Here is a 144179-nt window from a genome sequence, read left to right as displayed (position 1 = left end):
CTTTGCAAATTAGTATATAAGAATTTATTTTGTACATAGTATCTACTGTTTGAAATTTGCTGAAGAAATAAGGCGCCGAACCGGAGTCAAATCATGAGTGGATGTCATGGATCGTGCAGCGAAATTGAAATGGCAGTGGACAGGACACATGGCGAAGAAAAATGATGGCAAGTGGACACCCAGAATAATAAAGCGGAGGCCATGGGCAAACGAAAGAAGTGTTGGAAGGCCATAGAAATGATGGGTCGATGACATCGCCTCTATTGCCGGTAAAACATGGATGATGAAAGCGGGTGATAGGAATGAATGGAGACGTTTAATAGAAGCCTTTATCCAGCAGTGAAGAGAATACGGCTGAAGAAGAAGTTTGAAATTTAAATAATTTAGATCAATTTCCTGTATTGCATTTTGAGGATTTCTTTAAAATTCCGTTGATAATAATTCTTTGTACTATTTTAAAAGGGTTTGCGCATGCACCACCCTACGCTATCCAACAATACCATATTTTATTATTTTTTTTAATTTTATTTAATTGTATAAAACGCCCAAGGGGCATTTACAAAAATTATACAGGTAAGTACAAACATAGTAAGTAATAATTTTTAAAAAAAACAACACTTTTTTTGTATACATGTAGAAACAAAAAAGCAGTAATAGGTGCGAAGGTTTTCACGGTCACTGTTATCAATATGTTTCTTTTTTTGGGTGATACCGTGTGTGTTGGATTTTTTTCCGACGTTTCGGCTACCATTGCAGGAGCCATCTTCAGGGTAAACTGAGTGTTTTTAAGAAATAAGTGTGTGTTTAAGTACTAGTAATTTGTATTGTGTCGCAGTCGGCAGTAGGCACATTTCTATTCATTTTTGTAGTATGTAGTGCTGGGAAGATATTACCAGAGGAACTGCATACCTACCATATGTACAGAACTAGTACTTAAACACACACTTTTTTTACAAAACACTCAGTTTACCCAATGCAATGGTAGCCGAAACGTCAGAACAAATCCAACACACACGGTATCACCCAAAAAAGAAACATATTGAAAAAAGCAGTAGGAAAGATTGCACAATCGGGTAATAATTTTGTGTTCGTTATTTAGTAATCATTTGGCATGAATTTAGAAGCTTGAAAAACAGTTTATCTAGAAAATAGTACGGATAACGTAATAAGTATATACTTTAAAATACGCGTTTATAGAAATGACTGTTAATTTTTAACACAAAATAAAACAGAGTTTAACCATTTTCCTGATTACAAATATGTCGAAAATCAATTGAAAACTAAGTAAGGTTTAATTACCACACATCCGTCAGCCAAAATTGATAAATTAAATAGACGATCTTCGTCCCTGTTAGCAGTTGGCAGTTAGCAGACATGTTAACCTAAATAACTTCGCGTCCTTTGTCAAACGTTCCATTAATTAAATTACAGTGAAAAAAGCTTGTCTTTTTCTTTCGATAATGTTTCTAGATACGGAGTTTAATGAACAAAAACTTATTTGTACTAAGAGGCTTGTTTCTTGTGCGTTTAAACAAACTACCTTTCGACCACGTTAAATATATTGCCAAACCTCAAATAAATTAACACAAATTAATAAAACGATGAAAATGCCGAAAAAAATGTTAATAAGGAACTTCAACCCTACGGGAAATTAGATACAAAAAATGTTTTCTTACGCGGCGTAAAAATTAGAGCATTAAATTATAAGGCAAAGCTTCTTGAAAACGTACGAAATTTAAAAAATAAATGAACTACTTCAAACGACGTCACTTGTTCATATGAATCAACCAATGATAAGAGAGCCGTAAAAGATATCCTGTTTACTTACCGTCAACGGACCGATCGGCGGAACTGACCGATAATGAGCGGAAGAGAACCTCTTACGTCACATGAGGAGTAATTTCAGAAATAATATGCTCAGAACTCAGAACTGGAGAATAATTCAGGTCCCGAAGTCTAAAGAAAGGCGGGCAACAGACATCAGGAATCAGGAACTTCAGCCCTACTGTAAAATTGACACAAAAAATGTTTCCTTTCGCGCGGTAAAAATTAGAGCATTAAATTATGCTGCAAAGTAAAAAGAAAATGTACGAAAAAGTCACTAGTTCGTATGAACCAACCAATGATAAAAGAGATTTGAAAGATATCCGGTTTACTTACCGTCAACGGATTAAGTGGCAGAACTGACCGATAATAAGCGGAAAAGAAACTCTGACGTCACATGCGAGGTGATTTCATAAATACAAAACTTTGAAAAATCACAGCGCTGATAATACGATATATAAAATATTAGTATATTAACAAATAAAAAATACACTGAACTTTCTCATTGTGCGTTTAATGTTCAAAAACAAAACAATATTTCATGTGACCTTTTGCATGATACGCAAACGTGCTGACAATTTCGTCGGGATCGTATAACAACGACGCGTGCGATTTTCTTCAACTTTACGTGAGAGCGGTTTAAATTATGTTTATACAACTTATGTCACAACTTGATAAGAACAAAATTATACCATTTAATACTTGGGTAATTTATAGACGTAAATATTTTTTTTAAACTGGAAAAAGGTCTTCGTACAACTTTTTCAATATCAAATATAAAAGAAAGTCAATGTCGCATTTTTCGCACATCCGTCGTTGTTCTACGATCCCGACGATTTGACTACGATGCTAGAGTTCAATTCTCATAATATGGTTAATATGAAATATTTATTTAAAAATGTGTTTTTGCGCTAAAATATTTCATAGTCCATGGACTGGAACCTGAAACGCAAGATTGATAAATACGCTGCGGTCAGTGTACCAAAGCAGTGCCCTATCCAACATTAGGTGGGTGAAAGGAATTATGAGATGAAACAATATGATAATAAAATAAATAAAACAACTCAACTTAAGGTTTTTAACCACAATTTTTTTTTTCACTGACAGGTTTCAAAGGAAACAAGCTTTTTCGTCAAGATTTACGTAACTAATTAATTCATTCCTGTTTTTTTTTTTCATGTTTACTAAATACTACACGTGGAGCCAATAACTTCTGACATTTCTTTATTTCCTAAATTCATTACGTAAAGAAATAAAATTGACTTTAGATATGGAAAATGATTAAAAATTTAACTTTCTTGACTTGTCTTAAACATTAAAAAATAATTATTTCGATATCTACCGTAAACCAACATATACAGACACAATTATTCATAGTTCTTAAAATCATCCAATTGCCCATAAACATTCCGCATTCCATTCAATGATACATACGTCAATTAACGTTCCACTAGATGATACTAATTAAAAAAATAACTTAATACAATTAAACAGATTGCCAATAATAATGAATATAATAAGAACTTAATTGATAAAATATTAAATCAAAAACAAATACGCAAACTTATAAATAAATATTTATATTCTACTACCACAGTAAATAAAGCAAACCCAGCTTAACATTGGAGGCGGATTCTTTTGATAAATGTCACTTTTTCCAAACAATTACCTAATTCTCTACCATCAAACATTAAACCTGCATTCTACACGACTAATAATATAGGAACATTGTTAAAAAATCACAAAGACAAAGTCCGTAAATATAATAAATCTGGCATATACCAATTAAATTGTAATGATTGTGATTAAACCTACATTGGAAAAACTAAAAGAAACTTTAATATTGGAGTAAAAGAACACTTAAGGTGCCTAAATAAAAATATTTTTTCTAAATTCGCAAACTATCTGATAGAAAATTATCACAACTTCAATGAATACACTGGATTAAAAGTGCTTCATGTTTATTTATATATACGCCCAACAGGCATTTTTAAGGACATGTTTATTCATAAAAAATATTATAAAGGAAATAAAATAAAATATTAAAATTAAACTACTTAGAAATCTTAGAAATTAAAAAAGCGATTCATAATAAGAAAAAAATCATTAATAACTAAATAAACAATATTTCGTTTAGTCCACTTCTGTCTAACTTCGAAAATATTCATCTCAAATTACTACCCTTTAAGGAAAAAAAATACTTGATTTATTGGCTCCACGTGAAGAATTTAGAAATTATGAAAAAAATAGGAAAGAATTCATTAGTTACGTAAACCTTGACGAATAAGCTTGTTTGCTTTGAAACCAGTCAGCAAAAAAATATAAAGAGGCTAAAAACAAAGTTTTTAAATTTATTTTTGTATAATGAATCATCACAGTGTTAGTGCTTCAAATATAAAATTTATAATATCATAATAAAACAAATAAAACAGAAGACGTTGGCAATATTTTTGTTGCATTTTAAATATAAATTAATTATTATTTACATTTTTTTTAGGTTTGACTTAAACAAGAAACGGCTCTCTTATTTTACGACATGTTTCTGATTTATGGTGAGATGAGTAATTAAGCATTAGTTGCTAAAATCTTATTGGACGCATACAGAATAAGACCGTACATTTTTATTATGCTCTAAAATACGCCTCATGTAAATTTATTGATCACCCTACATTTTATTAGTGTGTAGAAATGGACCATGAATCATTCTCTTTCGCTGGCAAAATAGCAATATTCATTCAACATAGACCTAGTTCAATATCCAATGACGTCACGTGAACTTTTAGCGAGCGATAAAAACGACGTTTGAATTATTTTATATTCTTGTTTAGAGGCTCAGAAAAGATATCGATCGAGTATGACTCTAGTTTTTTAGTGAGTAATAAGTACAAACAAAAAAACTTAAACTACCTTCGTTGCACGACCATACAGAAATGATTAGTTTTATGTAATTGTATAAAATGGTCAACTTTAACTTTATCTTGATTGCCCAGAATTTGTACAATCAATAAGATTCTTGCACCACAAAGACGTACAAGGCAACAAATTTTACATCTGGGCCGCAATAACAAACGCTATGTTCATCGTTACATATTTATTTATTTTTAAGAAACAAACAGTCGACAATGATATAGTAACATTAAAAAAAAATACAGTTTAAAGACAAACCAGCAAAGTTTCTAAATAAGAATCTTACATATTATTAAATTGTGTTACAACAAAAGGATGTGTTTATGTGTATTTGTATGAGAGTAAGTGTAGATGTGTGTTTATGTGGATTAGTGTAGGAGTAAGTGTTCAGGTGTGTGTAAGTGTGAGCATCATTAAATAGTAAGTGGGATCGTATCGAAGCCAGAAATAATGAGCCTTAATTTATTTTTAAATAAATTAAGGGGCATGTAAAATATATCAATAGATGAAAAAAAGCATTATAGTTAAAGCAAGAACGATAGAGGAAAGAGTGTTGTGCATAGTTAGTGCTACAGACTGGCAGATGGAACAAACACTTATTTCTTGTCAAGCGAAAGGGGACATTACGATTAATTTTGGAGAGTAGGTTAAAAGAGTCTACTTTATTATTTAATAATTTATGTAAATAGCATAATTCAGACACAGTGCGTCTATTTTCAAGGGTAAAACATCCATTTTGTTTGGCAGAGTGGCTGTACGTACAAAGCGTTTTATTGTTTTTATAATTTAGGTATTTTAAAAACATTCGTTGAACATTTTCAATATTTTCTATGTTTGTTATGTATTGTGGGGTCCACACAACGGATGCAAACTCCAAATTACTGCGTACAAAAATGTTGGATAAAGTTTTTAATGTATTTGGTTTTTTAAAAGGTTTTGAAATTCTTAAAACAAAGCCCAGCATTTAGTAAGCTTTTTCAACAATAGAATTAATGTGAGACCCAAACAGTAATCTATATCAAGACAGTACACAGTAAACTCGATATTTATGAACGAAAATGTGTAAATTTGCATGAAAATTTAAAATATCTTTATCGGTAACCCGAAATTAAACATGTTAAGAAAAAAAAATGTATGCATATTATATGTTCCGTACAGAAAACTTATTTTTACTTTGTAGATAATATTGAAGAGAAATGTTAACTTTGCATTGTGATACAGACCCTGGAAGAAACTGCAGAACCAAGTCAAATTGCAATAACGTCAAGAAAAGTTTGGCAATTACTAGTAATAAACTTTGGAATATTGTTGATATTTTTACCTACCAAAACATGAATGTATAACTGAATTATTTCTCCTCATATACCGATTATGGATTTCATTATAAATATATCTATTAACTATTACTTAGCACTGACTCAGGCGGTATTCATGTAATAATTGAAAATTGAAGTGGAAACACATTGTTTTTATTTTTCGGGCTCTAACTATTTGTTTTATTGATAAAATAAAGTGAGTGATTGGAGAAAGAGTGATTTTTTGTTTGTTTTTCATTGTAAATAAATGTTTGTCGCAAGAGGCAAAATTAGCAATTCACAACGGAGTCCCGGTCCCGACCCTGATGTATGGGAGCGAAGTATGGACTTGGAAAAGCAGGGATGAAAGAAGGCTGAATGCTGTCGAAATGCGATCTCTCAGGCGAGTGTGTGGTAAAACTATTTACGAAAGATGCACAAATGTTGAGATCCGTACATTATGTAAGGCTGAGACGAGCATTATCGACAACATCAAGAAAGGAGCTCTGCGATGGTTTGGACATGTAGAGCGAATGGACAGCGAAAGAACGGCTAAAATTATTTACAATGCGAATGTTAATGGATGCAGAAATAGAGGAAGACCGGAAAGACATGGCATGACCAAATCCAACAAATACTTAAAGATGGACATGTCAAAAGTCGAAATAATCGGCGCGCATGCATGAGAAGATGTATGAATTTAGAGGAAACGAGATCTGTATGCAAAGATAGAGTGATGTGGCGTTCTATCCTCTCTGCCAACCCTTATGGGGAAATGGCGTGATGGTTTGTTGTTTTTGTTGTTGTTTTCCATTAAATTCACCAATTGTATTTCATTGATATCTCAAAGTAATAATTCTCTAGAGAAGCCCTTAAGCTCTATTGCATAGAACAAAAGCGTTGCAATGTTTTTGATTTGTTTCGGTTTGGTATTAGTTTAACAACAAACGTGCAATGGGCGGTTTCGGTTAGCGCTCGCAGTTCTCAACCCAAGTACCTACGGCCCATTGTAATACTGTAATATGTAGCTAACTTCGTAGTCAATAATCATAGAATGTGTTTTTCCCTATGGGCGACTTTATTGGGTTACTTTAAGATTACTAAGATTATTTGGTGATTACTCTAAGATTAATATACTGTTTAATATTTAATGTAATTTGTTTATGTATATCTAAGTATTAACTTTATTTCATTTAGTTACTTTGAAAGCAGTAAGCCGTGCATAGTAAAAATAATCATTTAAAAAATCCTACATTACAATATAACTGCCAAGAATATTTTGCACAAAATTGTAAAATTAAAAATAAAGTTAAGGGTCAAATAATCATTAAGAAAAAAATCAATTAAGAAACAGCTCTTTGCACCATTACAATAGTTACTGATGTTTGAACTGCTAATTCAATGCGGATAGTTTGGTTCTGAAGCGATTAAAATCTCGAATCGAAATAGTTAAAATCCCATAAGAAATAAATGCAGTAATTACGTAAAAACTCGCGAAAATACCTTTTCTGTCATGCTCCGTGCGCCTGTTGCAGATATTTTATTAAAAAATCATTTCATAATAACAGATAAAATATGTTAAATAATACTTTTAATACATTAAAACCACTTCAAAGTACTTAAATTTTCACTGTAATTTGATCAAACTTTGGGAATATTACGAAACGCTAGAGTCACTTGTCTCCTAGTTTTCTCTAATATCGGAGTATTCCGAGTATAAATAAATAAAACCAATATTATCATTATGATTATGGCTTAGTGTAATTTTTTTTTTTTTTTAAAGAAATAACCCGCTAAGCCTCTATATTGAGGCTTGTCAGCAGGTGGGATATAGAGGGGGTATGGAAGGATGTAACGAAAAATACGCCACAACACTCAGACCAATTGAGGAAAAAATCTTTCTTGGATTTTTTCTTGCAACTGGCGGGAATTAAACCCGCGAAGCCCGTTTCACAGTTGGCCGTCTAACCAACTGCGCCACGGCGCCTGTCTAAATAGTTCTAAAAAAAAAACTTAAACAACTAGTTATAACTCGTATATAACTAGTTGTTTAAGTATACATACGCGTGCGTTGACGTATGCATGTATATATATATATATATACTTTAATTTATTGCACAAAAGGTTTTTTCCTTTTTTATGTGGTATTTGTTTCGTTTTCTTCATGTGTACTTTCGTCTTAGATATTTATTTGTAAAGAAAATATTATTTATTGAGCACGTTGACTAAATAAAAAAAATAGTTCGGAGAAATACTTTGAGCTGGACGCACGTCGGTTTGAATTGCATTGTTTAAAAATAATATTAGACGAGATGTAAGACGGCATTAGTAGATAGAATATCTAGCGACGGCGCGGCGGCCCGGTAGTTTAGTTTGTGCCTTGAGCCTTAACGGAAATCAATTGGTTTACGAATTAGTATTTTGTCAGAATAAAAATAAAATGCAACATGATTAACATAGTACGGATACGATTATTTTTTCAATGATCGTTTAGTTGAGTAAGTAAAAGAAAAACGTACAAAAGTAACGTTTTCTTTCTAAGCACAAAACTAGTTACACTTCGTTGGTGCTGAATTGGCAAACTGATTAAGAATAGTAGAATTATTTATTTACTCAATGCCTTACATCAGTTCTAATCCGTTAGTAATACCGACTAAATTTATTAAAATCGTTATTAAGTTGCTATAATTTCACTCGTCCAAGAAGGAATATGGAAGTCTAGGTATTTACAGGGCGTATGACCCGTCATTGACTGGTTTAAGTGACCAGATTCTAGACTTCCATATTCCTTTCTCAAAAATGTTTTCCATCCGTTGAAACAAATTGACATCTTAATAACTCCCTGGAGAGGAAATGCAGCTTGTCTTCAAATATTTGGACATACTCAAAGCATTGTTGATATATTTGTTAAACTATTAGAACAATGTTTGAGTATGTCCAAATGCTTGTAGACTGGCTGGATTTCCTCCCTAGAGAGTTATTCATATTTAAATTTATTTCAACAGAGAGAGAAAACATTTTCGAGAATGGAATATGGAAGTCTAGGCATTTACAGGACTTATGACCTGTCATTGGCTGGTTTAAGTGGCCACTTTACACACTGTGTAACATTCACCATTCTGCCCATGTTTGAACCTCCGCATTTCCTCAACTCTTCCATCTGTTGACTTTTGTAAAGTTAAAGAGCTGAAATCTTTGTCCTGTGGGTGTTGTACAATATAGCGGTAGGGGTAGGCAGAGGGGATAGAACGATATGGCGTTCTTTCCTCTCTGCCTACCCCTACGGGGAAACGGCGTGATGGTTTGTTTGTGTTTGTTAATAATATATCATTTACTTCCTTTAAAAATGAAATATCCAAAAAAAAAAAGTTATGATGTTGCGCCTTAAATCCGCATCCTATATTATGCAGTTTATGTGCAGTTCGGTCTGTAGGCACATAATAAATGTACACTGTATGGTCAACTATAGTTGTATTATAATGTATTATTGTGTGACCAATATTAAAAAATAAATATATTTTTAATAATATGTATTACATTTTTAGTAATATAATAAGTTTTGTATGATTAATTATTTTATGTTATGTATAACTTTTATGTGACAACATTTACTATAACAATATTACGTGGAAGCCTCAAATTGGACTTTATGATATATTTTTAAAATATAATTGTATCTCATAAATGTCTGTTGATTTTCCATTGAAATAAAATAAAAAAAATAAATATTAAAGTTCCGAGTTATGCCAGTTTTACATAGAGGCAGAGGGAGAGAAATATAGAGCACGTTATAGGTATGCGTGCAACATGTGGTAAAGCTGCGGTTGTTGGATGAAGAATAAAGAACATTACTGCGGTTTAGAGTAAGGAATAACTAAATAGTGGCTTCGTACACAAATATTACATCTAACTGATTTCTACGCCGGAAATTCATGGCTCAACTATGGCCATAAAACCGTTGTCAGGAAAAGAATCGTCAGATATTATGAAACGAAACAAAGTTTTAAAACCATTTTTTACATCTTCCTTTAGAGTTAAATTACACTATTATTATTTTTTATACATATATATCAGTGGAATCTATTTAAAGTAATATGGAGATCAAGGCATATTTTTGAGATAAAATTTCGATCTAGATCCCTTTAAGGCTAAATTCAGTACATGTAGCTAAGATTTGGACGTACTAAAAATATTTTGCTTTTTATTTTTGTGAGATCCGTACATTCTTTATTTATTTATGTATTGATACTTTTACATTGTTTGTATTATTTTCAATTACACAGAATAATGTTCTCTCACTGGGGTATCCCGTGCAAAGGAAAACATTTTACAAAATGTGAAAGATGCCTTAAATTAACTATTTAACAAAGTCAACATAATAATAACAATAAAAAAACGTAATTAATCCAATTAACCTAATTATCATTAACATAAAAACACAATAAAAAACTGAAATAATCATAAAAAAGATAACTAATAAATATAGACCAATATAACAAATTTCATAAACAGTACACACATTTGACCTATTTGGCTTGATCCACTCATCGATCCGTGTGCAACCCACCTCCACTATTCATTTTTAATAGCAATTTTATATTGTGAAAACTTACTAGTTAATTAGGACAATTGTCGTTATGGATAATGGAAGTAGATTGTACACTTTAACCGAGTAGTAGGCCAATCCTCTTATGTAAGGCTGAGACAAGCATTATCGAATAAATCAAGAAAGGCGCTCTGCGCTTGTTTGGACATGTAGACAGCGAAAGAACGGCTAAGAATATTTACAATGCGAATGTTGATGGATGCAAAAATAGAGGAAGACCGAGAAAAACATGGCATGACCAAATTCAACAAATACTTGAAGATGGACATGTCAAAAGTCGGAATAATCGGCGCGCGTGCATGAGAAGATGTATGAATGTAGAGGAAGCGAGATATGAATGCAAAGATAGAGTGATGTGGCGCTCTCTGCCTACCCTAACGGGGAAACGGCGTGATGGTTTGTTGTTGTTATTTTTTTATCAAATAATGGGCTGCATGCTTTATTAGCATGCGTGACATCCTAAGTTCTGTTCCCGACAAAGTATACTAAGGATTGCATCTGTCAATAAATTACTTAGAGTAAGTGCGTAAGGTGTATAATTACTTTTCTAATTCAAATTATAAAATATGATAGGTAAGATTGATGTCTATCTTTCTGTCGAAAAAGCTCAAAAAGTAAACTAGTTGAATTGTGAATTTGGTAGAAAACTCCGTAGAACTTTTGATACGTACTAATTTCTTCGATTGGAATTGCTGGAGCAACTTTTAACATGATGCGTGTTGTCTGGAACTCAAGTCTATACTTGGTCAAAAAGAAATGCCATTTATTCAACTCTTGTATAATGCCAGTACTCCTATATGGGTGCGAATCTTGGCACCTTACCAAAGCTCAAAACATCAAAATTATGAGTTTTGAGAGTAAGTGCTTGAGAAGAATATTAGGTATAAGGTGGTTCGATTTTATAACTAACATTGAAGTCCAAGAACGGACGCAGCAGCCTCCTATAACGAGCGTCTTGGGGATGCGGCGGCGGACCTGGCTTGGACTTGTGCTGCGCATGCCTCAGGAGAACCTTAACCCAAGTTGCATATTCTTTATACCTGCGGGCTCACGCGTCCTGGAAGGCCGTCAATGACGATCTTTAGACTTTATTCGGCGGAATTAAGGGGCGCTGGATTGACGAGGGAAGAGGTAAACATGCTGGCTGGCGATAGGGTCTTCTGGAGACAACTGGTGATGTCCACATGCTCCACTTAGGAGCGGACGTGGAAAAGAAGAAGGAAGAATTTCTCCGATTTCGGGGTAGTTTTGTGATTTGTAATTTCTACTTCCCAACCAGCAAACAAAGCAAGTTGATCAAAATATTATCCTCTAAATAGATGAGATTGTACAATATTATACGTGCTCTTTCGGCGTCTCACCGTTTATTTGCCCAATTTTTTTATTTTTGTTTATATGTTACCCCTAACACGCATGCGAGTGTAAAAACGATAGTTGTAAAGATGTTTTACTTATCGACACACATATTTCTCTCTTCCTAATGCAGGCGTTGGAATTGTGCAACAGCTGTACAAACTATAAAGCCGTCTTTATTTACAGAGCACGTCATTTTTTGCAATGTCGACTAGCTGAAATATACAGTTTATAACAGTTTTGGCTGAGAATCTAATATAATAAATTAAATCCGCAGTCCGTTATCATTACAAGTAGGTAATTTAAAGAAGAGTAATTTTCTACACACTTATCTGAATTTGATAAATTTTAATTCTCATCTTGACGGCTATCATATTATAATTTAATCAAATACCCACGTTTGATATTCTACAATTAAATTTTTATGTCTGGTTTAACTAAGTACCTGTGTATTCCTAATTTTTAACGCTTATAACGTGATAGAGTATTTTTAAAACTACACTTACGGAGAAATTGAGTCAAAGTTTAAAATCTCGAGTCTACAAAAACACAGAAATAACATTGACTTCATATTTATGTTTAATTTACTAAATGACTTTTTTTTATTTATTTTTTTATTAAAATAAACGGCACTTAGTGCCTTTTACATATTAGTTACAAGTACAATTAAATATACATACATGTAAGCATAAGTAATACAGAGCATTTAAAACAGTATTATTAATTAACAAATTAAGAAAGTCTAAAAAAGATAAACTATATAAAAGAATAAAATATTACCAGTTTTAGAATTATCGATAAAAAAAAGATAATTTGGTATTAGAAATACTTTGAACCAGTTAAAAAAAAGCTAAGAAAACAATTTTGAATAACATTTAATTTAAAAAATATATGTATTACTATTTAAAACTAATACTTAGGTAAATAGTATATATATATGTATAAAAATATAAATGATTGAAAAAAAATGATGAAGAGAAATATTTTGTACTTATAAATTAATTCAAGAAAAGAAACGAAAAAAGAAAAAAAAAACACTAATAAAGAAGTTTAAAACAATTCTTTACAATAGTAACAAATAGTTACCTAGAACTATTACCAATGAAAGAATAACTTAACTTAACTGATGTACGGTCGTTACTGGACCAAGTGGTATGCAATGTTTTGATCCGCCGGTTGTGAAATAATAATGTGCTGTTCCTTGATCAGCACAGCACAAACTATGGCTTGCATGCACCAATGTCCCGATTGAGTCGCATTGTAAACTTGAGACAAGATCTGGACTTTTTTTATGTTAGTCTTTCTAGATTTAAACAATCACTAATATAGACTAGATCTTGTCTTGAGGTAGTATTTTTTTTTGTCCTAGCTTTAATTTTCTTTATTTGTATTTTATTTCAATTGTACATGTATGTATTCTAAGGAAATGTGATTCCCATTGTTGAATGGACTGAAGAAGTCCGTTAGTAAAAAATAAATAACTCTCGTGACAGGGGCAAAGTAGTACAGAACATTTTATTCTGATTTGAATAATACTTTCTCATATTTTTATGTTTTTTTTATTTTATGCAATCTAGATGCTAAATAAAAAATTGAAACAGTGGGACTTTTTAAAATTTCGTTTCGAACAAAAACGCAATTTACGTGTTCTTTAAAAATATTTTCTTGCTTTAGTACAAATTATTTGATCGTATCGAAAACGGAAAAAGATAGACGAAAGTGGGCGGGAATAAAAGAAACACACTTGCATTATTTACTAACCACCAAATTTGTCGTTGACATCTGCAACGGAAAAATCATATTTATATTGCGACAACCGTACCGGAAATTGATTCCTTCCCACTCCAATGCACTAAGTACCAATAAAACCGAATTAAAATGATAAAACACGAAAAAGAAAAACACACTATGATTAAAGTACTACAATGTACAAGTAGCGCAATAATATAATAAAAGAGTCAATCGGAATTTAGTTTATTAAGCAAAATAAATTATCGAGACAAGTAGACAATGATCAATGGGAAAATGCCAATTAAAATGTATTTTTAATTTTATTTCTTAACGAGACTGTGTATACGTAATATTTGCACATTATATCCAAAGACAGGTTGGAAGTCCCACTTTTTTCATGAAATTAGTAAAAAAGCAGGTATTTTTTTCTTTATTGAGTATTTTTGTAATTCGTTTGTTGTACCGGGTCATGGCCGAGTTGATAGCTGACTATTGTGATGATAAAAAACCTATAGTCTACGTTGAAAAAATTACTTCAATATATATAAAAGTAGAATAGTCGGTGTAAACTTTTAAAGTACTAGTGCAAGAAACTTACAGTATACTTAGTAAACAGTGACTCCATAAAACATGTTAGGTAACGCAATGCGCTTACCATTACTCCAAGAGACGGAGTTATTAAAAATACGTTGGGCTTTATAACCAATGATCAAAATAGCATAAAATAATCGTTTAGTTGAAAATGTACCATCATCTCGAATCTCGTTAGTTAAAATTCTCCTTATGTTCCAATTAGTAATAATAAGAGCGTATAATAACAACAATAATAACAACGTTGAGAGTACTTGCAGGAATGTGCCCCATCTTGGGCATCGAGTAACTGTTTTGGCAGAACTATAAATTATCGTTAGATTGATACATTTATATCTCAATCAAAATAATTATAATCAACGTTCGCGAAGCCACAGCTAAATTGACGATAAAATAATACATTCGGCTATGTAATCTGTCCATTGTACGATGGATAGGCATGGAAGTAAATCTGTACAAAAGAAATACTGACAAGTCAAGAAACAAGAATCGAAAAAAGTTTATTTCATCCAAAAAAACTTTGTTTCGAATGGTTTTAAATTTTAAAAATATGGCATATTGAGGAAAAAACAAGAAAGTTCTCAAGTCTTCTTGATTTCAAAACAAAATCATTCGTTTAATCGCTGAATTTTAAGGTTCAACGGTGCATTTAAAAACATCCTAAAAATCTTTTTACGACAGGCGTCGTAGCTCGGTTGTTTTTTCGACCAACTGTGAAGCTGGCGTCGCGGGTTCGACTCCCGCCAGTTGCAAGAAAGGAATCCAAAGTAGGTTGTTTACTTAATTCGTCTGGGTGTTGAGGTGTATTTTTCATTACCTCCTTCCATATCCCTTCTTTCCCACCTGCTGACAAGCCTTAAATAGAGACTTAGCGGATTATTCCTTTAAAGAAAATTATACTAGATATTTTATTTGTCAAAAAAGGAACACGTATATTGACTAGCTGTTCGCATATTTTGGATTTATTTTTTGATTCGTGAAATTTAAGGGAAAAGCCCTACTTGTCACATTATTGATAAACCATGGAAATAAACATCAACATAATATAAACACTTGAAAAAAATAAATCAATGTAACTATTGCTAACTGCATTAGCCGCTGTGGATTTTTCTTGAGTGAAAAATAAAGAAGGTAAAGTAAAAATACTAACGAAACTGATGATTTGTTTGTTGATGTTAAGCCAGTTTAATTTGTGAACAAATATATACTTATAAAAAAGAGAATGCATAAATTATCATCCATAAAAAAGCACCATTTAACCTTTGTATGTATTTTATTTCATGAATAAAGAAGTGTACAAATTATTGTATAGATACTCAGAAATGATAAATATCTTAATTCAATATACGTTTATTAAGTATAACGTCTGTAGGTCTGTAGACAATAGGCGATAAAGTTTTTTGCCCATAGTCTTAAACCAGACTAGTTCATCTCAAAGAACAGGTGTTTTTTTCACTTGGTCATGAATCTAATTTCGATTTTTTTGTAAAAATATGTTAAAATATGTTATTTGTTTAGAAATAAAAATCCAATTCTACAAAAATTAAAACGTTTCATTGTTTACAAGGTCATTTATAATCTTTTAATGTGAATATCTATTAAAATTTATACAAATGTAAGCAATAAGGAAGGAAAGTTCAATGGGTTATCGTTATTCCATTTTCGCTTATTACAGAAGAAGCAATTAATTCAATTCAGAATTTTCGCACGTTAGACTAAAATATATCCAAGAAGCTTTATTTGGAAGCAAAACTTTTCCCGTTGCATCACTTCGTTCTTGAATCGTAATAATCTTTATTTCAAGTGGTTTTGGAAAAAACGCTAAAGGTTAGGCGCTAGGGCGCTGTTTTTAATTAACAATTTTGTAGTTGAAGCTGTCAATGTGGATGACGATTCTAAGCAAAGAGTTATTATTTTTACATATTTTTAATATGACATAATACTTTATCGATACACCTTTTAAAAAGATATTCTCTTCACAAAAATGTTTTCCTTATCTTTTCTAATAGATATGAAATATTTACATGAAGTAATTTTTTTTTTCCAATTTTATTAACCAATTAAAACGCTTACATTAATTTTGATTTAAAGAGGGTTATTTATTTTAGGGAAATAACAACAAATTTTACATAAAACGCATACAGAATATTAAAATAATAGAAACATAAATTGTAAAAAAGCTCTATATACATTTTCCAGAATAGTAACATAAATAGTAAAATTCAATGCGAAATTAATAAAATTCACATAATATAAATAAAGGGAGAAAAAAAAAATCAAGTATTAAAGAAAGAAGAACAATAAAAAATATCCTTAACTTGACGGACACTGATGTAAATGCCAATTTCATAATAATTTTTCTTTTTAAAAATACATCAAAGTAATTGACGAACATTGTTAAGTATTAAAATATATTCTGAGATAATATTATCGAAGCGGCTTTTTACATTTTTATAATCAATTCGTTCAAATAACAATTACTTTTTTTAAATTTAAAAATAAATATTATCATTCTTATAATTTACCCAAATATTTCAATTTTGGTGGCCATTTTCAACGAGTTGTAAATATCTCACTATTAGAACATGGAAATCAAATTGGGGTATAGTAGGGTTTGAGCCTCGGGCCTCTGGCCCGTGAGTCCGCAACACTAGCCACATACGCAACATAGTGTATAAAATAAAATTGATCATTTTTTAGAAAATTGTGTTATTTCTCTGTTTGCGCCGAGCAATGTCGCGTGTCGCCGTGAAAACACTCCTAAATTATAACTTAAATATATACAAACTTGCTTTGCCTCCGATTCGCACTATGTACGCGTAAATTATAAACAGAGAAATAATTTAAATCTTAGATATTTAATCAATTTTGTCTATTAAATATTCCATCAATAATAAATCACAAAACGTTATTTGTGATTTTGTTTTGTCTATCAATACCGCCCATAGTAGTAGCGGTATGGTGTTATATGGGTCAAGTTAATAAATTATGTAAATCTTACTTACTCACGTAAAAACAGAACGTGGTTAGTTTATTTCGATTCCAAATATAACGGCACGTTTCATAAACATTTAAAAAATACATGATTTGGTCGCCTATCGTAAGTAGCCTTTCATGTGAATGCGGTGAACAAGGCTATGGTACTCCGGAAGAATTGTAATTTATATTCTCAGAAATGAAAAAATCAAACATGAATTATAGGCACAGAGATTCTTACATAGGTCAAAACATGATATGAATTAAACTTTTAATAAACAAAACTTAACCAGTTAAAGGTATTTTATAAAGTAAAATTATTTTTCAGCACAGGTTCAATTCAATGTACAAAAGTAAATTAGAGCACAATTATTGAACAAGATTTTACATCTGATTTTACATGGTCTAGTTGTACCAAAATTTAAAAATAAATATGGACTACATTATGGATTACATTATTCCTAAAATATTTAATATGCTGCCAATGAAAAACAAATTCTAATAGAGACAAAATTATGTTTCTATTACGAAAGTGGTTAGAAGACAGACTGTTTCTGTACTGATCCACTATTTAAGTATAACTTTTATCTTAAAAATTCAAAAATTTTATCCTTCGTTTGTAAAATTTAATTCGTTTTATATTTTTTTACCAAAACTTTTTTCTACTATAAATTTTAATAGATATATATTTTTATTTTTTATTTCAATAATTTTTTTTTTTTTCTAATTTTAATCTTTAATCTTGTTTTAGTTGCATTTATCTACCTAACCTACCACTTTTCTTTGTAAAAACATTAAAACCATAATCAACAAATAAAAATACTACCATTATTCATTTCATTGTATTTTTTTGTCCACCCTTGTTTTTCATACTTTGCAACTATTTTATCTAGTATTTATTGAGGTTATATTTATGCCTGTACTCTTTTATTTGAATTGATATCACCATTAATGTTTGAGCATCTGATGACAAACTAGTTTATCAGGACAATTATTGTTAAATATTTTATACTTTATAATGGTAAATAACGTTGTAATACAGCATGCGAATTTTGAATTTGATGTCATGGGTTCGTTTCTCGGGATGGTTGACACAAATATTCATTTAAAAATTTACTTTTACACTGAAAGATTTCAAAGTTCATTAATTGGCACCTGCATGTAACAAAAACATTTATCAATATGAGATATACCGATATACTGATGATAATAGCAACATGTTCGTTGGATACATATGTAGCATTATTACCTAACTATCACCACCCAACCTTTATCCGCACAAAAGGTTGCACAGGGCACTGCATCGTTAAATAAAATGCTGCGTATCTTGATTAGATCATAAAAGAGTTGAGGTGATCAGTATTATGATTCTGGGGTCAGTCCAAGGATAATGAAACACCACTAAGTATTCCGTGCCGACCTTACCAGTAATCGAACCCGGGACTTCGAGCATGGTAAGCGAACGCGCCAATCACTACACTATGAGGCGGACTTTTCTCCTCTCGACTTCCTATTTCAGGGTTTTTCAGGAGACCAGCATTCGAGTCGAAAACACCTGGTTCTATTTCACACGCAGTTTATTCGCCCGAATACAGAATTATTATTAATGACCTCAACATAATTACATTAGGAGCAAAATAGTCTAACGTTTTACAAACACTCGATATTCTTTTAACATTTAAAGTGTCTAAATGTGTATTTTTTTAAATATACAGTGTATCGGTAAGTCCACAATAAATAAAAAATGAAATATAAATATAAATACCGTAGTGTTTATAACCGTCTTAACATTTTGTAAGACTTTGTATATTCTCACATGAAAAAAAATAAAAATAGTATATTGTTAAGTGTCCTCCCATTCCCAGCGAGGACACAATATTTTTACTGTTTATAATGTGAAGAAACATAATAAATAAAAATAAAATAAAAAATTAGACTAAAAGCGGTGATGGACAACCCATGACTTGCCAAAATAACAAAAAATTACATGGACTTTAAAATATTTTCTAGCTTAATACTGATAACAATAACACTTTATCTTTATCCGAGTTGTGTTTCCCTGTTTCTACTTTTTTATTCCATTTTATTACGATAAATATAAATAGGTAATTGCTTATTTTAAACCTGCAGCACAATCACAAATGACTATCGACGTGCTAATTAGCGGCGTGATAACAATTTTTCACCGTGGTTGTTTATCGTATGCGCAGTCACAATGAAACATCCGTGAAAGTTATCGATCGGGATTATTATATTTTTTCAATATTGTCACACTTCAACTTGATGCTAGGCAACACCTAATATTAAATGTCAAAATTCAAAATATTTACGTTTCGCAACGCATAATCAATCACATATTTGAATTTTACCGGTGTAAAAATGGAGAATATTCCTAAACTGTAAGTAGAATAATTTAGTTTAATTTTTTTGCTCACAATTTATCATGCTATTTATTTGTTTTGAATCAAATTGAGAAAGCTATTAAACTAAACATTTGTTGAAGGCGTTTGGCGTTTTGCAACGCGACCGCGATAACTTCAGCGTGTTCATAATTGTTCGTTGTGATCGCTCAAATACTTTTTTTAGCACGTCGATAGTCATTTGTGATTGAGCCCCTGGTTAATATTGAATTCGAAAATACAAAGAATCGCAATTAAACGAGGCTTTGAATATAAGAAACAGTAACAAATTTGTGGATTCAGTGAGTTAATTTTAATTTTGCGTGTATACTAAATTCAATCACTATGGAAACAGTTTACTGTTTATTCCAAATATGTGCATTTCACCACTCTTCTCTTATTTCGATAACGAATTCACGTTTTTCAAAATACATTATATTCGTATCATAAAAAAAAAGATTCCATAGCTAAATAAAATATACGAATACATATTGCAGGCATTATAAAATACACAACAAAAAAAAATATATATATTTTTTTTAAACATAGATAAAATATAAATAACAAGAAAATACAATTTTATCGATACCTAAACAAATAAATATGAAGAAAGCATGTCATGGAAAGTTAAGTACCTAAAAATATTTTTTTAAATCTCGTTTCCAAGATTTGTGGGTATGAAACCACCGTTAGTCTTAATATTTGCTTTTACAAAACAGGTCCACAAAGAAAATATGACTTTAATATATCTTCTGCACTTAAAATTTAAATAAATTCAACAGTGTGTGGATATTATTTATTTATTACTACGTAATATTATTTAATTTTACTTTAAGTTAAAAAATAAATGCACTTTGGCGAGCTCATTGCTTAAAGTGATATCTTCCAGTCGTCCAAAAAACAGACTAGTTGAAAAAATAACAATAATGTTATGTACTAAATAAAGTGAATTAAAAAAATATATACATATGTATATATACGAGTACATTCGAATTTCAACTGTTTTTGATAATATCAGTTTTGATAATATCAGTTGATAATATCATATATAAAAATTGAAGAAAAAAAATTGTCTTAGTTTAAAAGTCTATTAAAAAAATTTAAAAACCACTGAACTTCCTCATTGCAGTGCTTCAAATGCACAAATGTTATGAAATATCTCAACATCAAAGTAGGTACAATTATTTTAATTTGTCCAAATGTTTAGAGACAAAATACATAGAACATTTTAGAGAAGAGAATGCAGAATTTAGGGCATTCACAGGGCTTACGACCTGTCATTGGTTGGTTTAAATGGGCACTTTACACACTGTGTAACAATAACCAATTCGCCTGACTCGCACTAAGTATCATAAAACTATTTAAAACGCAGAGAAGAATAAAATAATGAGCAGCGAAAAAGCGAAAGCGTCAACCATTACACAAAATATTATGTAAAGTTAATAATTTTCGCAAATGGTGAATGTTACACATTGTGTAGAGGACACGTAAACCAGCCAAGGACAAGTCATAAACGCTATAAATTCCTAGGCTTCCATATTTCCTCTATCTCTGTTGTAATTTTTTCATTAAATTAGGGGATGGATAATGAAAACTTGATTGTGACAATACGGTGTACTTTAATTATTATTTCGAAGTTTATTTTCACATTTATTTGAACGCTTATCTGAATAGTATCATTTTAATGATTACAAATGTTAAGTTCTGTTCAATTTCGTATTTACATGATAATATTTTTTTTTAAAACCCATAATTTAACCTACTCAGCCCTAAATTACAACGGTCATTTTTTTCTTATATATTTTTACAACATTACTTTTTGTGTGTAGCGTATTGTGGCTGTTTGTTATACAATTACCGTAACGTTTTTCTTTCATTATTCCGTTCTTATTTACATTTATTTATATTTTAAAGGTCAGTTTCAACAAGTTTATTTATTTCACAGTTTTTGCAATATAAAGAGGTTCTTCGTTTCAGATGTCGACTATTTTTGTTACGTGTGTATTTTCGTTAGATAATTAATATAATCAAAATCAAAACCTATAAATAAAAATTAAAGAATCAATACTAATAATAATGCTGTCATGGGAAAGCCCCCTGGGCGTATATAATAAATAAATAAATGAAACGTATAACATGAACAACAAAAATATTATCTTTAACCTATATTTAATCAAAATAACGAGATATATTTAAAACAGATAAAGTATTATGTAAACAGTTCACAGGATATCAAAATATCTACATTTTATCCACCTACTCATAATCTTCTTATATACATTGTAACTGATAGATAGTTGTAAATAACTCACTATTAGAAAACGAAAATCAAATTGTGGTAGAGCGACTGATTCAACAGTACGTAGGTACGTATTATAGGGCCCCGTTTGCCATGGGAAATTGACAGTCTCATTTTAATTTGTGTATATAAAAAAAAAATAAGCTTTTTAAATATTCAATATTTTATAAAAATACGCAAATTTAGCAAAAAAACGCATTTTCGTTTTCACTCCGTTAATGTCCCATTCTAATCAGGGCCCTGATGTCCGACATCCACTTTCAAAGCATATTTATTTGTATTTATTTTGTTTGTTATAACATTAATTTATATTTACAAACTAGTATAACACTGTAATTGACACAAATATACCTAACCTAAATTTAAACTAAATAATTACAATAAATTATTACAAATTTTCGTTGACATTTTATTTTTTAGCGAGTGTTAATTTACATTAAGTAACCTATCCGCTAAAAATATTAGAACTGAGTATGATCATATGGAAAGCGAAGGTGTGTTTTTATAATGTGTCAAAAATAAAATGTCATGTAAATACCCGTGAGTTTCAACACGAAATGCAGGTGTTTTATAATAATCACAAAATAAAATTTTATTAAAATGAATTCGGTCAAAAAATTTTGCACAAAACATGTGAGTTGCAATGTAAACAAAATAACGTCAAAGTAACCGACCCCATAACGGACACGACAGGTTGTTTTCCACAAAAAGGGAACAAAAAACAGATAAAATGCGTCTTTAATTAATAGATAAAAGATATATAAACACAAGATCTTCGATATTTACTGTTATAAAATGTTACAAGCGTGTAACCTTCTAATTACGTACGAAAATGAATAACTTAGGAATCATGACTTACCACTTTAAAATTTAGGTGACAATCTTCGGCACAATAAACACTAGGTAATTGGGTGACACAATTTCGATTTGAATTATTCACATAACACAGATAAAGTTATATTTACTCGTAGAGGTTATGAATACGGGATATAGGACGGCAACTGTCAAACGCGGCCGACAAATGACTGAAGAGCGAGTGCGTACCTCTAGCGGCAAACGTTATAACTAAAATGCTGCGCGCGCAGATAATCTGAATTTAAAGTTTATTTTAAACGTCAACATTAAATATTTTATTGTGAGATTTATTTAAAAATGAACTACTGACCGAATAACATTAATAAATGTGGTAAAATATTATTTTTTGAATGTAATTATTTGCAAATTAATTCAAATAAATACACTTTTAAAGGCCAACTTAAACAATAAAAATACCGGAGAATAAATATTGGACCAGTTGGTTAAATAAAATTAATCAAGTATTGGAGATTCCATTTTGTAAATCGACACTATAGTCCTTAAAATATAGCTTGATTAAAATGACATTGACTGGGAAATTACTGATCACTGATCGTGTACCGATCAAATCGATTTTATTAGTTTTTTCATGCAAACATTAAACTCTGTTTCCGAAAATTGATATGAAAAAACGCAAAAACAAGCCTATTATAATGTGTTTATGAGAATTATTCACCAAAAATTAAGACATTAATAATTTTTTTCATGAACAACATTAAATGAATTATTTTTTTATTAGATCGATTTACATTGATCAATTTGTCCATCTCTAACATTTTTACAAAATGATGTAACCTTGTAAGAACGTCGTTAATAATTAGGTTTATTTTACTTATTTTTAGTTTTAAATCTGATTTTATATAATTATGTTGATTTATATGTCAAGCATTGTATTAAAAAAAAAATTAACATATCAGATACGAATGATTTCGTGTGTCAGTATTAATCACTCCTTAGACGTTATTACAAAGTTACGTCGTCACTTTTGTTGATAACTGTCTAATCAAGCTATATTTTAAGGACTATAGGACAGAGGCACGCCAATATGAAAATGATAATTGAAGCCTCTCTTCTTCTAATAATTTGTTTATAAACTGGGTCACAAATACAAATAATCTCAATGGTTTATTTTCTAGGGTTTTTTTTCTTTGCTTTCGTATTTTTATTAAATTTTATCATCTGCTTTAGTTTTATTATTTTTTATCTCTACGTCTATTTTTTTATTTTCTATATCTTATTAGCTTATTTTTAACTTACTCATACTTGCGCCTCATATATGGAGCTGAAGAGGGCTGCAGAGAATAAAGACCGGTGGAGGACGAGATGCAGGACTTTGCAAACCAATCCTCAGAATTAAGACGGAAGAAATCATTTAAAGAAAGAAAAAAAACAACTTTATGTAACATTCCATTTTTATTTTATATATAACTTTGTACGACTATATCGACACCATTGATTTCATAATGTATTCTTGAATTAATATAATCTTGATTTTTTGTTTCAATAAATATAGTATTTACTATGTATTTTTTATTGTTAATTATTATGGCTCAACTCGGGCACAGCCTAAAAATCCTTGATAAATTCACGAATATTTAAACGAGTGTAATTTTGGATGAATAAATAAATAGTGATATTGACAAGAAAATGTACTAAAATGTAAACAAAACCTTTTTTTTTTTAAGGAAAAACCCGCTAAGCCTATTTTTTAGAGGCTTGTCAACGGGTGATAAATATGATATGGAAGATAATTATGAAAAATATACCACAACACCCAGACCAATTGAGAAAAAATCTTTGCTGGATTTATTTCTTGCAACTGGCGTGAATCGAACCCGTGACGCTAGTTTCACAGTAAGCTGTCTTACCAATTGCGCCACGGCGCCTGCCGGCAAAAAAAAATCAACGAATTTCATTGCTTTAAGTTTGTCCAAATAATTGTAGACAAAAGGCTGGATTCCACGTGTCTGAGAAGCATAAAAATTGGGAAAAAATTCGGGCGTTACGCGTTGCCTAGTATGTAAAGTAATTAAATCAGACGAATCTCTCCGCAACAATGGAGGTTAACTTTAACTTTTTTTGAATCAACGGATCGAAGAATTAAAGAAATACGGATGTTCAAACGTAGGCAAAATAGTGAGTGTTACAAAGTGTGTAAATTGGTCACATAAACCACCCACCAAATCACTTATTGATTAAATAATATTTTAATTGAATAATATTGTCAAAGTCGATCGCAATTGCAAGCAAAGAGCTATTAACCGCTTTTGTAAATACTTATAATATATGACAATACTATATCGATACACCTATAAAAAAATATTTAAGGAGTTGTTTACGCGATCAAACATTTGCATTTTAAATGTGGCAGAATGACGAATATTACATAATTTTAAATCAACCAATGACAGGTCATAAGTATAAATGCCTAGACTTCCATGTTTCCTTCTTTAAAATGTTCTCCATCTCTGTTGTAGTTTTTTAATCTTAATAATTCCGCAGGGGAAAATCATGTCTTTTGCCTTCAAACATTTAGACAAACTCGAAATATTTTAAGTAATTAAAAGATAGGCACTGGAGTGATACTTTTTATACAAGTTTCGTAAATGCTTCAACTAAATCCTTATATTAATTAAGACAAAATTGCTTCGATGTTCAAATCCCGTGTGTTTTCTGGCGGACGAACAAGATGGTAAATATTTTCGGAGGAAGGTTTATTGGGAGAGGAGAGTGAGAGAAGGGATGAAGGCGCGACTAGGATAACCAACTTTTCATAAAATCGAAGACTTTTTTTTTTTTTTAATATTTTATCAACATAAACGGCAAATCCACCGTTTACAAAAAAAATATAAAACTAACATATTTGATTAAAACATGTTTTTCTTAAAAAAAACATGAATATACTTTAACCCAAGATTTATAAAAAAAATTATACCTAAAAATTATACAAGATTTATAAAAAAAAAATATACACCATATTTAGTAAGAGTTTAAACCATTCATTAAACTTTTTTAAAGTAATATAACAAAAAAATCATAAGTACTGTTTCATACAGCTGGGCAAAGTGGAAAAAAATGTTTATATTATGAAATGCATAAATAAATCAATATAATTACCATTCATCATCTTTGAAAAAGTTCAAAAGGCTTGTTCGATAGGAACAATACGCCACACTAAATATATCAGATACGTGGAAATAACTATTACCGAGTTCTCGAAGACGTTCATGAAGTCATTATTGAAATACATCACTTTATAATATTATTTTGTTCAAGCTTTTTGACATTCTTTGACAGGTATGTAAGAAGCTATTATGCACGGTTTTTCAGGGCCAGACCGTGAAACTTCAAAAGAACATTCCTCATGGTAAGATTAAAAAAAAAAAAAAAAATTTTCTTAAAACTCATTTAAAAAAAAAAAATTTTTTTAAACGATCTCAAAATGAATTAAATCTTTAATTTCTCGGACTAGCATCTCTTCCCCTACCCCACCCCCACAAAAATACATAAAAACGTATTTGACCAACGAAGCGATACGCACCAGACGCGGACAAGGGAAGCGACTGGGTAGGAGAGGAGTGGGTGTTTGTGGAGGGACTGCTTGTCCGGGAAATTAAGGATTTACTATATTTTGAGATTAAGATTCTTTTTTATTTGTTTTATTTAACGAATTTTTGGAAAAATTTTAACGAGGATTTTTTTAGCGCTTACCATGAGAAATGTTTCCCTGAAGTTTTGTGGTCTAGCCCTGAAAAATCATGTATATTATCGTTGACAACTAAGTAAACATCACATGACTTCTTTTTTTCTTCTGATTTTTTAATGTATTTTAATGCTTATGGTTGTGGTTATTGCACCACACGCTCAATCAAAATGGGATTATAAAAATGCATTCATTTCATTATTCCCTTTCCTTTCCCAAAGGGCACTGCATTGGTATACCAATCGCAGCGTATCTTGATCATTTTTGTTACAAGAAGGTTAAATGATCAGTCTTTCGCTTCTGGTACTAGTTCAGGGACTGTGAAATATTCTAGTGTTAAAACGCCCTTTAAAAATAATTATTTCATATCAACCCTGTCGGGAATCGAACCCGAGACTTCTTGCATGGTAGGCATTCGCTCTGACCATTACACCTCGAGGCTGACAAAAAATATAAATATATAAAATAAAAATAGTTCTATACAACTATATTTCATATTCCTTGGACACTAAGATCTTGAATTTACATTTTTTTATCGAGATACACTTCAATTTTTGTATTAATATATACAGTGCAATGGTGATGACCACTGAGAGGACATACTCGTATATTTATTTTTGTAAGCTACATGTATTTTTACCAATAACCATGCTTGATAATTTCACAATTTTTAAACAATTTTTACTTCAAAACATCTAGACTGTCAGATATTTTCTATATTTATGATATTTAAACTAACCACTGGAAACATTTAATAAGAATTTTAATCGCTAATTTTCCAGACTCATTTGCGAGAGTTATATCTTATAAAATCTTCAACAGTCCCGTTTCAGTTGAGTGGAATTTTCTATAAGCTGATTGGAAGTTAGAAAGCAAACTGTAATCATTTATATGAACTGAAATATGTTTAGCTTTGATTTTTTCTAGAATTTTAGGTATTATTGGCAGGTTGGATACTGGCCGAAAATTCACCAGATCCTCGGAGTTCTACTGAGGTTTTTTTTTAAAGGGGAGAACTTTCGCTTCTCTAAATAATTTAGGAACCTGTCCCGTGCTGATGGATTCATTAAAAATATGAGTTAAATATAAAGAAAGAAGGTTAATACATTTTTTCAACAACCGGGTGGGGATGGGATCTAAGGAGCACTGTTTATTTAGAGAGCTTAAAATTATTTAAGTACCTTCTGTGACATTTGTTTTAGAAAATTGTTCGAGTATTCCTCCAAAATTTAAACTAAAAGAAGGAGGAGTGTTGGTACAAGTAGAGGCTCGAATACTCTCAATTTTATAACTGAAGTAGCTCGCAAAATCTTCTGGATCATGGTCAACTCCGTTATTTTGTTGCTTTTTATCACCTAGAAGCGATTTTACAGAATTACATAGTTGGCGTGAGTTTTCTTCTCCGAGTCGATCAAATTTGTCCAGAACTGTGCAATATAATAGGTAAAGAAAAGAACTAATAGAGAAAGAATAACAGATAAGAGACGTTTTGTCTCTTTTCTTGCTCTTAATCATTAAATCAAATACAATTTTCCACTCCTACTTTCCTCCAATTATCCTTCTCCACTCCTTATCAATTTCCTTCTTTTCCTTTCCACTATTCCCTGGTTTAGTTCATATTTTTTTTAAATTTAATACGTAATGTATTTATTATTTACATAGTTTAAACCGTCGCGTCGTCACTTAATTAAAGTATAAATTAGTGAATAAATATTATTGGATGGCAGGCCCTACTATGTATACATTTGTTATAGTTTTTATTTATATTAATAAACCTGTACATCTGTTTGTATTCGAAATAAAATAAATAATAAAATTTCATGCGTTGCCTAGTATGTAAAATAATTCAGTCAGATAAATTTCTTCACAACAATAAAGGTTTCAGCTTCACTTAAATCAACAAATGGAAGAATTGAAGTAGTATGAATGTTAAAACATAGGCAAAATTGTGAATGTTACACAGTGTGTAAAGTGGCCACTTAAACCAGCCATTGATAGGTCATTAGCCCTGTAAATGCTTACACTTCCATATTCCCTTATTTAAGCTTTACTCCATCCCTGTTGTAATTTGTTAAAAATGAAATAAAAAAAATAAATTGTATTATTAGTTATTTCCAGATATTTTGTAATATTTCTTCTTATTTGTTTTAATAGTTAATACGATTTGTCCATTTTTCGTATTTCGGACTAAGAAGTCGTAAAACTAATACTAATAGTTTGTTGTATTTTGAATATTTTTTCAGTGTAATTATAATAATAATCTCGTGGTGTTGTGGTCAGCGCGTTTGCCTACCATGCAAAAGGTCTCTAAAATTAAAATTATTTCTTTATATAATCACTTTGTAAAGCGCCCTTGAAGTATTATATTAGGAAATTGGCGCTATATAAGTTATCCATAATATTAATATATGCCGCCTATTTAACGCCTGCATAATATCTATTCTTCTCTAAGGATGCGAACCGTAGCACCTTACTAGGGCCCAAAACAGCAAAATACTAAGAATAGATGTTTTAGAAGAATCTTAGGTGAGCGGTAGTGTGACTTTGTAAGGAATAAGTAATAAGAGAACGGACGACAGAACTAAGGGACGCGAACCCGACTTGGGAGGATAAACAGGTGCTGGCAGTTGAAAGAGATGCCTGGAGGATCTTCGTGGACGCCATATGCTCCAATTAGGAAGCGGAAATGGAATTTAGTTGAATTGATTAATCGTCCGTTCTTCTCTTTTGGTTACCCTGGACTCGGGGTGCATATTAGTGCACGGAGAGAGTTTTCAAATTACACGGTCTCGTAACTCCGGCCCAATAGCTTATCACAGGATGCGACAGTTGCTTGCACTTGCCAAACCACAGATTACCTAAACTACATCGCTACATGCCTATCAGCATACGTTATAATATCAAATGCCTTCCAGAGGGCAGAAGTGAACTGCGCACTATGTTTCGGCAAACATTATTCTAATTGTTCTAATAATCTTCGTTGATTGAATTTTTACTACATATCCACAATTTTTTATTTATCACATCATTTACTATGGTTTTTCTTTTTACTATATATTTTACTATGTTTTAAATATTTTTTTTACTATGTTTTTAAACAACGTATTTTACTATGTTTCTTACTATGTATTATCTTTTTACTATGTATTTTACTGGGTTTTCAAATACGTTTTTGCTTAGTTTTTTACTGCATTTTTAAAATGTTTTTAACTCATTTTTTACTACCTTCTTTTAACTATGTATATTACTATGTTTTTCAGTATGTCAAATACCTTCCTTTTTTTATAAATGTATTGATTACTGTTTCAAATTTATAATTTTGACCCGCTTAGAACCGGGTAAATAACCCTATGTAGATAGTCAAAGCAACGTTGTATAAATAAATGTAAAATATTTTGTATGTAATTTGTTATTAAATTAATGAATTATCATGCCTTAATTGCCTTTTCATTACTATACAAGCTGCTATTCTTCCAAATACATTTAAAAAATTTAACTAAATATTATGAAATATTTTAATATAATCATTAACCGACTTGTCTTTATCTACCGGTTTCGAGACGTACCCGTCTCTTCGTCAGGATACCAATTAAACCAACATGTAAAACTCCCTATACACCTTCACCATAGTTATTGCACAAAAATATAAATCCAACATGCCATGCATTTTAAAAAGCAACCATTACATGCACTGATTAGGTTATAAAAACAATTTATGTTGATGGAGGAATACTTGAAAAAGAGGGAATGTATGAAAGGAGAAGCGTGAGTTTAATAGGTATAGGCTGACAATTACAATGAAACATATGGGCCATATTGAAAGGTTGTTTGATTATTGATCAAAGGAACATTATTTTTTAAAGCTTTTCTTATGTGAAAAATTTCATTATTATTTACTTTTAACCATTTCTTATTTTTATGTAAGATTTTAACTTCTGTATTTTAATTAAACTCGTGATTAAAATTGATTAGGTGATTTGCGAATTTGTAGAAATTATTATTGTGAAGACACCTCATATGTTCTTTAACACGAATATTGAAATATCGTGATGTTATTCCTTTGTAAACTAAAGGACAAGGATTGCACTTTGATAGGTAAACACTTAAATTATCTAATTAACTTTTTTCATCTTTATTATTAAGCAATAATATAACAATATTGTTATTTGTATAAAAAGCTGATTTGATATTATTTCCGCAAAGAATTCTTCTCCATTTATTATCATTTTTATTGCAATTACTGTTAAAAGGTTATAAAAAAAAAATTTGATTGACATTTTCTTTAGTTTTCCATTTAAAAGAGTGTTTATCAAATCATTTTCGAAGTTAAGTGTAGAAAGAGGAACATTTACTAATCGATGCAACATTGAATGGAATGTAGAAGGGTGGTTGTATAGTGGGTTTTGTTTTAATTGGTGTCCTGATGAAGAGACAGGCTCGTCTTAAACTGGCAGACATAGAAAAATCGGTAGGCGCTTATAAACAAATATTTAAAAATATTTACGAAAATGTTCGACTACGAAGTTAATGGATTAAATATTAATAATAACAATTATTAATGTATAATTTGTTAATAACTATTCACAATTCTTATAATTATTTAATTGACTGAACACATTGGTTGCGCCACATTTACTTTGTTCATTATTAATTGTACATTTACTAGGTTACTGCGTAAAAAAAAATTACTACCTACTAAGCCCTAGTGAGAATGTTGCAATTATGCTACTTTGGGTACAGTAGCATATAACACTGAACTGTCATCTCATGTGATTCTGATCTCGTGGTTCTGGTATTCGCAGCGCAATCGCTAATAAGTAATCTATAAGTTATTCAATCCACCGTGTCGTGTTGTCGCGTGCATCAATAATCAAGAAAACGACAAGTGTCCAGTTGACCATAGAACATCTGATGGAGCCTGCGCGAGAAGTTTGATCAAAAAGGTTAGAAGAATTTCATTTCAAGGTAGTTAAATGCATTAATTCGTTTTGGGGTTCAGTGGCAAAGTATATAAAGATAACGCAATAGCAACTACAAATCCGCGCACTAGCAAAACCCACAAAATCGAGCGCCTACCTTCCGTTTGACGATGGGCGCGATTAAACATATTATTTAAATCTTTAATTCAATAAAAAATCACAATAACATTTAGTCTTATTCAACACAGAAGGATATCTATTTCCAGGGAGATCCTCCTTGAAAGAATCTCCGATAGTATTTTAAAATTAAAATCTTGTGTTCTTTGTTGGACAAACATTCTTCATCTACCCAACAGACATGGTTAAACCTAAATAATGTTGTATTTTTAAAACACCTGTCATGATTTTCTTCGTTCGTCTTGAGGTAATTGATATGTTTATGTATGGAATATTTCGTATATGTACTCTCTTATTTTGATTTATTTATCACTAATATCTGAGCCCCCGATGCCAAACTACAAGGTTATTGATATTTTTTGAAAATTTTATTTTTATTTTATTTTAGGCACTGTGATCCAATTAATAAATAGTTTTTTAACTCTCGTGTGGCTGTGATGTCGCACTAGTCGACATAGAACACAAGAATTGATATATCTCTCTTATTTAAAAAAAATAATTATTTCGTATTTATTGTAATCTTCAAATGAACATTTTTACACCTGATTTGGAAAGTAACATTTGTATAACTATGCTAAATGTTATTACAAAAAATAAAAAATAATTATCCTTGGTACGCGAAGAATGAATGCCCGCTAATTCAGCAACACATTTATACATATACCTTATACAAGAGAGAGCACGAAGATAGAAGCCATAAAAAGAAAGACAGAGACGCTGTTCCGCGGTGGGTGTTGTCTAAAACAGATTCAGTCTTCAGTCAGTTGATGACAGTAATGGGGGACGCACGCGCGTAACATGAGCGGCGTATTTGTGATTTTAAAATTATTTTGCTAAAACAGGGTTAAATTATATGTTTATTCACTTAAATTATGGAAAAGGAATTATTAAACAGTTAGACTCTATGTTTTTTTTTCAAATGTCGGAACTTTAGAATATTACGTATTTTACTAATGGTAACACGACGTTACATCACCGCGCGCTAAGGGATTATTTACCACAGTCTTTTAAGAGTTAATACCACAGCTATCAAATTGTCCTAAACATAATAACACATTATTTTTCTTGGCTCTTACATAATTTTTTGACTTGTGTAGAGTGGTACCTCTGCAGCATTTTAACCGAAACCCTTGACCAAGATATGGCAATTAAATGCAAAATTGTGAAAGAAAATGTGTACAATATTTTTTAAGTTCCTTATTTAAATAACGCAAGTGGTCGCATGTAAATAAAGGAACTTAAGGGGTTTTTCTTTGGTATCCACTTTGAGAAAATTACATCGGGACTGGCTGTTCTAAAGATACAAACAAAGGACTGAGTACTGTAATAGAACTAGAAAGAGTACGGACAAGTCGGAAAAAGTTGTTTATTTACATCTAGAAATTCTATTTCCTCGAGAATTGCTTCACATCTTTCACAGCAAACCACAATATTATTATTTACATTTGCATTTTTATTAATACGAGTCCTTACTTAAATACTCTCCAAAGAAAATATATGTAGAGATATTATTTTCTAAAATGCGATATGTTTTACGTTGTTCCAAAGTATTTTTTAGCTAATAAATAAATTGGATATTATATTATAGTATGATAGATTGAAATGACAATATTTTAAGTATGTCTAGACATCAATGTTTGATTATGTCCAAATGCTTGCAGACCGGCTGGATTTCCTCCCTAGGGAGTTGTTCATATTTAAATTTATTTCAACAGAGAGGGAAAACATTTTTGAGAAGGGGATACGGAAGTCTAGGCATTTATAGGGCTTATGACCTGTCATTGGCTGGTTTAAGTGGCCACTTTACACACTGTGTAACATTCACCATTCTGCCCATGTTTGAACATCCACATTTCCTCAACTCTTCCATCGGTTGTGTAACGATGATAGGTTGAAGTAATCGCACTTAAACTACATGCTGGAACAGAGTGATTGCGTTGAGCTGAGTCTTCGTACTGGCTGAGCTGACTGATACTGAACTAAACTGGGCGTTGACTGCGCCCTGTGGTTTCTTTATAGGCTACATTTCTTTGTTGTTCATTTCTCCATGGTAGAGACGATGTAAATGTACTGCAGGATGATGATGTGTTTCTGTGCAATACTGTTAGAGTTGCATAAATTGTTGTATATTATGTAGAAAACGATGACTTGCTTCATCGGTTGTCGCTCTATTTCAGATGAAATATGTTAACACGTGTGTGTATCATCGATCATGGACTATGAACCCCACAGTTACATATCGTCACCTTAACTTGTAAAATTTGATATCTACAAATTGTCATAAATGATATTTTGGCGTTTTCTGTTAGGACTTCAAATAAGCCATATGTGTGCTAAACTAAATTATTTGTACTGTGCTGCATTACTTATAAAAATATTTTGAAACAAATTTCGCTACAATCCGCTACTGAAGTAAAAACTGTTTTTGCTCTTCTATGAACAAAACTAAGTTTGGGACTTTTATTTTAGGAGTTTTACAAGTTATGCCGACGATATATATTAAAGTTACTTTAACTATTCAATAAAAATAAAAATATTTATATGTTCATGTCGATGTAAGCAATTTTGCGATGATAAACATTTAAGTCCGTAAAATTGAGTACATAATGGACCGAAGTAAATCTTTCATTTGATTTTCAGTCGTAAAACAACGTGGCATTATTTCATGGCAGGTTTGCTGATAACTTTACCTGTCCGTTGGAGCTTTTATCGGAGCCATAAACCTATTTTACGCAAAAATATCTCCAACACAAACACACATGATGAATTATTCAGCATCAGTCGTGTTAAAGGAAATATTAAATTACGTTTTTGAAATAACAAAACCAAATAAATATGTCACCAATATAGTGCGGTATTAAAAAGGTTATGTATTAAAATAAGTTAACGAATGTTTTTTTATTTTTTCAAACATTTAAGACAAGTTTTAATTAAGTGACCTTCTCATTAAGATAACATGTTATATAATGTATTTATTAATTTTAAAACAGTTAATTTTTTTGAGACATAAGTCCCAACTACATAGGACTAAAAGTCCTCTGTTGAGTTGGGACGAGTAATTAGTTAACATACGAGTTTATCACCATAAATATTGTATAGGATCAGAAACGAATTAATAATTAAAAAAATAAATATATGGCACATCAATATGGTAAACGGCAAACTAAACATTTCGAAAAATCATCAAGTATTGTAGTGTTAATTTGATTGTTGTCTAAATTTAAAAAAAAAACAGTTTATTTCAACCAAATCGTAATATCTTTCTTAAAAACCTATCCACTCTTTTGGACATCCTTAAAATATTACTACATACAATATGAATTCCCTAGCATCAGTATTATAAACTTACATTCTTTTCACAAACAGTGCATTAATGCAAAGCAATTATTTCTTCATAATTGACTAAATTATCGAATGGATTGTGGCGATATTCTGTCTGAAATAAATTTCATTATTCTCTTTTGTCGCACCCGACAAATTTCATGAACCCCGCCAAATACACCAGAAAAACTCAAAATACTCCATTAGAAAGAGCAATCAGTACTTTTTCAAAATGTGATGAGATAATTAATTTAGAATTGTTCAACGCCTCAGTTCTTCGCTACAAACGGAAACTTATATTAATTACAAGAGTTTCTTTGATATTGTTAATAAAATAAGCTATTTTTATCTATACTAACTGGCGTAACACACACCACATGCACACACTGCATTCCACATTCTCGTACAATACTTCACACACCACATTTCAAACACACAAAACAACAGCAATACAATCAAAAATAATATACTTATTCTCATTTCATCTTGCTGTCCTCGTTAGAAATTTGTATTGTATATTTTGTTTTGAATGTAATTAGCGCTTTGTTAGGTTTTTGTTTTATGTTATATTTTTTAAAATAATATATTAACATAAAGCACTGTGTCCCTAACATTATCGACAAATAAAAAAATATGAAAATACTTAATTAAATATTTAGCCTCGTCTGCGTTGGTATAACTTTAAATGCGTTTTATATGAAAATCAAAGCAAATGAAATTATTATCATTTCTAAAACAAATAGTTTATTTAGAATCCGAAAACTATTTGTGAGAACAAAGTCATGAAAAAATAATTTACGGGCTCCAGTGATAAAAATCAAAGCATTCAATTCAAAGATTTTCGTGGTAGCCTCTGTTGTTGTCATTTATTTATTTATCCTTAAAGTATTATACAAAATAAATAGTAAAATATCCCGAACTACTTCAGACCGAAAACCCTGTGTTGATTTGGGATACAAAATAATGGAAAATGGTAGCACACATATTATTTTAAAATACAAAAATTAAAATTATAACATACATAATTAAGTCGCTGCCAACGACATTTGACTGCTCGTATAAATTTTAAGAAAAAAACAAGAGTTTGCAAAAATCCATTTATTTGTAGTCCATTTTTATCACCTAATAATATGATGTTAATTTTATTCAAGTTATACAATAATAAAATGTTTTTGGAATCGTCAAAAAATGAACAGTTGCATAAGGTTAATTGTTATACATACGAGTATGCGGGTGTATGTAAAAAAATATTCTGTCCATTGGAGTAACTCAGGGGTCTAGGATGGATCCGGTACTAATTATTTTAAATAGACTACGTTCAAAAAACTTCTGGGGAGAAAGATTTCGATTGAATTTTTGTTGTGATGGTTTTTGGATTGAGAATGAATTGATTCTGATTAATTAACAGCATCGTTAAAGAAGGGGAAGTATTTACTGGCCTTCCACTGTTCTGGATACACGACCCGTTTGTCTAGGTTGAAATCGTCAATCTTTTCTACTTCCGCCGGAGTAAGTTTGAAGTCGAAGATATCAATATTCTGTTGAATGCGGGAAGGAGTGACAGATTTGGGAATTGCCACGATTCCACGATCAACCTATAAATAAAATTAGAATAATTATTTATGTGTACATATTTTATGAGATCAGAGATCAAGATACCTAAGAATGTTAATTGATTATATTTGATAAATATAATGTATATTTATATTTATTCAACGAAAATGTGAGTAATACATAACGCTTTGATTCACATTTTCTCCAATAACTAGTCAATGAAGCCCTGTATATGCCAAGAATTCCAATTCCACTTTTCTGAAATATACTTCATTTGTGTTGCAAAATGTTAGACTCAGTACTTAGTTTAATGAACCAAGTACTTAAAACCGTGTCAGATTAATAATATTTTCAAAAAATAAAATAATATTACAAAAAGAGAAGATTTATTGATGTACGTCAAATTATTCAACTTACATCGTAAGTATTGTATTTTTTTATGAAAACATACATAGTCGATACTATTGGCAGCAAAATAATCTTCAAACTTATTATTTTCATATAGAAAATTTAATCAGCAATTTGACATCAATCAACCTTAGTTTTATAATTATTGTAATGTTGGTTTTTTATCTTTGAGGAGATATGATGACTTTATGGCCATCTCTGAGTTATGGCTACAATTTACTTACTGCGTATCGGAGAACAACTTGCACGGTACTCTTTCCATACTTTTTGCCAATTTCAGTTAGAATGGGGTCGTCTATTTTAGGGGCAGGAGACTCCTTTCCTTTGGACCTTGGTTCGGGCATGGATCCTAACGGGGTGTAGGCAATAACTTCTATTCCATGTTCCTTGCAAAACTTAATCAACTTCTTTTGGGTCAGGTTAGGGTTTACCTACAATTAAAATATAAAATAAAATAAAAAGGCGGCCTCCGTGGTGTAGTGGTTAAGACACTTGATAAAAATATATTAAATGACCGTTTTTGCGGGAATTAAAAATTAAAAAATATTTTTTATGCGACTAAGCGTAATTTATTTTTTTACTAGACAGTATTTCCCTATTCTGGAAAAAAATACTTTCAACCTTCCGTTGAACCTTAAAAATACCTTCATTGATTTTCTTCAATTTTCCCACAAACCTTGTGTTTTCTCTGCTATTTTTTGTCTCTATAACTTATGTACCACAGTTGTAAATTTTATCATTATATATTGTACAAATATATTGTTTTTTTAATTTAATTTATTTTTTTATTTATTTAATGTCTGTGTGTGTCCCCCCCCCCCTCCTAGTTCGCCGCGGTAAAATTATGAAATTAGAATTTATTTGAAGGTCATTCATGTCATTACCTGAACATATATACATGCATATTGCAGAAAAAAGCCAGGGATTCTCGATCAGTGTTTTTTTTAAACCAACTGAAGTTTAACCCTTATAGTGACGTTAGTACACGCGCACGGTACTCCGTACCAAACTAAGCTTAAAACCCTTTTTTCAGTGATAAGTTTTGAAAAACACGCACAAATTGAATGGGAAGATTAAGAGAACTTGATAAGATACCGCAAAAATGCATGTAATTAATAAAATCATCGTTCAATTTAGTGCGATTGTAGCCTGTAACACTTGCCATCTGTGGTGCATATAATGGACGATGAATACTCGGCGCTACTGGTGATTCGGCTTGCATTTATGGTTTTATTTCAATTTTTTTTTTAAACTGGCATGCATTGCCGTGGCGCGTACAACTTCGGGTTCGATAGGTACGCGATCATAAAATGGTTTTTACCTCAACTTGGGTGACAGCGGGGATTGTGTTTGTGGACGCCAATAACCTCTCCATTTGTTCAATATTGAAATTCGATATTCCGATGGATTTAGTCAGACCCAATCGTTTTGCCTCTTCCATTCCTTTCCACGTATCGATGTAGTCAGTTTCATCAAAACTTCCACTGTCCTAAAATCAGAGATCCCATTAATATCGTTTTTTATTTAGAAAAGTATATTATGCACAGTTTATGTAATATTCTGAAGAAGTTTTCGGAAAAGCTCTGTCAGGGACAATCATATCATGCATGCATAGATGTATTTACACATAAATATTTTACGACTAAGTACAAAAGTACAATAAGAATCATGATATCTATATTATTTAACTAAACCAAAAAAATACGTGTATGAACTTAAAACTAAAAAAGTTTTAAATAATACCAAAAATTACATTTACAAAATAAACAGTCTGGATTGAGTACCTCTAAAAAAATGCCTCATTCATACCAAAATCCTCTCGACGAATCTCTTTTAAGACAATATTCCTAAGATTACTTTTAAATAATTAGTTCTTACTTTGAGGGAGAAATGTAATATTTTTACCAAGGATTTTTTTCATTTGTACATGATATTTAAACGCCCTATACACTATTATCAGTGTGGACACAGGGTGGACTTTTTTTGAAGAGTAAGCCTCTCTTTTGAAGCTTGTCAGCAGGGGGGAAAGAAAAAATATGGCTTACCATATGCTTTCTTTCCAACCTGAACTGATGAAAAATGCACCACATCACCCAGACCAATTGAAAAAAAATCTTCATTGGATTTTTTTTAGCAACTGGCGGGAATCAAACCCGCGATGCCAGTTTTTCAATTGGCCGTCTAACCATCAACACTGGTTATTTTGGTTTTTATTACGCGAGTCTAGCGTCTTATTTTAGCGCTTCGAGGTACAAATTTGCCAGAGCGTTGACCAGTACGCTACTCTGTCGAAACGTTGGGAAGTCATATTGTTTCTGTCGGTGCAGGCCAAATATATTTATCCTAAATTTTTGAGACCATAAGTCTTACAGTGTTACCAAAGTATGGAATGAACGGCAATCTGACACGGGCTACTGCGTCACTGTTTAAGGACAGAACAGCTAAATGAATCATACACATCGTGGTATGACATTCCTAAAAGAGTCAAACGGAGATGTTTGATGTCATATACATTTATCAATAACCGTATGAAATAATTTAAAAGTTTATGAATGGAAGCAAAAATGGGTGATTTAGCAACTCTCAATTGTCTTTTGTATCCAGGTAATACCGGGCTTCTTGCTAGCAACAAAGAGGATCTGCAAATTTTGGTGACAAAAGTCTAAAAGAGGGATGGGATTCTAGTAAAAACATGCTTTCCCGTTAAATTTAGATATTTAGCTACTGAGGATAGTTGGGGTTCGAACTGTCAGTAGGATCGTCCTGAGTCACATCCTGGAAGATGTGATTCAATAAAGTGCTGCGAACGCCCAGTTGCATTCCACCGGCTACACTACTGACAAGTCCGACTCGTTAGCTTCCACGTCGCGAACCCTGGGCAATGGGATCACACTAATGACGGTGTGATCACAGCAGATAACGAAAGGATGAAAAGCGAGGATCCGGCGCCTCCAAACCAGAACCAACCCAATGTGATCCCGACAGGAAAATCCACCAGAGAAGTCAACGGGAAACCACTCTGGTCATCTTTTCCCAGGAATCACTATGGCGAGTACATTTAATATGCAGTTGTCCAGGCTGCGAATATAAGATTAGCGCAGGACCTAGATGGTCTAAATGCTTTCGCAGAAAAAGAAGAATAATAATTACAGAAGCTCACACGTACATACCTACATTACCTTTTTAAAATGTCAAACCAAGTTATATCAATCGTTTTTCCTAACGTGTGTAACGCTCAAAAAAGTGTTAAAGGATTAAGTGAAGGTAAATAAAATATTTTTTTATAGTTATACATATAATTTTTACAAAAAAAAACACCTTATATCAAGTCCTACCGAATTTCATGAACGCAATTCGTCTGTAGGTGCTTATGACTTTACTAAGATCTTACATATATATATACACAAATTCTTGATTCTATAACATTTCAAAATCTTATTACTATTTAATATATAAATTGAAATTAAGTACAAGATAAAAATGAACAAAATCGTTTAAATTTAAAAACATAACAAAATACAAAAATTTCAATGAAGAAAATCACGATCGAAAAGCAAGATCTTCAGCATACGTCTCTCACTTGAGCCTGATGTTTTTTTAAAAATTTTAATGGGAACATGTTTTAAATTTTAGGTTATAGTCCAAAGTTGTTTGTCCGTATTTATTAATTCATTTTAAGAGGACCTGTCCGTCTGCAATAGTGAACTTAGCATTATATGTATGCTACAGTTTATTTCTTTATTTAGATAGAGACGCGTGTTGAAAAAACCAGCATAAACCATAATAAAGGTTTGATGGACAAAATATTCACAGATTTATGAAATAAATGAAGATGACTTTATTTCAATAATGGTTGTGAAACTGAATGAAATTACTCCCGCGGAGTCACGGCATTTGTCGCATTTTTATATGCTTTTGCACCTTTTCCGGGATGAAACTTGGATATAATGAGGGGAAAATGGTTCTAACTTATAAACCTGGTATAAAGTTACGCCTAGGCATAGTGGTAGAATAAGTATGGGAATACCATCCTTATTCTACCACTATAAAAAGGATGGCATTTTCATCCGTACTTTACCACTATATCTAGGCGTAACTTTATACTAAGTTTATAAGTTAAGCCGAATGTTTTCTTACTCTTACATGTGGTAAAAATCAGAGCATTTATTTGTACGGTGAAGTTTCTTGAAAGCGTTTAAAGAAATAAATAAAAATTAACTACTTCGAAACGTCCCAAGTTCTTGCGAACAGCCAATCAATCAACGCGTTGTTATGTGCGTTCCGGGTAGCCATTTTTTCAACGTTTAGTGTATTTTGACAGCTGCGGGGTTCTACTTTTAAGTGTCAGTACAACTCACCGACAACTCGTGATGTCATGGGCGGAATAATTTCAAAATTACAAAACTTTAAAAAATCATAGCGATGATAATACTATATATTTATATTTTACTTTAATAGTCTGTCAACATTATATTTTTTGAAAAAACACAACTTTCTCATTGTTTTAGAGGTGCCGAATAGGTACAGTGCTAGATGATGATTGATGTGAAAGCGATTCGGTTGTGTAAGGAGCATGTTTTTTTATGCCAGAGATAGTAATTGTAAAGAATAGGGATTCATTGACGATAAAGGACAATTCAATATAATTTGTGACGGAGATAAAAGAGAAATGAGTTAAGTGGTCGTTCAGTTAAAACTTCTTAACTATATTTTTTTTATTCGTAAGTGTATTATCACAATTCATATTAAACTTTGATTAAAACATTTTTTTTTCTTTTCTTTGACATTTTAACGCCCTTTCAACCATCAATGCCAAAAAAAAATTTTTTTTCGTTCTGCCGAGAAAGGGTAGCTTTTTTAAGATAAAAGGGTATATTTTTGACAAAAATCACAAAATAGTTATATGCGAGGTAATCAAGTAACAATTATATATTTTTTTATAAAATGTATCTTTGTATGGATAAAAAAAAATGTTCTGAAAGAAATTTGGAAACATTTGATATATACCAATGAGCAATAAAAAAATTATTTCGGTATGAAAAACGATATAATGTTTCTTAAGCAAAAAAATCGACGTAGATGACACGAATAAATTTTATGCTTTAGAAACAATTGACATACTGTGTTTTTACTTAGATTAATTACAGTTTTTTCAAATTAGCATAAAGTTGATAAATACTAAAAAAGTGTCATATCTCAAAATACGACTTTGGCAAATAACTGCTTATGACGGCAGAATACTGATCAAGCGTTATAATTTGGCATGCAATATTAGTTTGCTAACAATATTTAATTTTATTAGCAAGTGCTCAAACTTATTTTGGCTTTAGTTGTACAAAACAAAAATGGTTTAATGACTTGCTGATTACAATATTGCGTAATGATTTGACTAGTTATTGTAAATAAATTACGATATCATAGGTTTGAACAATAGGGAAATACAAGATTTTTTTATTACAATTTTTAAGTATTAGGGGCCTATGAAATACTGTCGAGTAAAAAAACATTTTTTTTCCTACTTATCAGTCCCATAAAAAATATTATTAAATTTGTAATTTTGGACTCCTGCAAAAACTGTCATTTCATTGGCCACGCCCCTAATACGTCACGATGCATGTTAATTTTCAACTTTGTTCCTAACCGTTTAATTTTTTATAGAACATCGTCACGAATCTTGGCGTCACAATTATCAATGCCAAACAAGTCGCGTTCTTCTAGTGACATATTTTTTTTATTACTCGTATTTTTTAAAGTCGTACATGAAAACATTCTCCACAATATCCATATTGTTTTTTTTAATATAATTAATTATTTCCTAGGTATATTTCCCAATTGAAAAGTTTTTTTTTTTCGTAACCCTCACATCAGCCAGGAAAAGGCGTTTTCAGTCAGTGTTCAAATTATTATACCGACTATAAATAAACAAACAAAAAATACAGAATTAATTTGAAAGACCTTCTCACTATGGAAACCTGTTCTTAGGAGGACTTATTTACAATGATACTTTTGTAAGATAAAAAAAAATTAATCAAGGCTGGCCAGCCTAACCTCAATATTTTACTACAGTAAGAAAAAAAAAGGGTTCGGCACTGCATATTTTGCAAGTGCATCACTGGTCGTAGTGTCAGCGTTTGTTAATAATTAAGCCGTGTATTTCGTACATAAGTTTTTCTCTTTCCGCTTTTGGATATTCTCTCATCTTTCTGGCCAGGAATTTGCAAAACAAATCGCATTCGTCTTCGTCGTCTTTCTTATTAGTCCGTAACACACTATTTAACGAGTTGAGTGCAGCGCCCATGTGTTTGCTGGCCCTTTGTACTTCGAGTATGCTCTTTGCACGACGTTTGCGCACCGGCATAAATGTAGGTTTACTTTCTGAAGCGGGAGGACCGCCGTTTTCACAATAAACAGTTTCAAAAATATCGTTGCCAGCATGCGCGTTAGACGTGCCGCTCTCTTCTTCGCGGTAGTCATCATCTTCAGCTTCGTGCCTTGGCGATGGAGGACTCTGAAAAACAAAATGAAAATGAATCTGTCAAACTCAAAATCATGTGTTTTAATAGTACCCTTTTTTCAGTCATAGAATTGAGAATAGTCCAGAAGGAGCGTAGAATCATATTTAAATACATCGGAATGTGTCCAATAATTCCCCACTGTGCCTCGCATTCGCCGCGCGCATTCGTAATGCCGTCGTGTTATGTTGCACGATGGGAGAAAATATAATTATAACACAAATCTAAGGTAAAAAAAAAGCAATCTGGTAATTTCTCTAAAATTTTATTGTGCACGCGGAAATATTGATTGACACACCAGAGTAGATAAGTAAATGGTCATTAAATAAGAATAATTTAATTAATGAACTTTAAACTAAAAATATAAAACCAATTTTATTTGACATAAAACGGGTATTTTTACATCATGTTAAATAATATTTGATGTTTAAAAGATAAAGTAGGTCAAATGTCCGTATAATCCGAAATCCAATTCGCATTAGTTCTCTCATTAGATGAGCAAAGTAGGGTAAAAAAATTTACTACTCTGGCAACACTAACGAAATGTTTATTTTGTTCCTTCGACAATCTGACAGATGGAAAAATAATTCAATTTTTAAGTAATGCATTTGTTACATACTCATTTATTTGATAAATACACATGAAATGTGATTGCATCCTGTTTCTCTAAGATCCTAGCAGTATTTCTACACTTCAAAAGGACACAACACGGCATAATTGAATTCAAATCAGGAATTGTGTACTGAGCGACGTCTACAAAGAAACTAATGGGTCAAAACGTAAACCTTCTCATTTATGAGTAGTTTGGTCGACTTCTATTTGATGTGCGTATGCGGTTTCTGGACTATTCTTAACTCTATGTTTTCAGTATTCAAATAAAATTTGTTGCAACAGTGGGGAATACATTTTTGAGAAGCGAATATAGAAGTCCAGGCATTTACTGGGCTTGTGACTACGTCCTCTGTAATATTCATAATTTGGCTTATGTTTGAAATCCACATTTTCTTAACTCTTCTGTCTGTTGACTCGAGTGATGCATTGTCTATTTTCGTAAAAGGTAAGACGAAATCTCCTTATAAAATAACAAGACTGGAAGGCGTGTATCGGCCGAAGGTCGAGCTGAGTTGCTCCTTCGCCGCCGTGATGTGTTGATTGGATGGCGTTTTCGTATTGGATTGTTAATAGGTTGGTTGATAGGTTGATTGATCTACATACATATATGATCAAAAATAAACGGGAATTTCTAATTTGAAATGCCTGCGCTGCACTAATTGGTATTAGCCACGTTGACAGCACTGGTTTTGACAATCTGTCAAAGTTTGACGGCGGTCGGGTGCTCAGTATTCTGTCAGCGTCTGTTTGAGTGAGTCAAAAAATTGCTGTGTGGCGATTTTTACAATGGATTAAAAATTGGCACACTGAGCGTGCCTTAAATTTTGTGTTGCTAATGAAATTTCGTGTGCCGAACCGTCGAAAATATTAAATAAAGCCTTTAGAGAATCGTGTATATCAAAAACACAGGTAATACAAATGGTTTAAGAGGTTTGAAGACGTTCGTCAATGCTTAAATGATGATAAACATACTGGACGTCCAGCAACGTAAAGTACCGAAGAAAACATAGTATCGGCAAAGCAAATCGCGTTGAAAAATCAATATGTACCAATCCGAGAGTTTGCTGTGTTATTAAACATCTCATCGTTGAGATGTTTTGGGTATGAAACGCGTCACTGGCCCCCTCGTCCCAAAAACACTAAAGGAATGTGGAAGGGCAATTCGTGGATATTATACCACGATAAAACGCCGTCTCATACAGCGGTGATTGTTTCGGAGTTTTTGGCCGAAAATTCAACTAATCTCATCAGCTAAGCACCCCATTCTTCAGACCATTCTCCGTCTGTCTTTTTTTTCCCAATACTAAAATTGCTATTCAAAGGAACGCGCTTTGAGACGATTGATGCCATAGAAGAGAATTTGCTGTGAGAGCTAAAGGCCACACCTTTGCGAGGCTATGAAAAGTGCATGGACAATTTGATGAAGCGTTGGCATCAATGTATCGTCGCAAATTGCGAGTATTTTAAAGGGGATAATAAAAAAAATATTGAAAATTTAAATTTTGCGTTTTTTTGCTGAATTCCCGTTTATTTTTGATCATAAGGTATATAGATCTTTATTATTTTTACAGATCCCAGCCGCTGAAAATAAATGACTTTCCAAGGCAAAAGGTTTCAGTTTCCCCCATTGTGTTGGAGCAATGGATAAAAAATATGTCATGATTCTGACACCACTGCGTGCTGCGTCAGAGTGCTTTATTAATAAGGGACACTTGAGCATTGCACTCGCAACGCTAGTCGATTGTAATTATTGTTTTATGTTTGCAGACATAAGTTGTCCTGGGTCAAAAAAGCCATAGTGAAGTTATTACAGTATTGATTTAAAAATAAATACATTTTGACTTGTGTACGCAAGTTAGTACTACCAGGATCTTAGAAAAGCAACAACAGAGAATCATATTTCAACCAATTGCAGTCTGTCTTCGTTGAGCTTCTACAAGTGTACTTGAAACGTAACAGAGTCGTAGCCTATAGTTATTAGCCCCCAAGGGCAAAATCTGAATTTCGGTTCCCCTAAAAAATAGCCACAAACGTTTAGAAACCATGTAAAACTAGGTTCCAGAGTGCCTTAATACCATCTAAAATCTGTACCTAAATATCCATGCCAAAAAAATACATCTAATACATTTGCCTAATACCTATACCTTTTATGTATTGTTTTCATCATACCCGTGGGTATTCGTGAATTACTTGTATGATATTTCATATTTTTTTTGTTGTTTTACTTACATTTTCGTTTGTGTTTATGATACTTGAAAATTCATACACATCCTTTAGGAACACCTCCATAGCATCATAGAAGATCCATATGGGCTTGAACGAGCCGAATTCTCCGTCCCCTGAATTCATAGATGCCAATTTTTTTTTTAAATTTGACCTAAAAGAACTCATCAGACTTTCTTTTTTCCTCTTCAGCTCATGAACTGGCATCCCCATACCATCTGCGATACGGTCCCAAGAATCATTAACCTGAAATAATATAATAATAACCATCTATGGAACATACTTATTTTATACTATCTTTTACAATTGAATCAATGAATGTTAAAAAGTACCCATCTCACGAGTTCTACGATTTGGTGTTAATGATGCCATTTTATAATATGATGTATTATATTTTTATGAAATGTAAAAATTTCCCTAAAACATATTGTCATACTAGATTTTACCCGCGGCTTCGGTCACGTGGTATTAGGAAAAAAATAGTCAGGGAACTGATTAGTTTTATCGTTTAGCAATACTAATTTTCCCGATGGAATTTTTTATTTTTTCGGGACAAAAAATAGCTTGTATCGATTGCCGGTCCTAAACTATCGCTATGAAATATTATAGTGTAAAAATACATTTTCTTTAAAGATAAATATTTCATGTCAATCATGTCGGAAATCAAATCCGAAACCTCTTACATGTTAGGTAAATGCGATGACCATTACATCAAGAGGCCGAATTATTTTTGTGATGTAAAATTCAAAGTTTTAATTTTCAAATATCTCCTTGTTCATTCTATTTTTTTTATTTTTTATATTGTGTAATTTAAATTTGTTTTATTTTAATTTTCCTTTTAATTTTAGAACTCAAATTTTTTTATTTTTTCAATTATTTGTATGTTTTCTTAATTAGATTTACTTTAATTTTTCAAATATTATTTTTACCGATTTTAATTGTTTGGACATCATGAATGAAAAACACGCATGTAAAAAAGAAGGTCCTGACTATATACACAGGAATTTTCTTGCTAGTCGAGACCTGAAACAATGAACCTCAGTACATTTTAAAACTGTGAAATAAATCAATTAATTGATCGGATTATTCTAAAGTCCTTGTGACGTCGTTTAAAATAGTTGGCTTTTATTCAAATCATTCTCATGATTTTTTTCATACATTTTCGAGATACTTCGCGGTACAGTTGCATGCTTTCATTTTTACCGCGTGTAATAAAACATTTTTCATGTCCAATTTCCCGTAGTAATAAACTTCCTCATTATGGCTTACTTATTTTTTACGATATGTTTAGATTGAGAGAATGGGAGACAAAAAAACTCTGGATACGGTCGTTTTGTTTGTTTTGTAGCCGATATCGAACTTCACGTGATGCTTTAATCCGATATGCGGTCTAATATCGCTTCGAACTGTCATACGTTTTTCATTTAATTTTTATCATTATTAGTCGTCTAAGTTTAAATAACAACAAAAATCACTATGCCGACTCGCATAATAAAAGGTTGTTCGAATGTAACTGGAAAACAAAGCAAGAGCCTCGGTTATTACGGTTTTTTTTTAATACTCTTGATCCTCTTTTTATACGGGGGATACATTCCACGCATTACCGTCTAAAAAAGGTATTAAAAAAAGGCAATGCTGGATAGGTTTCCTTGTATCAAAACCAGTTCCGGGTTTCATAAAAATGTTTTTTTTTTTTTTAAACATTTATAGAGTATTCAATAAAATATACATATTATTACAATATTAATACATTATAAAGAAAACAAAGTATTAAGATATATTTTGTCCCGATAAACTATTCAATAATAGTTTTTCATCGGATGCTCAGACATTAGTTTAAATTAATAATCAAATAAGAAGAGTACAGACATAATACTGTATTCAGAATAGCATGTATTTTTTTTATACTTTCGAACATACTAACAATATTTGTTTTCAAGTGGTGCAATTACTTTTACCTTTAGTGTTTTAGTATTCAACAGTATTTTTTTTCAATCGCTTTAATCAAAATATATTTTAAAAGTTCTAGAAATGCAAACCTGAAGAGCTCTTACAGAGTTAGCCGACATCTCGAAATAATTATGTCTCTCTTTCTCTCTTTGAAAGAAAGGGGTTTTTTTGTTGGTTGCATGTAACTAAAAGGGACGACACGACATCTGCCCTTTCTTCTACTTGTATTTTTATGACCACGACCAAGGCAAGGCGGCTATTATTGAAAATATTAAAAACGCGCTAGGGCTGCGCTAAAGCGTGAATTTTATTAATTTGTACATTAAACTTTACAATAATTATTTAAGTGTAATAAGATTTTTATTTTTGTGAATTTCCAAAAGAATATTGGTTTATTTAATGACGGTTCACATAAACAAAAACATTCTTTGACAAAAAAAATAAAATCAAATATTCGGTATGATTCTTCAATTGATTTTTAAATAGGCAATAACCATATTTTTTCATCTTTTTAATTTAGTTTTTTGTTACTGTTATTGCTTTATTTATTATTATAAACTGCTTAACTAGGGTAAGCTTCCCCGTTCTAATACAGTCCACAGTATTTTTTCAGTTATTTTTATCATAAATAATGTCCACCTAAAAACAATTTTTTTTATATACCTTGATAATTAAAAAAAACTTATTGTTAAACGGCTTTTTAATTATTTTTGGATGTATTTTAATTAAACTTTATGTAATTGCCGTGTACATCAATAAAAATGAATGATTCGTTTGTATTAAAAAAATATCTCGTTAATACTAATTATTAATATCTCTCGATACATAAGATTAAAAATGAACTGGGAATTGAATCAAAATAAACATTCCAGAATAATGGTTCTTATATTTAACTTTCTTCAAATGTATGAAATCCCTGTAAAATTTCAGAAAGTAAGGACTACACTACACTTAACATTACAGTATTGTAACTTTTGACAAAATGCTTACAAATTTCGTAATAAAACAAACAGTAAAATTTTCATATTCTCTAAGGTAGCTATAACTAATAACATTTGCACTGCAAGTATCGACTTTAGCGCTATGAAATATCAAACTTATTAGGTATGAAGTATTTACTTACCACACTTTTATTCTTGTAATGCTTGTTTTTAGGGTTCCAAATACAGTTTTCTCTTTGGTATAACTCGATGAATTTGAAGGTATCTTCATTGCTCATATTCGTGGCAGCCATATTGTCAAAAACCAACGCAAAAGAGGTAAAAAATACAATAAATCGCCCGAATTGGCGTCGTGCGGACCACCCGATAGCTGGGAGCGTACTGAACGCGCAGACGCATTGGCCAGCGCGGCGGATCACGCGCCAGTGCTTGTGCCAGCTGCCACCTATCCGCAGCGACGAATAATATTATTATCATAACCCCCCTCTGTACGGTTGCCATGAGCATTGGCCAGCGCTGTTGGCACGTCATAATTATAGCAAGGGGCCGCCAAATTATTTGATAAAGAACAAAAAGAAAATACATAATGTTATATAATTGCTGTTTTATTGGTTTGAACATATTTTAGCTCTTTAGGTAAAAGCCTGTGTTGAGTAGAAATGTTTCAAATAAAAATATAATATTATTATTGATTTATTGATTTATTAACACACTAATATATCAATTAATAAATTAATAGTTATTATTCTTAACTATTTTATCACATCATATTCTAAATAATAAAAACAAATATTAAAAATATACATGTATCTTAAATTATAAAAAATATCAAGTAGCAAAGAATTTAAAAAAAAAAAATTGTTTCAATAAACTATTAATAAAAACGTTTCGCAATAAATATTTTTAAAAGTTTTCATACTAAATAAAAACATATGTTTTTAAATATCATTAATAATTTTTCAAAAAACTGAGAATTAAATAATGATTAATAAAAGCAATTGCCAATAATAAAAATTGTAACTTTTATAAAAATTAATGAAAACATTTTTGAAGACCAATAATAAGTAAAAGCAAAACGTTGAATTTCATAATAATTAATAAACATATTTTGATATTCATAAATAGACGAACAAAAATTGCAATTATCTAACAGAATACGAAATTATTGGGATTTTATTTTTAGTTTTTCAAAGCTTAAGATTCTCACGTTTATAAATCTAGATATGCATTTGAATTAAAACTTACATTCGTGCTGATTGGCCAGTGAATTAAATAAAGATTAACGTAATCCAAACCCAAATTCTTCAAGGAATTCCTAAGAGCTGGTACAACCTGATCCTGGCGATGCTTGTCATTCCAAAGCTAAAATATTTCAGAAAAAAATATTGTTGATTTAATTATTTTGCGGTTTAAATTCTGAGATTGGAATTCACAATCTTCAAGTAAGTAAAAACTACCGAATAGCTTTGTTGAAGAAAACAGAGTAACTTTCCTAAATGTATTAGATAATTTACGAATTAAATTCAAGCGATATAAAATATATAATATACCTAAACAGGAACCTTTTTTTACACGGGGGATGCGTTCCACACCCGCGTAAAACAATGTACTAACAAAAAGAACGATGGTGTATAGGTTTTTTTGTATAAAAATCAATTTAGGATTGAAAAATAAAATAAATAGTTTACTTTTTATGGTAGCTTAATTTTTTTCTTAAATATAACATCAAAATATTTTTAAAAAACCGTTACAAAGATTATTCGCTATCACTATCATATATTTTATTATACGCCAAGTAAATCAAAAATCAATGTAGGGCATTCTAATAACAAATTGTATAGTTATATTTCCTTCACGCATCGTTAAATTAATGTTCAAAAATCTTTAAACATAATTTTTAGCCCGGGTTATTTCGAATCCGTGTAAAACGAGGTTCCAGTGTATTTTGCCATTCTTTTCGCACTTAATGGAGCATTAGGCACTGCATTCGTTCACCAATCGTAACGTATCTTGATCATTTTTTTATTACATAAAAGTAAAATGATCAGTCTTACGCTTCAGATACCAGTCCAGGGACTATGAAATATTCTAGAGTAAAAACACCCTTTAAAATAATTATTTCATTTCAACCATGCCGGGAATCAAACCCGAGACCCCTTGCTACTACGAGGCCGACAAAAGTTTTACGTAACTGAAACATAATTATTACTTTCTGACCGGCAGATTACGCCTATTAAAATTCATATAAAAACAAAGTATTTAAGAAAATAAATTATATGATGAACAGAAAAGTTATAAAAAAACCATGAATTTTAATTTAAAAAAAGAAATATAAGCCCTTCAAACACCGCAGTTTTTTTGCGATTTTATTTCAAATTCTGGATTAACTTATGTCTTATGCCCTTAATAATCATTTAAAATTGTAAATGTTTTTGTTCAAGACGTTTTTTACAGAATTATTTATATTTCACTTTTAAAAAAATTTTGTAAATATTTCATTCCTAGACTATTTTTGGCAAATTATGAATGCTCATATGGGCCGTAGTACATGTTGAATTAAATAAGTAAAAAAATCCTTCTACAGTCTGCCAAAAAATGTTCGGGACAAATAAAAATATTCCAAATACCGTAGGAAGAAAAAAATATATTCATTGAAAGAAAATCAATGAACCTGGAAACTTTGGTCACCATATAATCCAAACTACCTTCAATAAGTTAGGATATAAAAATTAATGATTGAATGTAATTTTTTTTTCGAAAAAAAAAATATCCTAACTCTATTAATTGTGTAAAAAAAAATCAAACTGTACTGTAAATTGTAAAACGTCTTCCTCGGCACGGGTTTTCTCATTCAGTGAAAAATCCATTGTTAATTCAATTATATCATGTATTCTTGTGGAGTACGAGTATTAAATAAATAAAAAAATATCGTTTCACAGACAGGTTTTTTTTTCAAACTCACCTTGGTAGTGACGTAAATATCTTCTCTCTTAATTATGTTACTGGCAATTTTGGATTTTATTCCTAGTCCAACTTGTTTCTCCGTATCGTAGATGGCAGCAGTGTCAATATGGCGGTAACCTGCGTCAATAGCTGCTTCGACTGCCTTTTGTACTTCCGTATTGCTTCCGCCGTTCTAAAATTCACATCCATTAATAAATGTCAATATAACCTTACGTTGGTCATTAACTTCCCTTACTTTTGCCGGCCTGGGCCGCGATTATGAACGGCTATCTTCATCGTTATATACTGAGACGATATAAACTAATATGTATCGATATTTATTGTTTTTTTTTAAAGAAACAAACAGTCGACAATGATACAATATATATATTTTTTTAAATACAGTTTAAAGATAGACCAGCAAAGTTTCTAAATAAAAACCATACATATTATTAAATTGTGTAAACAAAAGGATGTGTTTATGTGTATTTGTATGAGAGTAAGTTTAGATATGTGTTTATGTGTATTAGTGTGGGAGTAAGTGTTCAGGTATTTGCATCATTAAACAGTAAGTGGGATCGTATCGCAGCCAGAAATAATATGTCTTAATTTATTTTAAAATAAATTAAGGGGCATGTAAAATATATCAATAGATGAAAAAAAAACATTATAGTTAGAGCAAGAACGATAGAGGAAAGAGTGTTGTGCATAGTTAGTGCTACAGACTGGCAGATGGAATAAATACTTATTTCTTGTCGCGCGAATGGGGACATTAAGATTAATTTTGGAGAGTAGGTTAAAAGAGTCTACATTATTATTTAATAATATGTGTAAATAGCATAATTCGGATACAGTGCATCTATTTTCAAGGGTAAAAAATAAATTTTGTTAGGCAGATTGGCTGTAAGTACAAAGTACGAAATATTTATGTACGAAAGCGTGTATATTTTTATAAAAAATCAAAGTTTCTTCGTCGATAACCGGCAATTGAACATGTTTGGAAAAAAAATGTACACAAATTCTATTTTTTACACAGAAAACTTAATTTTACGTTGTAGATAATAATGAAAGCACAAAAAGCCTTACCAATACTCTACAGACAGACTTTTTACAGAATTTCCAGTACTAGACATAAGATAAATATACATCAAGACAATTTTAAGACATTTCCGTCAAAATCCTGACAGACATAATGATGAACAACAAATTTACGCCACGAGGCAAACACAAAAAACAATATTTCTGCTCCCAAAGAAACAAACAAATTACGAACAAAGGTATTATACTTTTCTGGCCCCTAAGCTATACAATTTTTAAGCAAGGACATATTAGTGAACAAAACGAAAAACAATATTTTCAAAGCTCGAGTCCATAAATGGATTGCTAAAAATACTAGACAGGAAGCTGAGGAATATATTTCATGTATCAGAATATAATTATATCAAAAAGTCAAAAACTATTCTGCGCATTTGTCGATTTGCAAAAAGCGTGTGATAAGGTAGATAGAATGAAATTGTGGGGCGAGTTGGAAAAGTATGGAGTAAACAATAAACTTATACGTGCAGTATCGTCTCTCTATGAGGAGAGTTCAGCGTGTATAAGAGTTAATGGGGGATTTACATCTTGGTTTGCGATCTCCAAAGGCGTGAAACAGGGATGTGTAATGTCACCATGGTTGTTTAATCTTTACATCGACAACTGTATGAAAGAGATAGAATGTGTGGGTATTGGAGCAAAAATGGATAATTTTTCAGTAAGCTGCTTATTGTATGCTGACGATGCAGTTCTGTTAGCAAGCAGCAAGGCTTATTTGCAGCAAATAGTCTCTAGAATGTATGATGTATGCCTGGAGAGCGAATTGGCGATGAACGAAAGTAAGTCAAAAGTGATGGTATTTGAAAGGGATAGTGAGGTTACTGACTGCATAATAAATGTAAACAACGATGTCTCGAGCAAGTAGAAGAATTTGTGTATCTGGGAAGCATGTTTTCAAGATATGGAAGAGTAGTGCAGAATTCCTTTTTCTTTTTTCTCAATCCAATGAAGTACATTATGTACTTCTGGATTACCTTCTTTCAGCACAGAAATGCTAAGGCTACCAAATTACAGAGAGCTCCTTCGGGCTGCTTTTCTTGTTTTGCAACGAGCGACTTTTCCGTGAATGAGGGCACTGCCAAGGCGACTTATGTCATCAGATGCGGTGTGCGGTATATGGTGGGCAAGCTGTACTATTTCTCACACAGGACTGTATTCTTCATAAGTCCGAACACGGACAAAAAAAACATAACGAGTTTTAAGGTCATGTAAATACATACCAACCAAGTTCCGATTCCAAGAACTGGAATATTTGTTCCATCATTTAACTTCAGAGTAGTTGCTTTGCCAGATCCAAAATTCTGAAAAATATAAACTAAATGTAAAAAAATATATATTATTTATTATAATTGAACTGCTTTTTTGTCTGTCCTGAAAAATCACTTAATTTGGAAAATGGAATTCTTTCAAAAAACATTTCTGTTGACACATTAAAACAATGATAGAGAACATTTTTGAGAAGTAAATATGAAAGTCTAGGCATCAACAAGGCTCATTCAATAATAAATATACAATTAATTATAATATACGTAGTTAATTGTCTTAAATAATTTATAAACCATATTAGCGCAAATATATCGCGACCTATATATTACTCTCGAGCAAGAAATAAAGGAAAAATTCCTAAATAAAACTAAAATTAGTTAAGTAAATTGTATTGCTTAAATTATCGACGCTGATGATAATTGCTTAAATTATCATCAGCGTCGCTTAAAAAGTCGTCTCTTCCGCCCCCAACTAACGCAACCAACACACGCATAAACTATGGGTGCAATAGGCCCATTGCACGTTTACCGTGCCAATCTACCCAGACCGTTAGACCCAGAATTAGGGTGGAATGAATACCTAATTATTATATAACTTTTTCGTCTTTTTCTTCAGTATCCACTCGCACATGAAAATTTTGGTAAAGGAAATCGAGTGGAGATTAGTCGGCCTCGGGTAAACTGATTCGTGCAATTATCTGCGAATTAATAAATAAAATAATTCTATAAAAAAATATTTTACTATAAACGCCAATGCGCCCTATGTTTTTTTCCGCCTTTTTTATTTAATTACTATAATTATACATTTTTACAGTTTTTAAATTTCAATTTTTACTAAAACTAAAATCCCACCAAGCCACTTTCTGTAGCTTGTTGGTGAAATAAGCTTGTTGGTGGGCTGAGTGGATGTTTGCTGTGGTGTGAGAACGGCCATAGGCGAAAAGGGCTTGGCTGTGTGTTCAGGTAGTGTGAACTCTGGTACGTCTGGTACACAGCCTAAATCCTAAATATAGCTTGAATGTTTTTTCGAAAACACGTTTTAAGTAAAAAATATCGTGATATATACGGTTTATTTTTAGAAATGAAGATAAAAATAAAACTTCTATTACTGATTAGAAAAACATAAAAAAATGTTGGATGTTGGCACGTTTGGATCTCGTAAGGACATATTAAGTGAACTCATTTAACAGGAGAGGGCAGTGAGCATACACGAGGTCACGAGAACCACTATTTTCATTTTTATATAATGAGCCACACCATAGTCAATAGTCACGTTCTATAAAAATTACCGAAATGTGCCTACATGTATATTTTTTTATAAACGGGGTACATTGTACGCAATTATTTTTTAATGTATACTTACAACGTTAAAGGAAAATTTGCGAAAATACAAGAATAGTAGGAAAAAAGATATCTATGTATTTATTACGAATCGCAGTTAACCCTACATTTCAAGAGCTGCATTTTCCCAAGTCTGCCACACAATATCTCGTGTGGAGCACTTTTTTGTATTTTTAAACAGATATTTATTTCAACAAAGGTAGAGAACTTTTAAGAAAGTAAGATAACGTCACTTTATGGGGCTTATCGGATAAGGAACCTAAGACCTCGTGCACAGCCAATCGCGATAACCACTAAATATTGGTCAGTGAACCGTTTAAAATGCTGTTTTTAGTTTTAGAAGTTGATTGACAAGATTCTCAATACACAAATAGTATATTATGTAAATATTGGATACCCGTTTTAAAAAGCAAACTTCTTTAGCGCTACATGACCAAACCAAAAGTTATGTTTACCTCTTTTTTTAAATTAAACTTTTAAACTCACATAATGTATAAAATATCTCTAGTATTTTTTTATGTGTAGGCTGACTTTTTGTAAACATATCGTACCCCCAAAAGTAAACTGTCGTAAATCTAAATTATGAGATGCATAATATGTCATCGGTATCCTATCAAAGAAAAATAGTCCTTCGGAAACAATGTTCAAAATACTGGTTTCCAAATAGAGAATCATCAAATAATATTTGTAATCTGCAAGCTTGATTTATACGAAAAAGCCTGACTTAGTTGAAGATGTAAAATAATGTCTGATTTTTTGTATGAAGTACTAATCTGAGGTAATCGGCTAGTTTCGTCGTTCACTCAGAACGAACTGAGCGCTGGGCGCATATAATATTTTTATTTTTTTAGGAAGATAGATGAGGAAGATTAGGTGGTGGTGATTTATATTAAATAATATTTATTTTCCTATAAACACGGTTACCATAAAAAAATATTATCGAAACTCAAATATAATGGTGAGCTGTGTATAATTGCTTATTTGGACGATTCGCCTCTGATACCTAGCACATAATGTGCTACTATACCACAAGAGGGGCAATTGCAAAGGCTGTCTTCAACGGTACATACCGATACGGTATACTTTATTTCTATACTATTTCCATCTACCTCGGTATGCTCTACCGACTTGTCATCTGGGCGTCATATGATCGAGTTCAACCAATAATTACACCGTACATTACTCAATTAAAATTTAAAATAGTTCTAATTCATTTTTTAAATAGGCTTCTGTAATAAAAAGCGGCCACTTCAAAGTGATTATAAACTCAAACAGATTAAAGCAAAAAATGCTCGCAGAACATGATTTTTATATGACTTTTGACAATTAACAAGACGGTAGGCTTACATTTTGTCTGTATTTATCTACCAAGGTATTACAAAGCCAGCTCTTTTGCAATTCAATACATATTCTGAAAGATAGTAAAAAGGTGTAAAAAAACTAATAACAAAAATTATTTAAATTGCTGCTAGATACACTTCAATGTTAATAGGGCAGCATACAACCACTGCATTTAGCCGACCTAGCCGTTTAAATTCAAAACTGACAGTTATGTCAGAATCCAATTTCGATTCAAAATTTACTTATTTCTCTCTCGTATTTTAAATAGGTTTTTAAGAGAAAAACCTGGCAACCTCAGAACGATTATAAAATTAATAAAATTGTAATTAAAAAATTGCTCGGTGAAACAAATTTTTTGTCACTTTTTACGGGTAGATATATGTGCCGTAGGGTCCGTAGGGTGCTCGACCCGTTGGTTCAAACCGTTGTAGCCACTTCAAAACTTGAAGATGGGGGGTCGGTAGTGTATCTTCGTAATCACTCGGGAGAATTTATAATTGTTATAACAGATACAGGAAAAATCTACATTCCAGCAAAAAGTGATTTCCTCAAAAATGCCGCTTGGGATCCTATACCTCTACGTATAGATCTGTATGTTTTTAAATAATTGTTTGTCGCAGCATATTTTTCTCAAATAAATACGGCCAGTCTACTGTTTTAAATAAGGCAAAAAATATTCCAGCCATGTTTGACCAGAGTATAAAAAACAAAAGTAATGATTAAAATAAAACAACCCCGATGAGAGTATTTTGAAACGTAATTATTACTGCCACATAAAATCTAGTTTAACCAGTTTATTTGCATACATGACAAAGAATTTTAAATAAACCTTATCTGTATCAAAGCGATCTTATAACATATACCTTTTGGAATTTGAATCTAGACAACGTAATTCGTGTACATAAATCCTTCAAAAAAAGGTTTTTTTAGGTGTGTAATTGATTTATTAATTTATTAACGGTCCAAGGAATCATAAATATATTTTAATATGTCCCAAATGAATTGTATTATTTGAAAACAAGGAAATAAAAAATGATAAATAAAACAATTAAAAACTTTTTTAAAAACCCGTAAAACATGGTCGGTAATAAATTTAATACTAGTGAAATAAATACAAGTATACTCGTATTTTACGAAATTCCCAGGTGCTCTTGAGGTGATTTTTCACCCAAACGGCGTTATATAAATTAGCCAATTATTGTTATATACTTTTAAAAATACAATAAAACGTAGCGTATTATAGAAAATTTAAAGATAAAGTATTATTTATTGTCTATCTTGAAAAGCAAAACTTTTTTTTCAGTTTCTTGTGAAATTCAGTTTTTTAAATTTTTAATTGTTATATGCCTACTATCAAATTAACTCAAAGTTTAAACAAACATATTTTATGTATTGTAGTATCAACAGGATGATTTGCAACAAATAGTCTCTAGAATGTATGATGCCTGGAGAGCGAATTGGCGATGAACGAAAGTAAGTCAAAAGTAATGGTATTTGGAAGGGGAAGTGAGGTTACTGACTTCATAATAAATTTAAACAACGAATGTCAAGAGATGGAAGAGTAGAAAAATATGTTTAAAGGAGAGTGAATGCGGGCAACAAAATGAACGGAGCACTAAGCACAGTAATTGCTAACAAAAATATGTCGATCGAAGCTAAATTGGCAGTGCACAACGAAGTTTTAGTCCCAACACTTATGTATGGAAGTGAAACATTGAACTGGCAAAGGAAGGATGAAAGCCGGGAAAACGCGGTTGAAATGTGATTTCTTAGACCAATGTGTGGGAAATCAATGTATGACAAGGTTACGAATGATGAGATCAGGCGAGAGTGTAAATCTGAGTCAAGTATAATTGATAAGATTAAGAAAGGGTCTCTGAGATGGTTTGGTCATGTAGAACGAATGGACGACGAAAGAATATTGAAACAAGTATATATGGCAAAAATGAACGGTAACGTGAGACGAGGATGACCAAGGAAGGCGTGGCATGATCAGAGAATTCTTAAGTCTGGTCATGTCAAAAGTCGGTAGAACCGAAGGGCATGTATGACAAGATGTATGAATGTGGAAGAAACTAAGAATATATGCCAGGTTAGACGTGTGTGGCGGTCCATTATCTCTGCCTACCCCTACGGGGAAATGGCGTGATGGTGGTAGTAGTAGTAGTAATATTATCAGCACTCCGATTTTGAAAGGTTTCGTAATTTTGAAATTACTACGCCAGTGACGTCACAAGTTCTGCTGACTGGTGAGTTAGCTTCCTGAAATTGGAAATCTGTCACAACACTCTATCATTGGTTGATTCGGAAGAACTTGAGAAGTAATACAAATTACTTCATTTATATTCATTTTTTTAATGTGTTTTCAAGATACTTCGCTGTATAATTAAATGTTCTAATTTTTATCGCGCTTAAGAAAATGTTTTTATATCCAGTTTCCCGCAGAACAGCACTTACACATTCATCATTCCCTTTCTGCACCTAATAGTGCATAGGACGCTGAATTGGTTCACCAATCGCAGCGTGTCGTGATAGTTTTTTGTTACATGAAGATAAGATGATCAGTACCCAGTACAATACCCTTCAGGTACTAGTCCAGGGTATATGAAATATTCTAATGTGAAAACACCCTTTTCAATAAATATTTCATATCAATCATGTCGGGAACCGAACCCGAGACCTCTTGCTTGGTAGGCAAACGACCATTCCACCACGAGGCTAACTTACTTACTCATTATGGGTAAGTACATAAATTATTAAATTGCTTATCATTTATTTATTGTTAATGTTTGTTAATAACATTTAACAGGTTTTTTAATGACATATTTTACCATGTAAGGATTTAAAAAGAATGCATTTAAAACCTTAGAACGATACCCTCGCCGGTTTTCCATATATTTTTATACTTCCCTTGTATTATTGTATTCACAAGACATAGACAATATATACATTCTCGTATATCTTTATATATATAATTCCTCTGTACGTGTGATGTCACCGTACTCCTCCTAAACGGCTTAACCGATTTACGTGCGGTTTTCAGAGAAATATAGATCTTTGCGCTGTGCGTGTTCGTAGATATTAAAATCTTCAATCGAATATGTAAAACATAAGTTAGGAGCATAAATGTTTTTTTCATCGATCTATCAGGGTTGCAATCGAGGAGAATCCATTTCCAAAAAAAGGAAAGATGTTGTTTTTTTGTGTATAAAAAAAGTTTGATTTTGAATATTTACAAACAGCATTTGTTTTTTGTGGATATCAATCAGATTCTTTCCTTAAATTCCAAATAGTTTCTACCCATTTATTTCTTTTTATTGGATTTTTGGTAACACTAAAATAATATTAAATTTAATACGTTTTTAAAAATCGTATTCCTACATAAGTACACCCCTTTGTTAGTGAGACGACCGGAGTTTGACGTTTGCAAAAAGAATGCCGTATTTGAAGAAATATTTATTTTATGTTTTGGAATTCAATCATAAACAAGTACCTTCTTAAATTCAATATTTTTTTAATATTGACAATTTTTGGTTTTGGAATTTAATCACAAACAAGTATCAAGGTACCTACTTATCAATGAAAAGTCTTTTGCCAACGTTCGGGCAGGACAACGTCTGTCGGGTCCGCTAGTATATATAGATATAATTAAATAGATCAGTTTTATATTCCCAATAGTTATACTAGAGCGAGATCTCATGCGCTGTTTTACACACCCAGAAGCCGTACAAATGCAAGTCAGAAATCACCCATTATTAGGGCAATTTGCTTGCTGAAAACGGCTTCTGCGGATAATATGGATCTATGGACAAATCATACGGACATCTTTAAATGGATAGAACACATCGAATATATAACACGAAAAATTAGAAAACTTTCCCACATCTTTAAGTCGATACGTAACATTTTATGCCTAATTAAACTCAAACAACTATATTTTATTTCATGTAACTCAATTATAACTGATGGCATAATAGGATTGGGAGGCACTAATAAATCGATATTAAAACCTCTCGAATCTGCTCAGAAATCAATAATTAAAATAATTTTTAAAAAGCCCTTCAGGTACCCTAGCGTCAAGTTATTTGAGGAATTTGAGATCTTAGATATAAGTCAATAATATATATTTAGAAAAATAATGTTTGTGAAAGCAAATTATTCTATTAAATTCCAAAACGAACACTCCCACACTAACAGAAGTCAAACTACAGGATGGGTCATGGGGTCTGCCACAAATTCCGAATTGCGGCAAAGAAATTTCAGGTTCTGGGCCCCAAAATATTCAAAATGTTACCCGAACATTGCAAAACCATGACCCGGATTCAATTTACAAATTAATAAAAAATAAAAAATTTACTCAAAAACTTTCTTTCGTAATAAATGGTATAAATTAATATTGTATTACTGTATAGTTAACTTACTAGTAAGTGGTAATATTATTGTTTATTTTGCATAAAAATATCTCCCTTAAAACAGGTTGTACGTAGTTAGGCAGACTAGACATGATCCAGAGAAATCTATTACCTAAGTGTGTATGTAGTAGATAAAGTAATTATTATTTTTGTTACTACACCATGAATATTTTCATCATTATTATTTTTCTATACATACTAGCAGTTTTGCAGCTATCTGTTTTCTATTCATTAACTTCTAACTTTTATTTACAGTCGTATACCTTTTTTATTTACTACATTTAGAGCCTTACTTATGAATGGGATGATGAAGATGGTAATACCATCCGTATTTTACCAATATACCTAGACGTCACTTTATGCCAAATGAGTAAGGCCCAATGGGTTAAACATTCTGTCAAGTAATGCAGACTACAATTGGTCAAATAAATAAATAAATATACATAATTGTATGTATTTACATTAATTATTATTTTTAGATTTAGTTTTTTTAGTATTTGTCGTGTTTTATTTACTGTTTTTTTTAAATCAATTCAATCAATCAAATCAATTTTAATATTATTTTGTAACTGACTTTAATTTTAATATCTTTAAATGTTGCTTTTAAAAGTGTTATTTTTCAATATATAATTATTTTGAGCATTTCAAAGATATATATTTTAATTACTTTTAGTACTGCTTTGTTTTTTTTAAATATTCGCATTGCATCAAAACTATTGTTACATAATTCATAATAGGTAATTAATCAGTTTCATATCTAAGTTCTTTATCGTGTATAAAGAAACTGTACGGGCACAATTTAGTCAATTTGATTTTTTATTCATCCAATTTATTTCTTTGTACTGTGCGTTTATGAAATTTTATTTATGCATATATTGTTTTAGTGACATTGTTCCTATGCTGGATCTGATGAGATAAAGCGTTATCCTTAGATGTAAATAAAAAAAATGATGCAGTGCTTTACATCAAATTATGGTTTTGTCGCTGAAATTTTTAATCCATTCGTATAGAAGCATTTCTACGAATATACATATGTCACTCCGGATCTTTACTGTACAAAGAATGTCTTCAAATATGGCGTTCAAATTGCAAAGCGTTGTACGCGATCTCGAGTCTAATATCAGCAAACTGGATGTTCTGATCCTTTACTTCTAATTAAGGCGTAATTCCGAGATAATTATTACATAATTAAGCAGCAAGAAACCATTAAGGAACACGTAATATTCTTCTAGGGAATAGAAATAATAAGTAACTCACGGCGTGTATAGTCGAACCGATAAAGGTTCCCTTTTGAACAACCATTTTCAAAGGGCTTTATTCCTTACTCTGTGGGGATATTGCAGAAAATATTAGGAATTAATTTTTACCATGGGAATTTCTAAAGTAATGAACTGTCAGATGTAATATTTAAGGTGAATATAATATTTTTCTTTAGTACCTTTCCAATATTTAGGTGTGGTTTATAAACTTGAATCAAATAAAAAATTATAAACATCGTTAGGAAAACAAAAAATGAGCATGCTACAACGAAAAGTACCTAACTAAACTCATTGATGCACCAACCTGTACAGTTATATTATAAGGAAATACCCTTAGAGTATATATATCTTACTCTAAGGAAATACTATTAGAAATAAGAGAACAAATAAAATAAATATTAAAATGTAAGTTTAAAAACCACGTGTTTAGCAGATAAGTTGGCTCTTAAAAAGTAATTGTATTTGGCTGACTTAAAATAAGTTTTTTTTTGGGTTTTCCAAAATTATGATGTATTAATTTTTTTAACGAGAATTATTGTATGGAAGGGTTTTTCTTTGTTTACAATGAGTAAGTAGTGTAATCAAGTCATTCAGCATCCACTTAACCCCTGTGTTTCTGCTATTTTTCTTGGGATTATTCTTGGAGCTTTGTTTTGTAATAGATTAAATTTATTTCAAATGTTTTGTTCTCTGCAATATTTTTCGTGATAGCTTTTAAGGGTACATATATTGTTTAAAAATGTTAATAATTAGTATATACTTTAATGATAATTAGATGTAAGCTGATATTAGGACATTCATGTATTATGTTTGCACAGTTTATGACTAAATATAAAAAAGTGTGAATATCTTTTTAACTGATATTAATTAAAAGGAAAAAAAGCAATTGACAGATTAAAAGGAAAACGATCAGATTATTAATTTATTTACTGTTTTCTTTAAAGCAGCCATTACCACACGTTTGTGTGTGATTTCGATTTATTTTTTGCATATTATTAAATACTGACAGAATAATAATAATAATCATAGTTTATTAACAAAATAACAAATACTTTATCTACTACATACACACTTAGGTAATAGATTTCTCTGGATCATGTCTAGTCTGCCTAACTAGGTACAACCTGTTTTAAGGCAGACATTTTTATGCAAAAGTAAACAATAACATTACTATCTACTAGTTGATTTACTATACAGTTATACAATATTAATTTATACCATTTATTATTTAAGAAATTATTTTGAGTAAATTTTCCAATTTTTCTCGACCTAAGCCTAATAACCATTTTTTTAATGAATCCGGGTCATGGTTTTACAATGTTTGGTTAACATATTAAATATTTTGGGGCCCAGAAACCTGAAATTTCTTTGCCACAATTCAGAATTTGTGGCAGACCCCATGACCCATCCTCTAGTTTGACTTCTGGTAGTGTGGGAGTGTTCGTTTTAGGATTTGATAGAATAATTTGCTTTCACAAACATTATTATTCTAAAAATATATAATTGCTTTATATCTAAGATCTCAAATTTCTCAAATAACTTGACGCTGAGGTACCTGAAGGGCTTTTTAAAAATTATCTTAATTATTGATTTTTGAGCAGATTCGAGAGGTTTTAATATCGATTTATTAGTGCCTCCCCATCCTATTATACCATAAGTTATAACTGAGTTACATAAAAAAATATATAGTTGTATGAGTTTAATTAGGGATAAGATGTTACGTATCGACTTCGTTTCGTTTGTGATAGACCCTATGACCCATTCTCTAGTTTGACTTCTGGTAGTGTGGGAGTGTTCCTTTTGGGATTTGGTAGAATAATTTACTTTCAAAAACATTATTAAGTCATTAAAACAAGTTCAGAAATAATCGCATTTTAAGCCTTTTATTCTTTCAACGCATTATTTCTCCCACAATTTTCTTTTATTATAAGTTTTTTCAAGCTTTGAAAGAGTAATATTTATTCTAGACATAGCTTAAAATTTGAAATTAACATCGTGCACATATGTTTAAAAATATTTGAAATATGTAAAGACTGTTGACTTCGCATGCATTCTGTCAGTATAGCCTTAATATAAGAATGAAATATTTATTATTTAATTATTACTCGTATTGAAAGTTTTTTGAAAGTGTAACTTACAATATTTGAGTTTGTCCAAATACTCGTAGACAAAAAACTGGATTTCTACCCCTCGGGAGTCATAAAGATTAACAAATTAACAAATTACACGAAACCAACTGGTCCAAGAAGTTGAAGAATTGAAAAATCGTTTTCAGGCGTTGCCTAGTATGTGAAATAATTCAGTCAGATGAATCTCTTCACAACAATAAACGTTTCAGCTCTTAAATTTCACTTAAATGAACAAAAGAAAGAATTGAAGAAATATGGATGTTTAAACATAGGCAAAATGGTGAATGTTGCACAGTGTGTAAAGTGACCACTTAAACCAGCCAATGACATGTCATAAGCCCTGTAAATGAAAAGACTTCCATATTCCCTTATTTAAGGTATTCTCCATCCCTGTTGTAATTTTTTAACTTATAACTTAGTTTTTATTTTTATAGTAATTATTTATGAAGTGTTACAGAATGTATTAAATAAAATATTATATAATTTCATATAATTTCATACTTACACTTCCTGAAGCACTTGAGATTACGGTAGCAATAACTAAAAATAAAAACTTAAACATCTTGATTTCTGGTATCAGGAGTGTAGTAGAATCCAAGAGTAAACTGGAGTGCAGCTAACCTCACCGACAACTGAATTAATCAGGTCTTGCTCCTCGTTCTTAACTCTTTTGAATGACCTCGAACATATATTAATAATTCTGCGTTCGTCAAACCTATGTTCAACCGCAATCCAAGGATTCAACAATACTCAAGTTACTCCCGCAACTATTGCTCGAGTGGGACTTGAAGTTTAACTAATGCTTAGCGATTGAACTAAGCGGATTATGGCAACCAGTTTGACATGAAGAATTCTCATCATCTAAACAATTCAATGTTGTTGAATTCAAATACGAAACTCGATTATTCTCTGCAAGATTGATTCAACAGAGTAAATGAATAAACATTTTTAATTAATCAATATCGAGTCATGATTTTAAAACAATTTGTAAATTAGATGCAAAAAAAAAATGAACGATAAAGGAAAAAAACCGTTTGTGCGCTTTTGCCTTTCAAACATATTTGTCTACTATAATACCACGTTAGCCTACACTGCATTAACAAAATGACATGGATGCATAGAATTAAGAATAGTCCAGAAGGACCGTAGAATCATATTTGAATACATCGGACTGTATCCAATAATTCCCTCACCATGCCTCATTTTCGCCGCGTGCATTCGTGATGCCGCAGCGTAATGTTGCACGATGGGAAAAAATATCATTATAACGCAAATATAAGGTTAAAAAAAAGCATCTGTTAATTTCTCTAAAATTTTATTGTGCACGCGGAAATATTGATTAACACAACAGAGTAGATAAGTAAACGGTTATTTAATAAGAGTAATTGAATTAATGAACTTTAAACTTAAAACGTAAAACCAATTTTATTTTACATAAAACGGATATTTTTATATCATGATATTATTTGATGTTTTAAAGATAATTTCGGTCAAATGTCCTCAATAGAGTTGTTTAATCTGAGATCCAATTTTTATTGGTTCTTTTATTAGATGAGCAAAGTAGGGTAAAAAAAATTACTACCTGATGCTTATCTGACAGATGGAAAAACTCAATTCAATTTTTAACTAATGCATTTGTTACATACACATTCATTTGCTAATTACAAATGAAATGTGATTGCATCCTGTTTCTTTAAGATCCTAGCAGTATTTCTACACTTCAAAAGGACACAACACGGCATAGTTGAATTCAAATCAGGAGTTGCGTACTGAGCGACGTCTTCAAAGAAACTAATGGGTCAAAACGTAAACCTACTCATTTATGAGTAGTTTAGTCGCCTTCTGTTTGATGTGCGTATGCGGTTTCTGGACTATTCTTAATTCTATGCATATATGCTTTATTTATCTCGGTGATGACATAATAATGACCCCTTTTTAAAAATCTGGCACTCATTTATTCATATAATTGGAGTTTTACTATATTTATTTTGTTTACACTATTCGAATGCCCTTTACTATCTCTGATTTTCGGATAGAATAATTCCATTGTAATCCAAGTTTAACAATGACATAGGAATCCATTTTGTTAAGGAATTAACGTATCGGTATAAACATTATCTTCAAAACTTACAGGCCTTTAAAATCTCTCAAGACCTGGATTAATAATGGATGTATCGTATTCGTGTTACAAAATTGAATTAACTATGTATTTCTATAACTGTTCTTGTTTACGAATTTTGTTGCGATTAAAACAGTCTCACCCTCATTATATCGTTGGTCATATATAGTTTTTAATTATTCATATTTTTTTCCATTATAAACTAGGATTAATAGTAAAAATTATGTGACCTCAATGGTGTTACCCGTGCCTATGGATGTAAAATTACGTAATTTTACCAAAAGTCGCGGTAAAATACCGTAATTTACGGTATTATATCATTGAAAAATAAAAGTTAGTTCGTCAAATTTGTTTCTTACCGAAAAATACCGTATTTTACCAAAATCTGGTAAAATTCCCGTAAAATACCGCGGTAATTTTACCGCCTTGCATCTCTACCCGTGCCAAAGACACTTCACAATATATATAATTTTTTTAATTTACATTTGAGAATAACCAAAGAAGACTTAATAAACAGAGATAATTAACAAAATGTTCAAACAGTTTCCAACACTACGAATTTATGTTTATAATTAATTTATGAACATATTACAAAACGCACAATGAAAGAACAAACACATTACATAAGCTATTCATTTGTGGAGTAGTAGATTCAATATTGGTTATATAAAAGGCAATTTTTGTATGTGCGTCCTCGATAGACTAAAAAACTCCTAGACCGATTTACTTGTGGTTTTTTTTAAATACCTTCGGCCTGGGCATATTTATAGCTCTTAAAATCTTCAATCTGATATAAAGACAAACAGTTAGGGGCGTTAATGTTTTATTCATCATTCACTAGGGTTGCATTCGACGAGAATGCATAAACTAAAAAATTGGGAGGACACTATTTTTTTGGATATAAATAAGTTTGTATTTGAATGTTTAGACAAAACATTCGTTTTCAATGGATGCTAATCAGAGGTTTTCCTTAAATTTTTTATACTTTCTACCCATTGATTTCTTTTAACTGAATTTTATAGAATTTAGTTTTTAGTGGAATCTACAATTTAACTTCTCCTACCCTAAGCTTAGCGACCAATCATCAACCGATAAATAAATATATAGATTAAAAATATTTTCGATGTACGATTTCAAATACAGATCTGGTGGCTTCTAAAAAGAATTTCAAGGCTTTTAAAAAGTTTTGTAACCATTTCAGCGAATTGATCATATCCAATCAATTTAATCCCAGTTAGTGAAGAATTCGCTTCCCTCTCTTCTCAATCCAATGAAGTACATATTATGTACTTCTGGATTACTTTCTTTCAGCACAAAGATGCTAAGGCTACCAGATTTCAGAGAGCTCCTTCGGGCAGCTTTTCTCGTTTGACAACGAGCAAATTTTCCGTGTATGTGGGCACCGCCAAGGAGACTTATGTCCTCAGATGCGGTGTGCGGTATGTGGTAGGTAAGCTGTACGATTTCAAAGTTTCTACTCATTTTTGGTATCTAACTTTAAAATACACGATGAGTCTTTTAAATTATATAAACAAACAATACAAATGTTTGTATTTTCCTGTTGTAAACTTTTTGAAATCAGTTTGAAGTTCCTAAAATTCCACTCGTCGATGCGATTTGTAACGCAAAGACTTTTGGTAATGTTGGCTTTCATATTCTGTCTAAATTAAACATCAACTATAAATAGGGTCAATAATTTTGACTTCCCATGCGCTCTGTAGCTGCAGGACATGTAATCTATATTGTATACGATAATTTATAAACTAAAAGCACTTCTCATTCATTTTTTTAGATTTTAATTAGATTCCTAATCATCCGTTTGCTATGCAGCTGCAAGACTTGTAATCTAGCTCGTAAATAATTTTGAATATTTAACCTTATTGGAAATGGGCAACTAAAATCCCAACCGTTTACATGATCTGCAGCTACAAGGCGTGTTGGAATGATCATTGTACAGCGCCCTTGAGATTATTTGCACAAAAATGATGCTATATATCCTAAATAAATTATTTAAAAAAACCATTGCGCTGTTTTCATGTAGAGGTAGGCAGAGAGGATAGAACGCCATACTACATTCAGAATACAGACCTCGCCTCCTCTACATTATTATGAAAATTAAAATGACTGCTACACACTTCAATAAAATTTAAATAGTGTAAATAGCTGGTTCATCTCTAATAATTTATTTTTAAATGTAAATTATTCTCTTTTTGTAGAAATAAATCTCCAGTTTTATTTCCGTATTCAATAAACAACATTCAACTGGAAAAAGTTTGCGTTTTCAGGCGTTGCCTAGTATGTAGGTGAAATAATTCAATTAGATGAATCTCACCAGCATAAATAAAGGTTTCAGCTCTTTAACTTCACAAACATCAACAGATGGAAGAATTGAAGGAATATAGATGTTCAAATATAGGCAGAATGGTGAATGTTACACAGTGTGTAAAGTGGCCACTTAAACCAACCATTGACAGGTCATAAGCCCTGTAGATGCCTAGACTTCTATATTACCTTTTCTTTAATGTTCTTCATCTCTGTTGTAATATGTTAATATAAACAACTCCCTAGGGAGTTGAATCCAGTCCTTGTCTACAAAAATTTGGACAAACTCAAAATATTGTTAATTATTATTATAGCTATTTAATAAGTCAATTTTTGCTTGAAAAACGTTATATAATGCAACCAATTAGCCTATTTTGATAAAAACGCTGCAATTGCTTAACTTTAATATTTATTTAAGTTTACTTTTTGTGGTGCAACTGACCTTAAATTTGATTTCATTTGAACTTTGGTATAAAGTGGTTATGCACAAATATTTAATTTTACATTAATTTATTCATCAGACAGAGGAGTATAATAATTATTAAGAAATTCAAGGTAAATTAAGGTAAACACTAACGTGGTTTGGAGAATTCTGTAGAAACCTGTAAAAGCGTATCAGTGTGCAGTTCCAAAGCTATCGTGTTGTAAATTGTAATTCAGTTTTTAAATTACCACCACAAAATTTTTAAAACAAACCCTTTATCGATGTTTTATGAAAATACCACCAGAAAACAATAATGTTTATAACTATTGTTCTTGTCACGGCACAAGGAAAATGCAGTTTTTAATACGTCATAAATTGTTCCGTTATATCTTAATAGTGTATCACTGTGGCTAAAAATTAATAAATTAAAATTAAATGTTAACAAAACTAAATATATGAATATAGGAAACAAAAGAATAGAAATTACACCATCAATTGTAATAGAAAATGAAAAACTTAATGAAGTCACTGAAATTAAATATTTAGGTGTAATGTTGGATTCAAAACTTACATTTCACCAAAACGCTAAGATGGTAATAAATAAGATTGCAAAAAAAATATCAATTTTGGGAAGGATCAGAAGATTTATTGATAAGGACTCCTGCAAAACTATTTACAAAGCAATTATTGAACCACACGTTAACTACTGTAGTAGCATTTTATTTTTATCGAACAAAGAAAACATAGATAAACTAACTGTATTACAAAATAAAGCCTTTAGAATCATTTAAAAAAAAAAACAGATATACGAGGGTAAAGTCGATGGTAAATGAAATGAAATTATTAACATATAAACAAAGAATATTTTACAATACAATGATATTTGTTCATAAAATTATAAACTCTAATAAAAAAACAGAATTTTGGAAAAAAATTGATCGGAACCAGCATGAACACAATCACAATACTAGAGAAAAGAACCAAATTAGACTTCCATTTAGGAAAAAGGCAAAGTCACAAAATTCAATTTTATTTAAAGCAATTAAAAAGTATTACGAAATGAAAAAAAATATTTATGAAGAAAAAAACATATCAAAATTTAAAATAATGGTCAAGACATATGTGATAAACAATTTATAAATTAAAAATATTCGTAATGTTATTATTAGAACACACATAACAATATGTATGATATGTGTGCCCTATTTTAAGATTTAAATAAATAAATAAACAAGACAGTTTCAAATTTTTGTTAAAATAAATTATGTTCATAACTCATTTATCCATGGAGCTGCTCCAAATTTGACTTACTTAATATAAAGTTTCACGACATACAAAAAAACATTTTTAAACCCTTCAAAATTACGGTGATTCAAAACGAAAATATGAAACAAATTATTCATTATAGATAGCGTTTTATAATTTTTCGCTCTATAGATGCTGCTCGCTTAAAATTAATACAAGCGTAAAGTGGTTTAATTTCATAACTAACATTGACTTCCGGGAACGGACGCAACAGCCTCCTATAAGGGGCGTTTTGAGGATACGGTAGTGGATGTGCATCTTTACACCTGCGGGTTCCTGCCTCCCCGGAAGTTTCACATTGTAGGTGGCGTTTTTATATATATTTTTTTGAAAAATTCAATTTTTACGTTTATTTTGAATGGAAATTTTGCAAAACTTGGTTTGCGGAAACATTACACTATATTGATTGTAACAAATACCATACTCGTAACAATATAATTTAGGTCGTCTCCACAAAATGGTGTACAAAACAAAAAGAGATAAGTTTTTTTGGTTTGTACGCCATTTTGTGTAAAGCGCCATCTATGAACAATCAGTTTCATAATTTCGTTGAGAATCACCTTGAATATTCGTCAGTGCATTAATTTCAACATATTTTAATATGTTTTTGTTATTTCCTTTTCCTCAGCTTCTTACAGTGCTCTTTTTTTATTTTATTGTTGGTATATTATTTCACATTTTCTTTTTAGTGTATAACTTGTTCTGCTATTATATTTGTGAAAAACTTCACCTTGATGTATGTACTACTTGAAATACTTTTATTAAATGATTTGTGTCGTTTTTCCTAAGAAAAATAAACTAAACACTTTTTTAAATGTATAGTATATTATTTTAGAACCTCAAAAAATACCTTATATTTTACATAAAGATGATAAGGCTTGTAATTCTCAAGAAGTTACCTAATTTAAATTCTATAATTTTTCTAGCTGGATATTTTCAATAAATGTCTCGATATTCCATTGTTGCCGGAAAACGCATTGATAAATCAGGACTGCAGACCGGAAATGGCGCCATAAATAATACAATACAATATCCACCATTTCCTCCAAATAGTTCGGAGCTCCCTTTGAAAACATTTCTACCTTAAAAATAAAACCTATCCGGTAAGCAACGATGAGTTATGATCGCGGTAATCGTTAAAGATTCGCATCAAAGCTGTATTTGATTGTGATTTGTATTCATTTACAAATCAATATTGTCCAAATGTTGATCACTAAAATGACATTTAATGTTATTGGCTTCCGATCCAACCTGCCTCTGGTCGCGCACGTACCAAAAATAATGTTATGTTTAAGAGGTAAATACCAACTCTTGCTATTGGAGAGTATTGAGAAATATCACGTTTTTTCAAAACATTTAAAAAGTAAGAAGGGTCAATGAAATACATTTATTTTTATTTTTATTTTTGAAAAATAGAGTAAAAAAATTTTTTTTGCTACCTATTCGTATAGAAAATATTTTTATACATGTAATTTTGAATTTGTGCAAAAACATTGCATTGGCCACGCTCCTAATACGTGTCGACTCACGTTAATTTTGAACACTGTTCCTAACCGTTTACATTTTTGTAGAACATCGTCTTTTGTAGAATCTTGACGTCACAATTATCAATGCCAAACATGTCGCGTTTTTCCAGTGACACATTTTTTTATAATTTCTTTTTTAAAGTTATGTATGAAAACATTTCTCCACAACATCCATATTGATTTTAAAAATACAATTAACTATTCTTAGTCAATTTCATATATTGTTATCAGTATTCGTAGTATGTGATATTTCCCTATAATGCCTTCATAATATTGAGCCATCGCTCAAGGGTTCCTCGCGCGATGTGTTGTCCCAATTCAACGCCTTAATACCCGTATGCAGAGACAAAACTTAAGGTGAGGAAAGAACATTCTAATTTCAAATGCAGAGAATAACTCGAAGGTGAAGACAATAGAATGTACTTTCCTCACCTGAAGGTTTGTCTCTGCATACGGGTATAAGAGTCCGATATTAGAAACATCACTTTACATCATGCCAATACAAGCAATATTACTAATGCCAATTTTATGCGGATAGTTAGGTATCCAAGGTAGTGATTGAAAGCTCTAATTGAAATTTTTAAAATGCCTTTAGAAATTAATGACGTGAAAATGCCTTTCTTGTCCTGCTCCGTGTGCCTGTTAAGCTAGGGTTTCCTAAGACAGCGGTGTCCGTATCTTAACGGTCGTTGTGAACGGTGATGCGATGGACAGCCGTCGTAACGGTGAAAAAATAGTGGTTTTCTAGAAAAACGGTGTTATCAACACCGTTTAACACCGTTTTCCTAGGAAACCACGCTCTAGTCACCATTACGACGGCTGTCCACCGCATCACCGTTCACTACGGCCGTTAAGATACGGGCACCGCTGTCCTAGGAAACCCTAGCTTTACTAACATAAAAAAAAACCTTTCCTGATTCTAAGTAAGGTAAGTTATAAAATCAACAATCAATGTTTTGAGTATGTCCAAATGTTTGTAGACCGGCTGGATTTTATCCCTGGGGAGTTCCTATTTAGATTTAAATTTGTTGCAACAGAGAGGAAAACCATTTTTAAAAAGGTAATATGGAAATCAAGGCATTTACAGGGCTAATGACCTATGTAAAAAGTGGCCACTGAAACCAGGTAATGACAAGTCAAAGACCCTGTAAACGCTTAGACTTACAGACTTACATATCACGGATGTCATTTGGATTTTGGATGCAACAATATTTAAGTTAACAATATTTTGATTATGTCCAAATATGTGTATACAAGGATTTGATTTCCCCAAGGATTTTTCAAAGATTTAACATCATTATCATTCCCTTTCCGCACCTAATAGTGCATAGAGCACTGCATTGGCACATCAATCGCAGCGTATATTGATTATTTTTGTAACATGAAGGTAAGATGATCAGTCTTACGCTTCCGAGTACCAGTCCATCGACTATTAAATATTTTTAGTGTAATCACATCCTTTTGGATAAAAATTACATACCAACCATGTCGGGAATCAAACCTGAGACCTCTTAAATGGTAGGCAAACGCGCTGACCATCAATTACATCACAAGGCCAACAAAGATAGGTAAATGTTAACAGCGATCACTTAAACCAGCCAATAATAAATTCATGTCAAAAAAACAGTGGTGTAATTTCTAGACTTTAGTATTCCCCTATTAAATATGTTCTGCAATTATTTTGTAAAACAATATGTCAATATTTTATTTATTTATTTATAATACTAAGTCAAAACACTTGTCAGTAAAAAGTTACAATTTTTTTTCATATAGAAGCGTATTATTTTGGAATCCCATGTGGTATATCTATTTTCTTCTTTTATTTCTTTGGAAAAGGAAAATATGGACTATCCTTCCACTCTTCTGGATACACAACCCTTTTGTCCATGTTGAACTTGTCGATCTTTTCTATTTCTTCGGGAGTTAGTTGGAAATCGAATATATCAATGTTCTGATGAATACGACAACCATTTGCGGATTTGGGAATTGCAACGAGTCCACGATCCACCTGAAAAATATAGTTTTCAATAATATCAGTGTCAAAATCGCAATAACCTCATATAAATTAAGCAAAAATCAACCTTAAGACAAGACGGATTCTGAAAACCCATATTGATATCAAACATACTCCATCTAAAACAATATGATTATTATCCGCTCAAATTATTACGGAAACGCACCCTGTAATGATATTCAAAATGCCAGTAAGAAGTGCAAACAACATGATCGTGCCACTTGCCCGTTAGCAAATTAAAGCTCTAATTGCTGGTTCGCGGAATGCGTTATCCTTTATTTGCTTTGATACAAAACCCTAAATACAATGACTGCAAATACCTACTTTATTCTGGGTTCTGGCACCTTTATTGTCTGAAACTTCTGTCGTGGCAGTCAGGATCAGATTCGATCTTGTGGTCAGGAAGAAGGAGCACTTGATGATTTCACAATGGCTACACAGTGGATTTAATAGTTATTAATCGCAAAATCGATCGTGATCGATCGTGTTTAAGCGATCGTGGTGAAAATATAAAAAACACATGTACACACGATCAGTTCAGTTGTTATTCTGGCGCCGGCCGGGACAATATCGGTACCCACGGTAGGCAAATGCAACATCTTAACCAGGGCCCCGTAGGTAGCAAATAAATTTGAAAGCCTCATCCTAGTGAATGTGCTATGTATATGGGTGTGTACACATAGAGTTGATGGGACATAACCACAACACACGAGCAAACAAAATAAAAACCCAGAAGTCCACCATTTGCTTTACAATACCATTGGTTTAGATTTATCTTATTCGTTCGTATTTGTGCAATGAGAAATGGGTTTTCTCTATAATATGCTTTCAACGAAAATAGGTCTTCAAATAATTTATTTATATGTATTTTATTAAAAGGTTAAGAAACGAAGTCGCTACTCCATGGGACTGAATTCCTTTTAGAAGTTGGGACGAATTACTACAAAAAATAATCAATAAGCTTCCAACTCAAATCTCCCCCGCCAAAGAAAATCCAGTCTTGAACGTCTCATTTGAAAATTGATTTTGTTCTCACTCTCAGTGCGATAAAGGAAAGGTACTTCTGATCAAAAGTCCTGCGGGTTTTGCGTATCACATAATTTATATTCTGGGAAAACCTCGTACAAACGTTTTGCTGTGACCTCTCTTTATTGTTCAACTACTTTTTTTCTTTTTTTAATGATAAATTGACTCACATCCATTACTTTTATTAACTGGAACAACTGTTCGGGATTCTGAAAGATATGTTGGAGTTCACCGGAATACGATCATTGGTTATTATTTCTGTAAAATAATGAAAGGCTTTGTGATGGATGCCGCACAACCCCTTCCTAAACACTATTCCATAGATTGCAGTGGATTGAAACAGTGTAAAGTACACACTTCTGACAGTGCTAATATTGAGAATATCTCCTAAGAAAGCAGAATAGATGACCGTTTTCTTAGCCTAGAAGCCAGTGACTGGACCTGAGCCTCTCATCGCAGATTCTTATTAATCAAAACGCCAAGGTATTTTATGGAATTTACCCATTTCAATTGGTTTACTAATGCGAATCTTCTCCGTATAAGAGTAAACACAGATTTCGTTAAAGAATCATTTGTATATCCCGAAAATGAGTGCGGATACAATGAATTAAAAAAATAATTGTATTGGGTACAAATGTTCTTTTTGACTTTTGTGAAACAAAATCTAGACGTGCTTATACCCTGGAAAAAATACCAACAATATTAAATTTTAACTTACTGCATATCTCAAAACCACTTGCACTGTAGTTTTTCCATACTTTTTGCCTATTTCAGTTAGAACAGGGTCATCTAATTTGGGTGGACACTCGCGTTCTTTGGTTCTTGATTCCGGCATATATCCCAATGGAGAGTAGGCAATTATTTCTATTCCACGTTCCTTGCAAAAATTTATCATTTCCTTCTGCGTAATGTTTGGGTTAACCTATAAAACACAATTTTACAAAAAAAGTACTTAATGTAGCTTTTCTTATTTCAACATCCGCAAGTGGAGTATACGGCCACTACCAGACGTCTCCAGGAGACACTATCGCTAGCAAGCACTCGCCTCCTCCCAGGTCAATCCCTCGTCCCTCAGTTCCGTCAAATAAAGCAAAAATATCGTCATCGACGGTCTTCCACAATGGCGGAAACTCGCAGGTGTGAGGAAGAAGCAAGTTAAGGCTCTCTTGAGGTATACACAGCACGTGTCCAAGCCAGGTCCACCGCCGCACCATCAAAACAGTCTATATAGGAGGCTGCTGCGTCCATTCTCGAACATCAATGTTAGTTATGAAATCGAACCATCTGGATGGATTTTCGCGAAGAATCTTTAAGAACCTATTTTTAATTTTCTATTAGTTGTTTTTCTATTGGTAACATCTTATTCACGGCTATGTTCGGAGTGAATTCAGATGTCACGACCTTTTTTCTTCAAATTCTCTTATTAGTAAAAAAATCCTTGATTTTAAACTATTAGCACAGATGAAATTAGCCATTATATTTATTTGTCACCCAATTTTACTAGTAATTAAAAGTAATTGAGCAAATCGTTGTAAAGTTGTAAGTCATAAAATAAAGTTTCAAGAATTCGAAAAAAAGCGATCGGCGTATTTATTGTTTGCAAAATCATGTGTTACATACTCCACCACACCATATAATTATTTTATTTATTTATTTATTTTACATAAAAAAAATATTTTTTCTTTTCTATATGAACACCTCACTGAGCATAACCCATGTCGAGGCATTCATTTACATTATTTTAATATTATGTTCTAGTAGATAATAAATAAATATAATATAATAAATAACACTGTATGGATATAAACATAAAATGTAAATAGCAGACATGCAGCAATAGTTCGGAGTTCAAAAATACTACGGTTTTGGTGGGGTGACCATCTCAAGGCAGTTTTCGGGACCCAAATCCAGAAGCCATTTTTTAACAAATAATGTAAATTTCTGTTTCTTTGTATTCAATTTTAAGTCAAGAGGTAGTGTATTGTAAATTTTGGGAGCAAGGTACACGTGACTCTTCTGACCAAACGATGTTGTTATTTTAGGTGGCACGGATAGTTGTTTCTTTTTTTATCTTGTTTCATAGATTGTATTTTGTTTGCTCGCACCATTTTTATGTGTGTGAACGAGAAATGCCCTAGCGTACAGTTGCCTGACGTTCAAAACACCCACTCGTTCAAACACCTCCGTTGTGGGTGTTCTGATAGGGACCCCAAGCAGAGCCTTGAATACATAGTTTTGTGATATTTCCAAGGTATGCATAACACTATTAAATTAAAGCGTTATTAAAGAAATCAATTGTTTTGGCATTGTGATTGCATTCCTTTCATAATATATCTTTTTTCCGTAAAAGAGCGAAAGTACGAAAGTTTAAGAATTTGAAAATTATTAACAAATATAATGTTTAGCAAATTAAGAATTTGTTTAATTTTCATGATTGTGTATTATTTTATTGTAATCGTTAAGTTATCGTTAATCGTTTTATTTACTTAATGAATAAGTCAGAGAGGTTGATGCATGTCCCGGATTGGATATTCTTACTGGATGGTTAAAATAATATATAAAAATAAAAATCATAAAAAAACCAATTAGGAATCCTGAAGTTTCGTCGGTATCAATTAAATTCTGTATATTTTATGTATGTATCTATGTGTATGCGCATAGGTTTATGTATGTGTGTATTTAAAAATATATATCTTTATATATGTATATAATTCTTCTATACGTGTGATGTCACCAAACTCCTCCTAAACGGCTGAACCGATTTACTTGCAGTTTTCAACGAAATATAGGTCTTTGCGCTGCGCGCGTTCGTTGATATTATAATTTTCAATTTCATTTGCCAAAAAAAGTATGGGAGCTTAAATATTTTTTTACCGACCTACCAGGGCTGCATTCGACGAGAATGCATGTACAAAAAATGGAAGGATATTGTTTTTTTGTGTTTAAAAAAGTTTGTTTTTGAATGTTTACAAACAACATTTGATTTAAATGAATCCCAATCAGATTTTATCCTTAATTTAATTATTATTTCTTCCCATTTATTTCTTTATACTGGATTTTTGGTAATGTTAATGTTCCTTTGTTAGCTGGGCAAAGTTTTTGATAAAAAAATGTAATTATGATAAAATGTATGTATACAATTTAAAAATAATAAAAGTAGAAACACATCATATAATATATCTTCAAAACATTTATGTTTGTTATGAAAATTCTTGTGGAAGTTCATTGTAATTTATTAAAGAAATAAAAGACAAGTGATACTTTAATCCACCCCGAAAACCAGTCTCGAAGATGTCGCGAAAGCGATGAAACCGGTCACTGGATATTCCAAATTTGTGGATCAATTCACTCGTCTTTTATTTATATTAAAATATATCTTTGATTAAAAAAAATTTAGAAAAAAATAGGTAAAATTCGTACATACTAGAAAATATTTTATTTCAATTATCGTATATTGACGACGAATACGTCTCGAACCGGTAAATATAAAGTCGGCAATTGATTATATACAAATATTTGACCACAAAGATAAGATAATCAACAATGTTTTGATTTTTTCAAAATTTTTGTAGACAAGGACTGGATTCAACCCCTAGGGAGCTGTTAATATTGACATAATACAACAGAGATGAAGAACATTTAAGTGAAGGAAATATAGAAGCCTAGGAATCCACAAGCCTTATGACCTGTCATTGGCTGGTTTAAGCAGCCACTTTACACACTGTGTAACATTCACCATTCTGCCTTTATTTGAACATCTATATTCCTTCGATTCTTCCATCTGTTGACATTTGTGAAGTTGAAGAGATGAAACCTTTATTGTTGCGGGTGTCATTCATTTGATTGAATTACTAAGTATTTACGCCCAGCTAAATACTATTAAAATGGTATATTATGCACTTGTACAGTCATCGCTTTCCTATGGAATAATTGATTGGGGGGAACTAACAACAACCATATTAAACCATTAGAAACGGTTCAAAATTTTATATTAAAAATAATGCTTCACAAAAATCGCACTTTTCCCTCTTTTCAATTGTTCCAAGAAGCTAAACTTTTAGACCTAAGACAAATATATTGTTTTCAATGTTCTAAATATATATTTAAGAACCAAAATTTATTTACAAGTAATTCAAATAGATCAACTGAAAGAAGGAATCGCGTGTTAGAAATACTACATTGTAAAACGAGGCTCGCACAGAGACATGCATATTTTATAGACCCAAATTTTTTTAATTCTTTTTTACTGATAATATTTCATTGATTCCAAAATTTCAAAATTTTCCTTCTTTTAAAAAACACGCACTATCCTGGATTCAAACTAAAGATATGAACTCTTTTTTTCTATGATATAATTTGTTGCCCTTTAATAATAAGGAATATTTTTATGTTTTTTTTTTGATATTTTTTTTTCCTATTTTAATTACTATAAAAAAACCATATAATCTTTTACAGAATATTTCATTTTCTCTTTCTTATGTTACACAAAAATATTATAACTGTCTACGAACAGGCCACGCCTTTGCGGGATTTTTGTGTTTACTATTTTTACTATTAATATGTATTTCATTGCTATGTAATTTTGCTTTATTTTTTCAATACTCTGTTTTACCTCTTATGTATATTGTAAAAATAAAAAAAAATACCAGGTGGATTTTTCAACAATGTTTATGAGTTCGTCCAAATTTAAAAGGACTGGATTCAGCTAATAACAGGTCATAAACCTTGTGTTGTTGTTCATCTCTGTTTGCACATAGATAATTTATTTTATTTTTCAAGAATTAACGGTACAAGTACCTTTTACATTACATACATACATAAGTCTTTACAGTGGAGTATATACAGTAACAACTTTTTCAATGCTTACTTAGAAAGAACATAATTAAAATATTGATTCCACACTAAAATGTTTTACAAGTAATTGTTTATAAGCTGGAAATTTCAATAAAAATATGTCACCTAAATCCGAATTTTTATTACCCAGCGCATGTAGACGATTCAGTACTGAATTGCTAGAATATATTGAGATTTGATTGTTGCAGTGATAAAGTTGAACTAGCCTAGTCACTCTAACTGGTACTTTAAAACCAACGAGGGCCAAAATTTCAGGGCTGTCCAATACTGAATGAACGATTTTAAATATAATTGATAAATCATTAATAGTTCTCCTGTCCCTTAATTTAATCAAATTTAATATATTTAATAAATAACATCGCATCTAAATAAACTTTATAAAGTCCTGGAAAACAGGCAAGGTTCACCGCTAGCTTACATCTTCGTTTCCATAAGCTTCGCAAACATAGTTTCGTACGTACACGGGGCTCATGCTTGCTAGTCTCACCGGCAGACGCGATGTTTTATGAATAGATTCATATATTAGTATTAAAGTATTTGCCGATCAAAGTTTCGAGCTCCAGGAAATGCACTTCCTGTATAGAGATTTTTGAACTTGGAAGTTTCCAGATTTGAAAAATGAATAAACTCATATCCCATATTTCAAACACGCATTTAAAGTTTTTCAATGCTTGGGCGCAATGGAAAATAGAGTAACCTACAAATCCATTTACTAAAATGTATCGTTTTAAACATGTATGTATTCTTATGAAAAGTATTTTAAATGATGTTGGTAAATATTCGTTTATAGCCTCTTACCGACTTTTAGTGTCCACCGATGTCAGGACTCTCACTACCTAATCCTTTTTGGCTATGTATCCTGGCGAGGAATGTGCGAATGTGTGGGAAATCAATGTTTGACAGGGATACAAATGATAAAATCAGGCGACAGTGTAAATCTGAGTCAGGTATAATTGATACGATTAAGAAAGGGTCTCTGAGATGTTTTGTTCATGTAGAACGGTGAAACAGGAATATATGGCGAAAATGAACGATAACGTGATACGAGGACGACCGAGGAAGACGTGGCGTGATCAGATAAACCAAAATCTTAAGTTTGGTCATGTCAAAAGCAGACAGAACCGAAAGGCATGTATGACAAGAAGTATGAATGTGGAAGAAGATAGGAATGTATGCCAGGATAGATGTGTGTAGCGTTCCATTCTCTCTGCCTACCCTTACGGGGAAATAGCGTGATGGTAGTAGTAGTAGTAGTATTCTATAGGATACATATGACCATATTTTTCATTTGTAAGTGCATTATTAAAATTCATGTTATATTCATTTAATTATTTAATAATTTTAAAACTTTAATTACAAAGAATAAGTACTTTAGTGGGCTTATTACTATAAGCAATATCTTTCAGCCAACCAAAAAACAGACTGGTCAAAAGAAGAGTTGGTAAAAAAGTTGTACTAAAAAACCATCAATATCATATATTGAAAAAAATACATACATAAAAAAAACCTAATTAATTAAAAAATAACAGCTGTATTAACTTTTAAAAAAATAAAATATTGTGGAATCAGACGATGAGCTTGCAAGGAGTAAGAAAAGGAAACCAAGGAAAGAAAAAGATAAACAAATATATATTTTAAAAAAAATACTAACAGTAAGTTCAGGACTCTGAGTATTTATTATAATTTCACGCGTGTCTTAAAGGTGGCTAGAGAAGGTGCATTTTTTATATAGGGCCAAAGCACCAGTAGATGATCACCCCCCAGTAAATGACCATTGGTTCATAAAACACAATTTAATAAGAATTGCTACATGTGTCCAGTCAAAAAACTTTTAACACTAGAAACTATGACAAAAGCAGTAAGCGGACACATCTTTTGGTAAGAAACAAATCTATCAGTTTTGAACTGTGAGTTGTCAAAAGGTAATAGTGCGTATTTCCATTATTGTTCTAAGATTGATAATGTTTTTATAAGGAAAGGTGGGGTAAGTGTTTTATTTGATGCTATTTCTTATGCAAGTATTTGAATATATCCATATTCTAATGTGTTAGGGTATTTTATAATGTTATGATGCAACTAAATTTGAGTATTATTTTTACTCTGGTAGTAGTGGTCATTCACTGGTGATTCTGCTATTTTTTAGAGTAATATTAATTATTTTTATATATTTAGAGTAACTCGTATTTCAATAAAAAGGTAAAAGTACTTTTAAAAAAATTATGTGTTTTTTATTGTTTTCTTTTATTTTGTACGCTAAAATGATGAAATTTATACCTTTAATATGGATTTCACTACAAGCTGAATCTTAAACGTTCATTTATTGGTGCATCGACCCTATTTTAATTAAAACAAAAAAATATTTTGTGATTCTGAAATCTTTCTAACCATCAAATGTGCATGAAAAATCGTTTTGTCAAGATAAGGGTTAAATTAATATACTGAATGTAAATAGGAGTTGTACACATTCCGGAAGAAGCTTGACAGCGGCGATAGTGTTGAAATGGGTGATATTGCTTCTGTAGGATTTTTTCTCCTATTTTCGATGGTTTCATTAAATTCACATAATTGTTATTTTGGAAGTACGAACACGCAGTTTTATTGAATTAAAAGTTAAATAAAACGTTAAGATTAAAAATATTTTAAATAATATCCATACAATATTTTTTTCGGAGCATAAAGTGTTAAGGCGTAAAATAGGAAATGTTGCATAGTGCGTAAAGTGGCTACTAAAACCAGCCAATGACAGGTCATACGCGTTGTAAATGCCTAGACTTCCATATTCCCTTCTCTAAAATGTTTTCCACCCCTATTGTAATTTATTAATCTTTATGACTCCCTAAGGGGTGAAATCCAGTATTTTGCGACAAACATTTGGACAAACTCGAAATATTGTAATAAAACCAACTGGTCCAAGAAGAAGTTTAAAAATTGGGAAATTAATTTCAGGCGAAATAATTCGATCAGTTGAATCTATTCTCAACAATAAAGGTTTCAGCTATTTTACTTCACTAAAATCAACAGATGGAAGAATTGAAGAAATATGGATGCTTAAACATAAGCAAAATGGTAAATGTTACACTGTGAATAATTAAACTAATTAATGACAGGTCACAAGCCCTGTAAATGCCCTTCCGATCGACTTCCATAATACCTTCTTTCAAATGTTCTCCGTCCCTGTTTATTGATTGATATGTATGTATGTATGTATGATGAGAACAAAGACACAACAAAAAAATGCAACAAATTAGTCAATGATGTATTATTATATTTAACGCGAGTAGAGGAAGATATCAAAAATGCTCAATTTCGTCCGTTTGACACTCTATTTGGAAAACTTGGATTAAATTAAATAATATGTGTAACGTAAAAGCAAACATAACATCTTGTAAAAAATAAAATTTACTTTTGAATGACCTTTACTATTTTGTTTTACTTTTTACTGCACTAATTACGCACACAGCACAATAAAACTCAAATGTTCAACCAAAGCCTAAATAATCTACTTTATCCAAGTGATTTCTAATAATTTATAGCATTCATTTGTATTTTCAGTATCTTAATACATTAGTTCTTTAATTATAAGAATTATTTTCTTCAAAATCAATGGACACGATCATAAACTAGATACGAAAATTGAAATGTCATTTCATCAAATTCTGGATTTGCATTCGTCTACCTCTGAGGTACAGATATTATTAATATAATTTTCTAAACAGGACAACAAGATGTACCGAGTTGTGAATATGGCGTGTGGAGTGTGGTTTATGGAGTGATGTACCTTATAATAAAAAAAAACGGGAATTTGGAAACCAAACGCAAAACTTAAATTTATTTTTTTTTTTAAATTATTCCCTTTAAGATACTTGAAATTTGCGAAGATACATTGATACCAACGCTTAATCCAATTGTCCATGCACTTTTCATAGGCCTGCAAAGTATGGCCTTTAGCTCTCGCAGCGAATTCTCTTTTATGCCATCAATCGTCTCAAAGCGTGTTCCTCTTATTTTATTTTATTTTATTTTATTTCATTGGAAAGCCAACAGACATTTATACATTTATAAGAATCAATTATACCATAAATACATATCATAAAGTCCAATTAGAGGCTTCCACATAATATTGTTATTGTAAATGTTGTCACATCAAAATTATACATAACATAAAATAACTAATCATACAAAACTTATAATATTACTAGAAATGTAAATGAATATTGGTCACACAGTTGCACATTACAATAAATAATACAACTATAGTTGACCATACAGTGTTCATTTATTATGTGCCTACATACAGAACTGCACATCACCTGCATAATATAGGCTGCGGATTCAAGGCGCAACATCATAACTTGAATTATTTTTGGAAATTTCACTTTTAAAGGAAGTTAAAGATATATTATTAATATCAATACAATTTAATTTTTGATTACACATATGGCAGGTTCTATTTACAAATGAATTTTGAAAAGATTTAGTTTTACATTTAGAAATTTTAAAAAGAGATTGGTTTCTGGTCTGCGTTACTGGGACTCTAAAATTAATAAGTGACAGAATCTTAGGGCAATCTATCATGTTATTCAAAGTTTTATACATAAAAATGGCATCAGCCATGTTCCTTCGAGTTTGGAGAGTTTGGAGTTTAGGTAAGTTTATAGACTCATCTGGACCTGTATTCTGAGTCAACCGTCTAAAATTGCAATACGATAAAAATTTTGATTGTATAGATTCAATTCGGTTTGTGTATTTTTTGTATTGAGGGCTCCAAGCGGGAGATGCGAATTCTAATTGACTTCGAACAAATGTGAAGTAAAGAGTTCTAAGAGCTTTTTTCTTCTTGCTAGACTAATGGCAATTTTAGTCTAGCAAGAAGAAAAAAGTCAGACGGGGCCTTTTCTGGAGAATACGGTGCTTAACTGATGGGATTGGTCGATTTTTTGTCCAAAAACTCCAAAATAATCACCGCTGTATGATACGGCGTTTTATCGTGGTGTTAAATTTTGGGACGAGGGGGGCAGTGACGCGTTTCATACCCAAAACATCTTAATGATGAGATGCTCATTAACACAGCAAACTTTTGGATTGGTACACATCGATTTTTCAACACGATTTTTTTTCTTCGGTACTTGACGTTGCTGGACGTCCAGTATTTTTATCATAATCTCAGCATTCACGATCGTCTTTAAACCTTTTATACCATTCGTATGCCCTTGTTTTTGACATAAACAATTCTCCAAAGGCTTCAACATTTTCAATAAATCGGCCCACGAAATTTCATTTGCAACACAAAATTTGAAGCACGCTCGTTGCAGCAATTTTTTATCCATTGTAAAAATCACCACACAGCAATTTTTTGACTCACTCAAACAGACGCTGACAGAATACTGAGCATCCGATCGCCGTCAAACTTTGACAGATTGTCAAAAACAATGCTATCAACGTGGCTATAAAAAATAATACCGATGTGTAAGACGCGGGCATTCAAATTGGAAATTCCCATTTATTTTTGATCATATGGTATGCTATATGTGGTGTTTATGTTATGTGTATAGTAGATTTAGTATTTCATGTTTTTCAACAATATTTTGAGTTTGTCCAAATTTCTGTTTACAAGGACTGGATTCAACTCCCTGGGGAGCTGTTTATATTAACATATTACAACAGAGATGAAGAACATTTAAGAAAAGGTAATACAGAAGTCTAGGCAACTACAGGGCTTATGACCTGTCAATGGCTGGTTTAAGTGGCCACTTTACACACTTGAATCCAGTCCTTGCCTACAGTAATTTGGACAAACTGAAAATATTGTTGATAAATCCACTTGGTCCATGAAGAAGTATAGAAATTGAAAAAATAACATTTTCAGGCGTTGCCTAGTATGTAGGTGAAATAATTCAATTAGATGAATCTCTCCCGCATAAATAAAGGTTTCAGCTTTTTAACTTCACAAATATCAACAGATGAAAGAATTGAAGGAATATAGATGTTCGAATATGGGCAGAATGGTGAATGTTACACAGTGTGTAAAGTGGCCACTTAAACCAGCCATTGACAGGTCATAAGCCCTGTAGATGCCTAGACTTCTATATTACCTTTTCTTCAATGTTCTTCATCTCTGTTGTAATTTCTTGTTTTTGTTTATTTTTTTATTTTTTTGAAGTGACTTAATTTTATTGCCAATGAGACTTAACTTCCGTTTAAAGCGGAGAGCTGAGTATATTTTCTCAAATTTAGAAAAATGACTAATTGCTCTTTCTTTCTCGTTGCTCAGTAACGTAGTATGTCTAGTGCGACGAAGGGGAATATTGAAATTTATTTCAGACAGCAAATCGGCACAATCAATCCGATTATTACCTAAATTAAGACTAAATTATTGATCGGTAATTATGCGCCGTTCGTGAAGGCCAGGTAAGTTCAGACTACTGAAGCTAGGGAATTTATATTGTATATACTAAAGAAATTTATTTTGTACTTTATCTATTAAGTTTATGTACTCAAAATGCTGTATTGATAATTATATTAATGAGTATAATACTTTATCTATTAAGTATATGTACTATACATGCTGTATGGATAATTAATCCAATTTCCCGTGGGATTGACGTTCATCATTGTATAAAATATTAATATCAATTGAAATATTTTTTAGGACTCTTTTACAAAAGAAAAATATATTCAGTGTAAAGCCACGGCTTATGATTTAACAGTCTAGCTAACTCAAAATAAGACCATTGAGTTATAAAATGAAAATAAATAACCTTAAAATAAGAAACGAAAATAATGTCAAATAAATTATGTTAAAGCGTACCAAGTATTTTAATTTATAACTTGTATAAAAATATCAGTTGTTTCCTAATAACATGAATTGAAAAACAAGATATTTAAAAGTCTCGTAATTATAAAAAATATTTGCCTGAAACTTAAAGCGTTTGCCAAATTAAACGTAAAAATATTTTCTTTAGGAAACAACAACTGTAAAAGTTATGCTGAAGAATAGCGGAGTACAAAGTTTTCTTTGTAAAAGATTTTATTTTTCAATGTAACCGTTTTGAATTGTTATGGTCATACAGTTTCTTTGTTTCCAAAGTCTGCATTCTGATTCTTTCTAAACTAAAAAGTTTACAGTATGTGCTAAATCTTACTTTTACCAAGTTTCGCCATGGGATTTTCCTCTTAAGTGTGAAAAGAAGAAGTGTTAAAATAAACGGCTTAAAAACAGTGAAAAAAATATATTAAGGTTGTAAAAGAACTCCCTCCGCCCACCCAAAACCATTATAAACATCTAAGGACTTCCTTTTGGTTTTTTCAAACTTTACAAATTTAAAAAAATCCAAATACTTTGTCAAATTTAAATGGAATGCTTTTATTGTTAATTTTACTGTTAGTTTAGAATTTAAAAAATGGGTTATGTCAGATATCATAATTCTAATCATGGCCGATTGCAATAACATGAAAAGTTAGTGCTTGACCAAAGTGGAGAAACGTTTTAGGCGCGGCGCGGGCGCGGTGAACTCAAGCTATGGTAAACAAGTGCAGTGTCCATAGTGAGCGCGCGGGTGCGCCAAAGCACGCGCACCGCACCCGAACCACCCTGCAAACGTTATGCCACTATGGCCAAGCACTGACAAAAACTCCGTTTATACACTTATATGCAGTGGCGAGCGTCCCATATAGGCACATAAGCAGTGCCTACGCTAATAGAATTTCATCAAAACAATCACAACAAATCATACAAAACTTTATATACACATACAATTTATATACATAATAGGGCAGGCATATTGCCTTAAAGCAATTTCTTTGTAACTACCCAAAGCGTTCAATTTGAGAAAATTACAAGTACATGGACATATTAAATCTCACAATTTTATACAAAATTAAAAACAAAGATTAAAAAACTAAAATAAAAATAACACTATACTATGAAGAGAGGAGAGGGGATGAGAAGGAAAGAAGAGGGATAAAGGACAACTTAAATATTAAGATTATGACATTTCAATTTTGACCTAAAGTAAGTAAAGAATGGGCGTCTCTAACATTAGTGGTTAGATTATTCCACAATCGAGCAGCTACTACTGTGAAAGAGGAGGCAAGAAAATTAGAGCGATGAAACGGTATTGAAAGGGTTCTCTGTTTACTAGAACGAAGAGATAGCCCATGTTGTGATAGAGGTTGGAAGAGTTCTCTCAGATAAACAGGCGAAGTGGAATTTTTAAAAATATTGTGAAGAAGTGATAGAATGTGAATGTTTTTTTTATGCCTGATACTGAGCCAGTGTAGTTGCGTGCGATATTTGATTATGCGGTCGAGTTTGCGAAGATCAGAGATATAACGTAAACAAACATTCTGAAATCGTTCCAACTTATCAAGTTATTCAGGGTTAGCATCTGGATGACATACATCCGCATAGTCAAGGATTGGAAGAAGTAAGCTCTTTATTTTATTCGTAAACCTGTATTTAGTGTGAAAACCATACATAAAGAAATTAAAAAAATAAAACGTTAGGTTGAACTTGTTAAAAAAGGGTCAGACTCTTGTGTTTGGCAAGTGTACAAAATAATATAAAATAGAAACAAAAATGTATAACAAATTAAAAATAATAAATAAATTAACCATTGAAAATTTTAAAAACAACACTTTTTAACCAAATAAAAACACAATAATTAGTATACACTGGCACATATTTATGTATATACATAATATGCATGTATACCTACTTATAAATTACATAAGTTACATATTGTGTATGTCTCCCTCGGCACGGGACACACTAGTAGGAAGCATTATATTTAATGAAAAAAAAGTCATTTATAAAGAAAGTCTAGACATTTACAGAACATATGATCTGTCGTTGGCTGGTTTGTGTGGCCACTTTACACACAGTGAAACATTCATCATTCTGCCCATCTTTAAACATCCAAATTTCCTCAAATCTTCCATCTGGTGACTTTTGTGATAAATACCTTTATCATGTGGGTGAGATTCATCCGGTTAAACCAATTTACTTACTAGGCAATGCCGGAAAACAGTTTTTTAATTGTTTTACTCATACCGTATTATTTAATTAACAATATTTACAATTGCATTGTTTAATTTAATTTTTTTCTCCCTTTTTAGGGAATAAATTCAGCCAATCTACAAACATTTAAAAATACTGAAAACATTAAACATTCATGCTTTGTAAAAAATGACAGAATTGGCGTATATGCACATACAAAAAATATATTTAAAAAAACCGTGTTTTAATCTATTTAAATATTTCATGTCAAACTTGTCGTGAATCAAACCTGGGACCTGGTTAACAATTTAACCACTAGGGAGCCAAATCTATTTTTATACGTAGTCTGGTGTTTTTTAACTTTTTAGCATACCTACGCAACCCCTTTACAAGTAAAAAATGTCTCTATTGAGACCATATTATTATTCATCGAGAAATCAAGTGTAAAGTTGGAGCGGTCGCAGCGCCGAGGGCTGTCAGCAGACGTTTGACGTTTTCTTGATTCAGAAAAAGAAAAGTATTCAGACCTAGCAAGGGAAGCTTTATCATTATTAATGCCATTTGCTACATCTTACCAATGCCAACGAACGTTATCGTCAGTTGTGGACACCGAAAATAACCTACATGTTGAAAAATGCTTATGTTATTTAATACTGTTTTACTTATAAACCATAGTATTTATCTGAATTATGCTATTTACATAAATTAATTAATATTAAAGTTGAATCTTTTAACCGACTCTTTAAAATTAATCTTAATGTCCCCTTTCGCGTGACAAGAAATAAGTATTTATTCCATCTGCCAGTCTGTAGCACAAACTATGTACAACACTATTTCCTCGATCGTTCTTGCTGTAACTATAATGCTTTTTTAAAAATCTATTGATATATTTTACATGCCCTTAACTTATTTAAAAATAAATTAAGACTCATAATTTCTGGCTGCAATTCGATCCCGCTTGCTGTTTAATGATGCTCACTCTTACACACAACTGAACACTTACTCCCACACAAACACACATAAAAACACCTCTACACTTACTCTTATACAAATACACATTAACACACCCTTTTGTTATACCACAATTTAATATGTATGATTTTTATTTAGAAACTTTGCTGGTCTGTCTTTAAACCGTATTTTTATATGTTATTATGTCATAGTCGACTATTTGTTTCTTCAAAATAAATAAATAAATAGTATTTAGAGAATTGTTTTTTTTTTCTAAAGCAAATTTTCCACGATTTCGACGACAGGGAAAAAACTTTTTTTTTATTCAATATTAAATAAATAATAGTCTATGAAATACCTTCAATAAAAATTACTACTTGTTAGTTGCATTAAAAATATTTTTTAATTTAGAATTTTAAATTCCTACGAAAACGGTCCATTGCATTGGCCACGCCCCTAATACGTCACGATTCGTGTAAATATTGAACTTTGTTTGCGACCATTTAAATTTAAATGGGACATCGTCACCAATCTTGACGTCACAATTATCAAGGCCAAACATGTAGCGTTTTTGTAGATACGTATTTATTAATAATTTATTTTTTAAAGTTAAGTATGAAAACATATTGTCGAAACATCCATATTGATTTTGAAAATAAAATTAACTTTTCTAAATCCATTTCATATATTTTTCTCGGTATTCGTAGTATGTGATATTTCCCTATTCCGTGGCATTTTAATTTAAATAAAAATAGCGTACCCCCTCAGAAATATTATGAAATCTCAAAAGGACTTGGTCTTTGTAAGCGTAGGCAACCCCGCATTAAATTATGTTTTACCTGCATTTGACATTTTTCCAATTTCCATATCGGTCGAATGCATATGGACACTTAATCAACATACGTTAGTTTTACCAACATATAATGTTTACAGACATTTTAAATGTTTTAACCAACACACCTTATTATTGAGAAAAATTGAAAACATTGAGGCTTTTGAAATAAATGTAAACGAAACGTAAACTTAAATTGAAAACATAAATAAAAAAATCAAAAATAATATTATTAGAAAAAATATGCGACAAAACCTCTTTGTACAATCTCAAATGTATCCCTATCATAAATGTTATAATGCGATTAATAAATTTACAGAAGATAGGTAATTATATGTTTTTAAATATTTGTATATAACCACTTACCGACTTTTCTTTGTCTACCGGTTTCGTTTAATCAGTGCATGTTTGTCCTAATCAGTGCATGTGCGTATTAAAATGCATGTCGTGTTGGTTTTATATTTTTGTGCAACAACTATGGTGAAGGTGTCTAGTGGGTTTTGCATGTTGGTTTTCATGTTGGTTTAATTGGTGTCCTGACGAAAAGATGGGTGCGTCTCGAAACCGGTAGACATAGAAAAGTCGGTAAGTGGTTAAATACAAATATTTAATAACATTTAGTCAAATGTTTGACCACAAAGTTAATGCTTTTAATATTAATAATATATGTTTTTATTATAATTATTTATTTTGAATCTAGAAATAGAGCACAATTTCTCGTAGGGTCATTGAGATACGTCACTTTACATCAAACATGACACCAGACGTTACATACCATATTTAGAAATGGAGTAATTCTTGACTATTTATGATAAGTCAAACACATCTTATTTTGTCGTCATTGTTTTTTTTGGACAAAATATGATTGTCAAACATTTGCTGTTTTGTCAACCATTACTATATTCCAAAGAAAAAACGGTATAACGTTTCAATAAAAATAAGGTCTGTTAAAAACAATATCGAAATTCTCCTTTTCTTTTGTTTTGAATATTTTTTTTGGTACTTTTCTAGACTGCAAGGATAATTACAATTGACTATTTTATTTCATAATATTTGCCAGAAGTTACTTTTTATGCATATTTTATTGCTATTAATCGGTAAAATATTGATTTGTGTATGGTTTTGGTTTTTGCTGTATAACGAAAAAGAGACAGCTATTGTGGTTGCGGCACTAAACACATCGAGTCAAATATGAATGAAATACTTTCATCATAGAATTATAAATAGACCAGAAATCGCATACGCGCATCAAACAGATGCCAACTAAACTACTCTCGGTAGGAGGAGAAGTTTTACGCTTTGACCCATAAGTTGGTCTTTGTAAGTCTTTGTAGACGTCGTTTAGTACACAATACCCGATTTGAATTAAACTATGCCGTATTGTGTCGTTTTAAAGTAAAGAAATACTAATGGGATCTTAAAAAAACAGGATGGTATCACATTTCATGTATAAGTTGAAAATTCATGTGTAAGTATGCCTTACTTCAAAATTAAATCATTATTCCATCTGTCAGATTGTCAAAGAAAACAAAATAGACATTTTATTAGTGTTGCCAGGGTACTCAATTATTTAAAGCTACTTGGCTCATTTAATGACATAACTAATGAAAATTTAACCTATCGGATTAAACAACGCCGTGGTAGACATTTGACCGACATTATCTCTAAAACATCAAATATTATTTAACATGTCATAAAAATATCCATTTTGAGTAAATTAAAGTTTGTTTTAATTTTTAAATTCAAAGTTCATTAATTAAATTACTTTTATTAAATCACCCTTTACTTATCTACTCTGTTGTGTCAATTAATGTTTCCGCGTGTACAATAAATTTTTTGAGAAATTAACAAATTGCTTTTTTTAAACATAATTATAATACATGATAATATTTTTCGCGATATGGCAACATTATGAAACGACATGCGCGCGGCGAAAGTACGGCAAAATGTTTTTTTTTTTGACACAGTCCGATGTATTTAAATATGATTCTACGCTCGCTCCTTCTGGACTATTCTTAATTCTATGACTGTCATGTATGCTCTGAAACATTTGTAGTTGTCAATATTTTTGTTTTTCAATCCATCGAAAGCAATTGTGGAGATTGCCGTCAGTTTTAACACGCTTCGTATACAAAGAAAAATTAATTACGTTGTTGATTGCGCTCATTTTTTGTACTACCTACAAAAAATGTCACAAGTCAAAAACAATCTTTTATTTCTTGATACCCACGTTTCTATGACAGAATTTTTCGATAAAGCCGGAACAACGCGTGTTCTTTTTATATACTCTCATATTTATTATCTTTCTGAAATAATTTTGACGACGCACGTGTGTATACGCAAATCAACAATCACATTTCTTAAAATAGTTTTAATATCAGTGAAACTAAGTGATCTAGTGGGAATTTACAGTTTATGGATTACACAAACTATAGTAATATTATAGCGAGCCATAATAATCTTTCAACGAAATTCGTGAAACAGGACAATATATCGAGGTTAGTGGCTTCCTTTATTTTCTTGACAATTTTTATTGTTTTCGAGCTCATAAAATACAGGGCATAAATGCAGTAGATTTCTTATCCCGCGTAGTATAAAAGTAAATATTTTGTCTAAAATAGTTTTAACAAATGATAGTTTTTATATTGCATAATTTAGATAAAAATATTGTTAGAAAGTAATCTACACTATTTACTTCTTTTTTTATGTGAAACCATAATGCTATAAAGTCAATATGTTTTTATTAAAAATAATTTTTAATTATGGTAATTTATTATTATAGTAATTTATTATGTGACATTTTACCTCTACTTGGTTCACAACGGGAATTACACACGCAGTTTGTAGTAACCTCTCTAGTTGTTCAATATTAAAATTCGACACCCCAATAGATTTAGTCAGACCCAATTTTTTAGCTTCTTCCATTCCTTTCCAAGTGTTAATATAGTCGATGTCATTTAAATTTCCATTTTCCTGAAAAATGTAATAATATCATCACCACATCAAAAGTTTTAACAATTATGCTTGAAACTCTTTCGTTTTATGGACAAACTAGCTATAACAAACGAAGTATCAACACCAGGCTGTTCATACTAACAAATTCAACACGCGACCAGCAGCTGCCAAACGGAAGTCGGCGGCTGCAGACTTTTCCCGGTCAGCGCTGGTAGCTAACGTATTTCACAGCGTCGTTTTCGAAACATCAAATCATTTCATAAAATCACCCTTTTTATCGGGCGTCTAAATTCATTCCCAGTATTGTCCACATTTCCTAACTATATATTTCAACCTGTCATAGGTATGTAAGATTTCAGTTTGTAATTAACCCAATTTTTATATCTCTGAATTTTTTATTTAAATAAAACGTGATCTATCACGATCGATCGATCACGAACAACAAAACTCCTAGTAAGTCTAATACTTTAAATTTAACACGTTTCGTAATCATATCTATGCCGTATTTAACAGACCTCATGAACTCGGCAATAGTTATTCCCGCGTATCGGATATATTTAGTATAGGGAATTGTTCCTATTGAACAAACCTTTTGAACTTTTTCAAAGATGGTGAATGGTAATTATATTTATTTATTTATACATTTCATCAAATATACAATTTTTTGTTCACTTTTCCTAGCTATATGAAACAGTACTTGACGATTTTCTTGTTATATTTCTTTCAAATGTTTTATTATTTAATTTGATTTTTACATTTATTCTTAAACTGTTTAAATTTCTACTGAATATGTTGTATACTTTTAAGGTTTGGTTTTTGTTTATAAATCTTGGGTAAAAGGTAATGTATGTTTTTTTTTTTTTTTTTAATAATTAAACCAAATATGTTAACATTATAAATTTTTGTGAACGGCAGATTTGTCGTTTATGTTAATAAAATAAAATAAAATAAATAAAATATCTAGACCAACCTACGCGTAAAAACATTTACTACAGTTTAATTAACATCGTAAATTTATTTTGAAGAAAATTCTTACTGTCTTTCCAGTTTGAAAATCAAATTGATGTTATCTGAAATCATTTTCAACTTGTTTTATGGAATCCTAGAATACTGTTTGAGAATATAATCTTGTCTCTTAAGTATTCGTAAATATAAAATCAAAAGACTTGAAACTGTTAAAGTAAAAAGCTACGGCTAAATTCAATACAATGTATGTGATCAGATGTCCATACAACCAAGATTGAATGAGTAAAAATAAATTTTATTTCCTAACAATTGAACTGCTTGTTAAAATTACACTATTTTGACTATTTCATTGACCATCAAGAGCTTTCGTCTTCGCATATCTCGAATAATTTGGAAAATTACAAGAATTTACTCACATCCAAACTAACAGGAAAGTGAATCAGATAAAGGTCGACGTAATCCAAATCCAGATTCTGCAAAGACTCTTTGAGGGCCGGTACAACTTGCTCCCGAAGATGCTTGTCATTCCACAACTAAATTTTTTATTAAACTAAAGAATATCTAATGTTAAAAATGACGCAGTACGCCAATTTGTTAAAATGCCATAAAATCCTGAACGTTACATTACGTCGAACAATTTAGTATTGATTTAGAGATTATTCTCATATACACATAAATATTTGTTTTTAAACTTGTATTAACCACATAAATTGAGTCAATATATGCATATAATTTTATGAATAAATATTATTTTTAAATCTCAATTTGTTGCAATAGAGGTAAAACATTTTTGAGAAGGGAATATGGAAGTCTAGGCATTTACAGGGCTAATGACATGTCGTGGGATGGTTTAAGTGGCCGCTTTACACTCTGTGTAACATTCACCATTCTGCCTATGTTTAAACATCCACATTCCCTCAACTCTTCCATCTGTTGACTTTTTTGAAGATAAAGGGCTGAAACCTTTAGGTATCATGCGGGTGAGATTCATCCGGCTGAACCAATTCACGTAATAGGCAACGCCTGAAAACAATTTTCAATTTTTTTTACTTCTTCTTTTACCAGTTAGTGATTCCACAATGTTTTGAGTCTGTCCAAATTTTCGTCGACTAGCTGGATTTCCTCACTAGGGTGTAACTCAGATCTAAATTTGTATTATTTTTATTTAAAAAAAATATTTTGAAAGTGGTTACTTTGGTTGTGACATAAATATCTTCTCTTTTGATAACATTACTGGCGATTTTAGCCTTTATACCCCTTCCAACTTGTTTTTCTGTGCCGTATATTGCCGCTGTATCAATATGGCGGTAGCCAACATCAATTGCCGTTTCAACAGCTTTTTGGAATTCCGAATTATCAGCGCCATTCTAAAATATTGAATAATTCAGGAAAATGTATGACACTGCAACAGTTCACACATACAAACACACAGAAATATCTAAAGCCTGTTCATCATTACAGGAATTTCCAAATAAACAAACTAGCCGCGTAATTTCCCACGAAGAATAGCCTATTTCACACATATCATTTTAATCTAAACGGCACGGTAAAATTGTAACGAATTGACATTTATTCAATTCGTTTGTACCTATTTAAAATGGATTATATAGATATATATATTTTGAAACTCCATAATTAACGATTGAAATAAAAATATCAATAAACAGTTCGGTAATATATGCATTATTTTTTAAAATTTCAAAATACTGTTGTTCTTATAATTTACCCAAAATTTCAATTTTGGTGACCATTTTCAACGAGTTGTAAATAACTCACTATTAGAAAATGGAAATCATGTTGGGGTAGAATGGGGTTCGAACCTCGGTCCTCTGATCCGTAAGTCCGCAACACTAGCCACAGAACCGCAACCCGATTCAAATAATACGTAAAACTTTACAAAATACATTTTTATTACTATTTTATCAAAATCGTCATTTAAATTTGGTGAGTACTCTCGGGTAAAATCCTACAAAAGGAAATCAGCTGGAGATTAATTGGTCTCATGGTGTACTAGTTATTGCGTTTGCCAGGCATTAAAAAAAATAAAGAATTGTAAAATAATAAATAAAAAAAAGACACACAAGCAAACAGACAAATGCACTTTTACATTTATAATATTTGTATGGATTTATATTTATATAATTTAAATTTTACACGGAACAGTTTCTGGGGTTTAAAATTGAGCGCCTGGTTCAAATATGTATGAAAAATTAGACATATTCTATTTTTTTATGAATTTGGACACAGGTTTCACCCAATTAGTATATTCTACTACACAGTATTCATTAGGTCAAATGTTGCACTTGTTTTTGTACCATTTTCTGAACCTACGTGGGTTTAAAAATATGAGATTTTTATTGTCGTACGCAATTCTATTTAATTTTAATTCAAATCACGAGTAGATGCTTATGAGAGTAACATTAGATAATCGTTTGTTACACTCATATAATTAATCTTAATTCTATGGTTACATTATACGTGCATTATATTATACTTACCAAATAAGTTCCGAGGCCAATTACTGGAATATTTGTTCCATCATTTAGTTTCAGAGAAAATGCAACGCCATTTCCTAAGTTCTATAAAAATATCATAGATAACATACAAATAAATATTCAATATAAAATACCACTTTTTATAGATATTCCAATACGTAAATTACGCCTTATTAAAATATTTTCAAATTCTCAGCTCGTACAAAAACTTTATAGCGACATTCTCAAAATGCTCGCAACTCAATATATGTACACCCAATATAATGTTGTTAAATCATCTGATTCTCAAGTTCTCATACAATTAACGCTTCGATGCCCATTTTTTCTAATTCTAACTAAAAACATCAAAAATCACTCGCAAACGAGTGGAGGCGTAAAAAAAAAAAAACAAAAAACATATTTTTGTGAATGTTTTTTTTTGCAAATCCTGGGAAAAATAATAAAAAAAAAGTTAAACCTTTTCAGTTTTACTTTCATATTTTAGTTTATGTGTACAATATGCTACATCAGGCATTAAAAGGTTGAAGAATACGAATATAGGAAAAACAAGAAATAACAATTTTTAGAACATCTTTTGATATAAGAATGAAAGTTGCGGAAACAATTATACCTAAATCTTGAAAAAAACAAAGAAATCACCCTTCGAACTTAAACTAAATTACACTTTTGACAAAATACGTGCAACTGACTTTTTGTTTCTAATTTTATTGACAATTTTCACCTTGGTGGCGACTTTTTTGTAAACAATATAATAAACTAGTCGTCGAGTGATAAACATGTTTGAAATCGCCTTTATTCACCGATTATCAGTGTGTAGTAGATCGTGTACATTTGTCGTTTTACAGTTAAGTATTTTAAAAATACCTAAATGTCAGAGAGTATCTCTTCAACACTTATGTCATTAACTCTTTTATTACTGTTAATATATTAAATACGTACTCATACAAATCACATATTTATTATTTGATTAGGTACTTCAATAAATAAAAATAAGTTTACTTAAAGAAAAAATATAAGCTGGATTCTGAAACTCTCGAACGAACGTTATCTGAACGAAACCACAGGACAGGTGACTAAAACGTTATTTCATTATTTTATTTGATGCCTTTGATTTTGAAAAAAATCTGCGGATGTGCTTAAAACTCGTACAAATCCCCACGCCCTATGGTGGGTTAATGCACCATTTTATGATGATACTTCTCAAGATGTTCCCACGTGCTTATGGATTGCTCATTTTTCAGTGTCGAAAGATATAACCTGTAGGCACGATACAGAAGCATTGATAAGTATTTAAGGTATATCTATTCGGTGATAAGTCACAATGTCTTATCACAAATGACAGCATCTTACACGGTTAAAATACAGGTAAAAATAACAATAAATGATAACAGGACTCAAAATGCCGTCATCTCTTCAAGTGTAAGGGAAGGCCTACTGATGTCTATCAATAATCCGGCTTCTGAATGAGTTTTCTGTGGTTTTCTTTTCATTAATCAAATGCGGATAAGTTTCTACAAAGGTCTACAACAAAAATCCCCTCATTAGCAGATAGCAAGAAACCAAAATCCCCACCTCTAAGAATAGCTTAGCTTGAACTTCTATAATCCCCTTTAAAAACTCTTCGTTTCTGTTGACAAATCTATATATTTCAATTATTGTTTACCTTGGTAGAATCAGATTTTTCTTTCATACAATACAAACTGCCTGTGCCTACCAAAAAAAGCGGCGCTTTCCACCAGCTTAATTTCGTGCTAAAAATATTTTTCATTTTGATTTTAAAACTACGAGAATTTTGGTAACCAATAATTTTTGAAATACCATAGAAAAACAACAATGTCGAGATTTGAACAATTTGACTTAAATAGGATTCTTTATTTAAAATACTTTGTAAAATTTTTCAGAGTAGGCACTGGGCTCTAGTATCGAGCTCGCTTTTACGGGTTTACAAAATGATGTTTAATAACATTAATACATTATAAATTATTTTAAAACTCGCTTTTACTCGCTGCTTTGCTAACGGGAAGAAATAATTACTAAACTAATTAGTTTCGTCGTTTAACAATAAGAACTTTCCCGATAGAATAATATTTTTTCCGGGATAAAAAGTAGACTGTATCGATTGCCAGTCCTCCAAATATCGCTATGCAAAAAAACGACGATTCGTTAGTCTATAACAACGTAGTATCGTTATTCTGTTTCTTCTTCTTGCGGTGCCTTTTCAGGTCCCCCCGACGTAGGTGATCACTACAGCGAAAGCATCTCGATCCTGCGCTACTCTCATATTCCTCAGCCAGGACGACTGCTAGTTGGATGTCCTCGCCATAGTGATTCCTGAGAATAAAATGACCAAAGTGATTCTCTGGTGTATTTTTCTGTCGGGGTTACCTTCCCTTAGCTGATTGGTTCTGATTTAAAGGGGCCAAAAACTCGCCTTTCATCCTCTCGTTATCTGCTGTGATCGCCCCGTTATGAGTGTGATCCCACTGCCCGGGGTTCGCGACGTGAACGATAACGAGTCGGACTGCAAATGCAACGAGGCGTTTGCAGTATTTTATAGAATCACACACTCCAGCAAGATGTGACTCACTGCGACCCTACTGACATTTTGAACCCCTTATTTTGTGTACAAATCCTATTATAAAACTAAAACGAAAAACCAACTAAACTAACCATAGAAAAATCAAGTTATTTTTTTCAAATTTATTATTTTGGGTATCCACCTTACCGCCAACTTATTTTCAAATATTGATGCTCATCGTTGATTAAATGATTTTTTTCAGTGTACATTTTTCGATTCGGGATTAAGAATAAGTATTCTATTTTACTTCTTATCTATCCAGCTATCCGTACGTAAAAAATATGTCGATCGGGCGCTCCAGTGAGACGTGAGGGAAACACAATCAAACAAACACACTTTGGCATTAATTATGTGACTATCGATTTAATAAATTTGTAACGTATTTTTACTAGAAATAGGAAAATAAGTACATGAGCAAATTACCAAAACTCTTAAATTTTCAATAATACTTTCGCGTGTAATGAGATAATGATTCAATTACACTGTAACTGTGAAAAACCGTACTTAAATCTCATTCGATTCGTCAAAAAATCCAATTTATTAAATCATTAAAACTCCTTAGATTTATTAACAGAAGCACAACTGACTTCAAAAATATCAATACCCTTAAAACTCTCTTCTGTTCCCTAGTTCACCCGTACCTAGAGTATTATTCTGTTATCTGGTCTCAATATTATGATGTTCACATCAAAAATATTGAATCGGTTCAACATCGATTTTTAAGAAAGATAGGCTGAAGGTTGGGCTTATCCAGAAACCAATATACGTATAATGAGTTAGAAACTACCTTACACATATATCTTCTCTTCAAGACTTTCGAAATAAATCCGACCTTCTTGTTCTAGTCCTATTTCAAATTCTTAACTCACTCTTTGATACGCCTGAACTACTGAAGCTAATAAAATTAAATATCCCAACTAGAAACCTCAGACAAAACTTACTCTTTCATACCGATAACCATAGAACTAACTATGGTTTTCATTCCCCTATGTTCAGAATCTTTAGATCTGCCAACAAATATACCAATATTGATTTCTTTGATAACAAGTCGTCTTCTTTCAAACGATCACTGAGTCAAATTCAATTATAAATACCCCTCACCCGCTTCCACTCCCACCAAGTCTACTATATATACCATTGTGTCTTTCAACTTTCTTTTATAATAATTTTCTACGCATAAATATGTTCTTAAAAATGCCCGTTGGGCGTTTATGTAGATAAATATATAAACAGATATTTATTAATATTCGAAAGTACACTTTTCATTCGAGTACATGAAAAATAACACTGACAGCTGCAAGCGCTGCACGCTAGTTTCATATCACAAATAAATATGAACTATGGTGATTTATTAAAATTGTTGAAGGCAACGCTATATTTTCTATATATTAGATGTAGCTAGTAAAGAGATTTCGTGTCTTTTTGTCATACGTCAGTAGTAACTAATCATTTATTACATTTTTTAAAGGATATTCTATAAATTATGATTTGGGTAAAATATGAAAATCCGTTTTAAAATTTATAAATATTTTATTCCATAAACACATTCTATTATTTATAAAATAATCAACGGTTTCATAATTCATTTTAGTTGTGGTTTTAAATACTGCAAACAGTTAGTTGCTACTTTATAATTGATCAATAAATTTATAATTCAAAAGCGTATATGGCTTTCTGAATGACAAAAGAAAGGAAATTCAACAATACATTTTAGTACATAAATGCTGCACTTATGAGTATCTTCACCTTTTCATAAATTATTTACCTATATTACCTATATTTGTTTAATTATATTGTATAACTGTTCAATATTTCATTTTAATGCAATCCACCTAGAAAACGTCAAAGAATTTTTATAATTTTTGTCAACAAGCAACCAATGTTTTGTTTCTATAATCATTGTGTACATTTTTTTATTTAGCTTGTAACACTTTTAAGACAATTTCATTTTTTTATTGAGATAAGTTAGAAAGGATAAAATGGACTATCTTTCCATGTTTTTGGGTCAATGATCCTGTAGTCCAGATTAAAGTCATCAATTTTTGCAATCTCTTCGGGTGTCAGCTTAAAATCAAACACGTCAATATTCTGTTCAATTCTTGACGGGGTGACGGATTTTGGGATGGGGATCAAATCACGATCAACCTGTAAAAAAACGTTTCGTCAATAAATAAAAATATCCTAAACGAATACAAGAAGTAAGGAATAATAATATTACAATCGTAATTAATTGTAGTGCTTTCAGATTTCGTAAACACGGTAGACACGAGCCTTTTGCTGGTGAAGTGAACTAACTGATATTTTAACCTATTCGAGCCTGAAGGTAAAAAAAATCCCTAAGGAGATACCAGGAATACACATACTAAAATGTTGTAAAAACCACATTTAAAAAAAAAAAAAAAGCTGTGTTATGATTGCCATGGTAGTGTTTATAAAACCGTTTCATAATGTTACTAGTTTTCTGCGAAATTCATACATTTAAAAAAAACTGTTGCGAGTGGATGATGTATGACATTTTTTTTACATTTTTTTTTTTACATTTTTTTTTTGCACCGCAACAGGCCAGGAGGCCTAATTACAGTGGTGAATTACATCACAGAGCACCCAGGCTTGAGAAAAATCACATTTTAATTTTTGTGTTCTCACCGGGAATCGAACCCGGAACCTTCCGTGCGTGAGTCAAGCGTCTTGACCACTACACCACGGAGGCCGCCATGACATGATTATTAAACTGTAAAGCGATGAATTGTAATGTTTTATGTTGGCACTGGAGGAAAGCAATGACAAATGTGAATTATTATTGAAAGATTTCGACAGAAAAATATTTTTATAGTTTTGACATATTCTTAGCATTATGCAAAAGGATAATGCAAGAAAATAAATCAATATGATCATTAGCAACAAAAAAAATATAAAAAAAGCTACCTGTGGAACCTAGACACCGGCCCGGGAGGGTTAAAGGTGAAGTAAATTCAATACTTATATTACATTTTTATAATCCAAAAACATATTTTTCCTGTTTTTTTATGTCCAAAACATCCGTGTTAATAAAAAATATCAAAAAATTTGGCCATAAAATCATAGATTCAAAACATCGAATACGAAAGTTTGTTAATTTCGTCAGTTGGTTCACTTGCCCTCCAAAAGGCTCATAATATGATCTAAAAATAATCAACATGCACATTTTAAACATACTCTGTGCTTGCAAGTTAACTACACCCAAGTAATATTAGTTCGATTTAACTTAAATCTTGATAAACAAAATTGAATATAAGATGGAACTGAGACGCTTTAGTCATGTGAAACGAATGGATGACGAAATGATGAATGGTAGCGTTGGACGAGGACGACCTAAAAAGACGTAGCATGATCGGATAAACCAAAATCTCAGGTCTGATCACGTCAAAAGCAGACACAACTGAAGAGCATGTATCACAAGATTTTGCGGCCTCCTTAGTGTAGTGGTCAAGACGCTTGACTCACGCACCGAAAGTTCCGGGTTCGATTCCCGGTGAGAACACAAAAATTACATGGTGATTTTTCTCAAGCCTGGGTATTCTGTGATGTAATTCACCAGTGTAATTGGGCCTCCTGGCTTGTTGTGGTGCAAAAATAAATCAAATCAATTCAAATCAAATCAAGATGTATAAATGAGGAAGAAGGTAGAAGTGTATGACAGGATAGACGTGCGTGGTGGTTCATCAATGTGATAATAGCAGTAAAAGCTCAAACTATATCCCTAAACTATAATGTCGACGTTCTATCTTAAAATTAATAAAGCATACATAACAAACTTTTTTATTATTTTTTTTTAAAGAATTATAACATTTATTCACGTTGTGGTGCAGTGTTAAGCGAGTGTAGCTACTGTGTCTAAGAACCCAGTTCGACTCCCAACGAGATATATATAAACATCGATTCAGATGTGCATCATCGTACGTATGGCACTGAAACGCGCTAACTTTTCATATGCAACATGATAGAGGACTTGGCTAAACAGAATTCAATATATTGTATGTAATTCCCACTTTACATCGAACCTCTAATCCTGTTGCCTTTCTTACAACCGCCTTTCTTGTAACCGTTTTCCAAATATACCCTCCCAATTATCATGAAATTAATTCAAGGCATTTTTAGTTTATTTTATTTTTATACAGGATGACTGGAACTGAACCCCCCATAGCAAATTTGCACATAGAAGAGGTCATTTGCTAATTATTGGATATTACTTTCTCTAGCTAAAATAGTTTGGGAGATATGTCAATTTTTATAATTTATTGAGATTTTTCTAAAATTTAATGACCTTTAAGCATTTATAACTATAAGTTATTTAATTATTTTTTTATTATTTGATGGTATTCATAAACATTTGTGATTAAAATACGTCGGAATTTTCTTCAAACTAGAGTCAAAAAATTAGCCATTACGCTTAAAAATACTTAAACAAAACTTTACCATAAAATTCAACCTTATATTAAAAAAACTACGGTGTTTCAATAATGTCTTCTACTCTAAGTTAGTTCTTTAGTTCATCACCTTTTTTTAAAGCGTAATGTTTTATTTCGTAACCCTAGTTTAAGGGAAATTCCGACGTATTTTTATTACAAATGTTTACGACTACCAACAAAAATTTAAAAAAATACTGAACTAATGTTCTGAATTCTTGAAGGTCAAATTATAGAAAAATCTCAATTCAGTATAAAAATTTAAATGGTTCCCAAACTATAAAAAATTAGTTAAGGAAAGTAAGGTCCAATAATTAGCAAATGACATCATCTATGTGCGAATTTGCTATGGCGGGCTTAGTTCCAGTCAACTGTATGATTTATAACTTATTTCGTTCTCTTTTCATATGTATGTTTTTCACGTTTATTATTATTTTAGTTGGTTGGAATAAATTGATCAGTAATCATCGCAAAAACTTGTAAAGTACTGCGCACAAAATTTTCTAATTAATTTTTCAAAAACGAAAAAACGCGAAAATATTTAGGTATGTTTTGATGCTGACCAGGTATCTTAAAACGATCTGGACTGTGCTTTTGTTGTATTTGCTCCCCATGGCAGTCAGGATAGGATCGTCCAAGCGAGGAGATGGAGGTTCTCCGACCTTGAACCTCCTCTCGGCCATGGATCCCAGGGGAGAATATGCCACAATGTGGATTCCCCTTTCGTGGCAGAACGAAACCAACTTCTTCTGAGTGAGGTTGGGATTGACCTGAAATGAAGCATTAATACCATTAGCTTGGTGTACATGATACGAACTGTTACGAAATCATTTGTAAACATATTTTATTATCCTTAACCTCGCTGTTTTTATAAAGCAATCTTATATCTGAACCACTTTAGTATCGCTGAAGTCCATTCATCCATCCATCAAAATGAATTCCAAATAATAGCAAATGGCGATTTTTTTTTGTTTTTAATTATCGGAAAACAGAATACGTGTAAATAATTCATCATCGGCATACCCATTTGCACCCAAACACAAAATGCAGCGTAGGTACCACAATATTTTGTTATTTAAGGGTATGGTCATTTAATTTAATTTTAATTTAATTTAATTTTTAATCTTAAAGTAGGGCACACATATCATACATATTGTTATGTGTGTTCTAATAATAACATTGCAAATATATTTAATTTATAAATTGTTTATCACATATATCTTGACCATTATTTTAAATTTTGATATGTTTTTTTCTTCATAAATATTTTTTTCCATTTCGTAATACTTTTTAATTGCTTTAAATAAAATAGAATTTTGTGACTTTGCCTTTTTCCTAAATGGAAGTCTAATTTTGTTCTTTTCTCTAGTATTGTGATCGTGTTCATGCTGGTTCCGATAATTTTTTTTCCAAAATTCTGTTTTTTTATTAGAGTTTATAATTTTATGAACAAATATCATTGTATTATTAGTCTTTGACTTCAGGTACCAGTCCAGGTATAACAAAATATTGCAGTTTTAAACAACCTTAAAATTCTCCGTTAATGTTCCAAAAACATTTGCGCGTTATGGTGCTGTGTGTGTGTGGCACATGCAAAAAATTAGAGATTTTAAATCGAAAAAGTGTAATATTCAAACGATTTATAGTTGAAGTCAAAAGTAAAGTATGCTTCAATCTGATTGCTAAATAAATCAAAATAATCATTAGCTCATGCTCGCAGTGCAGTTTAGTTAAGGTGACATCGATTTAAACCTTAAAATATTAAAAAGACATTATCTTGAACTGAATTCTTAGCTGTTTTTTTTTAAATGGCGTCAAATGCGATATAGTTATTATAATTATAAATACTAGATCTTTAATCAGTTTCAACAAAAATATTACAGACCTCGATTTGATTGACAACAGGTTTGACTTTTGAAGAAGCCAACAGCTTCTGCAGTTGTTCTTCGTTGAAATTTGATACTCCGATAGATCTGGTTAGACCTTGGCGCTGGGCATCCTCTAACCCTTTCCAAGTTTCCACAAAATCAACATTTGTAAAATTGCCAACATCCTGAAAAACGAACACCATATTATACTCGTACATGCTAAAAAAATTATTGAAACTGTTATATAATTTCTGTGTAATAACCAAACATTGACGGTGAGAGAAGAAATGCCCTGGATTTACAGCCGGTGTTTGGGCCCAGTGTTTGATATATTTATTTTTTTTAGAAAAAAATAACTATTTGCATTCTTATGATTTACCCAAATATTTAATTTTGAGGGCCATTTTCAGCGAGTTGTAAATAACTCACCAGGTAGAGTGGGATCCGAACCACGGACCTTTGAGCCGCAAATCCGAGACACTTACTACTTTTCTTGCCGTAGAGTCGCTTTAGTTCGTTTTTGTCCAACATACCATTTTTAACGAAATATAGTTAAGTGTACAGGAGTTCTGAGAAAGCCTTTATTTATAAAATTCAAATGTTATATTCTCAGGTTTTAACGAATTATGTCTTAAGTTGTGTTAATTATTTACAATTTAAATTATTGACAATGGAGTTTTATCATGAATTATCTACAAAAAACATCCATAATTGTTTATGCCTATTTTGAAAATAAACCTTTAAATAAATTTGTGTTCTGGTCTGTGTGATAAAAACGAACTGAAGCGACTATTTATTATTTTACTTAATTGATCTTTTCGATCTTTTAAAAAAAAAAAATCCTTTATTTTCGAAATCGATAATTTTTTTATTTTTTTTTGTATTTCGGTGTTGTATGCCATTGACTTCGGATTTACTCTAAAAACGTGTTACGTATACCCAGTCATCATTTATTACATCCATTATTTTTCTAAGAAAAATCGATGTATCTATAATAGAGATTTCGCATATTCAATTTGGGTGTTAGCACATCCCTAAGTAGTATCTAGTCAGGTGGCTGTTCTTTGACAAATCGTACTGCAGTCATTTATTTATTCAATTAAATTTACATTTGAATTCTGAATACTGTATGATACAATCGGAGATAATAACATGTTACCGACATTGTTGTACTGTTTAAAGGATACAAAGGTTTTGCTTGAGAAAATTAAAATAATCTATGGTAAAAATATTTGTAAAAAGGTAGGATAAAGAAACTTGGACAAAAGTATTAACCACCTACATATTTGTGGCCCAAATGACTAGTTTTTCTAATTTGAAAATTGTTTACGAATCAAATTTACAAAACCAAAATATCATAACAATTTACAATCGACTGCAACGTGGATGATATCACCTTTTTTCATAATAAAACATATGCGTTTATGTCTGAACTTAACAAAAAAATAATTAAAAGAGTTTTTTTTTTAGATAAGAAATCATTGTTAGCTATAACAGAACAGGTATTATACCTGGGTCGCGATTACAAACGCTATCTTCATCGGTACATATCGATACGGCATAAACTAACATCAATATTTATGTAAGAAAATGTGTATATTTGTGTAAAAATTCAGAGTATCTTCTTCGGTAACCCATAATTGAACATGTTTAGAAAAAAAATTTGTAAACATTTTCTATTTTTCAGACAGAAAACTTAATTTTACTTTATAGATATAATTTTTTTCATCCCATTAGAAAATGGACCCAGGTGTACATATCAGGTGGAGCCATCTATTAGTTAAAATATTTCTTTTTAAATATATTCAAAAGAAAATAATTTTAAAAACTTAAAAAATATTATGCGTTTTAAAATAACTAGATAAGTCTTTCTGAAGATAGAAAAAAAAACATCCCCTTTTCTTTCTCTGGAAAATTACATTTTAAGCGAATGTCAAGATTTAAAAAAAAAGGTTCTCAATTGAAATAAGTGCGGACATTGTCGGCAACGATCTTCTAAATGAAGTGGGAAATTTGATTTGAAAAATGTTTTCTTCCACGCGGTCAAAATTAGAGTATTTTATTATACGCCGAAGTTTCTCGAAAATGTAGGAAAAAAATAAGTACCTACTTTGAACTAAGTCACAAGTTCTTGTAAATCGGTCAATCAATTACAGCATTGCCATGTATTGTGATAGATTTTCGGTTTTCGAGTGGCCATTTTTTTCAACATTTTTGACGAGTCATTATTTATATTATAATTTATATTAATTTTCCATAACGATAAGAATTGATAACCACACGATGGATATTCATGTGTTCATGTCATCTATACGTTATTAAGTATACTTATAAATAATAAATGGCGAAATATTAGTTCATTTGCATAACAAATATTTAATAATACAGATAGATGTATGCATTCAGATAATATCATAGCGAGATGAAAAAAAATCCATTTGGTAAAGCGGATGATTTGATTTTGATAGTGTGAGATTCCTGGGCAATAAAGATCTATCAACCTTTAGAAGTAAATCGTTACAATTAATTTATTAAAATAAAATATCACTTACGTCGACACTGACGGGCCAGTGAATGAGATAAAGGTCAATGTAATCCAGACCTAGATTCTTCAGAGATTCTTTAATAGCGGGAACCACTTGTTCCTGGCGATGTTGGTTATTCCATAACTGAGAAAACAAAAGATTTTTTATTAGATAAAACAGAAAACATAAAATAATAACACTGGCGGCCAGTGACACAGCTATGGTAATGAGTTTCACATGCTTACAGACATCCAAGGACACTTTTTCTGAATCCCAGCTATAGATGCAAATAGGGAAATATCACATACTACGAATACCAATAAAAATATATGAAATGAATTTAGAATAATTCATTGTATTTTCAAAATCAATATGGATATTGTGGAGAAATGTTTTCAGACATAAATGAAAAAAATAAATTTAATAAAAATCCGTTGCTATAAAAACGCAACATGTTTGGCCGTGGTAGTAGTGACGTCAAGATTCTTGTTCATGTTCTAAACTAATTTGAATAGGCAGGAGCAAATAAACATAAATCGTGACGTATTAGAAGCGTGACCAATGGAATGACCCTTTTGCGGGAATTCAAAATTACAAATTAAAAATATTTTTCATGATACTAATAATTATTAGCAAAAATTAGCAAAAAATTTTTTTTTTACTGAACAGTATTTCATTGATATTTATTACTTTAAAAATGTTTCAAAAAGTGATATTTCCTTATTGACTGACTTCTTAAACTATATTATCTTCTTGTAAAACATATATGAGTGATCATCGTCTAATACTGGATATGGGAGTTATTCACGATACACTGACTGGACGTCTAAATAGCCTGACTCTAGTATGAAAATTATCCCTTATACTCCTTACTAGCGTACTTGTCATAAATCAAACTGTTTATTCCATATACCATCCGTTCATACGAACTGTGCCCAGAACTCTCCATTTGTAAGCTTCGCTTTTCAAACTTTCATTTATATTCACCCTTTTGATTGTAATAAAATGACATTAATGCGCGCTCTAAAATTAATACTAAATGCTAGACTTTAAGTCTTGTGATATATCAACTTGTTTGTGTTCTCTATCATATTTAAAAAATCTTACAATGTTATACGGTTTACAAATATTAATTCACTCTGTTTTTACAAATTCACATATACACCCTCACATGCACACACTCATAATTTATATTTAAGTATTTATTTATTCTTATTTTATTTTATTTATTATTATATACCCAAAGAGGACTTTTACGTGACGGGTATAAAATTTTAATTCAAGCTTTTCATGACATAGCAAGTCAATATGTAGGGAATCGAATAATGTAAGTTATTTGAATTTTATGGACGTAAGAATTTTCGATCTAAAAATTGACGATGGTAAACAAAACGTAATTTCTTCATATTTGTTTCCGAGCCGGTGTAGTCTGACAATTGGAGAATTTACAAAATAATTTTGTCTCTCAGACTCCTTTTAGTGGTTTTATTTTATGTTTTTTTCCTTTATACTTTTTTTCTGTGTTACTGATGATGTCCTTAAATAACATAAAAAAATATGAAAATCTTTTGCATATGCATCGTGGGTTGATATTTCTTTATTTCAAATTGTTAAAAGGAATAGCAATATTTGCCAAATCTGAGATTGAGTTACTATGGGAATAACGTGTCCTTTTACTATACGTCAGTGAATACTTAAATAGGAATGAAGTTAATTAAAAGATACAGTTAATTTATGAAAGTCTTCAAAATTTACAATGGCTTCCTTTCTCATATTTATTCTTTAAACAATACAAATAAAGTGTCCCCACTCGGGCCGAAGACATTTAGCAATAAACTTTTTTTTTTTTGTGAGAATATAATATAAGTTCAAGAAAACACAGAGTAATTACAAAATTTTAAAACAGTTTAAAAAACTACACATATTATAGTTTCTCTCAATAAACCCATGTATTATTTTTAATTATTTAACGAACAAAAAAATGGGGAGCAGATACTTCAAGGTTCGGCTAAATGACAAAATCCATTTAACTTCTACCTAATCAACCATTTATTTTTTTAAAGCCTTTTAAACATTTTCTAGTTTCTGATATTGATTTAATGGACAGAGAAAGTAGGTTGTAGATTTTGATTGTATATTACTTAGAGACTCTTTGAACGGAAGTTAAGTTAGTTTGTCTTTGTTTCGAGGATCTTGTGATAATATTATTGGTATGTGGTGTAGTGTTGGGATTTGTTTATCATTTAATCGTTGCACAGTTACATGTGTTGAGTGAGAGTAGATTTTAAATGTTAGTATAATAAATATTAATCCTCTGTACTGTAAGTATAGAGCAACCCGGCGCTTTGTAACAGGGGGACTACATAGTTTTAATCCCATCATCGCTCGTGCAACATTCGGCATTCGGAAACTAAACGTTCAGGTACGAAGACAAGTTCAGTAACTTAATCAAAAGTTACATAGAAACTCAGTTAGGTAAAGGAATATTACTATTAGAAACTTAAGTTCGAATACCCTAAGCTGGTTTCAAATACAAATTCCGTGTGTCAGAAAAGATATTTCAAGGTTTTTCTGTTACTATATTAAATGCAAAATTACAAAATACAATAATTTTTAACAACTGTTTTCCTCCACTTTTCTCTTACCCAGTTAATTCTTATTCATTTACATACATTTTTTTCTTCTAGATTTGATGGATTATTTTTCTTTTCCCCTTTTAAATGCGTGTTTAGTTAGTAAAATTTTTGCCTGGTTTATTTAGTGTTTTCTGTTTATGTTTTTACGTATCCGATAATGTTATCTTGTTATTTACAATTCATCATAAACTCTTATCCACACCCGATGGTACATAGGTCACTGCGTTGTTCAACCAAATGCCGTGTATTTAAATCATCCGTTACAAGAAGTTACAAGAACAATTAAACATTTTAGTAAAAAACCACCTTTAAAAATAAATATTTTATATCAACTTTCCCAGGAATCAAACCGTAGACACATCAACCACTGCACTACGAGGTGGACTATTCTCCATCATTTTCAGTTTTTCGACTTGAGTGTAGCCGGACAAGTCGAAAACTGTCGTTCATGATTCTGGTTCTATATCACATATAGAACTGTATTCTTTATCCTCCTAGACACGAACTATGATACTTCATGCATACAAATTAATAAACCTTATGCGTAAATAAATAAATAAAATTTCTACAAAAATCCATTTTCCTGGAAGTAGATACTCATTTATCTATTTAAATCTTCAAGTACAAATAATTAGTACTTAAGCAGACTTATTGCTAAAAGTAATACCATCAGCCAACTTAAAAAACAGACGGGTCTAAAAAATAAAAAATTTGTACTAAAAACAAAATATGTATGAAAAGATACAGGGAAAAAAAATTAATTTTAAAAAACAGCTGTTTTTTTAATGGGGATATAGGACTTGCGCATATAAACTTAAATATATGTACATTATGTATACATGTTAAACGATGAAGAATGCGTAATCAGGTTTAGAAGGAGAGAGAAAGAGCAGCTAAGGAATTTAAAAAAAAATATTGTTTGAAAAAATTTATAAAATGAAGGAAGGTCAGGGTTCTAAGGATATGTAGTATTGTTTCGGGCGTTTCTTGGAGGTGGCCAGAGAAGGTGCATTTTTTATAAGAAAAGGTAGCTCGTTCCAAAGTTTAGCACCTTGACAGAAAAGGAATTGCTGAAAAATGATGTGCTATGTTGAGGAACGGAAGTATCCTCTCCTGAGAAGAGCGAAGCGAATGGCCATGATTGGAAAGATTAATTAAATTCGCTGCAAGAAGTGCTAATATCTCAGATTCACTTTTCTATGGGTGACTACTTACTGCATAGTTAATATCAATTTTGGTTCAGTTCAAATAAGTTCTTAGCATCAATGCGATCTGTGCGTATGTATATATGTATGTATATATGCGTACGTATATATGTTTATATTTACCTTACTAGTTATGAAGACATCTTCCCTCCTGACTGTACCATCCCTTATCTTGGCTTTGACTCCTTGCCCCACATACTTTTCTGTCTTATAGTATGCAGCAGTATCTATGTGCCTGTATCCTGCCGCTATTGCAATTTCTACTGCATTTTGTATTTCTGTAGGATCTCCACCTCCCTGAAAAAAAAAACCACCTTATAAACATCGATAAATTATATTACGCAACATTTAATTATTTTTTTATTTATTTTTTATTGTATTTCATTTTATTTTATTTTATTTTATTTTATTTTATTTTATTTTATTTTATTTTATTTTATTTTATTTTATTTTATTTTATTTTATTTTATTTTATTTTATTTTATTTTATTTTATTTTATTTTATTTTATTTTATTTTATTTTATTTTATTTTATTTTATTTTATTTTATTTTATTTTATTTTATTTTATTTTATTTTATTTTATTTTATTTTATTTTATTTTATTTTATTTTATTTTATTTTATTTTATTTTATTTTATTTTATTTTATTTTATTTTATTTTATTTTATTTTATTTTATTTTATTTTATTTCATTTTATTTTATTTTATTATGACACGAATGCTTGAAAAGAGGATAAGGAGGGGAAGGGAGATTTACATTTTTATTATTGTAATGTCTACTAAGTTACATAATGCATTTTTATTGTAAATTTTACATCTGAGTGATATTTGTGTTGTCTATGTCTTTAAATTTTGTATTATACTTTTAGAAATTCACCAAATTGTTTAAACACAATCAAAGCATTAACATATCTTAAAAATATATTTTGAAGAAGGGTTTTGAATGTATCGATATATCAACAATAATTTAAGTATCCAAATTTTTGTAAACAAAAACCGGATTAACAGAGATGAAGAACATTTTTGAAGAAGAAGGAGGTTTGGATTTTGTCTAAGAAAAGAAATCATTAAAGGAGAATGCTGCGAGATAGATTTATATAATATTAAGCGTATTGTCCAGGTGCTTATTAAAACATATGTTAAAGTAATATTTTTTATTTAAAGTATTTTTTAATAATATGCATGCTTCCACCTTCCATTATGTTGTATCCCTACTCAACACAAAGCTCTTGGCCTCATAGAATTAGAGATGCGTTATTATTATTCTTGTAATGTGTATCTTTACATGAATAAATAAATAAATTCAATTAATATACCAGTCTAGGTATTTAAAGGAGTTATGACCGGTCATTGGCTGGTTTAAGTGGATTGTTTCCGCTCTTTAACTTCACATAGATCAACACATGAAAGAATTGAAGTAATGTAGATGTTTAAACACAGGCAGAATTGTGAAGAAAGCATTATAATAAAAACGTGTGTTACATGGCCACTTAAACCAGCCAATGACATATCACAAGCCCTGTAATTGCATAGACTTCGATATTCCCTTCTATAGAACGTTCTTCATCTCTGTTGTAATATATTAGTATTATAATACGAAATTAGAGCAGAATGCAAGGCTGAGTTAAGCATTATCGACAAAATTAAGAAAGGTCTTTTGCGATGGTTCGGTCATGTGGAGCGAATGAATGATGAAAGAACGGCTAAAAAGATTTATGATGCGAATGTGTCTGGTTGTAGAAGTCAAGGAAGGCCGAGAAAGACATGGCATGATCAGGTACAACAAATTCTTGAAAGTGGTCATTTGAAAAGTCGGAATAATCGACGTGCGTGCATGAGAAGATGTATGAATGTGAAGGAAGCAAAGGAAGTGTGCCAGGACAGAGTGGTGTGGCGTTTTATCCTCTCTGCCTACCCCCCCGGGGAAATGGCGTGATGGTTAGTTAGTTAGTTAGTTAATATTTTTAAACAATTAAACTTCTTACCGAACCCTCTCCTATACTCTCACCCCTATAAAGATACATACATTTGCACCATCATCTACGCACCCTGACACACAAATTCACACACGCACATACACCTTCATTCACATCCTCACATACATATACACACGTGAACACATACGTCGCACAAACACGTTATTTATTTTATTTATACACACACTATGCAAATTCTCTCCTATAATATTATTCTCGTATGCAGGCACCGTAGCGCAGTGGATAAACGGCCGACTGTTAAACTGACGGCGCGGGTTTGATTCTCGCCAGTTGCGTGAAAAAAATCCAACAAAGATTTATTTCTTCATTGGTCTAGATGTTGTGATATATTATTTATAAATTCCTTCCATATCATTTCTTTTCCACCTGCTGACAAGCCTCTAGAAAAGAGGCTTATCAGCAAGTTTTTTTAACTGGTTCTTATATAGTAAACATATATTATATTTACTTATTGTTGTGAAATAAATTTGTGTGAAAATTCCTTATAAAATAAAACTAATTTAATTATTGCAAACTTCATTAAAATGAAAGCTAAAGCGGGTGATAAACTGAAAGAAACATAGAACAAAAGTGAAATATAAAGTTTGAGTAAGTAATTATATTATCGAGCCATAATTGGCAAAACATCGTAACTGATAAAAAAAATATTTTATAGAACACTTCTTCCTCTCAATTAACAAGGAATACTCTTTGAAAATCTAACTCTGTTTCCACTATTTATTTTGGTATAAAATTAGATAAATATTAGAAACAAAACTTGGTTCACATTAAATCGAACCAAGTTTTGACAACTTGCAAAAATGAGAAAAAATATTAGCCAGTAAAATACTTCTCCCGTCGGTTACGATATTTAGACGATCATTGCCCATTATCCAGATCAAGATCTGTTCCATGTAGCTTAGAATATTTTTTTAATGAATATGACAAACCAAATACCTTTTTAATTTGTCTGTAATATGTTTTGAACATATCGTTAGCCTAAAAAAATAATATGATAATTTACAAATAATCCCGTTAGATGTTTGCAAAACAGGTATATATTTCGTTTACCATCAGCTAACCTATTATTATGATTACATAATTAATTATCTTTTAAACCAGGTTTTTGAAAAAACGTAAGATGTTCAATAAACCACTTTCATTTTTCGAGGTCCACCTGATATTTAATAGTCAATAAAAATGCCAGTATGCGACTTAAATTGGTAAGAAAAGTAATAATTTGAATACCTACAATTTTGTCAGAAAACTGGTTTTAAAAAAAAAATCCATATGGATTATGAGTCAGTTTAAAATTTTTAGAAGAATTTTCAACTCAATTAGAGAAAAAGTTATTTTGTGTTATTTTTATTGACAAATTTTTCAACATTAACGGAGAACCCTTTTGTCAAGAGTTGCCTTATTCCACCCACCGTATGATAGCATTAATCATTTAATCAGTTATCTCACACACAGTGTTTAATATTTCGAAAAAGCTCTTAAGGACGGAACCAATTTTCAAGAGAAATGCTCAGAACTGATTTTCCTCAAGGGGAAGGATTCAAGTCGGAAACTCCTTGATGATAAAATATTGGCGACCTAGTCTTCATTATTTTTTTTTTGTTACTGGGGTCTTAAAAAAAGTCGAAATATTTTTCCGCAGTTGTCTTTTTTCTTATTTTTTCCTCTGGATTACAATGAAAGCATCCTCCTCTTTCCCGAAACTGTTTATACAGACGTGAGTCTTTCTTCAGTTTCGCATATCAATATCAATTTTTTTTTTCATAACTAAGCGAAAATTTAATATTTCTTTACAATCAAACCGTGGAAATAACAAAACAAAGAAACTTAAACTTAATATACAAATAAAATAAAAAGGAATCATTTCATTAGTTACTTAAACCTTGACCAAGAAGCTTGTTTGCTTTGAAACCAGTCGGTGAAAAATAAAAATAAGTGGTTAAAAACAAAGTTGTTTTATTTATTTTATAAGTTATTTTAATTGAAAAACCACATGATGCTGACCCTATCCTGAACTTTGTAAAAAAGAAAATTGTTTCTTTTGAAATATTTCATTTTCAGGAAATAGCTTAATAAATTTAAATTAACCTTAAACGGACGCACTCTCTAAACACGAAGTTTTACTTTATTAGATAGGTAGGAACTTTATCATAAATGATTTATTTATATACCGTATGTAATTTCATTCTTATTTGAAAAAAAATATCAATAAATAAAAAATAACAAAAATCGTCATCGCGTATTATTTAATAATCATGACGTGCATCATTCTAAATAACTGTAATTAAATAATATCAAATTGGATTAGTCTTCCAGTGGATCTTATCCCAATAAGTGAGTTTTTCTACTAATCAATTAAATTATTACAAAATTTTAGACTTTCTTAAATTAACTAAATTGCAAGAACGAAGAACATCGACCGATCTTATGACTTTATATAAAATAATAAAACCAATGTTTGATACCCCTGATCTACTGGAATTGATTTCATTCTATGTACCACCTAGATTAAGCAGAACATCTACAATATTTTATTGTCAAAATTATCGAACGGTAGCTCAATATAACTCACCTATTGTTAGATTACAGAATACCGGGAATGAATATGCATCACATTTTGATATATTTAGTTTATCTCTGCCTAACTTAAAAAATAAAGTGACCAACATATTTTTATCAAAAAGAGCAAATCATCTTCAGAGGATTGGGTTGGAATAGTTATAATTTGATTGATTAATGTATTTTGTTATTGTATAATTTCTTTAATATATGTATGTATTTCAAGTAATTAATAATGTGTACAGTACAGTATTAATATTTCATACTCGTTTTTTTTTTTTTTTTAAATATTTTTATCTCTAAGCACTCTTTATACCACATATATGTAAATGGCAGAAATGCCGTATATAAATAAATAAATAAATAAATAAGCTTTTTGATAGTACAGTCAGACAAGAATAACTCATTTATCCAATAATTAGATTTATGATAAGTTATTATTTTCGTCTCCAGTGTATATCGTCCAGAATCGTAATATTAGTAGTCAAAGTTCAACTTACCACAGCGGTTCCCAGTCCCAATACTGGAATTTCGTTGCCATCGTTCAAGCGCAGGGTGGTCGCCTTCCCCGATCTGAAATTCTAAAACATTAACTCAATTCAAGCAGACGTTGGAGAAATTTTAATAAGCAACCTCCACCACGCCTCGATGAACCAATCCTCCATTCAGGGATATAATTTGTGGGGTGAATTTGAACGGAATATTGGCAGTAATGCTGCAATAGTAACAAAATGGACGTATTTGAATTGATTTTTCTTAATTTTTGTAAGATTTTAAAATATTAATTCATTTTTTATCAGATTCCCATATGTATTTCTTAAATCTCTATTGTGTTTTGATAATGCTTAGTCAAATTAAAGAATTATCTTATTAATGCTTTATTTTATAAAAAAAAAAATATATGCTGCCTACTTCAGAATAGATATTTACTGTGAAATAAAAAAGTGTTAAACAAACTGGTTTAAGAAGAAATATAAACAAAAGAACAGTGTTTTCAGGCGTTGCTTAGTAGGTGAAATAATTCAGCCAGATGAATCTCACTTATATCAATAAAGGTTTCAGCACTCGTCAAAATGCTCGTCATTTATTTATTTATTTAACACTCTATATACATGTACAATTTATATACATATAAGAGCAGGCATATTGCCTTAAGGCAATTTCTTCCTACCTACCCAAACCGTTCAGCTTGAGAAAATTACAAGTACATGGACATATTGAATCTTACAATTTTATACAAAATTTAAAACAAAGATTAACAAAATAAGTATAAAAAATATAAAAAATTATCACTATACTGTGAAGAGTGGAGAGGGGGTGGAAGGAAAGAAGAAGGATACAGGAACAATTTAAATATTTACATAGTGTCATTTCAATCGTGACTTAAATGTAAGTAAAGAAGGGGCGAGGCGTCTCTAACATTAGCGGGTAGATTATTCCACAGTCAATCAGCTACTACTTTTCATCTCTGTTGTAATATATGAATCTTAATTACTATTCTCATCTACGGATGCAAATCGTTACACCTCACTAGGGCCCAAAACAGAAAACTTCTGCGTTTTGAGAACAGGTGTATCAGAAAAATCTCGGCAGTGCGATGGTTTGACTTTGTGAGGTATGAAGTAATAAGAGAACGGACGCAGCAAACTCCGGTGACAACTGTCGTCAAGCGGGCGCGATACAGTTGGCTAGGCCATATACTGCGGATGCCTCCTGAGATCCTTAAACACACTTGCCTACTTTACAAGGCATGAGGTTCTTTAGGCCCTGGAAACGCAGTGCTGACTGTTTGACGGCAGTTTATGTCAAAACTTCGGGACGAGAACCTGACTTAAGAGGTCGCTAAGGAGTTGGCAGCCGATAGAGATGCGTGGAGGCTCTTTGTAGACACCATGTGCTATAACTAGGCAGTAGCATGATAATGATGAATATCTTTTCAGGGGGTTGAACCCAGTGTTTGTCAAAAAAAAATTGAAAAAACTCAAAATAATGTTGACAAATTATAATAATTTTTCATGTAATCACATATTTTCATATACTTATGAAACCCCTTATAGATTGGCATTAATGAAACAATGAACTAACATACATAACCTAAACATGGTAGTTAGTCATGGCATGATCTATCCAGATATGGCGAGTATCTCAAGTCAGGAGTGATAACTCCGCTTGCTTCTTGCATGCTTGCCCTTGCTATAGGAACTCATCGACAGTACTGTTTAGTTAGATTTTGTTAACTGTTCTAAGGATCCTCGGCAGAGGGAAAAATTAATGTGACGTTGGTTCATAAATTTCTTACAACAAAGACAGCATTGGTACGCAAGTTACGGTGAGGTACATTAAGGTTGATCTGAGCAAGGATATTATGGGCATCTAGATAGATTTTATTTTGTGAAAGAATATTAAACACGCCAAATTCCCTCTGAACTCTAAACTGAAAATGTAAATGCCGAACACTCCTCTAGTGGAACGGAAGGCCTGGTGACTACTGCCAACAGGCCGGCTTCTCCTGAAGAGTTTTGAATGATTTTCTCTCCACATGACCAAATGCTGAGAAGTTCCTGATTAGCCCACATTAATATATCCCTCCTGATCCCAATAGTTTAGATAAATTTTAAGATATTTAATTGCAGAAAAATCCACTTTTTGAAATATAAACCTTGTATATTATAAGCAAGGTAAATAATAAAGCAACTCCCATGTAAAAAAATAAAAAATAAAAAAAACATTAGTATATCCCTCCTGATCCCAACAGTTTAGATTAATTTAAAGAAATTTTTCTCCATATAAAAAAAAAAATAAAAAAACTGAAAATGTAAAAGTATTCTAGACGATCATAACTGTTAATGGTAAGTGTATTAATACAAATATTCACACAAATAATTATCTTATCTGGTTTTTATTGTTTATTTATGCTATAAACCAATAAAGTAATATTCGTACTATTTGCACTTTTACAATGCGGTGCAAAGTACTAGGTATTAGTAAAATGTTTGGTTTGGGGAAAGTCGGCACAAGTATTGTGTGGTTTGAATCATGGCTATTATTGGTCCATAGAACGAATACATTTCTAAATTGAATACCACTCCACTGACAAAGACTTAACGGTCGTAAATTATAGTTTTTTAGGTATGAAAACTATGTAGGTGAAAATGTGCATAAGCAATGAGACATATACACAATAGTCAAATGTAAAAATTTGCAATTTTTTTCTTAGATAGATTTCTTTTAAATCAGCATATATTTGAGTACGTGTCTGATCTTGTTTTTTTTTTTAAATCACTTCTTAATTTATAATACATATAAAGTATCAAAAAACGTACATACGATTATTTAAAAAAACATTATATCAATATTATGTTTTTTGGGCATGGTATTATTGATTTATTTATTTTAAAGAAACAAACAGTGGTCAATGATATAATAACATTGAAAAAAAATACGGTTTAAAGACAGACCAGCGAAGTTTCTAAATAAGAATCTTATATATTATTAAATTGTGTTACAACAAAAGGGTGTGTTTATGTGTATTTGTATGAGAGTAAGTGTAGATGTGTGTTTAGGTGTGTGTAAGTGTAGCATCATTAAATAGTAAGTGGTACCGTATCGCAGACAGAAATAATGAGCCTTAATTTATTTTTAAATAAATTAAGGGGCATGAAAATATATCAATAGATGAAAAAAAGCATTAAAGTTAGAGCAAGAACGATAGAGGAAAGAGTGTTGTGCATAGTTAGTGCTACAGACTGGCAGATGGAATAAATACTTATTTCTTGTCACGCGCAAGGGGACATTTAGATTAATTTTGGTGAGTAGGTTAAAAGAGTCTTCTTTATTATTTAATAATTTATGGAAATAGCGTAATTCAAAATTGTATTTAAAACGCATAATTTTCTTTTAATTGGTTTATTCAACAAAAATATACGCATTTTGGCAATCTTATTTCTATAAACAATATCCTCTAGCCAAACAAAAAGCAGACATAATTTGTACGGTTGAAAAAAGTTACAAAGAAATGCATTTTACATATTTATTTTCGAATTAAATCCGTTTTTTATTAGGAAGATAGAGTTTGTGCACATTAACTTAAAAATGAAAATACTTTTGTTTTACTCATAATATGATAAGAAATGTGGGATCAAGAAACGATTTTGGAAAGAGACAGGAAGAGGATCCGGGAAAGAAAATAAATTTTAAAAATTTAACTTTTAGAAAATAATGGGGAGTTACGGTTCTCGGGATATTAAATATTTCAGGAGTTCATTAAAAGTAGCCAAGGAAGGTGCATTTTTTTGCGAAGAAGTAGCTCATTTCGAATTTCGGAGTATAAACGAATTGAAAGGACGGGTATTTTAAATATACGTTATTAAAACATCAACGTGCAAAAGCAGGTCTAATTATCGTGTGTTAATCTCTATAAAGGGTTTAAATTATAACAGATTCGTCATACTTTTCCAAAAAAATACTACGACTCTTTGAATATTGTCCCCAACATTATTTTAAGTAAATAGACAATCAAATGTACCCATGTATGTAAATTCATTTACGGGAGTTATGAAATAACATGAGAAAGTTCAGCCCTACGGGAAATTGGATATAAAAAATTTAACCTTAAAATTAGAGCAATACATTGTACGCGAAGATTTTAATAAAAACGAACTACTTTGAATGATTTCTTCCGAATCAACCGATGGTAAGAGAATTGTGATAGGTTTTCGGTTTACGGTATGTCAACTGATGAATCAGCAAAACTCGTCGAGAAGAAGGGGAAGAGAACTTGAGACGTCACACGCGAAGTAATTTAAAACTCACAAAACTTAAAAAAATCTATGCGCTGATAATACGATACATAATTTATTTTTTTTTGAATCTATAAACGTTAAAAAATAACCACTGAACTTTTTCATTGTCTGCCTTGTAGTCTAATGGTCAGCGCATTTGAAAAAGTGTTTTTATACAATATTGCTGTGTAAAATCCCTGGACTGGCACCTGAGGCGCAAAACTGATAACCTCATTCATGTTACCAAAAAAATGATCGAAATATGTTGCCACTGGATCTCATAATGTAAAACGGGAATGATAATGATGAGAAACTATGTATATTTGGATGAATTGAATGATTTAACTGCCTACTTAAGAGTTATGTACAAATCCCGTTCTAAGACATATGATCTATCATTTTATCGAATATCTCATTTTTCATTCAAATATTTTTCAAAATAAAATCCTGAAATGGTTTAATGAAGTTATAGTCCATTACGATCTGGACATGATTAAAAATATCGTTCTATGTTAGCATTTTTTTATTACGGCGTAATATCATATAATCCATTTTACCGTAATTAAAAAAGTATGCAACAAATATAAATATCATTAAAGTTACGTGTCAGAATTTTGAACGCGTTATCAGGAGTTCAAAAACAAAAACAGATAACAAGCGGAACTTACCGCATAGCACGATACGAAGCACATAAACAATGAAGATATTACTACCAGATTCTGCATGTTGTACTGTTTGCTGACCACTGAGACACGACGGACCAAGTTGAGACACAGTTTGTGATCGACTGACGAAACAAGTGAGTGTACAGTGTGTAGTGTAGTGTATAATGTATACCCACTACCCACTTCCAACTTCCAACCAAACATGTGTAGAATGATTGTGTACCATTCACCGTTGTATTTGCCTCGAGAGATACCGACTTGTTGACCTCGCCTCAGATCAATGGCTCGCGGTTTCATCTCAATATCTGGGGGATACAGTTATGCATGGATGATATAATGTGCCGGTTTCGGGCTCGTGTTGTGTGCCGATTTAATAGCGCAAAAATGATTTATCGACGTCCACTAGACCAATTGACAAGACGCAAAAATTTTGTGCATTATTAATTTATTATTGAAAATGCATTACAAAAAGCCATCATACTATTAAACTTAAAAGCTACCGTATTTATTTAAACTAAGCTACCTCTACCTACCATGGAATTACTTCTCTACAATACTCCAGATTGTGTGCAGACCAACAACTGCTTCACGAAATTATGACAGGAATAGTTGACTGCGCGGATTACTTAGTTTAATAACAATAAATGTTCCAGCCAGGATTTGTAGACGGTAAAACCTGTTTTATGTACCAATAAGAAAAATATTGTATGTTAAAAAAGTTTTTTTTCGTAGGACTTTTTCAGTGAACAATACTAAATTCAAAAACATAGACTACACAAACGTCACTCTGTCAGATTTAAAATTGACACTTAAAATGCATTATGTAACTTAAAAGACATTATTATAATAAATATGTACATCTCCCTTACCCTCCTTGCCCTCCCAATTTACAATAACTGTTCTTCAAAATAATAAAAAACTCATACGTATTTATATAATATGTATTATTTTTTCTTTACTAACTTTGAATACTTTGTGGAAATCTGTTATTGGTTTATACAATGTAGCTGTTGCTTACTATAAATATGTATGTAGAACTGTTGGTTTCCCAAATAAAATAAAATAAAATAAATATTACGTCAGAGTGACGCAGTAACAACGTGAGGTTACATTTCTAATTACCCTCCAAAGGACTGGGTATGGATTTATATAAAGCATGTTTTGGTCCTATGGAGGGGTAGATTAATAAAAAAATAATAACATTTGTTGTTCGCAAGCGGCATCCTCAGATTCACGCGAAATTCTATTTCTCAAGCACAAGAAGTATATGGTTTTCAAGTGAATACCATTAGCGACCCATTAAAATAAAAATACACGATTTTTAATCGCGAAGAACATTAAGATCGGCCAGTGGGGATTTTACCAGATGGCTAAGTGCCTAATGCAGCATAGCTCTAGGTATATTATATCCTGTAGAGTACGTAATTTCTACCACCAGCTAACTAAATAATACAATATTTACTATGTAAGTACATGAGACTTGTACAAGCATATTTTAGGTAAAAAAAGTACCACTTTTCAATAATCATGTTCCCTAACTGGGGTAAATATGTCGAGACTTAAAATATTTCACACCTTTAAAAGAATAGTGACAAAAATCTCCCCAGAACCTCAAAAATATGGTATTCAGTTACTTTTTTCCAGAATGGGTCATAATCATCATTTCTTTTCCGCACTTATGGTGCATACGGCACTGCATCAGTACCCTAATTGCAGCGTATCTTGATTTTTTTTTACATGAACGTAAGATGATCAGTCTTACAATTCAGGTACCAGTCCAAGGACTATGAAATATTCTAGTGTGAAAACACCCCTTTAAATAAATATTTCATTTCAACCATGTCGAGAATCGAGCGCGAGATCTCTTGCACGGTAGGCAAACGCGCTGGTAAATATTTTTTACGATCTTGATTATTTTGACATATTTTAACAGCCAACTTAATTATTTATTTATTTTTGAAGGGAATAACCCGCTAAGCCTCTATTTACATGCTTGTCAGTGGGTAAGAAAGAGGGGATATGAAAGCAGGTAATGAAATATATACCATAACACCCAGACTAATTGAAAAAAACCTTTGTTGGATTTTTTTCTAGCAACTGGCGGGAATCGAACCCGTGACGCCTGTTTCACAGTTGGCCGTCTAACCAACTGCGCCACGGCGCCTGTCATGGCATATTATTTTTAATTACAATTATATGCTGTTATATCCATGTTTCTTCAATAGATTTTTTGCTGCAGTTTAGGTTTCTTTAAATTTTATATATAAATAAGTAAAAGAGCTTAACCTTTTTTCACGCGGGTGAGATCGTCAAAGTTTTTTTTCTAAAAAACTTATTTTCATACTTTATAACAGTTGGTTTAGTCAACAATATTTTTGACATGTCTTTTTGCTTTATTTTTGTTCAATCATATTAAAAAAACATCACCGTTTGTTTTATTCATACTCATTAAAATAAATGCATATTTGATGTCAAACATACAATTTGTGCAGTTTACACAAATAAATATAAACTGCAGTCTCTCATACTGGCCATGTAAATATCATTACGAGTATCATAAATTTCGATTTGATCTAATTGAACGAAATTGAAACAAACTTCAGATACAAATGCGTACGAAACATCTAAATAAATACTATGTGTGTAATTAATATTAAACGAACCCGTTAACGTAATTTAATGCAGGGATTGAATTCAATAGCTCGATCATCATACCAACATTTCCATAATTCAACGATAAGCGTATCGTTATTTCACAATAATCCAAATGAAACTGGTATCTGCTAATTAGATCTGTCATTTACAATGTCTTTTAATGAAAAACAAAATAACAAAGATAGAGTATTGGCATAAACATTTTTTTTCGAAAATTAAATTGGTACGTATCGTTTATATGTTTGTATAATATATGTATGTAGGTTGGTGCATTATTATGTTTAATTTCGTAGTGTTTTTAAAAAATATTTACTAAATTTGTTCGGTGGGGGACTGAGTTATTTTTTACCACTCATGAGTTTGCGACGGTTATAATTGAATACAAATTAGAGGGTATTGACATTGGAAAGGTGGACAAATTTAAATACCTCGGCAGCATTCTAACAGAGACCCTCGACCCAGATATATAAATTAAATGCAGAATTGAGACAGCAAGAGCTGCTTTTAATAAAATGAAATCCCTTTTCTGCAATGCTAATCTCAACTTGAAAATAAGGCAAAGATTGGTTAAATGTTACGTGTGGTGAGTATTTTTGTATGGCTGTGAGATTTGGACTCTGAAAGTGAACACTATAAATTAGCTGGAGGCTTTTGAGATGTGGTCGCATCGCAGAATGCTTAAGATATCTTGGACAGACCTAATAACAAGCTCAGAAGTCTTAAGTCGCGTTAAACTAAGCTAGAACGAACTGAGAACTCTTAACCACCAAAATAGTTCGTAAAATTTAATATCTGGGGCATATAATGCGTGGAGAAAAGTACCACTCGCTTCATTTAATTCTGAAAGGCAAGATTGAGGGTCGCAGAGGGGCTGGAAGAAGACAGATGTCATAGCTGCGAAATATACGAGACTGGACTGGCTTCAGGACTGTGGAGCAGATTTTCCGGGCAGCACAGGACATGGAGACTTTTGCCAGAGTGATTGCCAACGTTGTGGATACCGGACAGGGCATTAAGAGAAGAAGATAATTGAATAAATCCGTTGCTGATTTTCCAAGTTTGATCTGATGAAATTCCTGCTTAACAGACATCAAAATGGTAAAAACATATTGGTATTCTAATGACGTACAATTAAATAGATACGTTACAAACGGGTGGTTGGTGGAATTTTAAAGCTTTTTTTTAAGGTTTGCCTTCCTTATTTTCATTCTCTTACGCACTTTTGATCAATATATTATAACAATGTTTTGAGTATGTCCAAATGCTTGCAGACTGGCTGAATTTTCTCCCTAGGGAGTTGTTCATATTTAAATTTGTTGCAACAGAGAGGGAAAACATTTTTGAGAAGGGAATATGGGAGTCTAGACATTTACAGGGCTTTTGACCTGTCATTAGCTGGTTTAAGGGGCCACTTCACACTCTGTGTAACATTCACCATTCTGCCTATGTTTAAACATCCGCATTTCCTCAACTCTTCCATCTATTGACTTTTGTGAAATAAACGAGCTAAAACCTTTATCATGAACCAATTCACCTACTAGGCAACGCCTGAGAACAATTTTCCAATTTTGTATGTATTGTATGTTACACAGTGTGTGAAGTGGCCACTTAAACCAGCCAATGACAGATCATAAGCCCTGTAAATGCCTAGACAAAAATGTGTTCTCTCTATTGAAACAAATTTAAATCTATTATAATCTCAGCTGTTGCGATCAGACGAGACGCTACAGCTTACCCACCACATACCGCACACCGCATCTGAGGACATAAGTCTCCTTGGCGGTGCCCACATACACGGAAAATTTGCTCGTTGTCAAACGAGAAAAGCTGCCCGAAGGAGCTCTCTGAAATCTGGTAGCCTTAGCATCTTTGTGCTGAAAGAAAGTAATCCAGAAGTACATAATATGTACTTCATTGGATTGAGAAGAGAGGGAAGTGAATTCTTCACTGACTGGGATTAAATTGATTGGACATGATCAATTCGCCGAAATGATTACAAAACTTTTTAAAAGCCTTGAAATTCTTTTTAGAAGCCACCAGATCTGTATATCCGACAGGACCTATAACAGGGCCACGGATAGTAGCGAGAAGCTCCATTCGGTAATCATAGAGAAGGGGAAAGGGACAAGACCACAGGATGTGTTCAGAAGATTGGTTAGGATATCCGCAGCAGCACGAAGGAGAGTCAACAATATTAAAAACAAATAATTTTTGATTAAATTTACCATGACCTGATAAAAACTGCGTAGTCCAGTGATCGGGGATAACCCAAGAAGATGACGAGACGCTACACAGAAAAATTTCACCGCAACTGTGAAAAGAAGAACGAATGTTTGTTGTTTCGAATATACAATGCAATTTATAAAAAAAATGAAATCCACGAGATAATTTTGTAAATATAATCTACCAATCAACGCCGATGGCTAGAATATTATTTATCTCTCTCTCTTTCTGATGGCACTACATCTCATATCAAACTTTGCCCTCCTGCAACTATCGCCTCCAACTCCATCTGGCTTCAGCCACCGTCCTCCGATCCTCCACCAAACTACCCATCTCAGCCTTGATCTTCCCACTAACCTCTTAAAAAATTCACGCTGAACTATTTCGATGTCCTTAACACGAACCATACGGTGACTACATAACCGAGTTGACTTCGGACTAAGGTGAATTTCATTATTTTTATAGACTCGAATTCCTGTATTATCTCTTTTTTGTTATGTTTTAGATATATTTTTCATCAAATAGAATAGCGACTTTTTCTTAGGGTAATGATTTTTTTTAATAACTGATAACAATGGGATCTCTGTTGCGGCAACGTGTCAAGATTATACATTTTTCAACGTTGAGAAACAGGTAACTTTTTTAACACCAATTGTAGAAATTATTCATACTTGATTGCAGAGTTTCACAATGACTAATATCCGTTATTTCATCGCTCTTAAAAAGCAAAACTTCGAAATCAGGAAAACCGGATCTAAAGTCATTCACAAAAAATAGAAACAGAACAGGCTCAAGATGATGAAAAAAACCTATACAATTCAACTACAAACTAAAAAATACTTCCCTTTCAATGGTTTCGTCAGTAAAGGATCTTGGCATTACTTTAGATAGTAAACTCTCCTATCGTGAACACATTGATAATATTGTAAACAAATCTCTCAAACTTCTCGGTTTTATCAATAGAGTGACGGCAGACTTCAAAAATATTAATACCATCAAAACTCTTTATTGCTCACTAGTTCGACCCCATCTAGAATACGCTTCTCCTATTTGGTCTCCATTCTACAGGACTCATATTGACCATATCGAGTCTGTCCAACACCGTTTTTTAAGAAAAGTGGCATGGTGCTCGGATTACAAAGGGGTAATTATTCTTATTTTGAAATAAAGCAGTTTCTTAATCTGTCTTCATTGGAGAGACGTAGAACTGAGATGGACCTTATATGCATTTTCAAAATACTTTATGCTTTAAGTGATGTCCCATCTCTGTTGCAATCAATTTCTTTTCATGTTCCCAACCGTGTCACCAGAAGTCAAAATTTGCTAAACAGTGTGGGATGAAGTTGGATTGGCATGGTTTAGCTCAAAGTTTTTGATCTTTCGTTTTTTTTAATATACTGTTTACTATTATTGTTTTGCCCTTGTTTGTCTTTGCTAAATAGTTTTATGTTCTTTTTGTTCAGTTTCTTGCATTTATGTTTCTTCATGTAACTGTTGTAATTGGCTTAGGCCGTATATATATAATAAATAAATAAATAAATGACTGCTTTGTCGGAGACTACTAGAGACAGAGAAGCAGTCTGATTTAGCATTATTAATCTTTACATTTAGAGTCCTATCAGACAGGTAGGCTTGAAAGCAATCGAGGACAGCCTCGCGGAAACCCTAACCATACAATTTACCCAGCAATATCTTGTGTGAGACTTTGTCAGGCACCTTACGGTTCATCGTTTTACCAAATGTGTCACTGGTCCGCAAATTCTTCTCAATACTTTTCTTTCAAAAGTGTCCGGCACCGCAGCCATCTTCACTTTCAGTGTTAAATCCTCACACCCATATAGAAAATAATTTCTATGCGGTAATTTTGATTTTTTTAGAATAACCATATATTTAAAAAAAAAAAAATGTTACATCTGTCATTTCTGCATTCTTTATATTTAATTTACATAATTTTAATGAGCTGTTTTTTTAATAATTATAAATTTAAAATTGTTAACGTTACAAATAAGAAATCAAAGTACCTAAAACGTTTACTGACAGGTATGACTTTTGAAATAAACTTTTTCCAAGTGTATTCCATTTTATAGTGAATAATTTAATGGTTTGTGATTTCCCAGCAGTTTCCTCTCATCACAGTTGGAATATGTTGTAAATAAGTTTATACGAACATCATTTGTTTGATCCGCGTGTCTAGTATTAGAAGCTGCATGTGTAACTTTTCCAGTCTCGCCAGTCCTGTGATTAAAGTTTCCAAAACCAGCTGGAATATTGTCATCGTAAACCCTCGAACGTTCCAACCAATTTTCAGTGAAAACGTTTAGCTTTAAGCTTCAATGCACTGTAACATCATAAAAGAGTACTTGTCCTTTTTTGTGCAATCGTAGGTGTGTAGATTTGTAAATCTGTAAACTGGGCTATTTGGTAGAGGGCGATCTCTCACATCCTCAGATTTAACTAGTGGTCCTCCAAGGATGCGACTTCTTTTGCGATGTATAGCATCACATTCACATATAACATGTGTAGGTGGTTTCACATCTGCACTGCATAACCTACATCTAGAAGTTTCGGAAAGGTTCATTCTAGCAAGTTGTTTGTATAATCTGCCGTGCTTTGTAAGGGCTCAGTGATTACCATCGCTTGATTTCGGCTGAGCTCTAATAGGTCGAAAGCAAACCTTTGCAAGCACCCTTTTTATTTTATTTATTTATTTATTTCATTTATTTATTCAGATATTTAGAACATTACAGAAAAAAGACCCAATTCATTCTAAATACAATAATAGATCACAAATTACAGTAGATAGTTATGTTATTAAAATAATATTACAAAATGTAAAAAGAAAAATTAAAAGTTAGAAAGTGCTTTCCTAAGGGAAGGCTCACGATCAGTTATCAGTTTCTTTGTGTGGTGCTGACTACGTACTTTTTGCCAGAGCATTAACGTAAGGTCACCAAATACCGCATCCCCGCGTATCTCGTACAGTAATCAGGAGAATACCGCGGACGCAATTTTTACTACTGCAAATTGCCATTTTAAATAAAAATCAAAAAAAATATTTTTTATTGATATTTGTGTCAATGTCTTAAATAATGTTTATTGATATATCTTATTATTTGTTTTTAGTTTTATAAAATATTCTTCTACAAGAGTACGCGTGTTTTTTTGAATAAAGGTCAATTTACTAGCCCTTATACCGCCCCCACTGTCGTGCATAATTTTGACGTTATTTTATCTAAGAGTACACATCGAGTCAAAATACTCATCCGGGGTTCTAGTTCTATTAATTTCACGCACAGTACTATTCTCTTTATTCGTCCGAGCAATGATAATGAAGAAAAACCTTTTAAAGAAAACGACTTTTTTAATGAACTTGTTTTTAAATACTAAATATGGCGTGTCCTTTTCATTAAATAGTTTTGGACATTGATTTCCGCCTCATACTAGTTCCCCACTCCGCGTCAAACGAGCTTCGTTAAAACTTTTTGGTTCAAAACTGTTCACATGAACCGCCGCGCGCCGCATTTACACGGATTGTTCCAGCGTGTAAAGTACTCGGATGATTTTTTTAAATATCACACCTAAACATACTCTTTTCGTATTTTTACCCAATAATGAATTTTTTAACTTTTCCCTCGAGTATAACTATGAGCAGAAAAGAATTACAAAAAAATAAATAAGATATAAAATAATAAAATTGGAAAAAAAACTTAAATGCTTGATTTCTCAAAACAGGGATTTGAGAGTTAAAGCTTTTTGCCGGTATACCCACGATATGAAAAGGCCATCGGGTATTTATATTTATAATATCAACAAATAATGTAAATTTAATTAAACATTATTTGTTTTCAATATTGTTGACTTCCCTTCGTACTGCTGCAGATATCCTAATCAATCTTTTGAATACATTCTGTGGTCATGTCCCTTTCCCCTCTCTATGATTACTGAATGGAGCTCCTTGCTGCAATTCGTGGCCCTGATATAAGTCCAGTCTTAAAAAAAAATTTCAACGCTTTTAAAAAGTTTTGTAATCATTTCGGCGAATCGATCATGTCCAATCAATTTAATCTCAGTCAGTGAAGAATTCACTTCCCTGTTTTCTCAATCCAAGGAAGTACATATTATGTACTTCTGGATTACCTTCTTACAGCACAAAGATGCTAAGGCTACCAGGTTTCAGAGAGCTTCTTCGGGTAGCTTTTCTCGTTTCACAACGAGCAAATTGTTCGTGTATGTGGGCACCGCCAAGGAGACTTATGTTCTCAGATGCGGTGTGCGGTATGTGGTGGACAAGCTGTTAAAAGCCCCTCGACCTGAAGTGAAGGTAACAAATATGATCAAGATGCGCTGCGACTCGTACCATTCGATGCAGAAAGGAAATAATTATAATGATACCTTTGCATAATTTATATTGAAAGACAAACAATAAATAAAGGTATAAGCTTTAATTTAAATCAATATTTTAGAGCAGCAGATATTTAAAAATTGGTTTACCTGAATGTCACAATTCATTTAACTTCTAGCTATATAGATACATACCTTCACTATTCATTGTTTTATATATTTTTTTGAATTTTTGGCTCAAAAGTTATCATTTTATATTGTAATAATTGTTTTTATTTATGTTTAAAATCACCTAAACAAAATGATTTGTTTTTTTAAGAATCGATAAAGATTTGTGCAATATCCGCTTTTCAGATAATACCCACTTTTGTTTCTTTTGTGAAAGTCTTTTGAAAAGAATCGCAAGCTTCGATAAGAGTGCTTTTTCTAAACAAGCTTTACCTCTCTAGGATTATCGTGAATAAAATGAAACAACGGGAAAGGTTTTTATTAATCCGTAGCGAAAAGAAGTCTAATAAATTTATTCATTAAATTAGAACTCGAGAGAAATCTCAATTGGACATGAATTATTAATATCTGCGCGCCATTTTTGTAATAAATTAATCTTTAGCATGAAGTTATTTAAATTTTTCTTCAACACTTGCTTTGTCTTTTTTTGTGGTTAAATAAATAAAATATATCGTGGTAGGCTGAATAAGTACAACCACTGAAACCGTAAATATATTAACGTTTCCGAGACTGAACTTGGAAAAAATCCGCGAATTATTTAGGGAGGTACCAGGAATACCCCAGCCAAAATGCTACAAATATTACTTTGAAAATATATGTAAAAATGTTGTTACGATTATCATAGTAGTATACGTAAAACTGTTTCATAATACGAGGCATATCCAGAAAATTAGAGTATTGTTTGGCCCTCGTGCTATGAGGATTTTTTTGCCAAAAGTGCAGTGCTGATTGGTGGTGGGGGGTCTCCTGAACACAACAATCCTTGGCGACCCTCGTTAGTACCAAAACTTGTCTCGTATTGTTCGTTTCTGTGAAAGATGTCAATTAGAAATCCCGCCAAGTGCGAGGTGCGCGCTGTCATTAGGTTCCTTCTCGCGGAAGGAAAATCGACTGAAATTTTTCCACGGTTTAAACTCGTTTGGTTGGGACATTTTGAACCACCCTGCATACTCCCCTGACTTAGCGCCTTCAGATTTTCATCTTTCCACCCTTGAAGACTCACATGGGTGGAAAAATAATTTTACCCAATGAGCAGGTGAAACAAGAGGTCTTGAAGTGGACGAAGGAGATGGCGGGACACTTCTATGAGGAGGGTATCAAAAAGCTTGTGCCACGACTTACAACTTTCATAGAACGGGAAGGCGACTACGTGAAAAAATAAATAATATACAAACAACATACTATAATTTTATTCATCTAAGTTCAAAAATTGAGAACTCTGACTTTCTAGATATACCTCATATTTTGAGTTTTCCGCGAAATTCATATAGATTTTTTATAAAATACAGTTTCAAAGAAAACATTATATGACATCGCGCTCTGTGACACTTTGAACAGCACTGATCTTATGCCGCGCAAACCGTCAGTGGGCTAGGTGGTAGAGTGGGTAGTTAGGAGAGAGAATGCATGAAAAATGTAGAGCACGAAATCCCGATTTTTACATTACGGCTGGAAAAAAGCGACCGAATAAAAAAGCGCACTTGCAAACTAAACAACATATCATAGAATATAAAAACTATAGAACGGTGAATGGTAATATTTGCGGTTTGCACGGTGGAAAGTAAAAACAAATGTAAATTATTATTGAGAGAATTTGACAGAAACAAATTTTAATACATTTTTAACATCATTGCTAAATTTTTAATTATTTATAGTTATAGTTTTTTGGTATTTTTTATACAAAATAATGTTAAAAGCACACATCAACATTCACTAAGTATAATTTTTAAAATGGAACAATAGATAAAAAAAATTAAATGTGAAGGGAAAAAGAAAAGGGGAATGTCAGTGTTTTTAAAAAAAACATTTTTTTAATTAAAATAACCAGCTAAGTCTCTATTTAAAGGCATGTCAGCAGGTGGAATAGAGGGAATATGGAAGGATGTAGTGAAAAATTCACCTCAACACCCAGAAAAATTGAGAAAACAATATTCCTTGGATTATTTGGAATCTGTCAGGAATTGAACCCACCACGCCAGTTTCACAGTTGGCTATCTAACTAACTGCACCGCGGCACCTGTCTTTAAAAAAAAAACAATCGTGCAATTTAGAATATTTCCAAACCCCCCACCCACCCATTCACCAACATATCACTAAACATTATTCGGAACTAATGTTTCGTGCATATACGGACACGGTGGATATTGTATCCCCTATAACTCTGCATGTAATTTAAGTATTATTTCGTAAATACTAGGTACACTATGGTGTTAGTAAATTTTAGTATTTGCATTTTGCTGATCGATAGGCTACTCTTTATCCCGAAAAAAATATAATTTCCTTCGGAAGATTTTTAGTGAGCGACCGATCGACGTAATTTTTTTACATGGATATAGCCGGAGAGCTGAAAAGGAGATTGAAACAAAATGACGATGCTACGTCGCCATAGACTAACGGATCAGCGTTTCTTTTGCAGTTAACGATTGTTGGAGGACCGGCAAACAATCAGGCTACTTTTATTCCCAAAAAATATGTCATTCCACCTGGAACATATAAAAAAACATATTTTGACGAAATTTATCACTAAAAAAAATACCAGATTAAAAAAAAGGACCATTTATGACGGTATTTAGGTGGCCATAAAACGAGGTCAATTATGGCGGCATATAATGGTTCTAATTTGTGTCTGATATTCAACAGTTTTTACTAAACTTGATAATCGCTATAAAAGTTCTGTCAACTTAATACTACCCAGAGGTCAAATAACATATTAAAAAGCCGTAAGTATTTGCCAATCTAAAAACGCGACCATTTATTGACTGGCTGTAAAATAACTGCCCTGTTTAAAGACATTCCTTAGCAATATCCTCTTTTATTATCTTTTCTCTGCCTCTTTATTATTTTTTGCTCATAAAGTTTCAGGAAATAACGTCCGTGAAAAAATGACAGGAATTTTGTATCTTTCGTAAAGTTTAGTATGGAAAATGATTACTGGTACGCTTTCTAAAACAAAAAACGAATTCACAAACTCTTTAAAAAAGCTATTCTCAACACCGTATATTTTTACATATTTTAATTAAGTTTATTAAAACATTTAGAAGTACCCATAAATAAATTTTTAATACTTACGTTTGTACAAACTAAAAATATTGTTGACTTAACGAACTGGTTCAAAAAGAAGTATTACAATTAAAAAATATTTTCAAGCGTTGCCTAGTAGGGTAGGTGAATCCGCATAAATTTGTTTTTCAGCTTTTTAACTTCACAAAAATCAACAAATTAGGGTATTGAAGAAATGAGGATGTTTGGAAGATAACCAGAATGATGAATGTTACGCAGTGTGTTAGGTGGTCACATAAACCAGCCATAAGCCCTTTAAAAATGCCTAGACTTCCATATTATGTTCTATTAAATGTTCTCCACTCAGTTGTAATAATATGTTATGCTTATATTTTATTTCAAATGATTATTTATTTTATTTATTTATTTATTTATTCGTGTATACACGGCACAAATGCCTTTTATAAACATGAACATAAATACAATTAACATGCAGTGTTCTATTACAAAATTATGAAATAATATAATAACAATATATCTATACATATTACACAGTTGTTTTATAAATGTTCTATATAATAAGTTTGGGATTTTAATACTGAACATACTTAGGTAGAAAAATAATAAAAATAAAGATATCGCGGTATATTCGAAATAGCAAAAATCATAAATCATTGATTTGTTGGTATTGTTGCAATGTATATTGAATGCCCTAGGAATAATACCAACTGTCTCCTGATAAGAGCTCAGGGGTTCTCAGCCGTTTTAAAAATAAAATATAAAAATAAACAAAATAACAAACCTTTAAAAAGAAAAAAAAAAAATTTAAAAAAAATACATATTCTGTTTGAATGTTTGAAATTTTTATAGCATACGTAAATCATTAAAACACAATCTATAAATTGTAATTAATCACTGAAACATCATTTTAACAGCAAAAAATATTGTATGGATCGAGAACCAATGACAGGCTTCTGCGAGTCTCGATAAAGAAATGTATTTTTATATATCTTTATTAACACATTTTCGTGCAAGTTTGGACATGGTGGTGCTTGTATTCCCTTTAACTCTGCATGTAATTCATGTATTTTTTCTAAAATACTATGTATACTACACTACGCTGATGGTAAAGATGAAAGTGTATTGAAGTATTTCCATGTTGGTGTAGTGAATGTCCTGACGAAGAGACGTTATGCATTGGTTGTAAATAGCGTTCCTAAATTAAGTGAATCGAGTAACTCCAATGTCGCTGAGTAGACTAGCCCAAGTCGTCAGTTTTCAATTGAAAGCATTATTCCCAGTAAACGACTGGTCCGACAACAAAAACAACTACCGCTATTTATTCACAAAAGAAGCAAAACAAGCATTTGCTATACATAAATATGATTTTGTTTACTTAAAGGATAATAAAAAACGATAAAAGAGAAGTAAAAAATTTACTCAACGAAGTAAAATATTGAAAATTAGCTCTTAGTTAACCGATATATGCGTTACGATCCAAAGGAACAGAAATACTAATCCGCACCGGCCACATTCCAGACGGAAAAAATTTAAAACGCCCTCTGTTGAGAATCGGAAGAGTTATCACCGATGAGTCTACTAAGGCCTTTAGTCTTCTAACCCCGGTCTCCCTTGCTACTTTGTAAATGGACATATTTGGGTGCTTGAAACAAAACTATTTCCTTTACATCTAATAGTTCAAGAATCCCGAACAGAAATTTTATTTTTGTACTTGTACGTCGACTCAACTTAATTAATAATCCCATCGTCGCCCTATTCTTAATAATTTAAATTCATTTCAATTTGCCTGGAGGTATAATGTTTGTTTTGATTGTTGTAAAAAACTTTTGATGTGATTTGATATTTGAGATTCTCCGTTTGTTTCCATGTTTAACTTCAGAATCCGTTAGACGTTTGTCCTGTTAGATATTACGCCTTGTAGTAAGTCAGACTGTTAACTGTAATACACTTTGGCAAGTCTCAAGTGAGATGCGATGTTCCTTCCGGCAATATACTTACATCGTTACAGGAGCTCTTACGCAAACTTAATTTGTATCGACATTTTCTCTCCCGAGCAGACACTTATTTTTGCTCAATTCTGAAACTATTCAGCTTTTTTTTGGAGTACCATAACGAAATTAATTCGAGGTGGTAAAAATATTAATATGTTGACCTGTTATTGTCTGAATTAAGTGATAACTTCTGTACTACTTATTAATCATTTTGTGCAATATTAACAATCTAATAATGTGTGATGTTCTTCAATTCCTTAATCTGTTATACTTATGCCTGTTAATTATGGGTATAAGTCTAATAAATGCAAATACTTTTTTTTCTCTTTCTTTAAAATATTTCAAGCTCCATTATGGTTTCTATGAATGCTTATAAACTTTAAAGGAAGTGAAATTCAGTACACGTCTACAAACATTTAGGCGATCTGTAAATATTGTTGAAATATTTACCAAGTTAAATTAAGAAACGTACCAGAAAGAAAAAAAGTCGAACATCGAATAAATGTATAAAGGTAAGTTGGAAATAATGACTATAAAATATAAAAATGTGTGCTTATGTTTTTCATTTCTCTTTTTTCAATTTTTATTTCATTTATTCTGTAGGCTTAAGTAGTTGCTGAGGTGTTGGTTGGAGTCCTACCCCAGTTAGAGATTGACAGAAAAGACACGAGATTACTGTTTGATGTTTATTTTTTACATGGCGAATAAATAATGAATTATTTCGGGCGAGTGTTTCGGCGATGAGAAGTTGAAGTAACTACACTTGAACTACATGCTGGAAATGAGTGACGTCGTCGAGCTGGTCTGACTGACTGAACTGAACTTGTTGGGCCGACAAACTGAACGGGCTGACTGACGTTGGCTGCGTCCTCTGGTCTCTTTATAGACGACGTTCCTTTGTAGTTAATTTCTTCATGGTAGGGACGATGTGAATGTACTGCAGAACGATGCCTTCCGATTTCATGTGCAATACTCATAGAGTTACATTTTACAAATGTATTGGATTCGATTGAAAATGATGACATTGCATCGTCGGTCATTAGTCTATTTTAGGTGAACTAATTTAATACGTGTGTGTCGTCGACTATGGACTATGGACCCTACAATTCCTTTAAATTTTTTTTTTTTTTTTTAAGTATATTGTTAAGTGTCCTCGGCACAGGTAACCCCAGTGACGTCACAGTATTTTATTGCTAATCATTGTTTATGATAGAAAAAAAAAATTAAAAAATAAATATCCATATTGAGGGATTTTCAACTCTTTTTGGATTTTCCCTAATTATACAGTATGCGTGGAACCAAAAGTAGGCGAACTTTTTAAAAACAAAAACACCGTTAATCCGAGTAAATATGGCGTTAGATTTGATTTTAAAAACAGTCTTTAGTAGATTGGTGGTAATGCACAAAAATAACAAAAATAACAAAAATGATAAATATTTCATTTACATAAAATATAATTGATATAAATCATCAAAAATCATCAAGGAGTTTCAAACTCAAGTTTATCCCTTTGGAAAAATCTAGATCTTAACAAATTATCTTTCGTGTTTTTTTTTTTTTTAATAAATATTTGCGTTCTTATGATTTACCCAAATATTTCATTTTGAAGGCAATTTTCAACGAGTTACAAATAACTCACTATTAGAAAATGGGAGTCAAGTTAGGGTAGAGTGCGAATCGAACTACGGTTTATTTATTTGAATGTACAGCACAACTGCCAATTACAATGTACATAAGTTATATAATTAGGTAACTACAAAAAAAATATTTAAAAAAACACAAAATCTCATGAAGGTCCATAAAAACAATGACGAATAAGTCACTAATACACATTATGATACATAGTTAGAGATGAAGAGTCTAAAACTGGTAATCCTAGCATGAAAAAGATCCACCTCTCTTGTTGAGCTGTTCAAGTGACTAACCATTCTCCTCACAGGCATCATAAACGGAAATTTTGTCCTGCGTTCTGGAAGAACAAATGGTATGTGTTACCTAGCTCTTAAATAGTTGCTCGGTACATATAATTCTATGCGCTCCAAAAAGTTAGGATTGTAAATTAACCCCTTTAGAAGCTTAAAAGCCATCACAAGCAAGGCAATGCTTCTTCTGACCTGCAAACTTGGAATTCCGAGCATACCTAAAAGGAATAATGATGGGTATTGCAATGGGTAGTATCCATGCTCTCTCATGTATAAGTAACGTTTTGTGTTCTCTCAACTATTAGTGAGTAAGTGGCTTCTCCAGCTCCACACCATGTTGATTGAAATAACCTGTTGTAGGTGCTATAATAATGTATACTTTTTTATGATGAATAATGCACTTTATTTTTATTTATTCGAAAACTCAACAGTAAATTTTTTATAACAAGTCAATTTCGTCGTCAATAAAATAATATGATTGTGTCTATAATGATAGTATTGCTTCAAGTAGGTACTTGTTTTTATTTATGTATTCGAAAAATCACATAAAATGCAAAATTACAGACCAATATTGTACTAAAGCACTAAGCATGAATTAAACAAACGAAACTGCGCGGTATGGCAAAATACTTAAGCGGAAGTTTCGGTTCCTATATGGGCAATGCCTGTTTTACGGAACCGGTTTGTTGCGGCAAAAAAAATACAATACTGTATTTTCAAAAGTGTAAACAGATATATGTAAACAAAAAAAAAAGTAGTTTAAAACAAACTTGGTTTATCAATTAATTTTATTAGATATGTAGGGTCCATAGTCCATAGTCGATAACACACACGTGTTAAATTAGTTCACCTAAAATAGACTAATAACCGACGATGCAATGTCATCATTTTCAATCGAATCCAATACATTCGTAAAATGCAACTCTATGAGTATTGCACATGAAATCGGAGGGCATCGTTCTGCAGTACATTCACGCCGTCCTTACCATGAAGAAATACACTACAAAGGAACGTCGTCTATAAAGAGACCATAGGACACAGCCAACATCAGTCAGCCCAACAAGTTCAGTCCACGTCAGACCAGCTAGATGACGTCACACAATTCCAGCCTGGAGTTCATGTGCAGTCTCTTCAACCCATCATCGAAGTCCGACATAATTCATTATTTATTCGCCATGTTATAAATAAACATCAAACAGCAACCTCGTGTCTTCTGTCAATCTCTAACTGGGGTAGGAACTCAACAACCTATTCCTACAGATACGTCTTTTTTATGTCTATATAAGTACATTTGGGGCCTTACTCATAAACTTGGCATAAAGTTACACTTAACTATAGTGGTATAATTCGGATGGGAATACCATCTTTATGAAAGAGGTAAAATAAGGACGGTATTCCCATACGAATTAAACCACTATACTTAGGCGTAACTTTACACCAAGTTTATAAGTAAGGCCCCTGGTGAAATAAATTAATAATGCATGTATATAATATAATATTATGAGTATAATATAAAAGTATGTATATTATATATAAGAATGTATATAAAATAATAAGTATGTACGTAATAATATATAAAAGTATGTAAAAAACGTATAGGTTTATTTATAATGTAAACAGGTTATCTACAAATTAAGTTAAAATGGATAACAAGTATTCTGATTCCTTGCTAAATAAACATTTACTTGTAATTACTTTTTTGAGTCAATAAAACAAAATTACTAAAGTTATTGGTATAGAAAAGAACAACTACTTGTTTATAAACTAAATATCGTTGATTAAACATGAGTTTAATTAACTCACGGGAGTGCGTACGTTCAAAGAAAAACAATTTTTTTAATGGTGAAGTTCAGTGCTACATAAAATTGGAAATAAAAAATGTTTTCTTACGTGCGGTAAATATTGAGAGCATTGAAAATGTACGAAAAAATTTAGAAAATTAAATGAACTTCTTTGAACGACGTCACTAGTTCTTCAAAATCAACCAATGATAGAGTGTTATGATAGATTCCCGGTTTGCGAGAAGCCAACCCACCAAACAGCAGAACTCACCGAAGAGAACTTGTGACGTCACATATGGAGTAACTTCAAAATCACGAAACTTTAAAAATCTAAGCGCTGATAATATGATATAAAAATAAAACGAAAATCTAAAATACATCGTTACTAAAAATTTTTTTTTTAAATATCTCGTCTATGACAGTAAATAATTATTTTATCAAATTAAAATTACAATGAAAACATAATTGTTCTAACCACTTAATATTTATTTTATTTCCGACCGGCTTCGGTAACTAATTAGGTAGTTATTATTATCCTATTTTACATATTTAGATTTTGTTAGGCCTCGCGGTGTAATGGTCAGCGCGTCTGCCTACCATGCAAGAGGTCTCGGGTTCGATTCCCGACATAGTTGATATGAAATATTTATTTAAAAGGGTGTTTTTTTTACGCTAGAACATTTCATAGTCCCTGGACTGGTACCTGAAGCGTAAGACTGATATCTTTATGCAACAAAAATTATCAAGATACGCTGCGGCTGATGTACCAATTCAGTGCCCTATGCACCATTAAGTGCGAAAGGGGAATGATAATGATGATTATAATTTTAGCAGTGTCTACTGAATACTTAATCTAACACATACATAAGTAGTAATTTCATTTTTTGTGCCGTGTAGTATTTTGTATTTGTGGTGGGGAGTGAGAGGTGGAAAATAAATATGAAGTGTTCAGAAATAAAGTGTTTTTTTATTTTTATTATTTTTTCAATTTATTTATTTTAAATATAACATATACATATACATTATATAATGAATAACCTCAAAGTAAGTGTTTAAAATACAAACGATAAAATTTAAATTATTTTATGGTTTGCTGGGAAAGTGCGTGAACTACTGATAAAAAAATCAGATATTAATTTGCCCGTATATAGAAAAAGGACTCTTGCTCTTTCCGACATCTTAACGTAAATGTCGTTTTACGGAATAAAAACAAATGACGTGGAGGGTTTTTTAACAACACAGATCTTTGGATAAATTACATTTTCATTAGGGTAAGAAATTCCCCGTTTTTGTCGGTGACGTATATAAAGAAAATTTCAAGGGACATTTTATTTGACCCTGGAGGACTGTTTTCAACTCGTCGACATGCAAGCAAAAAATCCTGGACAAGGGAACATCGAGTGGAGATTGATTCTCCTACTGCTTTAGTGATTAATATGTTTGCCTAGTATTTGCTTAATGTTCCAGGTTCGATTCTCAGGAAAATCGACGTGAAATATGTTTTTGATATAATATATTTAAAAAAGCTTGGTAAGCCGTTCTGAAGTGAGTTATCAAAACGTTTTATTTCTTTTACTTTTGCAGTGCGTAAACAGTATCCCTAAATTTATAGTACTTAAAATTTAAAGAAGTTACAATTTTGTACAAAAATGACAAAACGGGTTGTTTTATTATTTTTGAAATTTATTTACAAACTTTTACGGCTTATTACATTCATTCCTGCTCACTCAGGAATATCCTGGACATTGGCACTTAAAACTGTGATTTTTTTTCTTTTCCAGTCAGTAGCTACCTACGGTATAGTGGGCTGGGGAGGGTGCAATGTGTCTATCATAAACCCTCTAATAAATGTACGAAAATTCATTCTTAGAGTGATGCTTCGATGTCTTCTAACTTTTCCATCTGAAACACTGTTTCAATTTAAGAAGGTTCTTTATATTAGACATTTAAAAAAAAATCATTGACACATTTCTGCTCATGCGGTTACAAGAGAAGATCCCAGCATAATGTTCGTACTAGATTTTCCTGTAATTTAAATGATTTAATACCAAAAGCTCGTTCGACTTTTGTTCAAAGAAATTTCTCTTTTGGGGCTCCAAGAGTGTTCAATATCCTAGATGAACAAAGTAAGTTCTCTAAAACGAAAGCCATTTTCAGGAGAAGTGTATGAGTTTGGACTTTGTCGAAGAGAAAAGACCATTGGAGGGATCTGCAGCGAGACATTGCAAATATTTATATATAGTACTATTAAGTGTGTTGTCCAAATTTTTACAAAAACATATGTTTTTTTAGTACAAATTTAGACCAACTCTGCTTTTGATCAGTCAGTTTTTTTGGTTGACTGGAAGATATTGCTTTTAGCAACCGCCAAAGTACTTATTCTTTGTACGAGACGATTTCAATTTGTTTCTTTTTTGGGTGATACCGTGTGTGTTATGTTAGATTTGTTTCGACGTTTTGGCTACCATTGCCGGAGCCATCTATAGGGTAAACAGAGTGGTGAGTTAAACACCAATAGTGCAGTTATAATACTCAGGCTTTCAACAAAATTAATCGGTTTGCTGGTATTAAAGCAGTGGATACCGAATAAATTCCACAATTTTTATAATAAACTACCTCTGATTCAGCGAGGAATTTTGCACATGATTTAATTTTATTATGATAATCAACCATTTTGTCATTTTTTATGCCGTAAGTTTTAATATTTTACTTTCCTCCTTTCGCATACTTCGCATACTTTCAATAACTGTTTTATTGCTATTAATATCATGCTATTAAATTTATTTTTACATATTATTTTCATAACCAATGAATTTTTTAATTAATTGCATGTAGTTCAATGTTTTTGCCCAAAGAAAGTTATATAAATAGGTTGTTTTTCCTTTAATATTCTAAATTACTTTTTATACTAAAGTTCGAGGAGGAATTAGGGCGCTAGCCGGGGGGTTAGAACAAAAAATATTGAAGTCCCGTAGTTATTTGAATGTATGGACTTTAAATATTTTTTTCTTAAATATTCTTATCCAAAGCC

At 31.5% G+C, this 144179-nt stretch overlaps 4 protein-coding genes and 1 long non-coding RNA gene across 9 annotated transcripts in view; all 5 read right to left on the bottom strand.

Annotated features, from left to right (window-relative positions):
• The window catches only part of LOC148278950 (uncharacterized), a 254560-nt gene extending 231504 nt beyond the window's left edge, over nucleotides 1-23056 (bottom strand). The window contains exon 1 of the long non-coding RNA XR_015823022.1: nucleotides 22841-23056. This is a non-coding gene — a long non-coding RNA (uncharacterized LOC148278950). The remainder of the gene's footprint in view (nucleotides 1-22840) is intronic.
• A 12983-nt stretch (nucleotides 23057-36039) lies between these two features.
• On the bottom strand, nucleotides 36040-65575 carry LOC148278948 (aldo-keto reductase AKR2E4-like). The gene is made up of 7 exons (XM_088230674.1): nucleotides 65447-65575; nucleotides 54415-54495; nucleotides 52119-52292; nucleotides 50402-50518; nucleotides 38240-38407; nucleotides 37143-37349; nucleotides 36040-36551 (listed from the first exon to the last, which is right to left on the bottom strand). The coding sequence occupies exons 1-7, from the start codon at nucleotides 65501-65503 to the stop codon at nucleotides 36354-36356; spliced, it is 1002 nt and encodes a 333-aa protein (XP_088086800.1). The 5' UTR covers nucleotides 65504-65575; the 3' UTR covers nucleotides 36040-36353.
• LOC148278949 (uncharacterized) lies at nucleotides 41947-49585 on the bottom strand. 2 transcript variants are annotated; one of them, XR_015823021.1, is made up of 4 exons: nucleotides 49339-49585; nucleotides 46272-46511; nucleotides 42234-43426; nucleotides 41947-42113 (listed from the first exon to the last, which is right to left on the bottom strand). XR_015823021.1 is itself a non-coding variant. In XM_088230675.1 (3 exons), exons 1-3 carry the CDS (start codon nucleotides 49447-49449, stop codon nucleotides 43043-43045), a joined length of 735 nt encoding a protein of 244 aa, XP_088086801.1. In that variant the 5' UTR covers nucleotides 49450-49585; the 3' UTR covers nucleotides 41947-43042. The 2 variants fall into 2 exon arrangements, 1 of the variants encoding a protein (XP_088086801.1); XM_088230675.1 differs by having other exon boundaries at nucleotides 41947-43426.
• An 8769-nt stretch (nucleotides 65576-74344) lies between the features above and the next one.
• Nucleotides 74345-99556, bottom strand: LOC148278947 (aldo-keto reductase AKR2E4-like). 4 transcript variants are annotated; one of them, XM_088230668.1, is made up of 7 exons: nucleotides 99392-99556; nucleotides 97732-97812; nucleotides 96427-96600; nucleotides 95650-95766; nucleotides 94118-94285; nucleotides 76396-76599; nucleotides 74346-74645 (listed from the first exon to the last, which is right to left on the bottom strand). In XM_088230668.1, exons 1-7 carry the CDS (start codon nucleotides 99494-99496, stop codon nucleotides 74457-74459), a joined length of 1038 nt encoding a protein of 345 aa, XP_088086794.1. In that variant the 5' UTR covers nucleotides 99497-99556; the 3' UTR covers nucleotides 74346-74456. The 4 variants fall into 4 exon arrangements, with proteins under 4 accessions (XP_088086796.1, XP_088086794.1, XP_088086797.1 ...); XM_088230669.1 differs by lacking the exon at nucleotides 95650-95766 and having other exon boundaries at nucleotides 74348-74645; XM_088230670.1 differs by lacking the exons at nucleotides 94118-94285; nucleotides 95650-95766 and having other exon boundaries at nucleotides 74345-74645.
• A 2260-nt stretch (nucleotides 99557-101816) lies between these two features.
• On the bottom strand, nucleotides 101817-123145 carry LOC148278946 (aldo-keto reductase AKR2E4-like). The gene is made up of 7 exons (XM_088230676.1): nucleotides 122990-123145; nucleotides 118041-118121; nucleotides 113109-113282; nucleotides 109172-109288; nucleotides 106637-106804; nucleotides 105315-105521; nucleotides 101817-102451 (listed from the first exon to the last, which is right to left on the bottom strand). The coding sequence occupies exons 1-7, from the start codon at nucleotides 123044-123046 to the stop codon at nucleotides 102272-102274; spliced, it is 984 nt and encodes a 327-aa protein (XP_088086802.1). The 5' UTR covers nucleotides 123047-123145; the 3' UTR covers nucleotides 101817-102271.
• Nucleotides 123146-144179: the final 21034 nt, after the last annotated feature.

The sequence above is a fragment of the Micrasema longulum genome, unplaced genomic scaffold (assembly GCF_059751315.1).
Source record: "Micrasema longulum isolate JH-2025_06_02 unplaced genomic scaffold, ASM5975131v1 h1tg000805l, whole genome shotgun sequence".
NCBI classification, from domain to species: Eukaryota; Metazoa; Arthropoda; class Insecta; order Trichoptera; family Brachycentridae; genus Micrasema; species Micrasema longulum.
Note: the sequence above shows the minus strand (reverse complement) of the source record. Positions and strands in the feature narration are given on the sequence as shown.

What these genes read in the sequence shown, in the direction of transcription:
- LOC148278947 (XM_088230668.1), bottom strand. Translation starts at nt 99,496, where the DNA reads ATGAAAAATATTTTTAGCACGAAATTAAGCTGGTGGAAAGCGCCGCTT. An exon ending in ATATTTATGTCACAACCAAA is followed by an intron (nt 95,767 to 96,426) that starts GTAACCACTTTC and finishes TAAAAAATTTAG; the next exon opens with TTGTGGAATGACAAGCATCT. An exon ending in ACTTTCCTGTTAGTTTGGAT is followed by an intron (nt 94,286 to 95,649) that starts GTGAGTAAATTC and finishes TACATTTTTCAG; the next exon opens with GAAAATGGAAATTTAAATGA.
- LOC148278948 (XM_088230674.1), bottom strand. Translation starts at nt 65,503, where the DNA reads ATGTTTAAGTTTTTATTTTTAGTTATTGCTACCGTAATCTCAAGTGCT. An exon ending in ACTGGCCAATCAGCACGAAT is followed by an intron (nt 38,408 to 50,401) that starts GTAAGTTTTAAT and finishes CTCTGATTTTAG; the next exon opens with GACAGTGGAAGTTTTGATGA. An exon ending in AAGTTGTTCTCCGATACGCA is followed by an intron (nt 36,552 to 37,142) that starts GTAAGTAAATTG and finishes TTTTATTTATAG; the next exon opens with GTTGATCGTGGAATCGTGGC.
- LOC148278946 (XM_088230676.1), bottom strand. Translation starts at nt 123,046, where the DNA reads ATGCAGAATCTGGTAGTAATATCTTCATTGTTTATGTGCTTCGTATCG. An exon ending in ATGTCTTCATAACTAGTAAG is followed by an intron (nt 109,289 to 113,108) that starts GTAAATATAAAC and finishes TTGTTTTCTCAG; the next exon opens with TTATGGAATAACCAACATCG. An exon ending in AGATCGTTTTAAGATACCTG is followed by an intron (nt 102,452 to 105,314) that starts GTCAGCATCAAA and finishes GTTTTTTTACAG; the next exon opens with GTTGATCGTGATTTGATCCC.
- LOC148278949 (XM_088230675.1), bottom strand. Translation starts at nt 49,449, where the DNA reads ATGGCTGCCACGAATATGAGCAATGAAGATACCTTCAAATTCATCGAG. An exon ending in ATTACAAGAATAAAAGTGTG is followed by an intron (nt 46,512 to 49,338) that starts GTAAGTAAATAC and finishes ATATTATTTCAG; the next exon opens with GTTAATGATTCTTGGGACCG. An exon ending in TCATAAACACAAACGAAAAT is followed by an intron (nt 43,427 to 46,271) that starts GTAAGTAAAACA and finishes TTTGTTTTTCAG; the next exon opens with AGTCCTCCATCGCCAAGGCA.